Here is a 144,179-nt window from a genome sequence, read left to right on the forward strand (position 1 = left end):
CTTCTTGTACTTGGAGTCCTCACAGAGGGTATGCCAAACTCCTCATCTAAACTCTACCCAGAATCACTGTCACCATCATCATGACCAACACTTTTCTTGGTACATTTGATGATTTAACAAGACTCATTCTATCACGCAACCTACGTCCACTCTATGGCTTTTCATTCTAACCTGCACAAGGTGACCCTTGCGGCCCACTCAAACCCTGTGACTACGCACCTATATTTTTTGTTGTCACATTTTTTCTTAAATCAACCCCTAATTCATCCTTCATATCAGTATACCAACTCGCCATTTCATCAAAACATCTTTGATCACCCTAACATTACCTGTAATAGGATTCTAACATTTTAAATACCCTTTTTGCTTACCAGGAAATCCAATGAACACACATTTTTCTACTTTTGGATCATGCTTACTTCTCAGCTCTGGCACATGCATATAAGCAATACAGCCAAACACTTTAAAATTTGATACATCTAATGTTTCACCACAAAAAAAAAATCTTTTGGTATCATATCATGTATCGCGTCAATAGGGGTCCTATTCATAATGTAAACACATGTAGAAACAACCTCAACCCAAAAACAATGAGGCATATTCTTCTCATTCATATATGTGCTTATTCTTTTGCTCAGCAACACCACTTTGTTGCGAAGATAACCTGCATGAAAAATGCCTCTAAATTCCATGCTTTTTCAGAAAAGCATTAGACTCATTGGAGAAGTATTCTCCCCCTCCATCTGACCTCAAGCACTTTACATGTTTTCTAATCCTTTTTTCAATCGTGCATAAACACCTCACTTTCTTGCTTCATGAAATAGAGCATGCCTTTCTTGCATGGTCATCAATGAGGCTCACATAATATTGCATCCACCCATAGATGAAATCTTTGTCAGATCTCGTAAATCTGTATGTACTAAATCCAATGCATTTTTGCTACATGCTTGTCATGAGGAAACGATGCTTTTTCTTGCTTTCCAAACTGACACACCTCATAAACTTTTTGCATTGCAAAAACTTAAAAGGCTCATTAGGAAGAGAAGGGGGTCTATGAGATCCTCTTAATTTGGTAGTTTAAGGAATAAGAAAGTAACCAAACATTATTTTTTGAATTCAAACAAGCAAAACGATCAGTCTAATTAAAAAACAAGTTTTCCCCCCAAAATAAAATTTAAAATCTAGTGGGGAAACCATATTTCGTAGCATATCTATGGAAAGAGCTCGGCGCATAGATCATAGATCTATAGTCTCTCCTCAAATTGGAGATCGTATGTAGGAGTTATGGATGGCCAGAAAAACATAAAATTTTCCACCTCCTTTTTGGGGGGAAAGTGTTGGGGTAAGCCTTAACTTACACTCACAGTGAGAACGCTCCTTAAGAGCCAAGCATGCACCAATTAAGTACATAGTCACTTTATCCTTGGAACCTATAAAGCCTCACACATGCTACTCATTCCCTAAACACATGCTGCTCACTTGATAGCTACATGCTACTTGTGGTAGCTCACATGATCCTTGCTATTTCTACTTGTGGTCCATATCCATTCAATCATTGACTGCACTTCTTCTCATTGAGCCTATAAATGGCCAATAACCAAACCTTGTAAGTCTCTCTCAAATTCTAATCAATCAAGCAAGTTGTTTTCATTCTATAATGTATTGAGATCACTCTCTAATCTACTCCTAATTATCTATTGGCTATGGGGTGAAAGCACATATTGGTGGCACAAAAAAAGGCCAATTTTGAATTCACTTGTTTGGTGCCGCTTTGTTATGGCCGTAAAACAAAAGATGTCATATTCATTTATTTTATTTTTTTTGGGGGGGGGGGCAAAACTCCCAATTTTATATTATGAGCTAATTTTGATTGAAAACGTGTGTGTGTGTGTGTGTGTGTGTGTGTGTGTGTGTGTGTGTGTGTGTGTGTGGTGTAATAATTGCAAGGACAACCACTTTGAATCGTTCTCTCCCACGTGCGAGACGAGCTATGCTCTGCGCTTGGAACTGACAGGCCGATTGGCCTTCCTATTGTCACATCACAAGATTCCTCTGCATTGAGTTGTGTTGTGCGGCCGTCCTCTTTGCTGTGCTCATCCCAATCTCTTCTCGATGTCCCCTTTGTTGGTTGCTATGAGGTCCCCATGGAGGACTACTGCTACTAAGTCCACTCCTGAGAGAGGAGCCAAGCCTACCAAGGGCAACTCCAAGCTCATGTTCCCTCGTAGCACCAAGACCACACTGTCTATGTAGTCAGACAAAGTGAGGACACCGAATATTCGTGCAAGCAAGCTGAGTTTCTCAGCCACACAATCTAAACATGTAGGGCCTTCTATCCTTGCCGAAAACGATAGGTCTACATCGAAGAGCAGAGGTGAGTTATGCATGTTGTGATGAAAATTGCAGATTGAACATTTTTGCATGTAGCACTATTAATGCAGATTAGTTGAGCATTGTTTGATCTATTTGTCAATACATAAATAAAAGATATAGTTTTTTAAGGGTTTAGGGTAGTTCATTTTCAAAACAAGGTTTTGCATGTGTCCTAGTGTAAGCTGCATGTTTGAGATTTGCACTGCACATGCCAATTTGCATGTTATGAAATTTGATACGATATGTATGTTGCAAAAAAAAGAATTCTAACTATTGGAATGTGTGAATAGAATTTATCTTTGTAGGGAAAAACAGAATGGAAGATTACCCCATGCTCACAAAATTATGTCATATAGCAGAAGAGCTACACGAGGAGTATGGGCTAAGCCAACTAGGGGTGCTTCCAAAGGATCTAAAGGAAATTATGCTCCCACAGGATCAATGGTTAATAGTGTTCAAGTTTAAGCACAACAAAGGTGCAAAGATTTATCTTAATCACGTGCACCCTCGCTTCAATGACGATTGCAGGCTGCTCTTCCACAAGGTGTAACAAGCACCACCATCTTGTGGAAAGATTACAACAAAGTTTTCTCGAGGGTACGCTTTTGAGAGGTGCCATGCTGCGACGAAAGACCCTGAAGGCCACACTACGGCATGGGCCAAGTTTGGTGAGAACGTTATATGGGTGATAGCATGTTTAGGTGGTACCAAAAAGGAGTGTCTTGGACACTCCTTTGCGAGGAGATGAAATGGGTGGTGTGTTATTCATTTTCATTTCATATAAAGAAAAGATAAAATCTTTTTGGCTGAGAGGTTTGAGTTTAGGCGGGCTGAAAATTCCATTTCACTTTAATACTAAAGCTAAAAGTAGCCAACTGCCTGCGCATTTAAATTCCCTCTCCCGCCACTCCTCTGGGCTCTTTGCAGCGCTTCCTCAATGGGTCCCTCCGCCTCTTGTGCCCATCTCTCCTCTCTCTCTCTCTCTCTCTCTCTCTCTCTCTCTCTCTCTCTCTCTCTCTCTCTCTCTATGAGTACCATGGCACTATTTTGATTGTCTTCATTGTCGTGTCAATAGCATCCTTGCAATTCCACATGGAATCACATAATACTCATAATGACAGTACAAACCCCCTTTACCTTTCTCCATTATTTGCTACACAACATATCCTAAGGGATCTTCTGCTGATTCTACAAAACTATTGGGCTGCAAAGAAGAGGGAACAAAGAAACATGCAAAAAAGGATGGCACAAGCGCCAGAGGATGGTGAAATTGATGAGCAGGAGGCAAATAAAATATGTAGGGCAGTTGCTAAGTGGTGGCATAATCAAACAAACGGGCTTTCCAAGAGTCTTCAATGAAGCATTCTACAGCAACTTCTCAGTCATCCAACGTTCTCAGTGTTGCAATCCACATCGGAGACAGTTGGGAGGCTGGTTTTCTCTAACATTTGTCATATATTGTCTGAGTTGAAGACTACTCATTCAAACAATGAGCTATTTTTGAAATGGGCTACTGTCATGGCATACCTCAATGGAGTCAATGGGGCTGACAATGTAATGAGCAATAATGATGTTGCGAAGGCATTAGGACTTCATCGAAGAAATGTCGCGGGAGCCAGTTTTCGACTACAAATTGATATGGAGGAGGGGTCACTTCCCTTAGACACGTGTCAACGTCAACAACATAGGACTAGTACCTTAACAATCAAAATAAGAGAAATCGTGTTTCAATTCTGGTCAATGGAACCCGTATCTCCCCAAACAAGAAAGATGTCGTTCGAAAGAGAATCGGCAAGAAGGCACATGTGGTGCATCCGGTGCATCTCCTTGATTTACCCCAGGTATATGAACCAGAACATCTTCAAAGTGTGTCACAATGCTTTACTTAGTAATTTTGAGTGCTTGCAAAAGCTTTCAAATGCTTTATAAGTGTCGCAAAGTGCATCACTTAGAGCCTGCAACAAATGCTTGAAAGCGCCAGAAAAGTGCATCTCAGTGTGCATGAAAGCGCCAAAAAGTGCTTCAAAGTATTTCAGAGCGCTTCCAAAGTTCACTAAAGTGATTCATGGTGCTGGAAAGTTCTACAAAGTACTTTAGAGTGCTTTCTAAACTCTAAAGTGATTTGGAGTGTTGCTGAGTGCCATAAAGTGCCTCAGAATGCTCTTAAATAGCACTAAGTGCTTTCAAAGAGCCACTTCAGAGTGCTTTCAAGTGTCCAAAAGTGCTTTAAAGTGTTGCAGAGTGCTTCAAAGTTCCTCAAAGCACTTCAAAGTACTTTAGAGCTTGAAAGCATCAAAAAGTTCTTTATAGTGCCACACAGTTCTATTTAGTGCCCCAAAGTGCTTCATAGTGCTTGAATCTACCATAAAGTGCTTCATAGTGCTTGAAAGTGCCACAAAGTGCTTGAAAGTGCTTTTAAAGTGCCACCAAGTACTTCAGAGTGCTTCCAAAGTGCACCAAAGTAGTGAATCCATACTTCGTATGCAAGTTGAAGGACCGCAACACCTTCTGTTGTGAATACCATGTTCAGCTTGTTGTGAATACCATGTTCAGCTTGTTTACTTGAAGGAGGCTTAAATCAGATGCATCATGGAAGATACGGGCTACATGGAATGTCATGCTTTTGTAGGTGTCTTGTGTGCAGTCCGAGTGGTGGAATAGCGCAATGCACAGCATCAAAAATCACTTTTTCATCCTTGGCAGAACTATGGGAGTCTAAATGTGTCCAAAGCCAACTGATAGTGCTTTTCACCACAACAAATGTCTCTTGGAACATGCACTGATTGCAGGATTGAAAAGCTCTTGTTGTGTCCCGTCGAAGAGAGTGATGGTATCTCTAGAATGACTGTCAAGCTTTTTGACAAGGTTCCTACACAAGAAAAGGATGAAGAAGGTCTAGATAAATGTCGAAAAGACCTCATGGTTCAGTAGCTCAGTCCGATGAATTTCATTTTTGTGCTCTGAGGGGAACTAGGGAAGTTCATCAAACACAGCTACTTGTACAGGTGGCAAGCTCAATAGTTCAAGGAGTATTTGGCCAATTTTTCTGACGATATAGTGGTGTCTATAGTGGATTTTGCAGAGGATTACTCCTTCAAGGTGAAGAATGAGATCCAGTCAATGCATTGGTATTCATCTCAGGTCACAATATTTGTTCACATTTCATACTTACATGATGCGCTTGCTGCTATACAAAAGACGACTCACTTCTACATATCTAACGACAAGCCACATGAAACTTTGTTTGTGCAGCATTGTTTTATTTTACACAATGAATGGCTGAAAAGACACAGCTGTCAAGCGACATTGGGTGTGGTCGGATGGTGTTGCGTCACGATTGAAAGCTATTTTGTTGCACGATTCTTCAATATGACAGGCCCTCGCACAATTTCTTTGCTTCAGGCCATGGAAAGGGTGAACATGACGGGACTGGTGCAGTGGTCAAAAGAGCCCTCACACACGAGCAATTGAAATCTGATGGGTGGGAGTTGCATAACGCTTCAAGCGTTGTTGCATTCCTCAATGCAACTCTCAAAAATCAATGCCCACAAACAAGCAAGAAAGTCGATCGTGCTTTTTGGGAGGTCAAGCTCGGTGATGACGATAGAGTTATAGAGTGGGATTGCAAGCGCATGACAAGGTCTCGATCCTGGCACTTTGTCAATGGCTACACGGATATGCACGGACTAAGGCACAGACTGCTCTCTTGCTTTTGTGGTGCGTGCATCAAACATCAATGGAGGAGATGTGCCAACAAAGATCATGTGCATGGGTGGGTATACTTGCAAATACAACCCACAATTCTGCGATGGAGAAGCATCAAGCGAGGATGAGGATGAATATGTCCCCATGTATGCTGGCCACCACAATGACCGGAGCGATGCCTTGATGGTTGGCCAGAAATGCATTTCTATGTCCTGAAATGCACCAACACAAAGCGCCTAGCCAAAACATAGGAAAAGGATCAATGGCACAACATCATTAAGAAACATTTGTATGTGGTGGAGGGCCTATTCTATGACAAGGTAAATGGCCGAGATGATACTTATGTCCTTTTGGACAACAAGCCCACTGCTCTAATCTACTCCCATCTGGTGCAATGCATCAGATTTTCCATGTCCCTGAGGGAAGGTGAGCATAATATATATGATACGTCAAATGACATATTCGAGCAAATCTATAACAGCATGCCTCCAGAGGAGAATTTGTAAGCCTTATGTCTGTAAATGACTTTGGCCAGCACTTTTAACAATAGCTAGAACTTTTTTTATTATAAAGGAGGCACTGAACTATATTGAAGAGAGTCAGGAAGGATTACATCAAAGCTGGGGGGGGGGGAGATCACCTGACTACTTCCCTCTAAAATTACAGCTAATCACCCCTGCAGAAAAGCTATCACTTTTCACAGTTTAGTGATAAAAGACATCTGTTAAAACACTTGAAAGCACTTCTGAGCACTTGGCCAGTTGACCAGCACTTTACCAGCCCCCAGAAATGCTTAAAAGAATTTCTGAGCACTTTACCAGCCCCCTCTACCACTTGACCATCTCTTTGGACCACTTAGGACCACCTGACCAGTACTTTTAAGCACTTTATATTACTTGATAAGCACTATGAACCACTTGACCACACCCTAAACCACTTGGCCAACACTTTATACCACTTGACAAGCACTCTAAACCACTTGACTAGCACTTTGAACCACTTGACCAACCCCTTGAACCACTTGGACAGCACTTTGTTCCACTTAACCGCCATTTACCAGCCCCCTGAAAAACTTGGCCAGCTCTTTGGACCACTTAGGACCTCCTGACCAGCACTTTATACCACTTGACCAACCCCTTGAACCACTTAACCACCCCCCTGGACCACTTGGCCAACACTTTATACCACTTGACAAGCACTTTGAACCACCTAACCAACACTTTGAACCACTTGACAAACCCCTTGAACCACTTGGACATCACTTTGTACTACCTTACCACCACTTAACAACCACCCGAACCACTTGACCAACTCTTTGGGCCACTTTGGACCACCTGACCAGCACTTTATACGACTTGACAAGCACTATGAACCACTTGACCAGCTCTTTGGACCACTTAGGAACACCCAACCAGCACTTTGGACCACTTGACTAGCACTTTGAAGCACTTTATACTACTTGACAAGCACTATTGACCACCACCCACTTTGAACCACTTGACCACTTAACCAACACTTAACACCCAATCCAGTTGCAGCAGCAGTAACAGTTGACTTGCAAAAATTTTCATAGTATATTCAGGTTTAGATAGAAGAATAGTTTGCTTTATAGGGAGTTAGCTTTTTCAAAGAGTAAAGTCAGTTAGTTAGTAAACTGCTCTGGCCATTCTTGCCGACGTGGCCGCTTATCATTGGTTGTTGGAGGTGGCATTTTCGATGCAAGAATTTTATGTTGTGCCCGTACTTTTCCATGAGCCAGATCCCAGTCCAATTGTGCAAGTTCATCCTTCCTGGCATCAAATGGACATTCCCTAATAGTCTTGGCTCTGTCAAGAGTCTCAACCCACTGTATTATAAATGAGGCAACATCGTCTTTGAGGAAATTTTCCCACTGCCTCTCATTTTGCTTTTCTATCCCAGGAAGAATGACAAAGCTACTGGGATCATTGAAGTAAATCTTATAAAGGGAATCATCCAGCAGTAAAGTGTTAGACTTATTGAACTTAGGAAAAAGGTACCAAAAGGTTTCTAGTTTTTTGAAAAAAAATTCTTTGGGGGGTTTCCATATTCCCAACTGCTAACATGGCAGCAGTTCTGTGCTAGCCACCCACTCACAACGCTTGGTCTGAGATAGGCACTTGTCCATACCCTTCTCAAGATTGTGGCAAGCACGCGACGACCACAAAAAAGTCTCAGCTACCTAGCTGAGTCCAAGCAAGAATGATTTTGCATCGTTCCATATATAGAAGGTGATGTTATTATCCCCCTTTACTTTGTCAAAGTACATCGTGTTTAAATCTGGGGGTTCCAATCCTTTGCTCTTATCATGCACACAAGCAATCAAATTGTTTGAAGTCTACAATTACTGCCAAATCTCTATGGACTGGGAAGCGAGACATTGGTTCGTAGCAAGGAAGCTGGCGATCAATGTGCTCTACCTCATCAGTGGGCGATGGGGGTTTTGAGCCAACCACAAAAAATTTAACTACAGAGCACAAATGGAGAGAAACTAAGAGAGAATACTTAAATTTATACTGCCGGGAAAAAAAATACAAAGCTTCAAGAAGCTAAAGCTTCTTGCATGCTTTGGTTTTTGGGGGGAGTATGCCATTACTCTTTTTGGGGTCCTAGGACAGCTCGTCCTCCATCTGCTTATTTCTCTTCTTTCACATCTCCACCACTACAAATTGCAGGGTTGATTCCATTTCAGGATCCTTCACCTCAGCTAGATTGTCCTCCTTACAGGCATCAGTACCTGGGCAGCATATTGTGACCACAATGAACACACTGACCATGATTCATACATGGGAGGAGACAGATATACAAAACTGACATTACCTTGGTTGCTTGCAGATGGAGTTTTCTCCTTCAGAATGTCTCGATCACCACCCTAAACAGCTTTCCCACCTTCAAAGTTCTTGTACTTGATCAGCATGGCGTCAAGGTTAAAGACCTCATCCATATTGTGCATGGATGATGTGGAAGCTTCTTTCTCAGCCACTCACTCAGCTGAACCAACGCACACAATTAGTCTCCACAATAGATAAGCATAAGTTCTGTTGTATAAAACGACCAACCTACCTTCAAGCTCCTCATAAGAATTCCCAAGTGCCCAACATCTTGCTATATGGGGTATCTCCCATTTACAGTCTCGTACAACACACTTGGGATCAATCGCACTGACCACTGAAAATCAGAACAGATAGTGTCTATGGGCACACGACAGCTAAAAGACACCGGCCGCATATTTACCCGACAGTTCTTGACCACTGGCCACACAATTTCCATACAATAAAACAATATCCACACTAAATTTAGACTTGGAAGGTGGAGCCCTGCCCTCTCTTTTCATGAACTTGCTGGAGCCCTTCCAAGCTCCCTGTCCATTTCCTGAACTATTTTCTGTATAAAGTTAAAAACAAAGGAAAATTATTGCACAACCAACCATGATGGGGGACATGCAGGCCCTAGCAATAGGCACTTGTAAGCACCTTGGAGCACTTTCTAGAACATTCAAGTACTTGTAGACACTTGCAGGTGCCTGCAAGTGCTCCATCTATCCACTTGCAGCACTTTGAAAGGCACTTACTAGCGCTTTGAAGCTCATTTTAGCACCTTGAAGCACTTTCAACCACCTGCAAATGCTTGTAGGGTCTTAAAAGTGGTTAAAAGTGCTTAAAAGTGCCTCAAAGTGCTCTAAAGTGATTGCAGAATAAAATTTTAAGCACTTTGAAAGCATTTTGAAGCAATTTTACGCACCTTCAAGCCCTTGCAGGACTTTGCAAGTGGTTGAAAGTGCTTCAAAGTGATTTAATGTGTCTGCAAGTGGTTCAAAGTGCTTGCAAGTGCCTATTAAGTGATTGCAGCACTTTGAAAGGCACTTGCTAGAACTTGGAAGCTCTTTTTAGCACTTTCAACTACCTACAAACTCCTGCAAGTGCTTGCAGGGTCTTAAAATTGCTTCAAAGTGGTTTCAAGTGGTTAAAAGTGCTATTAAGTGATTGCAGAAAGAACTTTTAATCACTTTGAAAGCATTTTCAAGCAATTTTGACCACTTTGAATCTTCTTCAAGCACTTGCAATATTTTGCGAGTGGTTGAAAGTGCTTTAATGTGCCAAATGGTGGTTCAAAGTGCTTGCAAGTGCAAGTACTTTTGAGCACTTGTAGACATTTTTAGGTGTTTAAAAGTGCTTGGAAGTGGTTACAAGTGTTTGCAAGTGCTAAATAGTCAAACATTTTTTAGCACTTTTAACCACTTTTATGCACCTGCAAGCACTTGCAGGCATTTCCAGGTGTTTGCATGTGCTTAAAAGAGCCTATAGGTGGCTGAAAGTTCTTGCAAGTGCTTAAAAGGTGAGCACTCTCAACCACTTTATACACTTTAAAGACAAAGAAGACTGGAGTGCCTGCATGGCTGACACTTCCCCTTCATCCTTGCAACATCGTTGAATCCAAAGGACTTGGACAGTACCCTTGTAAGGGCTCCGGTTTTAGCCTCCTTTTTGGCAATCACAACTGCGTTTTCTGTTGGAGAGGCTTTTTTTTCTCCACCTACTCTCTAAGGCTCTCCACCTCTGCAATGATGGATGCACAAGCTGAGGAGGTACCTTTGTTGCACAACCATAAGTCCCGCTTTGCAGCCAGGACTATCTTTGCAAACTTCACCTTCTCTTCTATCTTAATTACTTGTTGCTCAAGGTCATCGGCAAGATTATCCACCCATGTTGTGTAGAGGGGCTGAGAGGCTGTCCACATGTGTTGTAGAGGGTGGTTGGACGCCGCAGGACCATCCACAACATTCTCTATCAGTCCTTCAAATGTGGGGGCTTCCTTCATTTCGTAATCGGACATGAACTTCTGTATTTTTCGATTGAGTCCCCCTTTTTGGATCTTGGACATACTCTAATACTTGATCCCCAACCACAGCCCATGCAATCGTATGGCTGTTGGAGTCTACTTTGACAGCATCGCAGTATTCATATGCAACTCCCTCGCAAACCTCATCACGAGCTCGTCGTTGGAGGGGCAGCCTGGTAGACCTTTTGATACATAAGCTTGCATGCATCATAAATGTGGTCATGTACCTAGTGGAGGAAAATCTTAGTCTTCTTCTTCTCTGGCACCTTGAACATTGTTGACCATTGTTCAAGTGGCAGGTCCTTGTCTGCTAAATCCTTGGGCAGCTTGCCCTCCATGCTCAGTCCATATTCCTCATGCAACTGCAATGTAGAATAGAAAAACCTGAAAAGTACCGGATACTCCACCGATGCTGCAAGCAAAGCCATAGAGAAAAATGATTTGCACCAATGCTAAAAAAATAGGATTTTTGGCCATGCATTTCCATGAGGCGCATAGACACGACCAAAATGCGACGTAGAACTCACCTTTTTTAGCATATTTTTCAACCAACAATACGCATTTGGAGAGGGAAGTTTCGACAATCATGTTTGTTCCTGGGGTCTGCAGCGTCGTGTTGATTGCAGGGGACTGTTGTTTTGTGGTTGTTGAAGGCGTCTGATGTGCCGCATCTGTTGCAAGGGTTTGCTGTGTGGTGGCTTTGTGGGGGTCTGCTGTGATGTGGTGTTTGTTGCAGGGACCGCCCACTGTACCACCTCTGTGCTCTTAGTCGGGTTTTTTGTGCTTCCTGGAGGGAGTGTTCTTCTTGGGAGTCATCTCTGCAGAGGGTGCTATTGTAGCCTTTATGCTTCCGTGTCGGAAGCAATGGGGGTAGGGCTCCACCAGGGCTATGGCAAAGCGCGATGGGTGCAATGGGGGATAGAGCGCAACAGCTATAGCATGCAATGGGGAGAGCACGATCTATGGGAGCAGAGCGAGCACACAGGTACAGACGAGATTCCGAGTGACAAGCTAGTTGCGTTAGAGGAAAGGAGAAAGAGGACAAGGAGTGTCTAGGCCATGATGACTGTAAGTTCAAAAAAAGGGGACCCACTCCACCCCATAATGGCTCGCATGCATCTAGATTGTAGGTACATAAATTATATTGCATGCAAATTTAGAACTTCCCTCTCCCTCTTTTCCCAAATTTGAAAAATGTTGAATTTCCCTCCACCTAGGTGCTATTGGTGGTACCACCAAAAGGTGCAAAAAGTGGTACCACCTAAACATGCTTTCACCCATATAGATGTGCAGATCAAGAGGAGGGGGGTTGGAGCAGAAGATTGAGGTTGCATAAAGGAAAATGGTGCCTCTAAGGCTGCCCATCAAAGTGGAAAAAAGCCTCCCATTACACAGTCTGGCAACAACTCGTGCACGGAGATCGTGCTGACATAATTTTCCAGCTTGTGACTATGTCGTTGATTTGAAGTTATTGGTGGAGAGGATGCCAGCTAAGAGCAAGCACACTATGGATAGGCTCTTTGAGATGAGAACCTCGATCCAGCTAAAAAAGGAGGCATTACTTAGGTGTGAGGGGTCCAACGTTGTGGCCAAGCAGGTAAAGGTGGACATCAAACTATATACAGCATGACTACAAGAGCTCCAAAACCAAATTCCAATGAAGGAGGTGGAAGGTGATCTTGTAGCAAACCAACGCATGCAACAATGCCTAGGGGTCACTGAGGACATAAAACAGCTCCAAATGGAGCTTGAGCAGGAGCAGGTATGGTAAATGCTCCCTTGGTCCTAGTTTGTCTATCTGACTAGGGACTCCTATGTTTTACATTAGGGCATTTCGGTACATTTGATACTTCATTAGTAGTTGTGTAATGCATTTTGTTGATGCATCTTGCAATTTTGGATTGTGCATACAGTCAAAGGTTTCCCTTGTACATCAACATCCTTGGCCTTTGGTGTATACAATACTCTTTGGCACTATTGACTACTGTAGGATTGGCTTTGGTATCTTTCCATCGTCTGCTTGGTATTTATAAACACTACCCCAACTAATTTTGGTATGACTTCTACCTAACTTTGGTAGTTTTCTTTGTCTTGGTACTTCCTTGAGGCTTCCTTGATATACCACCAATCATAGCTTTCTTTGGGACTGCCTTGGCATCTCCTTGGTAGTTTTCTTTGTCTTGGTACTTCCTTGAGGCTTCCTTGATATACCACCAATCATAGCTTTCTCTGGGACTGCATTGGCATCTCCTTGGTCTTTGGTTGCATACAATACTATTTGGTACTTTTAATGATTATAGGGCTGTCTCGGGTAATTTTCCATGGTCTCTTCGATATTTATAGGTACTACCTCCCACCGTATTAGGTATTGCTTCTAGCTAGCTTTGGTATGTTTATTTTGTCTTGGAAGTGCCTTGGTACTTAGACAACTAGGATGGTACTGCCTTGGTGCTTCCTTGTTATAGTACCAAATCTAGCTTGGGCTAGAAGATGCCTTGGTATGTTCTTGATCTCTTTGGTGTATAAGTACACTTGGACTCTTTGGTACTCTTTTTGGTAGTTTTGGTCCTTTGCATTGTTTTGGTAGAGCCTTGGACCTTATCATTGTAGGATTGGACCTCTTTGATACCTCCTTGGCATAGTGCCAATCGTTTAGTCTTCGTACCTTTCCATAGTTTCTTTAACAGTTTTTAATTCCTGCCTTCTAGTATTTTTGGTACTGTCTCTACCTACCTTGGTGCTCCCTTGATATATCACCAATCATAGCTTTCTCTAGGACTGTCTTGGCATCTCCTTGGTCTTTGGTGCATATAATACTCTTTGGCACTTTTAATGATTGTAGGGTTGTCTCTGGTACTTTTCCATGGTCTCTTTGGGATTTATAGATACTGCTTCAAACTATATTTGGTATTGCTTCTAGCTAGCTTTGGTATGTTTACTTTGTCTTGGAAGTGCCTAGGTACTTAGACATCTAGGATGGTACTGCCTTGGTGCTTCCCTATTATATTACCAAATCTAGAAGATGCCTTTGTATGTTCTTGATCTCTTTGGTGCATACAATACCCTTGGACTCTTAGATACAGTTTTTGGTCATTTTTGTAGGTAGTTTTGGTTCTTTACTTTGTTTTGGTAGTGCCTTGGACCTTATCATTGTAGGATTGGACTTACTTGGTACTTCCTTAGCATAGTGCCAATCGTTTAGTCTTGGTACCTTTCCAAAGTCTATTGGGTGGTTTTTAACTCATGCCTATTACTATTTTTGGTATTGTCTCTAGCTACTTATTGTACTAGTGCCTAGTTATTGCCTTCGTACTTTGCTTGGTAGTCTTAATGGTTCCAAATCTAGGTAGCAAGTCCAAATCTGCATCGGTACTACTGGTGCAATAATTGATATTTTGTGTGCATATCTAGCGTATGGTGTGTTCTGTGAGATTGATTATTTTTCTTTTGTTGTGTAACAGACACAACATGACAAGATGGAGGCCTCCTACAAGGAGAGACGTGTACATTGCCAATTTGTGAATGGGATGCTCAAGGAAGTGAAGTAGGGAAAGCGGTTCACCCTCTTCCCCAGGCCACCCTTTGTAAAGATTGACAAAACAATCCATGTGTTTGGCACGTGTGCTACATTCAGGGAGTATCTAGAGGTGGCATATGTTGTGGGAAGCTTCATTTTAGAGTGCAAGAATCAATACCACCCTCTCTGCTTCATTGAACTTTTGGATTATGATGTTGATTGAGTGAGTCATTTGTGATTGTGCAGATGAGGAAGATGTGACACCTTCAAGCCAAGATGTGCAAGGAGCAGACACGACGGGTGTGAAGAATGGTGGGCTTGGACCAACAAAGGTTTCTGTTACGGATGTGGAGGACCTTGCCAGTATGGAACGGGTTCAATAAGTCCTTGTGGACTTGGAATCTGGTTGGAGGAAGGAGAAAGCGGAGGGACAGGATGTGTACACAATGGGTGAAACCCAAGGGGTGGGTATTGCTATGGAGAAGAGGGAGGTTGTTGAAGGCTAGGATAGGGTTGGAATGAATATTGTTGAGGCCTGGACGTCGACAAGACACGGGATGAGTGAACCAAGTTTGATGAACAGGGTGCAATTGACGAGGTGCTGCTAACTGCAATTGAGGCCATGGTAGGGTAGGGTGTTGTTGAAGAGAATGGCGAGGGAGCGGCCGATGGTGTTAAGAAAGCGAACAGTAGTGAGGATGGTTCTAAAGGTGGGACTGTTGAGAAAGATGTAAACAAGGGAAAAGTTCAGGTTAAGGTGATTGATTCAATTGATTTTGACGTGGATGCCACTGATTGGGAGAAGGTGGTCGGCGCAATGCAGACATCCCCAGGTGATTTCACCTTGTCGAACTTGTTGTCTGCAGTAGGAAGAAAGCGATTCCATGGACGTGCCAACAAGTCCCATGCTTGCAAAATTTAGCTTATGCCTACCCTTGTAATGACAATTTGTGTCTTGATGTAATGTGCTGAGATTATATTTTGGTCTCCATCTATTACCATATGTTTTAAGTACATGTTACTTTTACCTTCTTATATCGTGCTCTCTTGTGGTAGACTTTGACCTTTGATCTTTGAATTGACCGTGTAAGTAAGTTGTTGTAAGATCTTCATTGTGTGCTAATTCATATTATTGGCACTGTAGAAATTGATCCGTGGTGTTTAAAGAAAAAATCAGCTGACACAGCGCTACCAAAAGATGTTATGGCTATAGGCAGGCGGCTGATTGTATTTGATGTGAATGGTGTGCTCTTAAAGAGCTACAACCAACCACCACCAAAGATGAAATTTTGCACCTCCCACCAGCGGAGTTAAGACCATTTGTATATCATTTGGATCGAGAGTTATGGTGTGCAATCAGGGCCAGATGCAGAGGATGTGCTTGTAGTGTTGTCAAGGCAAGCATATACTATGATATGGTCCTCTTGTAGAAGAGAAAAGCTAATGCACTTTTTTGGAACATGCTTGTCATACTGTTTTAGTAAAAAAGTGGTCAAAGGTATATGTCTGACCCTCTTCTTGCCTCATGATGATTACCGATGTGTATTGTTATTAATTTTTCTAAACTTTTTCGTACTCTTATAGATGTGTTCAGCCAAGAAGATTGTAAGACGTGGCTACCCAACATCCTTGATGTCCCATGTGTTCCAGGGGATGTTGGTGATAAGCATGTCTTCCTAAAGTTGTTGAGATTAGTGTGGGCAAAAGACCCGTCATATAATGTCAGCACTAACATACTTGTAGATGACTATAGATATAAGTCTCTTAGAAATGTTGACTATGAGAACTGTCTGGCCATTCGGTCATATGAGCCTTCTTACCTTGCTACTATCCCTTGTATTTCACGGACTTGGTCGGGCCTTGGCTGGAGGGCTGGATTTTTTCTCCCTACCCAACAGCATATAGCCGGCAACACCCCCTCTTTGATGTAGAAGACGATGTCTCTCTGGCCATTCGGTCATATGAGCCTTCTTACCTTGCTACTATCCCTTGTATTTCACAAACTTGGTTGGGCCTTGGCTGGAGGGCTGGATTTTTTCTCCCTACCCAACAGCATATAGCTGGCAACACCCCCTCTTTGATGTAGAAGACGATGTTAGCTCTCTTGTTTGTTGACTATTTCATTTAGCAAGAGGGATAAGCTTATCGCTTTGACCCCCCTTTCAACCCATGATTTGTGGAACAAAGAAAGAAAATTTTCTTGGTGCAGTCTGCTATGTATTCCTCTTTATGTGAAAATGAAAATCCACTAATGTCCATTTAGTCATTTTCCTTACAGTGTGCTTCTGTGATCATTTTGTCTTGATCTTGGATTTGGTACTGGTAAGTACTAAATTTGGTATTGGTATTCTCATTGTAGGGTGATTGTAACTCATGGAAGCTCCATTGTACAAACTTTATAGCAGAGTTTTTTTTGGAAAAATTTACCATTGTGGGCTGGAGAACTTATAATTACCAATATCAAATTTGAAGCCTTTGGTACTGAGACTGACAACTTTCAGGATTTGGTACTGGTAAATTGGGTACTATAAAGTACCAAATTTGGTGCTTTTCATCTCATTGTTACCATATACATGTGGTAGTGATGTGTGTGAACACACTTAGGACCTTCAGGGCATTTTTTCCCTCACTAGGAGGTTTTTTTCCCGTGCATTGTATATACACCCATCATTCTAGGGCTATCTATCTTTCCATTGCACACTAAGTAACACACTCTCTATTGTGTGCCTTGAGATTACTTCATCTTCTCCAAGCTGTTGTGTTTTCCTACAACACTAATTCCAACAATTGGTATTAGAGCAGTTTACGTCCTCCCAGGCTTAATCGCCAAACAACAGCTCCAACACACACCTGCTCACTTCCTCTGATTTCAGTGAGATTTGGCCAGCGTTTGCAGGTCATTTTTATTTTTATTTTATTCGGACTCATTTTGGCCTTCGTTTCCACTACAGTCAGTACTGCACATGCTATTTTGCCTCTTTGTGCAAAATTTTTGACAGTGTCGTTTTATGCATAACAGGTCCCTTATAGTCTTTTATGGTTTTCACTATATAGCACGTGTTGTTCTCGCTTCATTTCTCCTCTTTTCGGGTAGTTTTCACATCAGGTGCATCATTTACCATGGCTGACAACAACATAGATGTGTTCAAGATGTTTGTTGTTGAGGACAGATTGGATGGGGACAATTACCCTATGTGGGCTTACATGATGCAATATATTGTGTAGGGCATTGATGTACGTCTTGGTTCTGATGATGTAGGCGATGTTGAGGATGTTGCGGGTCTTGCTACAAGGATTTCTGTTGTTAGAGTTGTTTTGCCTACGACAGCACAAGCTCATTGGGATGTAAAGGATGCAGAGGCTCATGCATTGATTGTGTTGTCTATGAAGTGCACCATTAATCCTCACATTCGTTCAGCAAAATCTGCAAAACATGCTTGGGATATTCTGGCTGGTCTTTATGCAAGCCGCAATGAGGCAAAAAGTGCATTGCTGCGTAAAGAGCTGGAGTCAAAGATTATGCATGAGGAAGATGATATGGACACTTTCCTTGCTTGTGTCAAGGATATCAATGAGCAACTTATTTCTACAGGCGAAGTCATTTCAAACTGGTCTTGATGCCTTGTCAGACTCTTACCAGACTTTTGTTAGTACTTGGAGACTCATGACCCAAAGAAATCCTAAAGTTGTTGAGTTTGATGCGTTGTGCACATTGTTGTTGCAAGAGTCACTTTCCAAAAAAAACAGGATCAGACAGCGTGCAATTGAACAGGTTTGTATTGCTGCTCAAAGATAGGATGGTAACAACAATGCAGACACTTCTTATGGTTCTTCTACGAGTGGAAAATCACATGTTCCTAATGCTTCTGTTGGCATCAATTCATATGGAAAAATTATGGTGATAAGGGCAAAAGGAAGATGTGTTTCCATTATTGTAAACTAATGATCACTTAATCAAGCAGTATCCGAAGTTGAAGGCCAAAGAGGCTAAGAAGAAAGAGGGTGGTTCCACTACAAATGCAGCTATTTTTGAGTCTTCTATGAAAGGATATTGTGATGTTGATGTTGGTGCAGAATGGGCTTTTAGTGCAGAGTGTACCTATAATCATGTTGTCCATTATGCATGCATGTCAGCTGCTGCAGATTCGCATGTGTGGTATTTTGACAGTGGTGCTACAAAGCACATTACCTCACATCGTGATTTGTTCACCTCTCTTGAGTTTGTCCCTCATGGGAATTCACTTACTTGTGCCAACAATGCCTTTTATCCGGTTCAAGGACTTGGAAAGATTGAGCTTACTGCTGCAAATGGCAGTTATTTCACACTTGTTGATGCACTTTATGTACCTCGGATCAAGAACAATACTTTATGTGTATCTGCACTTGCAAGACTTGGTCTTGTAGTCAAATTTGTGGATGACAAATGTATACTACATGATCTCAATTTCAATGATGAAATTGTTGCATCTGGCATTTTATGGTGTGGGTTGTATAAGCTCACTTTGTATGAAAAGTGTGGGCAAAATTTTGCAAATGCAGTTGTGGATTCAAAGGCTATTTCAGATGCAAAACTTTGGCATGCACGTTCTGGTCATCTAAATTTTGCCAGTATGCTGCGTTTGTAGAAACCTGCTATTGTTGCTTCTTTGTTGCCTCTTGAAGCACCTGTCAAACACGTTTGTGAAGGTTGTATTTCGGGTAAGATGCAACGTTCTAAGTTTCCAAATGATGGTTCAATAGGGCCTCATGCAGGTTGCAGCTTGTGCATAGTGATGTTTGTGGACCCATGTAAACTCCATCCTTGGGCAATTACCTTTACATCATGACTTCCATTAATGATTACTCTAGGCATGCATGGGTATTTTTGGTTAAAGCAAATTCCGAAGTATTTATGTGCTTCAAACAATTTCTGGCTATGGCTAAAAATGTCTTGAAATGTACTATAAGCACCCTCCATTCCGATCAAGGGGGGGGGGGATATGTCTCATGAATCTAATGCATTCCTAGCTAGTCATGGCATAAAACACCAATTGCAGTGCCTAATACGCCTCCACAAAATGGTGTTGCTAAGAGGAAAAACATGTCACTTACAAAAATGGCACGATGTATGGTCAAAAGTCAAGCTTTGCCGCATTCTTTTTAGCTTGAGTCCATCATGTGTGCCACTTATGTACTAAACAGGTTTCCTACAAAAGCTTTGCAGTCTATTACTCCATAGGAAGCATGGCATGGTAGAAAGCCTTCTAATGAGCACATGCGTGTTTTTAGCTATTTGGCATATGCTTTAGTGCCACAAACACAGCACATAAAATTGGATGATAAGGCTGTCAAATGTAGTTTTGTAGGTAATAGTGCTAAAAGCAAAGGTTACAAGTTGTATCACCACAAACAAAGCGTATTCTGGTTGCATAGGATGTTGTGTTTGTGGAAGGTTATGTTCAACCCTTGATGTCATGTAGTAGAGACAGTGATGTAAGCTCACGAGACATTTATGACACTTTGTCGCCTCTTTTTAGTGGTAAATGTAAATTGCAATGAGGAAAATGTATAGCCTATGGGGGTTTCTGAAAATTTTACAGATCATCCTATCACTGATGTAGATGTACATGATGTACTTGATAAGGAAAGGGCTGAGAATGAGCAAGTTGGAGGTATTCGTAAATGGCTGGTGCATACTTTGCGTGACCATAAATTGGATGCACCTTTGTCTAGGCGTACTCATTCAGGTTCTTTCCATGCATCTTATGCATCAAATTGTTATGCTTTGGCTATGTCTATCTTACATGATGTTGAGGAACCTTTGCCTTTTGATGAAGCACAAAATTCAAAAAATTGGATGTCTACCATGCAATCAGAATATGGTGCACTTATAGAAAATGACACATAGACTTTATGTGATTTGCCTCCTGGCAAAAAGGCCGTTGGTACGAAGTGGGTTTACAAGTTGAAATACAAGCCGAATCATGGTGAGATTGATCGCTATAAGGCTCGACTTGTTGCAAAGGGTTATACACAGCAAAAAGGCATAGATTATGAAGAGACTTTTTCTCCCACTTGTTTTATGACTACTATGCATTTTCTATGTGCATTGGCAGCTCATTTTGGCTGGGATGTACATCACTTAGACATTGTTACTACTTTCTTGAATGGTGACATATTTGAGGAAGTTTATGTAATGCAGCCTCGCGGTTTTGTCAAGAAAGGAAAAGAGGATAAGGTGTGCAAATGTAACAAAGATTTGTATCGATTGAAGCAATGTCCTCGTGCTTGGTATGAGAAGGTTGACACTCATTTGGTCAAATGAGGCTTTCGTAATAGTCCAATAGAAAGCACATGTATGTAAAGCACCCGGGGGATTCACCATGGAAAACTTACTGCACCACGTAAGTGTAGGGAAGGGGGTTTTTTTACGAGTTACATAAGCGTATAAGTTAGGGGCAAGCCCCTAATAATTTATCCCCCAAGCTTAAAAATAAGGGAGTGGGTGTATCATATTTATGTGGGAGGGGGGAGGGGGGACCTAATCCGGGTTGATTACTTGTAACGATTGGTCACCGATGTGAACCAGAACTCATATGAATTTAGGGGAATTTTTTTATCAGGTCACACCTCAAATTTTGCATCAAGCCGGTCATAGATAAGGGCTGATTTGAAGCAGGCCAAGGGTTGATTTACACCAGCTTTGGATGGGTCAGAATTGGACAAGTAGCCAGAGTGCAGGTTGATTGGGCACATAGTTTGAAAGTAAAACTAAGACACATTGAGGATACATCTAGTTATCAATAGAAGTGGTTCCTTAGTACGTTGCCAATCACTATGCTATACACTCTTTGACTAGTTTTACTCAGTTAGACAATGTGAGACCTAAATTTCATATGTAAGATAGCGGTATGATAGTTTTCTTCATTGATGGTCGTATAAGCATAAAAAGGGGGGTCATATTCCCTAATATGAGTCATATATAGGGGTTTTATCAAAGTTGTCCGCTCAGGTGGTGTCCCATTTTGTATATAGAGTGGATCCCCTAGGGTAAAGCATAAGGATGATGTACTTCTCATTGTATTTATTTATGTAGATGATTTGTTGATCACTGGACCAAATGAGAGACATATTTCTTCATTGAAGGCTGATTTGAATGCTACTTTCCAGATGAAAGATTGGGGTTGTTGCATCATTGCTTGGGTATACAATTTAAGCAGTGGGATGGTGGTATTTCCTTGTGTCAAAAAAGTTACATAGAGACATTGCTATGTTTTGGACTTGAGGATTAGAAACCTATTGCAACTCCCATGGAAACATGTTTGAAATTGAGTCTTCGTGATGATGGTGATCCTGCAGATGTCACTCTTTACCAAACTACTGTTGGATGTTTCATTATGTATGCAACACGAGGCCGAATATTCAATTTGCAGTCTCACAGGTCAACAGATTCATGCATAGCCTAGGGTCTAAGAATTGGCAGGATGTCTAGAGGATTTTTTGCTACTTGAATGGAACTTTACATCTTGTCTTGTTTTATCCCAAGGGGGGATCATTCCCGCCACACTTACATTCTTTTTGGGACACAGATTGGGCTGGTTGATTTTGACACACGAGTGTCCAAAAGTGGGTTTTATGTCATGGTTGGCAGTTCATGTATATCATGGTTGAGCAAGAAGAAACCTATTGTGGCCACTTCTAGTTGTGAGGCTGAGTACAGGACGGTCTTCATCACAGCTACAATTGAGTGTGTATGGCTCAGATGCCTTATGGCTGATTTGGGTGTTGAACATGACACTGCCAACACTATCTACATTGACAGTCAAAGCACATTGGTAGTTGCAAGGAACCCAATTTTTCATGCATTCACAAAGCACATTGAGGTGCATTACAACTATGTAAGGGAGAGGCTCTCAACAGGAGACATCAGCTTGGCTTATGTGCCAACACAGGACAACCTTGCAGATCTTTTCACAAATGCATTGTCTTGTGAGAAGTTCGAAGCTTTCCGCAAAGCTTTGGGCTTACTCCCCTTTGTGGACTGATCATGTCCTCAAGGCATGGCACTTCCCTTTACTCATGTGCCAACTCTCATTCACCACATCACTCCAAGGGGTATTTTTTACATTATACATGTGGTGGTGATATGTGTGAACACACTTAGGACCGCCGCGGCATTTTTTCCCTCACTAGGAGGGTTTTTTCCCCACGCATTGTATATATGCCCATCATTCTAGGGGGATTCTAGGTCTATCTATCTTTCCATTGCACACTAAGTAATACACTCTCTGTTGTGTACCTTGATCTTCCTTCGTCTTCTCCAAGCTATGTGTGTTTTACTACAACCCTGATTCCAACACTCACAACAGGGTGATTGTAGAAGAAAGCTTCACTTGGAGAGAGCTTATTTTGGAAAAGAACAATATTATGGGTTGGGGAAGTTAGGTACACCAGTACAAATTTGGTGCTTGTGATACTGGCATTGGCAACTACCAAATTTGGTACTGTAAAGTACCAAATTGGGTGTTGTTCATCTCACTACAGAGTGATTGTTGAAGATAGATTATTTTGGGAAAAAACAGTATAATGGGTTGGGGAAGTTAGGTATACCAGTACAAAATTGGGTGCTTGTGATACTGGCATTGACAAACAACTACCAAATTTGGTATTGTAAAGTACCAAATTGGGTGTTTTTCATCTCACTACAGGGTGATTGTTGAAGATAGCTTATTTTTAAAAAAAAAACAATATTATGGGTTGGGGAAGTTAGGTATACCAGTACAAAATTGGGTGCTTGTGATATTGGCATTGGCAACTACCAAATTTGGTATTATAAAGTACCAAATTGGGTGATGTTCATCTCACTACAGGGTGATTGTTGATGAAGATAGATTATTTTGGAAAAAAAAAATATTATGGGATAACGAAGTTAGGTATACCAGTACAAAATTTGGTGCTTCTGATATTAGCATTGGCATCTACCAAATTTGGTTTGTAACGTACCAAATTTGGTGTTGGTCATCTCACTACCGGGAAAAGTACACTATAAAGAGACATGATAATATCAGTCCCATGGACTTGTTACTGAGAGATAGTACCCAAGCCATCCTAAAGTACCAAGAGTGGTGCTTTGGATGCTGGTCAACCCTAAGTTTTGAAGAACCATTTGATGAAGTACCAAAGTTCCAAAGCCTCAATGACTTGGTATTGTGCAAATGCTAGCAACAACATTGTAAAGTGCCAAGTTGGGAACTCTCGGCACTCTAAAGTTAGGATAACCAAACAAAGAATACTACAAAGAGACATGATAATACCAGTCCCATGCACTTGGTATTGAGAGATAGTACCCAAGCCATCCTACACTACCAAGACCGGTGTTGTTGGTGGCTAAGTTTTGAAGAATCATTTTATGAAGTACGAAATTCCAAAGTCACAATGACTTGGTAATATTGCAAATACTAGCAACAACATTGTAAAGTACCAAGTTGGGAACTCTCAGCACTCTAAAGTTAAGATAACCCAACAAAGAATACTACAAAGAGACATGATAATACCAACCCCATGGACTTGGTACTGTGTGGATAGTAACTAAGACATCCTAAAATACCAAAATTGATGTTATGGGTACTATACATCTCTAAGTTTGGAAGAATCATTTGATGAAGTACCAAAGTTCCTCATCATTTGGTTCTAGCTTCTGATAAAGTACCAAGGTGAGAAACTTCTAGCATTGTGAGTTGAAGGTCTTTTTGAAATATCAATTGGGTATGGTATGTAACAAACAATACCTAGACCTCTGTAAAGCTTTGGAATGATTACTACCTTCCTCGGCCTCAAAGAATATTCCCATAAGAGGTTGAATTGCTCCCCTTGAAACTATGTACATGGTTGCATAATACCAAATTCAAACCTATTCACATTATACATAACCCAAGTAAGAGGCAACATTAACAAAAAATGATATGATGTACCTGAGAGTCATCTAGAAAATGAACCGGATTTTTCACAACACTCTTCTCTTAAATTTTGAATTTACAAATGTCCTTTTTATGAAGAGAGATCATGGTCTTCAATGACCAGAAGGCATAGACTATATCCCTTGTTATAGAATTTATATAGATGTATTTCTTAAGGGGATTAAAGATCTAATGAGGATTTAATTTCTATTGTGGAGAGAACTCCTTAAAGTACTCTTGTGTAGACACTTCTTGATGCTTTGCTAGATTCTTATTCGTCTTTTTCCTCGACCTTTAAGATTATGATAGAGAATCAACCTGATGATTTAACTTTTGATGGTCTTTATTGTAAGAGTCCCAATCCATAAAAAAAGGGCTAAGTAGCATGGTTGCATAGGAAAAGAAGAATGCCCCTATTGTCACTTCTAATGGTAGTAGGCGTGCCCCCACAACTTTCGCTTCTTCACAAGAATAGGACTGAGAAGTCTGGTGAGAAGAAGTTGAAATGCCATAACCATACAGAAAATGAGCATTTGATCAAGCAATACTCTAAGCTAAAGGCTAAAGAGGCTCAAAACAAAGAGGTAAATGGAACCATTGCACATACTTCTACCAATGCATATTTGACAAACATTGTGCAAGATGCAGAATGGAATTTTAGTCTACAATTTCAATCTGACCCGTATGTTCATGATGCACACATTGCAAAATTTGTGGATCACGTGTGGTAAGTTGATAGTGGTACAACTAAGCACACTGCGTGCCATTGTGATTTGTTCCTTCACTTGAACTTTTCCTATCAAGAGTATTGCCACGTGTGCCAACAATGCCTCTTATATCTAGTTCAATTAATTGGAAATATTGTGCTTGCTACTACATGTGAACTCTGTTACACTCTTGGATGCTTTGCATATGGCCTTTGGGTTATAGAGATCCGTTTGTTCTTTGGCCACATTTTAACAAAGTATGGCCATATGAAGCCAGACTATTGACATTGTATGATCCTACATATGGCCACACTAGTTTCTCCACAAAAAAAACTCTATGATCTTAAGGCCAAAGATTGTTACATTAACTTATCCAAGACTTCAGTAGTTGTAGTCAAAGGAAGCGGTTCAATTTGCACACCCTATGACCATAAGGCGATAAGTTTATTTATGTTATTCCAAAAATCACTTACCTTGTGTGGCTTGGAATTAGAACCCTTTAGCCTTAATATCAAGGGAGGCTATCTCTAAGATACATAATGAAAAGCACAATCCTCTTAATTGCAAACTAGAAAGAAAGTCCTAACTCTCTTAGTCCACACTTAGGCTTCATCTATTGATAGAGGTAAAGGAGGATCTTAGCCTTTCAAGGAACAGAAAAATATTTGAGAATCTTACAAAGCATTTATGTCATTGGAATCAAAGAATCCTATGATCCTAGGTCCATAGGAAGACAACATATCCACACCATATGCTATCATAACCGTATGAGCTCGAGGCCAAGACAAAAAGGTGCTCTAATGAGAACTCACTAGAGGGTATCCTATGACCTCAAAGATATTAAGTTTTCTGTTATTGATTTTTTGATGTCATTCCCGAGCGTGTTTCGAAAAACATTTTTCTATTATATCATCATAAATCAGAAGAGTTTCTTCTCATATTACATCAAGTATCTCATTCAAAGTGGAACAATGATTTGATAAGCTACCAATTTGTCTCAAACAAAAGAAAAAATCTCAATCAAGAAATAGCACCTCCTTTTTTGAGACACTACCTCTACAAGTTTTAAAGCATGTATTGAAATTTTGAGAGACCATATCTAGAAGCTTTGTTGAAGTTTTAAAGCATGTATTCATGAAAATGTGGCATGTTAATATAGATTCTTTGGCACAAACATATATTCTTTGACTCTAAATGACACTACAAGTGCCATAGATTTACAAGTTATGGTCTTCAGGCTATAGGATACTCCACAATATTCTTTAGGTTTTTAAATTATCAAATGTTAATTTAGGTGATGTACATACTATAGTGTAATTGATACATGATAGTGTTATAAAAATTGGTTCTAGCTATTTTTTGTCCTTGAGATTAAGGTGACCAATTTTATGATAAGATTTTTTGGTGCTCTTTGTGTCTAGATATTATATTTTTGGTTGGAATAATCATTATATGTGTTGCTTAGTAGAATCCATCTTTATGAGCTTTGACTTTTTTTTAAAGAGTTTCTGTGATACAAATCCTTTTGCAAAAATCTATATCAAAAGTCTTCTTATAAAAATTAAAATAGAAATGTCAAAGTTTGGGTGCTAAAATCATGAATCTTATCTAGTTTAAGGAAAAAATGAGCTTAAAAATAGTAGAATAGCATGATCCTAATACACCAATTTAACATTTGGAAAATGGGATTTTCCCAACTTATCTAAAATGCATGGTGTTAACGGTGCAATTAGAAAATGATAATTGTGCATTAGCTCCAATACCACATCTAAAGCTTATGGTGGATAGACCAATGAGGCATTCATGGCTGTACCATAGGCTAAAAGCAGGTATTGGTGCTACAAAATGTGGTATCCTTGACACAACAAACATTTGGTGAATCTATTCTTAAAAAAAATGAAGTATTATGTAATCAAGTTCCTTTTATTTTATATGTTTCATATGTATACTCACAAAGACTCTAGCTCCTTATGCAGGTAAGCAACATTTGTCAGATTTGTACCTGCATACAAAGAAGCTAACCTATCCCATGCATGTTTTGTTATTTGTAATGAATGAATTTGTGGAGTATTGGAACAATTAACAAAAAGATCAATAAATGCATGAGCATGCACATCCTTAGCATCCCAACATGCCTACTCATTAATAGGCAAAAAAATAGTGCACCATTATCCACAAAACCTAGCCTTATATCATAACCATGCACAATTTTGCAAACACCCTTTGTAACAAGGACATGTTGCTTCATATATGCCCAAAGGGGGTAGTTGTCCCCATCTAGTTTGTCCTTGATAGATAGCATGTGAAAACCATCATTGTTGTCATCCATGGCTAGTGACTACACCTGCAAGAACTGCATGTATCAAAGAAAGGTTGCATAAAGCCAGTGCTTGCTATATAGCACAACCCACGGTAGAGTACAAAGTTCCTTCTTTACAAAAAAATTGAACAACCAAAAAATCTACAAAAAAAAAGGAAAAAAGTGCTTGCTCAGGGACAAAGTTAAAATCAACATCAGTGTCTCCAATGTCTGGGTTTGGTTCAATATTCTCTCCTTAAGAACATGTCATATTCGTATTCCAAATCCTTTGAAATCTAATTGATGTCATTTTGATCCTCAACATCCATTCTGATGGTTCTCCTTTCATGTACTTTGAATTATACAGGCATTTTTATAGCTAACTAACTTTGAATCCTAACCTAGAAGAATGGTTCATGTCAAGAGCTTTAGCTCACCATCATGATCACCAAAATGGAATGATTTGGATTGCTTGAAGCTATTTCAGAGTTAAGCTTAGGGTAAGTTCTTTATTTTATTGATATTTTGTTTGTGGTTACCTAATTGTGAAACGGATGTCTCTATAGATTAGAATTTTAGAAGTTGAGAAAATGGTTGTAGAGTCCAAATTCTCAGTTCATTTCTTATTGTTCATTAGCATTTTAAATTTGGTTCAATAAAGCAAAAAATGACTCATTTTCATATGACCAAGCTAAAGAAAATTTCAAATAACGTGAAAACCAACCCTTATGGCCTCATGCAAAAAAAAATTAAAGGGAACTGTATTTGTGGCACTAGTTTTACTTTTCAAGAAATATCCAATACCCACGGTGTACAGCGTGCCGTATATTTGAGGGCTAGATTTTTTATCAATTGATGTGTGATTCTCGAGTCTCCTTTTCTAACCTATTTTGTGTGTGCAAATTCTAGTCACCATCTTCACATCTCCATCTCTAACACCTTATGTTATATCTAGGTGTTTGAGAGAGAGAGAGAGAGAGAGAGAGAGAGAGAGAAGGATGAAAAGGATTGTTTATAAGAAGAGCTTGGAGGAGTTTCCTGGCTTGCCCGTTCACCAACATTGGTATCAAAGTTTGGTGTGGTAGGTCGGCAAAGATTCAATTGAATTTGAAAAAGAAACCACTTTAAAAAAGCTTCCAAATCCGCAAGGGATTCTAGAGTAATTGGATTTCCTCATTAAGTGTGAGAATTTTTTGATTTGAATCTATTAGGGAGTTGCAAAGCGAAACCTTTCTACATTGGTTGCGAGCTAGCAATCAAATCGGCTCAAGACAATTTTACTTGGCTACAGAGATTGGAGATCATACTAATGGACAAATAACTCAAAACATTAAGGCTTTCACAAGTTTTCAATGCCATTCGAAAAGTTTTTCTCAAGGGATAATTGTTTGCAATATCACGGCCACCCAAAAGTGGCAGCAAGAAAAAAAATGAAGAAGAATATGAGCTTTTGACCGATATTTCTTTTAGTTTGGGTTGATGATTCATCAGCAACTCTACAAATTACTCAAGGAAATTTTCCACATCAAAGAATTTTCTTTTGGCTACTTAAAAGAGGAGTGGTGAGCACAAGAGTCTCAATCGAGCATAACTCTAGTGAAGGGTCTACGCTAGATTGGCTTGCTTTCATACACTCTTTAATTAGAGTGGCCTTCAAACATATAATTTGACTTGCTAAAAAATTGTTTAACCCTATGACGCACCTATTACCACAAAGTTTAGAGGTCGGTGCAAAAGAAAAACTTTGCTCAAAGTTCCAAACTTTATCAACTCTGGCTTCAACAAGATTACTAAAAGAAATAAATTTTTGAAAATTGACATAAAAATTTTCAAGTTCAAAGCAACCAACCAAAAAGTAAATTTTGTCAGCGACCAAATGACCACAATTAAAGCTTCCATTTTTGGACCAATGAAAAGGTAGACAACCTGAATTTTTTGGGCTTTCCAAATCTACGAATTGCCCTTCTTTGGGTCAAAAATCAAACAAGAATTTTGAACAACCAGAAAACCTACAAAAAAAAATTGTATCCATCAAACAAAAAAGAATTGGGGACCGCATCTTTCTCCTTTCTTGATTTTCAACAGCCATAGCAAACAAAAATCAAACAAGATGTGCCAACGGGGTTGTAACCTAGTGGTTAAGGTGGGTGTGTGGGTGTGTAAGGACCCAGATTCGATACCCGGCGGCATCTTTCAAATTTCAGTTTTACCTCAAAAAAAAAATCAAACAAGAAAAAAGTATCCTGGTAGTCCGCGGCACATTAGCATCTTGGAGCCTAGAGCAACGTCAAAGTCCAGGGATGGGGGCTGCAGATCAGAGCCGTCCGTTTACTATCCATCCATGGCGCAATATGGGCCAGCAGCCCTTGGATGATAGCCACTGTTAGCAAGCCACATCAGCCCTCGAAACAGCTTCTCCTGCTGACAACTCAACACTCAGAACTCTCTGTTGCAGTGGCGTGCAAACGCGCTACCTGTGACGACTGTACTCAGCTGAATCGCAGTGTAACCTGGCCCCCCTCGCCTTGGCCTTTGACGGCCAGGAATGGTCCGCTGCTGACCATTCCCTATTTTAAAGGCCTCCCCATGGCTCTCGGTTCCCCGTCGGCGGTCACCAAATGGGGTCGCCTTTAAAATAGGGAATGGTCAGCGGCGGACCATTCCCTACACCTTCACACTCAGGAGTCGAGGGGTTGAAGATCTCATTCATACGTCCACTGAAAATTCTATAGCAGAAATCAGCCCGTCAACCCTTCGATGCATGCCACCTCAACAGGCGGAATAGCAGGCTACAAAGCGCAATGAGATTGTCACAACCCAATTGTAACTGACACACCAGCAACTGAAATTTTCGAGTCATGCAGGTACAGTCTGAATCACTGCAACAGTGTTGTCGTCCAAGCAAAGCCTTCCACGTCAACAGTCACGATCCTTTGTTTTGGCCCCCCTCCCCTGACTGTGAAGGCCAGGAAAGGTCGCTCAGTGACCTTTCCATGTAATTTTTGCGCTCCCAAGGCGGCTCCCAGTCGCTTGCTACTTGCCCAATTACATGGTGACCTTTCCCTACCCCATCGCATATATTTTGATCACCCCTCAACTCGCAATATGTCCCCAACAATTCACAATAACGCTTAGTCCTCCCAAGGAATTTTCCTTTTTTATAGGAAAAGCATGTAGCTTTTATCTCTAATGCATATATAATTTTTTTATATATGCATTAATATCTTATATCATTTTCGTAATGCATATAGCTTATATTTGAACTATAGGATACAAGACATGTATCTATCTTATATTTGCACCTTGGATGGAGTCAACGTTTGCTTATTTGGGGGACAAGTATAGGGATAGATGTGTGAATTCAAACTATTAAGAGCCTACACATTTTGAATAGAATTTTCCCTTCGTTTTGAAGAAATTTAGTTTCACGCAATCGAGACCCAAAGGGCGTTTGTGAAAAGAAAGCACACTTGGTATTAGTGCTTAACTGTGGCCATCCATAATTCCATTTGATTTAGCGGTTTCTAGGGAAGGATGATATTAAGGGTACTACTTCAACATGACTAACGACATGTGCCCTAACCACATCACACGGGCACATCTTTAATGGAATGTAGTCTTCCTCAACTTTTAATGTGTGCAAACATATCCCTACATGGCTACCCTTGATTTTACTTTTGTACCCGAGTTTACTTTCGCCACAAGATCTACCACTACGATGCCCGATTAATGTCGGGCCCCTAGATTGTGAGGACCTAATTGATCCCTTCTCCCATGGAAATGGAAGATATAGCTAAGGGGTGCATGCATCTTCCTATAAATCCATTGAGAGAGGGAGAGACACAGAGAGAGAGAGAGAGAGAGAGAGAGAGAGAGAGAGAGAGAGAGAGAGAGAGAGAGAGTGTTTATATATAAAAGAATTCATGACCTATACTATAAATTGTTGATGCTCGGTGTGCAAGGCATGTGAAGGTGCTAGAGATCGATGCATGCCAAAGTCTTGGCCAGAGTTTGGGCGGGGTACATGAATTTAATGAAAACAGTTGTACATCTTTAAGTTCCAACATATAATACCCTCTAAAGAAAAAGTTCTTAACACTTGGAGAACATTCATTACCTACCTATAGACATCCAAAGGGCTTCAAGCAATATTCAAGGAGATCACAAGTGCCTCTATCCTTGCAATGTGGACAGCCATTGGATGTGTCATTCTACAGATGTAGATGGATCATGTTAGCCTCTATTACAGTGTATGTGAAACAATAGCAAATCTCCATATGTTCGCCATATTTCACAATGTACCAATTCTCATCACTTTGAGCCAGTACTCTAAAAAAACCTAGGTTTAGTGTAATCCCACCTACAAATTTTGAGATTTACCTATTTGAAGGTATGAAAACCTACAAAATTGTGTGTAAATTTAATGTCTATTTACCTCTTAAGTTTTTGGAAAAAGTTTTTTTCAAGCACTGCCTTGAGCGTGCACTACAAAAGCAAAGTTTTCGTGGGACAAAAGTGAAAGATGGCATTCAAATAAAAATGGGCACATTTAGTATTGCAAGTTCTCTTGTGCTCATGTGTGCATTACAACAAACCAAAGCATTCTCCTTGCAACAAACTTAGGGGTTGTTGGAACAAACTACTATCATTTTGAGAGAGAGAAAGAGGAGAGACTGCATTGGCTGGGTATGAGAGACAGGGTAGAGAGCAGTGCAATGAAGTTATGAGAGAACCAGCTTTGCACCACCTCATTCCACGTTCGCAAATCCTTCGACTAGCTAGTCAAGATGTGAAATGTTGAAAGAAGGTTTCATTGCAGTATTAGAATGACTTAGCCAAGCAAAACCTCTGTGCAAGCATCCAGAAAGTTAGGCCAATCCATATTCTCTTCCAATTCAGGAAATGTAGAAAGGTGACACTTCACTTACACATGCATAAGAGGCAGGGTAGACAACTTTGCATTTCCACTCTTTTCTGTTGCTTACAACAAGCTAATGTTGGGTAGTATGCTGAATAATTCTTCTTTGTGTGGCACACACAGCTACAAAGTGTGAGGGAAAAAATGGTCTGGCTAGGATGAATGAAGTGAATGGTCATAAGCAAATATCAAAGGCATCAAGATTATCAAACTCTTTATAGATTGTGAGATTCCAGCTGCAACCACTATTCTCTTTGCAGGATGCTGCTTCGCAACGACTGTACATAATGATGGCTTTCTACATTTTATATGATTTGTGTGCGTTATGACTTGGGTCTCTTTGGCCAACTCGTCCAAAACCTTCTCATGAAAGTCACCTGGTTCGAAAGCTTCACAAAAATGTCGCCTTAGTGTTGCCCAAGTCGTAAAGTGGTTCTCTGCAAATTGGTTGTACCATTTGCCATCCAAGGTGGACGAAAAGAGCACTAGGTAGGCATCTTCTCTGTTTAGGCCCCCACCTCTGCAGAGCGATACAAACCTCCTAGCGTGGTCGTCTGTGGAGAGCCGGAAAGTTTATGTTCACCTTAGCCAAAATGCTTGTCAGCTCCTCCATTGCTACTTGCTCAGGAGCCTATTAGTGTGTCAGCTCGATGATTGTTGCTCAGGGGCCTGCTGTAACACAGTTGATGGAGAGTGTACCGGGGAAGGTGATCGGGGTGGTGAGCAACTGGTTGAGGGAGATGCCTGAGAGGGTAGAGGTAACGGGGGTGGAGGACTTCTACTCGGCACGAAAGGCTGGCACTTTCTGTGGTAGTACTGCAGAGGACTCCGGTAGTGGGCTTTGTCGATCTTTAGACTGCCTTGTATGTGTCATGCACTAGCAACAGACCCACCCAAGCTCTCGACACTAAGACCCTTTAACTTGCTGGACAGTCTAGACCCACTGGACCAGACTCACCTAGACCAAGCTGGACTCGACTAGACCACTCTTAAACTACACAGAGGCGAGAGAGACTAGCTAGACAAAGCTGGACGAAGGCGAAGGTGGACCAAACCATACCAAACCGGACGAGTCTAGACCAACAGACTAGGCCAGGCGAGAGACTAAACCCGTGGAGTGAGACTCTAGTTGAGGTCCGGCCAGGCGTGCCAAAAATGAAAGCACCTGTAAGAAGAAAAGTGTGTCGTGCTCTCTATTGTGGGTGCTCCTCAGTGCAATGTGCATGAAACCTCACTCCAACGAAATGAAAACTCTATAGAGAAATGGAACAAAGCAAACTCAAAGACACAACAGCAGACTCAGAACTCAATGGAACTTGACTAACTCATGGAACCAGTACAGACTCTAGCTAGCAGCACAAACTGTGCAGGGAGAGTGCAAAGGTGCAATGCTAGACTAAACACAAAACTCTAGACTCAGGCTGGGTTCAGACTCAACCGGCGGAAGAAGCCTTCCTTCGCAAATCTGCCGCCGCCTAGTGTGAACAGCGTGGAGGAGGAAAAGCGAAAAAGTGAAGGGGGCTGAGAGAGGCCATCAACTCTTCCGAGGGGGGGGGGGGGGGGGGTCGGAAGAAAAATGGAGGGCCCAGCGGAAGAGTGCCTCAACTCAAACCAATCACATTTTGCCATGGAGCATATACGCCCCTTTGCATGTCTCTTCCGCCGCCTAGTCTGAACCCACCCTCATAGAAAGTATGATGCCTCCCACATATACAACCATAAAGAGAACCCAATGGCTAACAAAATATCCCTGACAGTCGAGCTCGTCTATCTCCAAACTGTGGTCGCAATGAACTGGCCACAATGTCCACTAGATCACCAGTCATGTGTCTCCCACGTGTCACTGCCTAGGCGAGAGTCCACCTGTCACAACCCAGTGACGTGGCGGCCCAGTACACACACACACCCTCTCTTTGGCATGGGTACAGTCCCGGTATGCTGACGCGGCACTGTCCGTACTGCCCCCGCATTTCACGCCGAAACACGGGCTGCTGATGTGGCCTGCCGTACGGACGCCCGCTTTTTGCGGTGCTTTTTACGGAAGATTGATAGCAGCTTTGGCCTGCTTTTGGCTACGTAAGGAGAAAGAGAGAAAGCCTTTTATTTAAATTGCTTTATTTTACTCAATATGGCTTGAGAGATGAAGGCTTTATTTTAGAATGCTTTTGATGTACAGCTTTTGGGGCTCTGCTTTTGGCATCCCTTGTAACTCTTTATAAGTGAAGTTGGTCTCTCATTTCTCAGAGCATCTGGATGCAGAGTCTGAGAGTGAGACCCAACCACTTTATTGTACTTTGGCAACAGATTAATACAAAAAGAAATACCGAAAGGGGCGCCAGTCTTTGGGGCCAATATCTCTAGGCACGAAACTCCGCCGGGCTGTGTCGAATAAATTGTGAGCTGCGAATTGTTTTGAAGTGAATTCTTGTCATGTCCCGGTAGAATCTTGACTTGGAGTGTTCAAGTCTGTTACAGTGGTATCAGAGTGCGGTTGATTTCTCTTCTACCGGGAAATCCGATCCTTTTTACGTAGCACTTATGGATTCAGACAGAGATCAATCGACTTCCTCTGCATCCGGAGATGCGGGAAGACATCACAAAGAGGATTCACGCGAGTACGGCCCGCCTCGGTCTTCTCCGGCAGAGCTTGAAGAGATGGAGCGTCGACGATTGATCGACGATGTAGGAAAGATGATGTTAAATTTTGCGAAGGACCCGAAATTTGCAAAATTTATGACCCAGACCTCCTTCGACGAGGTGTATGCACAGTGGCAATAAACCACAACCACCCCTCAAACCGGCACTCAAGAAACCTCCTACTCCAAGGATGTATACAGAGCAAGAATTGGAAGAATTGATTCACGGATTTCTCAGCTTTTTGATGCGCAGAACAAAGCCAAAAAGCACGACAAAAAGCAGAAGAAAGGCGCTGACTTCCTGGGATATTTGGATCGTCATTCTACTTTTGCATCGGCAAGAAAGCAGAAGAAGCGTGTTCGATTTGAAGGAGTACCCAGTTCTTCTTCTTCTTCTTCTTCGAGTTCTTCTAGCTTCTCTGACTCGAGCGAAGAAGACAGAAAGGGAAAAAGCGAAGCAAAAAGCAAAGCTTTGGAAAGGGCAAGAAAAAGGCAAAGAAGTCTAAATCTCACCCAGTTGTTGACAGTTCTACAGAGGACTCGTCTTTGGATAGTTCAGACTCTAACAATAGTAGCTTTTACACAAAGAAAAATAACTTCTATAAAGCCAACCAGTATGGCTTTCTGGAAGATAAAAGCAAGAAAGTCCGAGAGTTTAAAGAAGGTGGACAGTCAATTAAATTTGACACGTTTTCTGGTTATAGAGATGCTTCGAAGGCTTTGGCTTTCATACAGCAGTTTGACATAGCTTTCTCTAGAGGGCATTACTCAGAGCATTCCAAGATTCAGAGAGCTACCTCTTACTTTAAGGGAAATGCTCGAACTTGGTGGTCCACGCTTCTATTGAACAAGACAGTGCCAATTAAATGGCTGAAATTTAAACGGCTTTTTATTTCTTCTTGGCTGACTCGAGAGCACAAACGCGACATACGAACTACTTGGAACCATCTTCGGATGACCAAGAAGGATACATTGGACGCATATGGCGAGAGATTCTGGAGCTCTTTTCTACCAGCCTCTTCATTTAAGAAGATCTCGTTCAAAGAACAGATTGAGCGGTTTACCTTGGGACTTCCAACAGAGATCCGAGATCACTACTTAGAGCAAAAGTCAGACTCCATCCAGGAACTGATCAGTCATGCGAAACAGGGTTTTGCCATTCATTCAGGCAGTTTGACCTACCCCACTGATGAAATCATGACGCAAAGGACCGAACAGACTTCGAACAATGAAAGTAGAAAGAGGAAGAGCAACCCAGAAAAGAAAGAAAAGAATGCACAACCCAAACTCGCTCCTCGAGAGAGAGCTCTTTACATCGAAGAGGGGAAGTGCTTTGGATGTGGGGACATCTCTCGAAGTGCCCTTAAAAGGCCTGAGGGTTCGAAAGCAGCTAAGGAACGTGGCAGAAAAGGCAAATGAAAGCAGAACTGGTACCACATTGCGTGGAGCCCGAACCGAATCAAATGAATGATAAGTACAAAACTTTGCCGCTTTTAGGGCAAAGTGAAAGATCAAGAAGCTTTGTTTTTCTTGGATGAAGGAGCCAAGGCCAACTTCTTTGAATTGGCAGCTCAATTTGGAATTACGCCCGACAAGCTGAGGTCACAGGCGGAGGTAGTTCTAGCAGCACCCAGACGGGATGTTGCCATTGCACTGATCATTGGCAAACTTTGTTTGCAATGTCAGGGGTGTTTAGGGCACAAGGATTTCTACATAATTCTCTTGGGAGGTTGTGACGTCCTACTCGAAATCCCTTGGTACCACAAGAACAACGCTGTGGTTGTCTACCGGGCCGAGAAAGCGACTTTGACAAATGAAGGAGCATAGACATTGTACTTGATGGAATTCAGTTTCTTTACTTTCTCGAAAGGATTGAATGATGATTGAAGGTCGAATATGTTTTGACCTCGAAAAAGAATGCCAAAATTTTCTTCACACTCATGCCGATTGCTTTTCAAAGGGCCTGCCGCCAAGCGAGTTACCACCAGCTCATCCTGAGGATCATACCATTGATCTAATACCTGGAACCACACCACCAAACCGGACACCTTACCGTGAGAGCCAAGCCCAGAGATACACTTTTTGGGACAAATTGTCTAGGAACAAATTGTCTCAATAGCAAGAGTTCAGATGGACCTGGCCAAGATAGCGACTATCCGTGATTGGCCCGATTTGAAGAATGTCCATGAAGTTAGAAGCTTCTTGGGCTTATGTTCTTACTATCGACGGTTCATCAGAAAGTTTGTAGAGGTTGCTTACCCTTTGCATTTGTTGACTTAGAAAGGAGTCCTCTCGTGGGGACCCACAGAGGTGACTGCCTTTCAGGAATTGAAACAGAATTTGACTACAGGACCAGTTTTGACTTTGCTGCGGTGGGTGAACATCTTGTCGGGTGAAAGCATGTTAACCTGTCGCGCTTTTTGTGCTAGTTAGCAGTTTCAAGTTAGCACATCTTCGAAAAGTTGGGCGTCTGGTAAATTTTTTACAAATAATATCAAAATTTATCAGAGGTTGTACATTTGGATTCCTTGTTTCAAGTGCTTTCTATTGATATATCATATATCATAGATCTTGGAGATGTAGCTCAAGTTATTGTACTAGTTAGCATGTGTCAAAATTGTGCTAGTTAGCATTGTCCGGGACATGAAAAAGCATGACAAGTTAACATGCTTTCACCCTGTCACAGTTTCACTTCCAGATTGTCCATGTGCAAGGACAAAAGCAGATGCTGTCTCAGAAGTTGTTGGTTCTGGCTACATCATAGGAGCTTCGAGAATATGGTCGATCAGTATGCCACGAATACAAACTTTGCAGATATTTTCACTCGGATACGGAATGGGAAGATAGTAGCGGGATATTCCATTCGGGATTGCTACTTGATGAGGAAAACCATGTTGTGCGTTACACAGCCGTTGAGGGAAAAGGTTATGACCGAATGTCACTGTCCACCTTTGACGGGTCACCGCGGCACTGCTACCACCTTGAAAGGGGTAGAGAGATACTTCTTTTGGCCGAGACTCAAGAAGGATGTGGACAAGTTTGTGCGCAGTTGCTTGGTATGCCAAAAGGTCAAGTTTGACAGGCATAAAGAACAAGGATTGTTACAGCCTTTACCCATGCCCACCCTGTCATGAGGACGTGGCAATTGCTAACTTGAGTTGTTGGTTTTTTTGCAAGGATTTTTGTTTCATTTTTGGGATTGTCACAAGACAGGCACCGCGTGCCAATAGAAAAGAGCAGACTGAACAACTTTAAGCACTTCAAATAATAACTGAATTGAGAGAGAGAGAGAGAGAGAGAGAGAGAGAGAGAGAGAGAGAGATAACACGCGACACGGAGTGGCGGAATTCCACCCCAGAGAGTATTGGTCCCAAACCTTGGCGCCCCTTTCGGTATTTCTTTATATTGCATCAACACAGTACAAGCCGGTACTCCAGACTCTGCATCTTCTCTAGGAAGCATGCCAGAAAATGAGCCCTAACCTCATATTTAAAGGCCCTAGGCCCCAAAAGCAGTTTACAGTGAAAAGCCTTCAAACTCGAAAGCATCTAGTCCAAAAGCAAAGCCAAAAAGCTGCCACTGTAAGTCACGAAAATCCGTACAGCTTGCCACGTCATCATGTCAACGCAATTTCCAGAAATCTGCCACGTCATCAATTTTTGTGTTTGTGGGTCTTGCTTTATTTTAATCCTTTATGTCACTTGGGGCCCCATCGGACGGGGTCCCCATAAGTTGGGAGGACTTCTTCTGTTACTTATATACCTAGATGAATCCAGGATAAGCCCAGATTCACCCTTGAAGGAAAGTGCAAGGTATAGACCCATGGTAGTCACCCACAAGACAATATAACCATCAGCTCCATCATGCATAGTATTGACTAGGGTTTAGGCCCCTCGGCCAGTAGCTCCGTTCTTCAGTAGGTCGACACGTGCAGTTCGTTACATCTCCCCTTCTTGAAAGAGAGTATTCGTCCTCGATTACAGCATACTTACAAAACAACTCAAGTTAGCTAAAAAATTTCCGAGAGACATTCCGAGGGACAATCAGTTTGCTTTTTTAATTAAGGAGTTAGCTTCTCCTTTCTGCTCTTATGATCAAGGAGTTAACTTCTCCTTTCGACTGTTTTGATCAAGGAGTCAGCTTCTCCTTTCTGCTCTTTTGATCAAGGAGTTAGCTTCTCCTTTCTGCTCTTTTGATCAAGGAGTTAGCTTCTCCTTTCGTCCAGATCGGAACTCTTGATATTCCAGCGTAGTAAAATTAGCCATCACACCCAGACCACCGTACTGATCTTCCACGGGTGTCTTGATGCACTACATCACAATGCAACACAAATGCTCACATATGCATGTTACAAGACATAGAAACATAAATTCGCCGATGAACACTCCCCCTGCAAATAACCATCCAGGTCCGGGCCATGAACTGTTCAACGACTCCCTCATCACTCCTCCCGCAAAATAACCTAAAAAGGTCCGAGCCATGAGATATAGAGGCCTTTTACAACCAAACGCCCCCAAGACCGCAGCCTGCGTTGTTTGAAGGTGCAGAGAGTAACCACTGCTAAGACTTCTTAATACTCCCCCCGTAAATAACCATGCAGGTCCGGGCCATGAGTAACAACAACAATACTCCCCCCGTAAATAACCACAAGGGTCCGGGCCATGAGTAAAAACAACATTTTTCAATCATTCAATACTCCCCCCGCAAATAACCACAAGGGTCTGGGCCATGAGTATGAACAAGCATTCTCAGACATCTTTTCTCACTACTCCACCCGGGAGTAAAATCACCAATTATTGAAACCAATATTAAAACAAGAGTCAAACAATTCAAATCGGCACCAAGACAGGTTCAAAATAGATACCATCCATTTCAAACAAATTCCAAACAGGATCCCCAAACAAGTTCTCAAACAGATTTCAAACTTAAAAAGCAATCTCGACATCAGTCGAGCTCGAAAAGTCGACTGACTTTCCTCCCTCGAACCTGCACCAAAAATTAGGGTTAGGTTCATTCCATAAGCTCATAGCCGAGCACGGCATGGTCTGTCAGCTCTTGGACAAACAGTGTTGCTTTGGCGGCGGTGGTAGTCCCAAGATAGCAATCACAGTAAATCTCCAAGGTTATCAACTCGTGAAAAGACATCTACTGAGAGATGTCGAGAAATTTCAAGTTATAATCTGCTAGGGTTTCCATGGCAAGCATTTCAGGATACCCTACTCTACCAGAAGTTGCACTCCGAAGGAAGATGTCGGAAACCATATAACTTCGGACAAAAAAAAAATCTTGAAAGCTTGCCAAGTACTTGGAGTGTGCAGCTTGGTAGCTATAGACATCAACATCTGCATGGCACTGCTTTTGAGAAAAACAGTGACTCGAAACAAATATCGGATCCTTCTTTGCAAGTAATCTTAATGGCTTATGCCCTGTAAGACATGAGCGGTGAAGACGGGAGCGCGCCCGATGCGCGATGAAGTAAGGGTGGGAGTGGCTAATAAGTCCGGGTTGGAGCGAAGATACCTCAAATAAATTTCCAATAGCTCTGTCTGCTCTTTTGTAGGACCAGTATGCTTTCAGAAAAGCACACGCCTAATGCTCTCATACCACTGTCACAAGCCGGGCACCGCGTGCCAATAGAAAAGAGCAGACTGAACAACTTTAAGCACTTCAAATAACAACTGAACTGAGAGAGAGAGAGAGAGAGAGAGAGAGAGAGAGAGAGAGAGAGAGAGAGACAACACGCAACACGGAGTGGCGGAATTCCACCCTAGAGAGTATTGGTCCCAAACCTTGGCGCCCCTTTCGGTATTTCTTTATATCGCATCAACAAAGTACAAGCCGGTACTCCAGACTCTGCACCTTCTCCAGGAAGCATGCCAAAAAATGAGCCCTAACCTCATATTTAAAGGCCCTAGGCCCCAAAAGCAGTTTACAGTGAAAAGCCTTCAAACTCAAAAGAATTTGTTCCAAAAGCAAAGCCACAAAGCTACCAGTGTAAATCACTAAAATCCGTACAGCCTGCCACGTCATCAGCCAACACAAAACACGGAAATCCGTACAGCCTGCCACATCATCATGTCAGCGCAATTTCCGAAAATCTTCCATGCCATCAATTTTTGCGTGTTTGTGGGTCCTGCTTTATTTTAATCCTTTATGTCACTTGGGGCCCCATCGGACGGGGTCCCCGTAAGTTGGGAGGACTTCTTTTGTTACTTGTTCTTCTTAGAGTTTAGGCCCCTCGGCCGGTAGCTCCGTTCTTCAGTAGGTCAACACGTCAGCAGTTTGTTACAAGGACCCTCTTTTTTAAGTTGCAAATGACCGGACATTGCGTGGCCAATGTGAAATGGCCGATGGCCGAGAGTTTCACCCGCAGTCGGGAAGGCCAGGTCACCACGAGTTGGTCGGGCTAATCGCCACTGGAATCCGAGCATGTCTTGGCTCAGTTCAAAGTCATTTAGGCCCCTCGCGACACTTATAAGTTGTGGGTACTAGAATTAACTCAAAAGAGGCAAACTGGACACTTGGCGGCTCCTGATGCAATTGCCAGAAGCATCAGCAAGACGGGGCGCCCATTTCAAGAGAGGGGCCTGATTTCAGCCCGTTAAGTGCCACAGTGTGTATGAGTAGTGGGTGCAGGTGCTCACAGCTTTACTGAAAAGCTTGCCTTCTCCCTTGCTCTATGTAGCGCGCTGATTTGCTCTCGTGCATCTCTCTCTCCCCTTTGCATGCCCCACTAGTTGGGCTACTCAGATGACCATGCACAATTCTGGGGGGTTTATGCACGTTTGCCAAGGCAAGAGCCTTCTGTACAGGAACCGAATTAGGTCCCATCGCGAAGGAATGCGAAAACGGAGAGTTTTGTCGCGTGAAAACTCGTCCAATTTACAGGGGAACTGTCCCATGGAGCACCTGAGACACACCTAGGCGTGCTCGCTCTGCTCGAAACGGTCCAAAACAGAGAATTACAGCCTGCTGTGTTTTTTTGCAGGTTTAGGGTTTCGCACCTAAACTACAACGAATTCCCAGGGGAGCCTCGTAAAGGCCTTGGGATGCGTGTACACGGTAGTAGGCAACTAAAAGTGGCAAAATAGAAAATTACAGCATGCTGAAATTGACCTGCAGCTCACTGGAAAGCTTCCATTCTGCAAGGGAAAGTGTCCTTGACGTGTACTTTTGACCTACAGGGATATTTGCGCCATTATGCTGGCGAAATTGGGTCAAAAACTTGCAATTACAGCCATGGACAGGTTTGGACAGCTTGGTGAGGGCTAGGTGCAAGGGTTCGGATCGTTTATTTATTTAGAGGAGCCTCGGGAAGGCATTGGGTGCTTGTACAAGACAATTTAGAGATTTCTCGCGAGGAATCTCGTCGAATTCAAGGAGTAAGTGACCCTTCAGGTGCGAGAGCTCGAGGGCTACCCAGAAAAGTGATCGGCACGCGGATCGGAGCGCAAAACAGAGAATTCAGCGAGCTGCAATCGCCAGGTTTTGCAAAGAGCTCTAAAGTGCGTGGAAAGTCTATGTTTGCTTGGGATTTTGTCCATGGAGACTTATACCGTGGTTATGTTGTCGAAATCGGGTTGGAGTAGAGGAATTTCAACCCGATAAAAGTGGGACATTCTCAAGTATAATATGAATAAAGAAATACCGAAAGGGCGCCAATCTTTGGGGCCAACAGGGTGTCGTTGTCTACTTGGTAGCGCTCTAGCTACGAAGCCGTGGTTTGTCTTGAAGCGTCGAATTCCAATCATAGGCTTATTTGTGAAGTTCCTTTGTGTCGTAAAGTTAAAGTAAAGAATTTGGGGTGAAAGCCAAAGCCTACCGCCCCACAGGCCGGTTTCACACCCGCCCCTGGGAAAGTATTGCAATGGATTTCATTTTTTATCTCCTGAAAACACAGCGAGGGCACGATTGTTTATTGCCCAGATATTCGGATTACATGGCATGCCTGAGACGATTGTTTCCGACAAAGACCCCAGATTCACGAGTTTGTTTTGGAAGGCTATGTGAGAGAACATTGGCACATGGTTGCAGTTCTCGTCAGCGTTCCACCCGCAAACCGACGGGCAATTAGAGATTGCTATTTTAGTGGTACAACGATTTGTTGAAGACTTAATGGGAAAACAGTTTTTACCTTTGGTGGAATATGCCTACAGAAACACGATACACTCTTCGACGGGGAAGGCGCCATTTGAGATTATTGAAGGTGCTACGAAGGTTCCACCCTTCCTAAGCACAAAAAATAAGATTTTGAAGCCAATGATGAGTACACGCGTGACTTGGACACAGCTTTTGCCAAGGTCCGCGAGGCTTTGCAAAAATCTCAAGAAAGACAGAAAAAGGCAGTAGATCGCCATCGTCGCGATTACGTTTTGAGAAGGCACGCCTTAGAAAGAAAAAGGGAAAGGAGAGGCTTTTTCCAAAGCTTAGTATGCAATACTACGGACCTTTCCAGATCTCTGAAAGGATAAATGATGTCTCCTTCCAACTGAAGCTTCCTGATACTTGGAGAATTCACAATGCTTTTCATGTGAGTCTCTTGAAGCCTTTTAAAGGCAATGTGCCCGAAGATGGGGAGCCTGATGAGCAACCCGAAGTGAAAGAAAACGAGGAGATCCTTGTTCTAGAACAGATATTGGCACATAAAAAAAGAAAGATTAAGGGTAAAGCGATGAGGCGGTTCTTGTTAAATTCAAGAACTATCCTGTATTGGATGCGAAATGGATGGAGGAGGAGGACCTAGCAGATACTCCTCAGATTGTGAATCTTTACCTTGAAGCTTTTGGTTTAGCATAGTCTATTCCAAATGGAACCCCGAATTCAGCTTGGCAGGAAATCTGGTGCAGCGGGTATGCACAAGAGGGGAGTTACTCCGCTCCTTTGTCAACAAATGCCTCGATTTTTTATACTAGAGTCATTGATGTCTCTTCGAGCTTCAAGGATACTAAGAGCTGACAGTACTATGCTGTAATGACTTTATGAACTAGGATTCCCAAACATGATACTGGCTTGTTCTTGACTAACTGATAGACGAAATGACTGCAACATTTCGGTCTAAATGATCTCCATAGACATGGCTACAATAGGGATTAGTCAATTGGGCATCTATGAGGTCCTCACTGGATCTAGATGCGATAGCTAATTGCATTGCCAATAAATCATGGTCTGAGATCCAAATGAATTTTGAATGTGATTTGTCATGTGATGTCTTGTGATGTCAAGTGATATCCTGTGATGTCAAGTGATGTCAAGTGATGCTGTGTGATGTGACTATCGATTGGTACATATGCTAGATGTGTTCCTAGTGCGTCGGTACTAACAACCAGTGTCTGCTTAGATTGTTTATGGCTTCTGTCTGTTTCGCAGGCGTAATCGAGGGCAATTACAATGCTTTCAAGAGGGGGGTATGTCACAACCTAGTGACGTGGCTACCCACTACACACACACACACACACACCCTCTCTTTTGCATGGATACAGTCCCGGAATGCTGACGTGGCACTGTTCGTATTGCCCCCGCATTTCACGCCGAAGAACACGGGCTGTTGACGTGGCCTACCGTATGGACGCCCGCTTTTTGTGGCGCTTTTTACGGAAGATTGCTGGCAGCTTTTTACGACAGTTGTGGCCTCCTTTTGGCTACACAATGGCTACGCAAGGAGAAAGAGAGAAAGCCTTTTATTTAAATTTCTTTATTTTACTCAATATGGCTTGAGAGATGAAGGCTTTATTTTAGAATGCTTTTATGTACAGCTTTTGGAGCTCTGGTTCTGGCATCCCTTGTAACTCTTTATAAGTGAAGTTGGTCTCTCACTTCTCAGAGCATGTGGACGCAGAGTCTGAGAGTGAGACCCAACCACTCTATTGTACTTTGGCAGCAGATTAATACAAAAAGAAATACCGAAAGGGGCGCCAGTCTTTGGGGCCAATATCTCTAGGCACAGAGCTCCGCCGGGCCGTGTCGAATAAATCGTGAACTGTGAACTGTTTTGAAGTAAATACTTGTCGTGTCGTGGTAGAATCTTGACTTGGAGTGTCCAAGTCTGTTACACCACCCAGTGTGAACCCAAGACCAACTCTAACTGCCTATCAAGTGACATTGTAGCCTTGCTACACTCGGGCCCTGTGCCAACAAATCTCTCCCTCTCGAGTAGCCGAGACATACCAAGGAGAGGTGGGTAGAGGCAAATAGGACAATCAACGGGTATTGGGGGCCACTCCTAACCTGCACAACCACACAAAGCGAGAAAGCTGAAGGGGGGGGGGGAGGAGGGGCAGCCAATGGGTACTGGGGCCACTCCTGACTTGCCCAGCCAAACCCGCAAAGAGAGAGAGAGAGAGAGAGAGAGAGAGAGAGAGAGAGAGAGAGAGAGAGAGAGAGAGAGAGAGATCTATGGGAAAGGAGAATGCCAGACCCCAAAATTTTCTCATTGTGTGTACAGTGGGTACTGGCTCCCCAAAAGAACCTTGCACAAATTTGGAGGGATGGCATCTTGGCGGCCACTTTCATGTCTTGATTCCTTCCATGACTAATCCAATGCAAGCTGGATAGATTCATGCATATTTGTCTTTGTGCACTTGTTTTGCATGTCCCATAATGTCCTGGGTAATCACGTGAGTGTAAGGAAGGGTGTTTAGGTGAGGCAGCACATAAGCATATATGATAGGGGGAGGCGCCCCATTGTTTACATACTCATCAAGAAAGGAGTTGTCCTGTACATACCAACGTATTGCAAACATGGAACATGCACTTTGTTGCACATGGATGCCATGTTTGTGTCTTTAAACTGCCATCTAGAACTTCAGATGAGATACTTGTCTGGATTCACTAACAAGATACTTGTTGTTCATGCTCTCTTTGGCTTTTATATGTAGCCTTTTCTTACAGAAGGAGTGGCCCTCGATCTCATGAGAGCATTCTTTGTGATATTGAGATTATACAAAAATAAAGGAGCCAAGTAGTTTATGAATTGTGGCACTGAGCATCTACCTCACCGAACAAATTGCTGTTTGAAAGAAAAGTTCAGCCCATCTAAGAAAGATTTTAGTATTTCGAAACCCTAATCCCACGTGAGAGTCAACATGTGTTTTCGGCTGAAGATTAAAAGTAGATTCCACAAAAAATCAAACCCTACCAAATTTTAAAAGATGAGTTCTCTTACTTTTGAAAGAAATCACTCATGAGGAGATGTAATGTAGAGGGGTCATGTCAACACTAGAAGGTCCATGAGAGAGAGAGAGAGAGAGAGAGAGAGAGAGAAAGAGAGAGAGAGAGAGAGAGAGAGAGAGAGAGAGCACATGACTGTGCACGCAAATATCGTCCTTCTATACAAGTGTTTGAAAAAAGCTTTTGATGCGTCCTATGCATGATCTCTCATAAGTGATTGCAAAAAAGAGAACCAGAGAGTTGTGACTGACCTTATCAGTAAAGGCTCATAAACTGTCACAAGAATGTCGGTGTTGGCATTGGGCAACCGTATGTTTGCGAGATAAACCTGAAAATTTATTTTTCAATAAAAATGAGCCACATGTAATAACAGCAGGTTTCACTTAAGTCCACAGCTTGGAAGCACATTCCTTGAACCCTAAAAGCAAAAATGGAGAGGACAAACAAGCATAAGAAAAAATTGATGGCCCACCTTTAATAAATGATGGAAAAGAAAGAAAAGTCATCTTAAATAATAAGAGGTAATTGTGCATTTTTTTGAGAAAACAAGAGGAAAGAAAACCGAGGGAAGTGTTAATTTGTATAATTAAGGAAAGTGAGTGGGGGAACTCTTAAAAAAATGAGTGCAAGGGCAATGAATAGCTTTAATTTCTTCAAGCTCAAGATTTTAAACAAACAGCATAACTAAACACCAAGGCCTTTGGCACTAGCAAGCCAAAAGCATGAAAACCATATCATTTTCTCTTAATCATGATATGCAATAGGTGCAAACGGAGATTGTCGTCTTTCAATGCGTTAAACAAACTTCAAATCTAGACAAGTCTAGAAAAATGACAAGTACATGGCATGCTCCCACATTAAACCTTGAAATTTGACACATTCATGGACGTATTTTAAATGAAAACAAAATTATGGGAAAATTTTCTTGATTGAAAACCATGGTTTTCTCATATGGAAGTATCGAGTCTGATATATGTATTTCAACATGGTTCTTGTTATTTTTTAACAAGTTTGCATGAAAAATAAGCAAAACTTATAAGTTGTGCATGTTTCTCATCATTCGTCAATTTGAATAGCTTTTTCCCTTGTCAAGTCATGCAAAGAAGAATGAAGCCATGCAAAATGGCGAATGAATTTACAATGGTAATTACTTACACAAGCCAAGAGGAGAAAAATTACATCCATATTTGCACAAGTCCCAAGATAATGTATCTCTAAGAAGAAAAATTCACTCTTAGGATTGATGAACAATCAATGCTTGCACTTCAAACACAATGCCTAAATGGGCTCTCTATTCATCCTCATTCTTTGCAAATGCAATGAATGTCATCAAAGTATTGATGGACAATCGATGCTTGCGCTTCAAACACAATGCCTAAATGGGCTCTCTGTTCATCCTCATTTTTTGCAAACGCAATGAATGTCGTCAAACTATACACCTCAAGCTACACTCCTTACAAAAGATGCGATCCATCATTGGGTGAAAAGTAACTAGCGCATATGTGAGACCAAAGTGCATGGCAAGATATTCATAAAGCCCAAATACATGTGACACGCTGTCACAAACTAATGATGTGGCATGACCACCCGGCAGGACCAGATGACGTGGCAGGCTGTACAAAGATCCCGCAATGTACAGATCCCGCAAATTGCATTGACTGTTGACGTGGCTGTCGTACGGATTTTCCACATTATGCGCTGACATGCTGACATGGCTGCTCTACGGATTTTCGCCAATTGCGCTGGCTGCTTTTTGGCAGTTTTTGGGACCAGATGCTTTTGGAACAAGTTGCTTTTGAGTTTAACTGCTTTTGGGGCTCTTCATTTTGGGCATCCCTTGTAAGAATAAATAGACCCTGGGGGCCTCACTCTGCAGAGCAATCTGGACGCAGATCTGAGAGTAGAGGTTCCTTCGGGAGTTGTACTTTGCTCAAGCATTAATATAAAAATAAATACCGTTTTGGGGCCAATATCTCTGGGCAGGAACTACGCCAAGCCGTGTTGACTCCAATTATTAGAGTGTGCTAAAGTTGTGAAGTATTTTAAGTGATTCTCTCGTGTGTTTGTGCCAGATTATCGACTTGGGGTGCCCAAGTTTGGTGACAGTGGTGTCAGAGCTTCAAGCGTGTACTTTTCTCAAAGCATACCAGTCCTACCAAAGAGGAGACAAAGCACTTGGGCACTTTTGAAATTGTTATTAAAGAATCTTCATGCCGGACCTATTAGCCACTCCCGACCTTATTTCATCGCGCATCGGGCACGCTCCCGTCTTCATCGCTCAGTCTTATAGGGCAGAAGCCATAAAGAATCCCAAATTACACATGGGTTCTCACAGAGAATCTGACAGAGATAAAACCTCTCCATGGGCAGGCAAAAAAAGTCGAAACTCGGGGGAATTAACGAATAGAATGAAGAATAGGACAAATTGTCGACAGGGAAGTTTTCCAAAAGACCTTAAAAATCTCTTCAACGGTTGAGAATTTGGATATGCGACAGAAGGCAAATTTGATCCTCTCAACAAGCTCTATGCATTGACACAAACAGATCTTATATCCAACAATTTTGAAAAATTAAGGTTTTTGCAGAAAATTTTAGTATGTGTGGAATTAACATTTTTGGAAGCTCTTGTTTTCTGTGTGCAGATAACTACTAGGAGCGAGGAACATGCATATGAAAGCATTTGGAAGCATGGAGCCGGACATCGACTCTTTTGCAACAAGGACCACGGTTGTTCTCGTCCGTCGGACGTAACGTCCCGTTCGGTCACGTCCGGTTTCGTCCCGTCCGGCAGTGGCGTACGTTCCGTCCGGCCCCTTTTTAGTCCGTTTGACCGGTTTTAAAACCGTTGACTGCGCTTTTGTTTGTGAGGATTTTATGTTACTTTTTGGCATAGGATCCCTCCTAGGATATCCCCCCCCCCCCCCCCCCCCCACCTCCCACATGCCTTGAGCATTGCTTTGGATTCCATTAGCTCCTCTCTCTCCCTCTCCCTCTCACATTGCTTTGGATTCCATTAGCTCCTCTCTCTCCCTCTCCCTCTCTCTCATTGCTTTGGTCCTTTACCTTGGATTCCATTAGGGCCTAGGCGCTCTCTCTCTCTCTCTCTCTCTCTCTCTCTCTCTCTCTCTCTCTCTCTCTCTCTCTCTCGTGTTCAAGGGCAAGTGTCTACACTCTAAATCTATATAAGGATGCCCTCTTTCTCTTCTTCTCCATTATGTTCCAACTCAAGGCTCAAGCTCATGAGTCATTCTCAAGCTCTCAAGCTCTCCATTCCTCCATGAAGCATTCCTCCATAGCTCTCAAGCTATCCATTCCTCCCTCATAGCTCTCCATTGGCATTCCTCCATGAAGCTTTCCTCTTGAGTCTTCCTCTCTCACACCTCCTCTCTCCATTTCAAGCTCTCCATTGCGTAACCCTCTCAAGTTTCAACTTTCAAGCTCTAAATCTCTCAACTTTCAAGTGTTCTATCATGCCTCCCCCTCTTCATGAAGCTTTTGAAAAGCATTGCCGTTCCTATGAGAGAGTGAGGGACAAACGAAACGTTTGTAGGTGGACATGCAAGTATTGTCCCAAGATCATGACCTCCTCCTCCACTCGACTCATCATCCACTTGACGAAGATGGGAGGTGAAGCCGGTCCATGTCCCAATATACCCGACGACATTTTGGAAGAGTGCAAGAAGTATCTCCCTTTGAAAACGCGCAAGGTGGGGATGAAGAGAGCCCAAGAGGAGATAGTGGCACCCGACATTGATGTTACCGCCTCGGAGGAGGATACAACTACAAGCGGCCCTTTTCCCTCTACCTCCATTGCAAGTGGTGACGCGACGGCAAGCTCAATGGCTACCAATAAGAAGAAGGCATCGGCAAGTGCTAGTGGCCGTCCTCCAAAGCAAGCAAGGCAAGCCTCTCTCGCAATCGGTGGGTTTGAGCTCCGGTCCATTGTCTTTCCTCAAAGAGAGACAAAGGCTTGCGGCCATTGAGATTGCACGCACCATCATTGAGTGTAATCTTGCTTTCAACATCCTTCGACTAGAGGGTGGAAGAGGATGGTGAAAGCTATTGCGGTCGTCGGTCCATGTGAGGGGTGGACGGGTCCATCCTATGCGGGCATGCGCACCAAGAAGCTCGACGAAGAGCGGACAAGAATCGACAAATCCCTTGAGGGATGGGCAAAATATGGGTGCTCCATTCTCTCCGATGGGTGGAGTGATCGTAAGAAGAGGGGCATCATTAACATACTCGTGTCATGCCCTCTTGGCACCTACTTCTTGAGAGCGGTTGACGCGGGAGCAAGAGGCAAGAAGGTCACGGGAAAATTCATCTACAAGCACATCAAGGCGGCAATAGAAGAGGTGAGAGTTTAAGTTGTCCCCTCTTCTTGTGCAATGTGCATTGTGCAATGTGTAGTATGTACTTACTACTTTTTTCCCTCTTGATAAGTGTTCTAAATTTTTCTCTCTTTAATGTAGGTCGGGCCCGAAAATGTGGTGCAAGTGATCACCGATAATGCATCCAATTGCACTAGCATGAGCCGACTACTTGAGGCCGAATACAAGAACATTGTATGGACCCTTGTGCCTCCCATTGCCTCGATCTTCTCATGGAAGACATACGAGAACTAGAATGGGTGAAGGCCATTCTCACCCAAGCCCTCACTATCGTCAACTTCATCAATGCTAAGGTGAGAGTACTTGCAATTTTTCGCACGTACTCCGACAAGGAGTTGAAGAAACCCTCGGCAACACGATTTGCCTCTATGTGGCTTCTTCTTGAGCGCCTCTACGATGTCCAAAACAAGGTGCAAAAAACCATGGTGTCCGATGAGTTCAAGCAATCGTGTGAAGGAGAGAACTCGGCAACCTCACAAGAGGCAAAGGCCATACAACGGCTTTCCCTCAAAGAAGAATTTTGGGAAGAGGTGAAGGGTCTTGTGGTAGCCATCTTGCCTATCTACAGAGTGCTCCGAATGACCGACATGGAGGGATCTACCATAGGCCTTCTTCACCACTTCATGGATGAGGCATACAAGGAAATAGAGGCATCAACCATTCTTGATGGTCCACCCGATGGGACACGATATGATGTATCTCCTTTGCTCTCCATTCTCAAGTTGACAATATGTTTTTTGCTAATTTGCACTATGTCTCACCTCTCTCTCTCTCTCTTTTTGTAGTGATGTCTTTGAAGATTCCCCCAAGAAAGATGATATCCTCTTTCTTTTCCAAAAGAGATGGGATTTTATGAAGAGGCCCATTCACCACTTTGCGGCTCTCTTGCATCCGGCCTACAAGAAGCCGGATCTTTTCACAAATCAAATGCTACAAGAAGAGAGCCGCAACTTCCTTCCCAAGGCCCTCTCGGAAGATCATCACGGCGTATTCCTTCGAGAGCTAATCAACTATGGAGACCAAAGAGGCACTGCTTTTACTTCCACCATATGTTGGAAGAGGGAGTCCTTGGTGAAGCCTCTTTTTTGGTGGGAGAGCTTCGGGTACCAATTACCTCACCTTCAAAGAGTTGCATTAAGGATTCTTGGACAAGTAAACCCTCGTAAGCCTCGGGCCTTGGCTCTCTCTCTCTCTCTCTCTCTCTCTCTCTCTCTCTCTCTCTCTCTCTCTCTCTCTCTCTCTCTCTCTCTCTCTCTCATGAATTATATACATACATGATACTATCTTTTGAATATAATATAGGATTGCTCATCCGGTGCATGCGAGCGAAATTGGTCCGCATACTCAGTTATCCACACCAAAATTCGCAACAAACTATCAACAACGCAATTGGAGCGGCTCATCTATTGTCGCTCCAATCTCCGAATGTTGCGCTCCATGCATGAGATGCCTATGGCTAGACAAGTAAACCCTCTTTCTACAGACTTGCTTCTTGACTCATATGGACTATGGCTTTGCATTCCAATTCACATGTGCTAACTTTATCTTGAGTCTTGACTCTTTTGAACTTTTGTATAACTTGTCAAATAGGTGAATGTTGATGATTGCAAGCTCTCAATTGATACTCTCAAAAGTGTCAACAAAGAGCGTGATATGACGGAGGAGCAAATTTTCCGCGAGCTCTACTTGGAGCAAGAGGAGATTGACCGACGGGTTTCTCGCACACGATCACGCAAGAGGGTCATTGTGCGTGGAGTCCCTTCGGCTACAAGAGGTAGAGGTGCAAGAGCTTCCCATGCTCGTGGGCGTGAGATGGAGGCTACTACTCCTACAACCTATGTGCGGCGAGGCTCGAGAAGCGGCTCCATTGCGGCGGCCTCTGTTTTGGAGGATGTGCCTATTCGTAGATCCAACACTATGGACCCTAGAGATCCAAAGTATGACGAGGAGGGAAATCTCCTTAGTGAGGGAGATTATGACACACCACAATCCGATTCATGTGAGGATGAAGATGACATCGATGAGCATAGCTCACAAGAGGGAGATGATGATGATGATGAGAGCGGAGAAAGCTCTTAGACTTTAGTGTCTCTCATATCTTTTTTGACCCACCTTTTGCACGATTGAGGCTTAAAAGGCCTACTTTTTTGCATCATCTCGATTATCAAATCTCAACTTAGCTTTTTGATTTATGACATATGTAATGCGAATCGCAGTTCATGCCCATTGTGTCTCATTGTCTTGATTCTCAACTCTTGAGTGTCGGCACTTGGCACTTTCAAGTTGCATTCTTGTCCAATGTGATAATCAATTGTCTATTTGTCCTAAGTGTAAAATCTAGGGTTAAGAATTGCGTGTTTTTATTTTTGAACATACGTAACCATGTCGTACGACATAAAATTTTCTAGTTCGATGAGTACCGTACGTTTTCGTACGTGGACAAAACGTACGTGACCGTACGAGACCAACCATTTGCTTGAAATTTTGTCTGTTTTGCAGGTGAAATCGAGGATGACATGGCAAGGAATTTGCATATGAAAGGAATCGAAAGCAACAGCAGCTCAGAAATGAATCCGTCAATTCAAGGTAAAAATGATGAATTTTGTTTGAAATTTGAATGAATGATGATGATGAATGATTCTAGTGCATCAAGATTCCCATATGAATGAGATGATTGGACACTGTGGTGAGCTCGTCAAGAGTTCCTGCGGGATGAGATGGCTACACAAGGATCTAGGTGCATCAAGACTTTTGGACGGATGAGATGACTAGATGATTGAAACACTGAGTTCAGTATGAATTAAGTGTGTGATTTGTGAACTGCATATTCAATGAATAAAGAACTTTGAAATGGAAATTCCCCAAGATGAATCTGATTTATGTATGAAATTAATTTTTTTGGAAGAACTTGCTATTTGTGCAGATAACAGGTGAAATCGATGATGATGAATGCAATTGGGAACAATGACAGCTCCAGACTGAACCTGACCACGATTCCATATAAGAATCATGAATTTTGAAAATGGAAATTCCCCAAGATGAATTTGATTTATGTATGAGGAAGAACTTGATTTGTGCGCTAATAACAGGTCAAATCCATGATGATGAATGCAATTGGGAGCAATGACAGCTCCAAACTGAACCCGACCACGATTCGAGATAAGAATCATGAATTTTGAGTCATGATGATAACTGACGATGAATGATTGGATGAAACTATGGTGAGCCCATCAAGACTTCCCAAGGGATGAGATGGCCACATAGCTAGAACTGAATGATCGAAACACTCTGTTCAGTATGAACTCGGTGTCTGATTGATGGATTGGAATTCCCAGAAATGATTACTAACACATGACTATGTTTGAGTGCAGATGGAATGATTGACGAAATGACTGCAACATTTCGGTCTCGAGAAATATATGGACATAATCGCAATATGGGATTAGTTAATCCGACATTAGTGAGGTCCGGTGTGGATCTAGATGCGATTGCTAAATACGTTTCCAGGAATCATGGTCCTAGATCTGGATGGATTCTATGTGATATGATTTGAATGTGATGTGATGTGATTGTCGTCTTTGTACAAGTGCTCGATTTGTGTCGTCTAGTGCGTCGGTACTTAGAGTCAGTGTCTACTGAACTGGTTTATGGCTTACGTTTGATTTTGCAAGCATAATCGAGGGCGATTACAAATCTTTCAAAAGGGGGGTATGCCACAAACTAATGACGTGGCATGGCTACCCGGTAGGACCCAGTGACGTGGCAAGCTATACGGAGATCCCACAAATTGCGCTGACTGCTGACGTGGTTGTCGTACGGATTTTCCGCATTATGCATTGACATGCTGACGTGGCTGCTGTACGGATTTCCAACAATTGCGTTGGCTGCTTTTTGGCAGTTTTTGGGACCAGATGCTTTTGGAACAAGTTGCTTTTGAGTTTAACTGCTTCTGGGGCTCTGCTTTTGGGGCATCCCTTGTAAGAATAAATAGACCCTTCGGCCTCACTATGCAGAGCATCTGGACGCAAAGTCTGAGAGCAGAGGTTCCCTCGGGAGCTGTACTTTGCTCAAGCATTAATATTCAATAAATATTGAAAAGGGCGTCAGATTTTGGGCCCAATACCTCTGGGCATGGAACTACGTCGGGCCGTTCGACTCCAATTAAAGTGCTATAAAGTTGTGAAGTATTTTAATTGATTCTCTCGTGTGTCGTGCCAGATTTCCGACTTGGGGTGCCCAAGTCTGTACACACGTTGTTTATGTACATCTTCAGGACCATTTGAACTTGGTGATACCCATAATCCACTCTTGAGGTTGATGCGATTAATACATGCTCAGCCATTTAACTTTTTTTTTTCCGAGAAAAAGATCCTTCTATTATTTAATGAAACTGCCCATAGGGCTACAACCACCTCTTCAAGAGTGGGCTACAACAAACATGAAGGGGAGACTCTCCCTGTCACAAAGTGATGACGTGGCAGACAAAAGAAACCTTAATTTCTGCCACGTCATCCTAAAATTTCTGCAAACCCTAATTTCCGGAAATCGCGGAGGTGGATTTGAAAAAAAAAAATTAATTAAATGATGAGCGATGCGAATCTTGCTTTTTCTCCATGCCATGAGAAAGAGAGAGAACTTGCTTTTTTTTTTTTTTAAGAGACTCTTTAAGAGAGAGAGAGAGAGAGACTGATGCTTTTTATTTTTAAAAGCTTTTGGGGCTCTGCTTTTGGGCATCCCTTGTACCTTTAAAATACGTGGTGAGGGCTTCACTTCTCACAGCATCTGGACGCAGAGTCTGAGAGTGAAACCCTAGCCACTCTCTTGTACTTGAATCTGATTAATATAAAAAGAAATACCGAAAGGGGCGCCAGTCCTTGGGGCCAATATCTCTAGGCACGGAACTCCGCCGGGCCAGTGCAAATCTATTGTGATCTGTGAATTGTTTTGAAGTGGTTATTTGGTGCTGTCGCGGTTGATTCTTGACTTGGAGTGTCCAAGTCTGTTACACTCCCAATGAAAAAAACAGCATATGTACAATGAGGCTAAGTCAAGAGATAGAAGGAGGGAACAGCTACACAAGTGGACGGTAGTGGCAACTGAGCACACCCTGGACCATGGTGAAGAAAGGCCCAGGACGCCAGAGTCGAAGGAAAGCCTCTCTACGCTCCCGCATGCAGTCGGAGCTGCCCTGGAGTCTCTCAAACTGTCCTCTGAGAGTATGGACCAGCTCTAGCCAAAGATCCCGGACAGTCTCTGCTGGTGGTATAGGGCGAGCCTCGAAGATGCGGAAGCAGCAGGCCCACCAAATGAACCAGAGTGTGAGGCCGCAGATGAGCTCCCAACACTCCTCTCTCTCACTGCACCACTCCTGTGGAGTAAGCTCTGTAGTAGGCTGGAGTGTAGGTCGACCCCCCTGCAACACTATCATCCTGTTGGTGGAGGACAGCTCAAACTGAAGCGCACGTCCCGTGAGAGTGGACAAGCAGCTGCCCCCCAAGTGTACTGCCGAGCTGTGGAGAGAGCTAGCATCAGCCGAAGGACTCGAAGCCAAACCTGCTGTGCCAAAGGACAATCCCAAAGGCTGACTCTCCACAGGATGGTCGCAAGCTGTGCATGCTGCCGAGGGACCACTATGTACAAGCCATCTCCCAACTGCTGTAGCCCGATCTGCAACCAGCCACTGGAACAACGTGACTCGCCGCAGCTGTCTGGAGTCCCACAACCTCACCCAAAAAGCTGACAGGAACTCAGCTGTGAGACCCTCCTCCTGCCAGTGAGGTGCTGCAACAGGATGAGCCTCTCTCCGTGCTGCCAGTATGTGACGTCCCACACGAACAGTGTACTGAAAGAAAGGGACAGGTTTTAGGATTAGGGTTAGGGTTAGGGTTTCTGGCAGATTTTAGGGTTTGCAGGTTTTAGGGTTAGGGTTTGCAGAATTAGGGTTTTCAGCAGCAATCAAGTTTAGGGTTTCCCGCATGCTCTCGGGCAGACACGTCATCACTTTGTGACATACCCCCCTCTTGAAAGCATTGTGATTGCCCTCGATTACGCCTGCAAAACAGACAGAAGCCATAAACCGTCTTAGCAGACACTGACTGTTAGTACCTACGTACTAGGAACACACATCTAGCACATGTACCAATCGACAGTCACATTACACGACATCACATGACATCACTAGACATCACAGGACATCACATGACATTCAACATTCATTCGGATCTTAGACCGTGATTTATCGGCAATGTAGCTAGCAATCGCATCTAGATCCAATCGGGACCTCGTCGATGTCCGATTGACTAACCCCTATTGCAACCATGTCTATTCGAGATCAATCTGACCAAAATGCTGCAGTCATTTCGTATATCAGTTCCTGCACTTAAAAGAAGTCAAGAACCAATCAGTATCATAATCAAGAATTCCATTTCATAAAGTCATACAGCAGAATACTCTCAGCTTTCAATATCCTTGAAGCTCAAAGAGACATCAATGACTCTAGTATCTAAATCAAGGCATCTGTTGACAAAGAAGCGGAGTGACTCCCCTCTTGTGCATCCCACTGCACCAGATCTCTAGCCAAGCTGAATTTTGGGTTCCATTTGGAGTAGACTATGCTAAACCAAAAACATCGAGGTAAAGTTTCACAATCTAAGGAGTATCTGCTAGGTCCTCCTCCTCCATCCACTTTGCATCCAATGCAGAATAGTTCTTGAACTTAACCAAGAACCGCCTTCGGACTTTACCTTTATTCTTCGTATCCTTATGTGCCAAAATCTGTTTAGGAACAAGGATCTCCTCGTTTTCTTCCACTTCGGGTTGCTCATCAAGCTCCCCATCATCAAGCACATCACCTTTAAAAGGTTTCAAGAGACTCACATGGAATGCATTGTGAATCCTCCAAGTATCTGGCAGTTTCAGTCGGAAGGAGACCTCATTTATCTTTTGAGTGATCTGGAAAGGTCCATAGTATCGCATACTAAGCTTTGGAAAAAGCCTCTCCTTTCCCTTTTTCTTTCTCAGGCGTGCCTTCTCAAAACGTAAGAGCACCCAATCATCCTCCTTCAATTTCAAGTCGCGACGATGGCGATCCGCTGCCTTTTTCTGTCGTTCTTGAGACTTCTGCAAAGTCTCGTGAACCTTGGCAAAAGCCGTATCTAAGTCTCGCGTATATTCACCCACTTCAAAAATCTTATCTTTCGTGCTTAGGAAGGGTGGGACCTTCGCAGCACCGTCAACAACCTCAAATGGCGTCTTCCCCGTCGAAGAGTGTATCATGTTATTGTAGGCAAATTCCACCAAAGGTAGGTACTTTTCCCATTGAGTCTTTTGATTTGAGATATAAGACTTCAATAAATCTAGAACCACTGAATTTGCAATCTCAAATTGCCCATCAGTGTGCGGGTGTAACGATGACAAGAACTGCAACCGTGTGCCAATGTTCTCTCAAATTGCCTTCCAAAACAAACTCGTAAATCTGGGGTCTCTGTCGGAGACAATTGTCTCAGGCATGCCATGTAATCTGAAAATCTGGGCCACAAACAATCTCGCTAAGTGATCCGGCTTGACTGTTTTCTTCACTAGAATGAAATGAGTCTGTTTGCTAAATCTGTCAGTAACAATCCAGATACCATCGTGACCACTTTGTGTTCTCTGGAGATCAAAAATGAAATCCATTGCAATACTTTCGTAGGGGAAGGTGGGTATGGGTAAAGGTTGTAACAATCCCTGTGTCTTATGCCTGTCAAACTTGACCTCCTGGCATACTAAGCAACTGCGCACAAACTCTTCCACATCCTTTTTGAGTCTCGGCCAAAAGAAGAATCTCTCTACCCCTTTCATGGTGGTAGCAATGCCGCGTTGACCCGTAAAAGGTGGACAGTGGCATTCAATCATAACCTTTTCCCTCAACGGCTGTGTAACGGACAATATGGTTTTTCTCATCAAGTAGCCTTCCCGAATGGAGTATCCTGCTACTATCTCCCCATCCCGTATCCGTGTGAAAACGTCTACAAAATCTGTATCTGTGGCATACTGATCGACCATATCCTCGAAGCTCCTATGCTGTATCGCGGAAATAGCCAGAACCAACGGCTTCCGAGACAAAGCATCTGCCACCACATTCTTCTGTCCCTGCACATGGACAATCTAGAAGTGAAACTGTGACAAGATGTTCGCCCACGCATCTGCTTTTCCAAAAGCTGCTTCTGTGACAAGAAGTAACGCAAACTCTGATGGTCTGTAAAGACAATAAAATCCGCTCCGAGTAGGTGATGCCGCCACTGAGTAAGAGCATGGATAACCGCCAAAAGCTCTTTCTCATAAATCTGTGCTGTCATCTCCGACCTTGAGAACAATCAGCTCTCGTAAGCAATGACATGGCCTTCTTGCATTAAGACCGCACCCAGACTACGACCACAAGCATCACAATATACTTCAAATGACTTCTGCAAGTCCGGCAAAGTCAAATCTGGTCCTATAGTCAAATTCTCTTTCAATGTCTGAAAGGCAGTCACCTCTGTGGATCCCAACGAGAAAGGGACTCCTTTCTGTGTCAAGATATGCAAAGGGGAAGCAACCTCTGCAAACTTTTGAATGAACCGCTTGTAGTACGAACACAGTCCCAAGAAGCTTCTAACTTCATGAACATTCTTCGAATCGGGCCAATCACGGATAGTCTCTATCTTGGCCGGATCCATTTGCACTATTGCCGCTGAGACAATGTGTCCCAAAAAGTGTATCTCTGGTAGGAAAAATTCACTTTTCTTTGCATGAATCACTAACTTGTGATCTCGTAATGCCTGAAAGACCTGAAACAGATGATCTCTGTGTTCTACCTCATTCTTGGAGAAAACAATGATGTCGTCAAAGAAAGTGCCAACAAATAGCCTATACTCTCGAAAAATCTTGTCCATCATCCGGTTAAATCATTAGTTAAGCCAAAAGGCATCACCAAAAACTCAAATAACCCAAAAGTCGTCCGAAAAGCCATCTTGTAGACGTCTCCCGGCGCGATCCTGATCTGATGATATCCACTCTTCATATCAATCCTCCTAAAGCACGAGGATCCCTGTAACCTGTCGAGTATATCATCGATCCTAGGAATCAGAAATCTGTTCTTGATGGTGATTTTGTTGAGAGCTCTATAATCGATGCACATTCTCCAAGATCCGTCTTTCTTCAAAACCAACAACACTGGAGAGCAATACGGTGAAGTACTAGGCTGGACAAGACCGTTTTCCAAGAGGTCTTTCACTTGGTTCATAATCTCTTCATTCTGTGCTCGGCTCACGCAGCAAGGTGGCCGGTTCGGTGGTGTGCTTCCAGGTATCAGATCAATGGTATGATCTTCAGGACGAGCAAGTGGTAACTCGCCTGGTAGGCCCTCTGAGAAGCAATCGGCGTGAGAGTGGAGAAAATCTTGGCGTTCTTTATCAAGTTTAGACATATTTGTCCTATCCTTATCGCTCAATTCTTTCATAAAGATCGAGTAAACAAACAGACTGGATTTCATTAATTTAGAAATGGCCGAAGCCGATACAATAGGGACAAACTCGCCCTTGAGTTTAATATCAAGTACAATGGTTCTGCCCTTCTCTGTAGTCAATGTCGCTTTCCTCGCCCGATAATCGACCACGGCGTTGTTCTTGTGGTACCAGGGAATCCCTAAGAGAACATCACAACCCTCCAAAGGAATTATGAAAAAGTCCTCATGCCCCAAATACCCCTGACAATGCAACCGAAGTTTGCCAATGACAGGTGTAATGGCTACGACTCTGCCGGGTGCCGCTAGAACTGCCTCCGCAAGTAGTCCCATCCGATCGGGAGTGATCTCGAGCCGCGCCACCAATTCTGGTGAAATGAAGTTGGCCTTGGCTCCTCCATCAAAGAAGATCAGGGCCTCTTGATCTTTCACTTTGCCCCAAGCTCGCCAAAGTTCTGTACTCTCGTCCATGGTGTTGGGATCGATACCCACACAATTTGGAACCAGTCCTGTTTTCATCTTACCTTTTCTTCCACGTTCCTCAGCTGCTCTCGAACTCTCAGGCCTGTCGTCGTCCTTGTCATTCTGTTCTTTCGGTGCCTTTGTAGGGCACTTCGCGGAGATATGTCCATGTTCCCCACATCCAAAGCACTTCCCCTCCTTGATGAAGCGAGATCGCTCCTGAGAGTAAGCTTGGGTCGTGCATCCTTCTTCTCTGGGTTGCTCTTTCTCTTTCTACTTTCATTCCCAGAAGTCTGTTCGGCTCGTTGTGTCATGGCCTCATCCGTGGGGTAGGTCAGACTGCCAGAGTGAATGGCAAAGCCCCGCTTCGCATGAGTCATCATCTCGGATCTCGGATCTCTGTAGGTAGACCCAAGGTGAACCGCTCAATCTGTTCTCTGAACGAGATCTTCTTGAATGAAGAGGCGGGTAGAAAAGAGCTCCAGAATCTCTCACAGTAAGCATTTATTGTATCTCTCTTGGTCATCCGAAGATGGTTCCAAGCAGCTCGTATATCGCGTTCATACTCTTGCGTCAACCAAGAAGAAATAAAAAGCTTCTTAAATTTCAACCATTTAACTGCGCAGTCTTGTTTAAAAGAAGCGTGGACCACCAAGTTCGAGCATTCCCCTTAAAGTAAGAGGCAACTCTCCGAATCTCGGAGTGCTCTGAGTAGCGTCCTCCCGCGAAAGCGATGTCAAACTGTTGTATAAAAGACAAAGCCTTCGAAGCATCTGAGTATCCTGAAAAAGTGTCAAATTTGATCGAGTGTCCAACTTCCTTAAGCTCTCAGCCTTTCTTGCTTTTATCTTCCAGAAAGTCATACTGGTTGGCTTTATAAAAATTCTTCTTGTTCACATAAAAGTTGCCGTCATCGGAGTCTGAACTGTCTGTAGACGAGTCTGAACTGTCTGTAGACGAGTCCTCGGCCTCCTCAACTAGCTGACCTTGGCATGCGTATGCCGGGGTCCCACTGCCTCACAGAAAGCACCTGTCACTCTGTCACCCACCTGGTTCCACTGAGCTGTCTGTCGATGAAAAGCAAACTCATGGCGCCTCTCCTCTATGCTGGCGAGCTCCTGGCGAGCCTGCTGCAACTGCTCCTCCAACCAAGGACTGTTTGGATGTTGCTCTTGCATCTTCTGCAAGGAAGCAACGCCCCGTCGGAGACGCTGCTCCTCCTCTCGGTGCAGCCAGGCGAGCCGAAGACTCCTCGAGAAATAGCCGACTAAGCTGAGCAGGTCCAGAGGCCACTCTGTCAGCAGGAGAGTCCTGCAAGTCTAAGCACTCTGTTCAAAGAGTCACCACTCGCTCTCTGAGCGCATAATCCAGCAAGACCCTCTTTGGGATACGTAGCATCGTACTCCCCCTCCTCTGTCTATCTGTCACTGTGAGGATCACTAATGCATGGTCCGAAAAAGAGATCCCAGGCAAAATGCAAACCGACCCACCCAAGTCACAGAAGTGGTCACTAGTGTAGAAGCTATCTATCCGAGATAGATTCACTCCTCTCACTCTACGATCCGAACGAGAGAAGGCCACGCTGTCAGGTGGCCTCACAAACCTAGAATGCTGCCACACATCTGAAACCTGCAGGCATACATAACCTCTCCCAAGCTGCCAACTCAACTCCATGTACAGTAGTATGGCTACCTCCAATCCTGTCAGAGGGATCCTCCAGCATGTTGAAGTCACCTTAGATGCACCATTGCTCTGCTTGTGGCAAAGACTCAACAGTCTGAGACCAAAACTCTGCACGTGCATTCACCACATTGGGCACGTAGATGTTGAGAAAGCCTATGAGGCAACCCTGAACTTACATAGTGATCCACTGAGCCCTGCCTAGCACAATAATCCGTCTACCCAAAATGGCCTGCTGCAAAGAGTCCGCAATAGTCATACATACCCCACCCTGGATGCCTCCAGGTCCAAAAGCAACTGGCCAAAACGTCTCATATCGTCCACGCAAAATCTGACCACACCTTCGAATGCGCCTCTCACAAAGATGATGCTCTTGTAGCATAAGAATGTCAATCTCTCCACCCACAAGGCATCTCTGAAGCTCCTGACGCAGCCGACCCCTCTGACGATGAAACTGGGGCCCTCCTAATCCCTGCACATTCCATGAGATGATCCTCATGGAGTCACTGAGAGAAAACAGATGCTGCCGCAGCAGCCAACCTCGCTATCTTTGAGGCCGGTTTGGATGGGGGGTAATCCACATCCAAACGACCTCTAGACAAGCGTGAAAGAAGTGACTGTCTCGCCCAGGCCCAAGCCGAGCGTGCAACCCGAAGGGCTACATCCTCTGTCCAAGAATCCTCATGCACAAATACATAACAAGGAGGGCACTGAGTGTCAACAAACAAATGCACCACAATGTGCATGCAACCTGCTGTATCCGAAGGCGTCACGTTGAACTTGGCCAGAGACCAAAGTGTCTGCACCAGATCTGTCACCCCTAAGTCCCTTGTGTGGTGTGAGAACTTAGTAGCCTGAGTCTGGAGCCAGTCAAGGACTGTGTGCTGGGTCCACTCTGTGAGATGCCTACCACACAGTTGGAAGGAGAAACCCACTGTTGTGTCCAGAGCCTCAATGCCTCTAGCTGCAAGAAAGAGGAAGTCGACTCGAAAGCTAGCCTCCTCCAGGTCAGGAGAAGAGTCACCCAGAAACCGAGTGAAGCTGTAGTCGAAGAAGTCCCAGCGTCTGCATATGTCGAAGCTAGTCAAACCTTGAGGGACTATTGCAAAGGGAGAGGTCTGCACCAAAAAAGGCGGCCTCACGTGAGGGTGTCCGTCTCGAGCTACATGGGTCGTGACGGAAGGACTACCAAGAGAACGCCTCGCAACAGAAGCGTGTCCAGAACCTTGTGTCGTATCAGGAGGAGTGGAGGAGAGGTCGAGAGATGAGGCTGTGGGCCCCATCGGGGGGAGAGGAGGGGCGGGAGGCGAGGGTGGAGGTGGGGAAGGGGGAGGAGGTGGGGGAGGCAGAGCGGCAGCGTCTGAGGAAGGAGGAGGCGGTGGTGGAGGAGGAGCTGAAGTGGGCGAGGCCTCCTCAGGCGGGTCCTACTGAAGGGGGTAAAGCAGATCCCAGTCGGAACCCAGTGCTCCTAAGCTGCATAAGGTCGGCCACCAGGGGGAGCAGTGGGGCGAGCCCGCCCCTGTCAACAGCGGCCAGGCACCTGCTGCCAACTGTCAACTGTCTGATCACTAGTCTCTGTCGAGGTACCAGCCTGTGCGTCCTGTGTATCTGGCTACTTGGCTTGCTCAGCCTTGAGAGGCTGCGCATGCGCTATGGGTCGAGGTCTCCTACGAGGACAGGCCTTTGCCAAATGGCCCGTCTGCCTGCAAATGAAACACTGGTTCGGGAGACCCGAATACTGCACACTCTGTCTGATACATCCCCCACTCACCAGAGGTAGCAGTTCCACCTTGGGGAGGGAGTGTGTGTCACGAACAAGAACCCGCACAGTAGGCAAACCTGCAGCCTTGGCCACAACTGAAGCTGCAATGCACGGAGACTCCAGAACTGTCCCGAACATGGAACCAATATTGGGGAGAAGAGGGAGGTACTCTCTCCTCAATCCTGGGAAACAGACCGAAATCGACAAGTCTGCCTCCTCCTCAAACACATCTGTAGTAGGGTCAAAACCATGATGTCATCGTCGGAAGTAAGCTCGAGCTGCTCGGATGCCGAGCGGGCTCATCGAAATCACCTTGGCCGTCATATCTACAGACTTGAACTCTACCTCGCAGTACCCTCTCCCGACTGGGCCGCGTGCCAATGATCAATAACCGAAGGGTGGCTTGCAAGCGCTCCACTTCGGCCATCAAGCTCGCTTGGTCTTCTGGCGAAAGACCAAGTCCAAGGGTTGGCGAGGGGGCTTTAGTAGAGTCCCTCAGAGGTGCAGCAGAAGCCGTCATTCTATGTCTGTTGCTAAATAGAGGAGGGCGTTGGCGACGAGGTGCTCACAAGGAGGGTGCAATGCCAATCTACACGTAAGCGGTGAAGCGAGACTTGAAGGGGATGAGGCGGGAGGTTTGGGCAGGGGGGAGGAGCACGCGGAGCGGAAGCGACGGGCAGGCAAGGCTGCCAAGGGGCGGGCCGACAGGGGCGTAGGAGGCGGGCAGAGGAGGCAGCGGCGCTGAGGAGGGCTGCGTGCAGGGGTGGGCAGCAACAGCGCGCAGGGAGCAGGGGGAGGGCGAAAAGGGGGCCGGGGGGGGGGGGGCATTCAGCGATGGCGAGGGGGAGCGATTAGCAGCAGCGAGCCCGTGAAATGGTTTACCTTATCAAAAGGTCAAGTTTTCCTTGAGGCTCAGCCATTTAACTTGTCAGATTATTGATAATAAGCTTATTTTAAGCATAGTAACAGGGAATAGCAGTTTTCATGACTCCATGCCCCATTCCGCGTTCCCATTTCCCGTTCCGAACCCCGTTTCGTGTTACGAACGTGAGTGCTCTAAACAGGGAATGGCAAATTCATGGGCGTTCCCGTTCCCCGTTCCGCGTTCCGACTGCCGTTCCTGGTAACTATGATTTTAAGCTTGATAATCCACACACAAGCCATAGGATCTGTTACGTCCCCAGACATCAGGATGTACGCCTGCAGTTTTGTCCGGCCAGTGTGAACATGGCCCTTGGTTATGAAGTCCTATAAATACGACTTGAGCCTCATTTGTGAGACATCTTGTGTGATCACCACACTTGGACTCTTAGCCCTTTGCAGCTCTACCCGCACACCCGTACTGGTGTGGGTTCGTTGGTATGGGACACTGGCCCTTGTGGCAGAGGCTAGCCTGCTTGGCTGCAGGCTCCCAAATCGGAGGTGAGCCCATATTGGCTCTATGGCTGGGAGGTGAGCCTGATGTCCGCTCACTACGTGTGTCTAGGCGTGAGTTTAGCTTGTGTCATGTTATGTGTGCAGATTGGATCCGGTGAGGGATTAACATTGGTATCAGAGCCTCCTTCCTGCTCGTATGCACAAAACCAGTAGAGCTCATGGGGCCATGATGGCCCAGCCTGATAGGCTCTCCCACCTCTTAGGGTGGTATAGGGACGCTACTCGCGAGAAAGGAGGGCAAGGGGGCACATGCCAGCCGGTGGTGGGAATTTTGCGAGTTCTCGTTCCTCATGTATTCCAGTGTGTGGAATGTTGATTGTCAGTGGCAGTCACATAAATGCTTTGTATCTCCTTTGACCCTCTTCGAAAACTGTGTGCACGCTTTGAGGGTGTACTCGGGAGCTGCCACTTTGAGGACATGGCAGCACCCTCCGTCCATACATCAAAGTGAGAGCGTTTTACTCGTTTTAGAGTATGTTTCGCAGCGGTGCGGAATGTAAGAGTTTTTTCTTAACGTTATCCTTCGAAGGCCACTCACTGTGTGTGCCCAATGTCAGTCCCTCGTCGGATCCATCCTACTCACATGATATGACACAAGCCAAACTCATACCTAGACACACATAGTGAGCGGACATCAGGCTCACCTCCCAGCCATAGAGCCAATATGGGCTCACCCCCGAGCCTAGGAGCCTGCAGCCAAGTGGGCTAGCCTCTGCCACAACGGCGCGTGTCCCATACCACCGAACCCACACCAGTACGCGTGTGCGGGTAGAGCTGCTAAGGGGCCCAGAGTCCAAGTGTGGTGATCACACAAGATGTCTCACAAATGAGGCTCAAATCTTATTTATAGGACTTCATAACCAAAGGGCTATGTTCACACTGGACGGACATAACTGCATGCGCCCATCCTGATGCCTGGGGACGTAACACTTTCCCCCCTGATTTTTAAATGATGTCCTCAACAATATCCTCGGTTATAAAGCTGGGGAAATGATTCCTTAACGATCTAACTGACTCTCAAGTAGCTTGGGATTTAGGACGATGCTTCCACTTGATCAAATACTCGGGGTGCGAAGTCTTACGAGACTTACAGATTGTTTGATTGAGAACCGATTCGGTGGTATCTTCTAAGTTTGGGACTTGCTCGGGAAGAATTACTAAGTCATCCTACCCTAGCCGTTCTTTCAGAGGACTCATGTGGAAGACGGGATGAACAGCAATGCTTGAAGGCAGGTCCAAGTCATAGGAAACCCCACTTATCTTCTTTGTGATATGAAACGGGCCACAATAACAAGAAGACAATTTCGAGCATTGGCCAGTTCGGATCGTTTCGGAATCCTTCGGTACCCTAAGGTACACCCACATGCCTTCCCGGAGTTTGCAGGGTTGCCAATGCTCATTGGCATAAAAAGTGGCACGATCTTTTGCCGTCTTAATATTCTCTTTCACGATCTAAAGCATTTCTTGCATATCGTGCAAGAAAACAGCTACAAATCGCATTTTGATCTTTGAATCGAGTGGCAATTGGTGGTTTCAGTTCATAACCATATACAAGCATAAATGGGCTATAACCAATAGCCAAGTGCTTTGTACTGTTATCAGCAAACTCAATCTGTGGGAAATAGCGTTCCCAATCATATTGACGTCGAGAGACATATGCTCGTAGCATGTCCTCCATAGTTTAATTCGTGTGTTTGGTCTGTCCATCAGCTTTGGGATGATCTGACGATGTAACAAACTTCAGCACCCCAAGTCAAGAATCTGGCACGACACACGAGAGAGAATTACTTCACACTTAAATCACAGTTTAATTGAGTCGACACGGCCGGCCGTAGTTCCGTGCCCAGAGATTGGCCCCAAAGACTGGCACCCCTTTCGGTATTTCTTTTTATTTTAATGCTTGAGCAAAGTACAATTCCCCACAAGTCCTCTCTACTCAAAGGCTCATCAGCACAACTCAGCTAGAGAGTGAGCCAGGTGTCTTATTTGAATGCCCTTGGCCATGGAAGAGCAGTTACATGAAAACCTTTCAAAATCAAAGGCAATCTCCCCCAAAAGCTGGCGCTGATTTTCAGCCAACGTAATTTACAGAAATCTGTACGCTGCCACGTCAGCATTGTCAGCACGAATTACGGCCATCCGTACAGCCTGTCAGCGCAATTTTCGGTGGGTCCGTACAGCACAGCCCGCCAGCTTCCTGGTGAATTCCTAGTGTCCCTAGGGCCCTGTCGGCAGGTATCCATAAGTTGGGACAACTTTGAAGTTTGGGTTAGTCCGTTTGGCATGCCACGTCATCAGTTTGTGACATACCCCCTCTGGAAAGAATTGTAATCGCCCTCGATTATGCCTGCAAAAACTCATAAACCAGTTCAGTAGACATGACTCTTAAGTACCAATGCACTAGACAACACAAATCTAGCACTTGCACAAAGATCACTCGGTCAATGCACATAAGATCATATCCAAATCAAATCACATAAATTTCCATTGAGATCTAAGACCATGATTCCTGGCAACGTATTTAGCAATCGCATCTAGATCCACACCGGACCTCACTGATGTCAGATTAGCTAATTCCTATTGCGATCATGTCTATAGAATCTCAAGACCGAAATGCTACAGTCATTTCTTCTTTCAATCCTGCACTCAAACAAAATCACGTGAGAGAGTACACATCAATCAGATTCAAGTTCAGGAATTCCCATTTCCAATTTTCTTATTCATAAGACATACAACAGAATACTGTCAGCACAGCAGTATCCCTGAAGTCCAAAGGGAAATCAATGACTTTCTTTCGTCTAGGTAATCTGTGACAAAGGAGCGGAGTGACTCCCCTCTCATGCAGTCCCGTCTGCACCAGATTCAACCATGCTGATCTGCAGGATCTTTTGGAATAGACGTAGCTAAGTTGAAAGCCTCAAGGTAAAGTGCCAATATCTGAGGAGTATCTGGTAGGTCCTCCTCCTCCATCCACTTTGCATCCAATGCTGGATAGTTCTTGAATTTCACTAAGAACCGCCAAATCACTTTACCTTTCACTTTCCTTTCTTTACGAGCCAGTATTTGTTCTAGAACGAGTATCTCCTCGCTCTCTTCCACTTCAGGTTTCTCATCAGGCTCCCTCTCAACTGGGACCTCACCCTTGAAAGATTTCAAGAGACTCACATGAAAAGCATTGTGAATCTTCCAAGTGTCTGGCAACTTGAGTCTGAAGGATACATCATTTATCTTTTCTTGGATCTAGAAAGGGCCATAATACCGCATGCTGAGCTTTGGAAAAAGCCACTCCTTTCCCTTTCATTTCCTTAGGCGTGCCTTCTCAAAACATAAGAGTACCCAGTCATCCTCCTTCAACTTCAAGTCGCATCGATGTTTGTCTCCTGCCTTCTTATGTCGTGCTTAAGACCCCTGGAGAATGTGCATTGATTACAGAGCTCTCAATAAAATGACCAAATTTCCGATTCCAAGGATCGATGATATTCTTGACCGACTTCAAGAATCCTCTTGTTTCAACAGGATTGATTTAAAAAGCGGATATCATCAGATCGCGCCGGGAGATGTACAAGACAGCCTTTCGGACGAGCTTCGGTTTGTATGAATTTTTGGTGATGCCTTTTGGTCTTACCAATGCTCCAGCGACTTTCAGCCGAATGATAAATAGGATTTTCAGAGAGTATAGATCATTTGTCGGCACTTTCTTTGATGACATAATAGTCTTCTCCAAGGATGAAGCAAAACATAGACACCATCTACTACAAGTCTTTTAGGCATTGCGAGATCACAAGTTAGTTATCAATGCCAAAAAGAGTGAATTTTTCTTGTCGAAGGTACACTTTTTGGGACACATCTTCTCAACAACAGGAGTACAGATGGACTCGGTCAAGATTGAGACTATACGTGATTGGCCCAATATGAAGAATGTTCATGAAGTTAGAAGCTTCTTGGGTTTGTGTTCTTACTACCGGCGGTTCATTCGAATGTTTACAGAGGTAGCTTCCCCTTTGCACATTCATACGTGGGGACCCACAGAGGTGACTGCCTTTCAAACACTGACAGAGAAATTGACTACTGGACCAGTATTGACTTTGCCGGATTTGCAAAAGCCATTTGAAGTATATTGTGATGCTTGTGGTTGTAGTCTGGGAGCGGTCTTGATGCAAAAAGACCATGTGATTGCCTATGAAAGCCATTTTTTTTCAAGGCCGACAGCACATATCTATGAGAAAGAGCTTTTGGCAGTGATCCATGATCTTACTCAGTGGCGACACTATCTACTTGGAGCCGACTTCACGGTCTTCACTGATCATCAGAGTTTACGCTACTTCTTGTCATAGAAGCAGCTTTCGGAAAAGCAGATGCGATGGACTAACATGCTGTCACAATTTCACTTTCAGATTGTCCATGTTCAGGGACAGAAGAACTTGGTGGCAGATGCTTTGTCTCGGAAGCCGCTAGTCTTGACTATTTCTGCGATTCATCATAGAAGCTTCGAGGACATGGTTGATCAGTACGCCACAGATTCGGATTTTTCCAATGTATTCACTCGAATACAGAATGGGGAGGTAGTAGCAGGATATTCCATACGGGATGGCTACTTGATTAAGAAAACGATGTTGTGCGTTACACAATCGTTGAGGGAAAAAGGTTTTGACTGAGTGCCATTGTCCACCTTTTACGGGTCACCGCGGCATTGACACCACCTTGAAAGGTGTGGAGCATTACTTCTTTTGGCCGAGACTCAAGAAGGATGTGGACGACTTTGTACGCAGTTGTTTGGTATGCCAGAAGGTCAAGTTTGACAAGAAAGTCTTTATCCATTCCCACCCGCCCCTAGGAAAGTATTGCTATGGATTTCATTTTTGATCTCCCGAAGACACGGAGTGGGCATGATGGCATTTGGACTGTCATCAACATATTTAGCAAGCAAGCTCACTTCATTCCAGTGAAGAAAAAAATCAAGCCAGATCGTTTAGCTAGATTGTTCATTGCACAGATTTTCAGACTACATGGCATGCCTGAGACAATAGTCTCTAACAGAGATCCCCGATTCACGAGTTTGTTTTGGAGGGCTATTTGGGAGAACATTGGCACACGCTTGCAGTTCTCATCATCTTTCCACCCGCAGACAAATGGGCAATCTGAGATTGATAATTCGGTTGTTCTGGATTTATTGAAGTCTTACATTTCTGATCAGAAGACTCAATGGGAGAAATATTTGCCTTTGGTGGAATTTGCCTACAATAACACGATCCATGCTTCGACGGGGAAGGCGCCATTTGAGATCATTGAAGGTGCTCCGAAGGTTCCACCCTTCCTTAGCACGAAAGATAAGATTTGTGAAGCCGACCATTACACGAGAGACTTGGACACTGTATTTGCCAAGGTCCAGGAAGCTTTAGCGAAATCTCAGGAACGACAAAAAAAGACAGCAGATCGACATTGACGAGATTTGAAGTTAAAGAAAGACGATTGGGTGCTCTTACGTTTTGAGAAGGCACGCCTAACAAAGAAAAATAGAAAGGAGCGGATTTTTCCAAAGCATAGCATGAGGTATTATGGCCCTTTTTAAATAAAAGAAAAAAAAAATGATGTCTCTTTTAGGCTAAAGCTGCCCGAAGATTCACAATGCATTTCATGTGAGTCTATTGAAGCCTTTTAAAGGTGATGTGCCCGATGATGGGGAGCCAGATGAGCAACCCGAAGTGAAGGAAAGCGAGGAGATACTCGTTCCAGAACAAATATTGGCACACAAGGACAAAAAGATAAAAGGTAAAGTGATTAGGCAGTTCTTGGTTAGTTCAAGAACTATCCTGCATTGGATGTGAAGTGGATGGAGGAGGAGGGCCAAGCAGATACTCCTTAGATTTTGTAACTTTACCTTGAAGCATTTGGTTTAGCATAGTCTACTCCGATAGAACCCCGACTTCAGCGAGGGTGAATCTAGTGTAGAGGGTTTGCACAAGAGGAGAGTCACTCCGCTCCTTTTTCAAAGGATTACCCCGATCTTGAATAGTCACTGATGTCCCCTTTGGATTTCAGGGATACTGAAGGGCTGAGTAGTATTCTGTTGTATGACTTTATAACTGGAATTCGCGAAAATGAAAATGATTGATTTGTACTTGACTTGTTCGAGTGCAGGAACTGAAAGACGAAATGGCTTCAGCATTTCGGTCTCATAAATCTCTATGGACATGATTGCAATAAGGATTAGTTAATCGGGCATTCGTGAGGTCCGGAATGGATCTAGATGCGGTTACTAAATACGGTGGCGATTGATCATGGTCCGAGATTTGGAATGAATTTGTATGTGATTTGTCGTGCGATGTCCTATGATGTCAAGTGATGTCCTGTGATGTCGATGATGTGATTGTCGTCTTGTACAAGTGCTAGATGTGTCGTGTCTAGTGCGTCGGTACTAACAATTAGTGTCTACTAAGATAGTTTATGGCCTTTGTCTGTTTTGTAGGCGTAATCGAGGACGATTACAATTCTTTCAAGAGGGGAGTATGTCACAAATTGGTGACGTGGCAGGACCCCGGACACACACGCACACCCTGCTGACGTGGCGACAGCCCGTGAAATGCGCCGACAGGCTGACGTGGCAAACTATACGGCGCCCGCAAATTCCGCTAACTGCTAACGTGGCAGATTCTCCGCAAATTGCACTGACTTGCTGACGTGACAGTGCGTACGGATTTCTGAAAATGACGCTAGCCTGCTTTTGGGCATAATGCTTTTGAGTTAGAAGCTTTTGATTAAAAAGATTTTGGGGCTCTGCTTTTGGACATCCCTTGTAAGAATAAATAGCTCCTTTGGGACTTACTCCTCAGAGCATCTGGATGCACAGTCTGAGTGTGAGTTCCCGCGGACTCTTGTACTTTGCACAAGGAACACACATCTAGCACATGTACCAATCGGCAGTCACATCACACAACATCACAAGACATCACATTCACAAATTCATTCGGATCTCAGACCATGATTTATCGGCAACGTATTTAGCAATTGCATCTAGATCCAGTCGCGACCTCACATGTAAGGTGCAGCGGAATGAATGTTGTATTTTCTCAAGATTAGTGATCTTTATTGCTCAAGGTTCCTTTTAGTTCTTAGGGAAAGAGAGAGCTTTCCGTCTTGTAGAGTGTTGTGGTCACGAACAAAGTGAGTGGATTGTGCGTGCAAGTGAATGAGATTGAGAGAAGGAAGAGATACGACACCCGAGAGGTTGTAAAACCCTCCTCCGAAAGCCCCACTCTCGTCGGCGAGTGGTCTATTCTTTGATTGCACAAAGGTGTACAATGCGTATGCAATGGACTGATGCAATGGGACTATGCCGATGGCGACGACGGTGATGACGACGACGACTTGATGGCTGAAATCTGAGATCTTCTAAGCGCTGAATTTCGGGACTGTTTCGGTGGCTGAAAATGACTGTTTTGGCTGCGTTTTTATGGCTGAAAATGGGGGATCATCTGCAACCGACTTAGGGTGGTTCTGCTACTGTGTCATGGCTGAAAATCTGCGTTTCCTGCAGGGCTGAAACTGATGTTGAAAACGCTGATAGCTGCAGTCTTTTTCTTGCCAAAAAACGCTACCAATTGCTGGGGTCTTGCTGGTATCCCTAGCGTTAGTGGTTGTTGATGTCTTGATGAAATGCTGTGGTAAAAACGCTGGGTCTACTGCTATCAAAAACGCTGAAATGTCTTGAGTCCAACGATGGCTTTACTCCTTTGCTAGCGACCAAGGTGCTGAAGGCTTGGCTGGTGCAGATTGGTAAAAACGCCAAGGCAGGGATCTTGTAGGCGAGGTTCGGTGAAGAAAAACGCCAAGGAATGGAGTTTTACTGCTGGAAACAGAAAACGCTAGAGGTCTTCGGGGGGTACTGCTGAGAAGTTGCCTGTTGAGCGGGGAGCTCCTGTTGCCTCTTCTGCTAGAAAGTGCTAACTTGGGTTTGCTTATATATTAACTTAGCAAAATTGCCCTACCTACTTTTGTTGGAAAGTCGCTTAAAAATAATAAGTGAAAATCTCAATAAATAGGAAAATAGGCTAAATGCACTGGAAAATTCCCCTAACTGATGCTAATGGATTCTGATGGGAATTCCGATGATCATGTTGTGTGCAACCGGAGGATATGCATCTATGCTAAGTGACTGGGCATGCACGGTCTACGAATAGACTCACAAAAGTGCCAGATCACTGCTAATCTAAACTGACTGAACCCTACTATGGTGTAGCTTGTCCACGGACACATAGGGTTGGGATGTGTCACGTGACATCACAGATGCTCGATTGACTAATCCTTATTGCAATCATGTCTATCGAGATCGTTCAGACCAAAATGTTGCAGTCATTTCGTCTATCAGTTCCTACACTTAAACAAGTCAAGAACAAATCAGTATCATATTATCGGGAATTCCAATTCATAAAGTCATACAGCAGAATACTGTCAGCTCACAGTATCCCTGAAACTCAAAGAGACATCAATGACTTTAATATCAAAAATCAAGGCAATCTGTTGACAAAGGCACGGAGCAACTCCCCTCTTGTACATACCCGCTGCACCAGATTCCGCCCAGCTAAGTTCGGGGTTCCATTTAGAATAGACTATGCTAATCCAAATGCTTCAAGGTAAAGATTTACAATCTGAGAAGTATCTACTAGGTCCTCCTCCTCCATCCACTTCGCATCCAATGCAGGATAGTTCTTGAATTTAACCAGGAACCGCCTTATCACTTTACCTTAATCTTTCTATCTTTATGTGCCAATAATTGTTCTCGAACAAGAATCTCCTCGTTTTCTTCCACTTCGGGTTGCTCATCAGGCTCCCCATCTTCAGGCACATCGCCTTTAAAAGGCTTCAAGAGACTCAAAAGCATTGTGAATTCTCCAAGTGTCGAGCAGCTTCAGTTGAAAGGACACATCATTTATCTTTTCGGAAATCTGGAAAGGTCCGTAGTATCGCATACTAAGCTTTGGAAAAAGCCTCTCATTTCCCTTTTTCTTTCTCGGGCGTGCCTTCTCAAAATGTAAGAGCACCCAATCGTTCTCCTTCAATTTCAAATCGCGACGATGGCGATCTGTTGCCTTTTACTGTCTTTCTTGAGATTTTTGCAAAGCCTCGCGGACCTTGACAAAAGCCGTGTCCAAGTCACGCGTGTACTCATCGGCTTCAAAAATCTTATCTTTCGTGCTTAGAAAGGGTGGAACCTTTGCAGCACCTTCAATAATCTTAAATGGCGCCTTCCCCGTCAAAGAGTGTATCGTGTTATTGTAGGCAAATTCCACCAAAGGTAAATACTTCCCATTGAGTCTTCTGATCCGAGATGTAAGACTTCAATAAATCTAGTACCACTGAATTGGCAATCTCTGATTGCCCGTCAGTCTACGGGTGGAAAGATGACGAGGACTGCAACCGCGTGCCAATGTTCTCCCAAACAGCCTTCCAAAACAAACTCGTGAATCTGGGGTCCCTGTTGAAGACAATCGTCTCAGGCATACCATGTAATCTGAAGATCTGGGCCACAAACAGTCTCACTAAGTGATGCAGCTTGACTGTTTCCTTCACTCGAATGAAATGAGCTTGCTTGCTAAATATGTCAATAATAGCCTAGATACCATCGTGACCACTCTGTGTTCTCGGGAGATCAAAAAAGAAATCCATTGCAATACCTTTCCAAGGGCAGGTGGGTATGGGTAAAGGCTGTAACAATCCCTATGCTTTATGCCTGTCAAACTTGACCTTCTGGCATACCAAGCAACTGCGCACAAAAATCGTCCACATCCTTCTTGAGTCTCGGCCAAAAGAAGTCTCTCTCCACACCTTTCAAGGTGGTAGCAATGCCACGGTGACCCGTAAAAGGTGGACAGTGGCATTCGGTTAAAATCTTTTTCCTCAACGGCCGTGTAACGCACAACATGGTTTTCCTCATCAAGTAGCCATCCCAAATGGAATATCGCATACTATCTCCCCATTCCATATCTGAGTGAAAATATCTGCAAAATCTATATCAGTGGCATACTTATCGACCATAACCTCGAAGCTCCTATGGTGTATCGCGAAAATAGCCAGAACCAACGGCTTCCGAGACAAAGCATCCGCCACCAAATTCTTTTGTCCCTGCACATGGACAATCTGGGAGTGAAACTGTGACAAGATGTTTGCCCACCGCATCTGCTTTTCCAATAGCTGCTTTTGTGACAAGAAGTAGCGTAAGCTATGATGGTCTGTGAAGACAATAAAATCCGCTCCGAGTAGGTAATGTCGCCACTGAGTAAGAGCATGGATAACCGCCAAAAGCTCTTTCTCATAAATCTATGCTGTCAATTCCAGCCTTGAAAACAATCGGCTCTCATAGGCAATGACATGGCCTTCTTGCATTAAGACCGCACCCAGACTACGACCGCAAGCATCACAATGTACTTCGAATGACTTCTTCAAATCCAACAAACTCAAAATTGGTCCTGTAGTCAGTTTTTCTTTCAATGTCTGAAAGACAGTCACCTCGGTGGGTCCCCACAAGAAAGGGATTTCTTTCTGCGTCAACATATGCAAAGGGGAAGCAACCTCTGCAAACTTTCTAATGAACCGCCTGTAGTACGAACACAGTCCCAAGAAGCTTCTGACTTCATGAACATTCTTCAAATCTCTATCTTGGCCGGGTCCATCTACACTCTTGCTGCTGAGACAATGTGTCCCAAAAAGTGTATCTCGGGTAGGAAAATTTCACTTTTCTTCGCATTAATCACCAACTTGTGATCTCGTAATGCCTGAAAGACCTGTAGCAGATGTTCTCTATGTTCTGCCTCGTCCTTGGAGAAAACAATGATGTCGTGAAAGAAAGTGCCAACAAATAGTCTGTACTCTTTAAAAATGTTGTCCATCACCCGGTTAAATGTCACAGGAGCATTGGTTAGGCCAAAAGGCATCACCAAAAATTCAAATAAACCGAAGGTCGTCCGAAAAGCTGTCTTATAGACATCTCCTAGCGCAATTTGGATCTGATGATATCCACTCTTCAAATCGATCCTGCTGAAACAAGACAATCCATGTAGTCGGTCTAGAATATCATCGATCCTAGGAATCGGAAATCTGTTCTTGATGGTGATTTTGTTGAGAGCTCTATAGTCAATGCACATTCTCCAAGATCCGCCTTTCTTCAAAACCAACACAGGAGAGCAGTAAGGTGAAGTACTCAGCTGGATAAGACCCTTTTCCAAGAGCTCTTTCACTTGGTTCATAATCTCTTCATTCTGGGCTCGGCTCACACGATAAGATGGCCAATTCGGTGGTGTGCTTCCAGGTATCAGATCAATGGTATGACCCTCAGGACGAGCTAGTGGTAACTCGCATGGCAGGCCCTCTGAAAAGCAATCGGCATGAGTGTGGAGAAAATCTTGGCGTTCTTTATCAAGTTCAGACATATTTGTCCTATCCTCATCATTCAACTCTCTCAACAAGATCGAGTAAACAAACAGACTGGATTTCATTAATTTTGAAACGGCCGAAGCAGATACAATAGGGACAGACTCGCCCTTAAGTCTCACATCAAGTACAATAGTTCGGCCCTTCTCTGTAGTTGAAGTCGCTTTTCTCGCCCGATAGTCGACCACGACGTTGTTCTTATGGTACAAGGGAATTCCCAGGAGGACATCACAACCTTCCAAGGGCATTATGTAGAAGTCCTCGTGCCCCAAATACCCTTGACAATGCAACCGAAGTTTGCCAATGACAGGTGTAATGGCTACGTCCCTGCCGGGTGCCGCTAGAATTGCTTCAGCTAGTGGTCCCATCTGATCGGGTGTGATCTCGAGCCGCGCCGCCAATTCAGGTGAAATGAAGTTGGCCTTGGCTCCTCCATCAAAGACATTCAAGGCTTCTTGGTCTTTCACTTTGCCCCAAGCTCGGCAAAGTTCTGTACTCTCGTCAATCGTGCTTGGGTCAGTACCCATGCAATCTGGAACCAGTCCTGATTTCATCTTGCCTTTTCGTCCACGCTCCTCGCTGCTTTTGAACCCTCAGGCCTGTCTTCATCTTTGTCGTTCTGTTCTTTCGGTGCCTTTTTAGGGTACTTCACGGAGATGTGCCCCATTGCCCCGCATTCAAAGCACTTCTCTTTGATGTAGAGAGCCCTCTCTCAAAGAGTGAGCTTGGGTCGTGGATCCTTTTCTTTCTTTTCTGATTGCTCTTCTTCTTTCTACTTTCATTGTTCCAAGTCTGTTCGGTCCTTTGCGTCGTGATTTCATCTGTGCGGTATGTCAAACTGCCTGAATGAATGGCAAAACCCCGTTTCGTATGACTCATCAATTTCTGAATGAAATCTGACTTTTGCTCTAAGCAGTGATCTTGGATCTCTGTAGGAAGTCCCAAGGTAAACCGCTCAATCTGTTCTTTGAACGAGATCTTCTTAAATGAAGAGGCAGGTAGAAAAGAGCTCCAGAATCTCTCGCAATACGCGTCCAATGTATCCTTCTTGGTCATCCGAAGATGGTTCCAAGAAGTTCGTATGTCGCGTTCGTACTCCCGAGTCAACCAAGAAGAAATTAAAAGCCTTTTAAATTTCAGCCATTTAATTGGCGCTGTCTTGTTCAATAGAAGCGTGGACCACCAAGTTCAAGCATTTCCCTTGAAGTAAGAGGTAGCCCTCCAAATCTTGGAGTGCTCCGAGTAACGCCCTCCAGAGAAAGCTATGTCAAACTGTTGTATGAAGGCCAAAGCCTTCAAAGAATCTCGATATCCAGAAAACGAGTCAAATTTAATTGATTGTCCACCTTCTTTAAACTCTCGGACTTCCTTGCTTTATCCTCCAGAAAGTCATATTGGTTGACTTTATAAAAGTTCTTCTTCTTTGCATAGAATCTATGATTATCAGAGTCCGAACTGTCTGAAGACGAGTCCTCTGTAGAATTGTCAAAAACTGAGCGAAATCTAGATTTCTTTGCCTTTTTCTTGCCCTTTCCGAACCTTTGCTTTTTGCTTCGCTTTTTCCCTTTTCTGTCTTCTTCGCTCGAGTTAGAGGAGCTAGAAGAACTGTCAAAAGAAGAAGAAGAAGAAGAAGAACTGGGTACTCCTTCGAATCGCACATGCTTCTTCTGCTGTAGACTGACGACCCAAATCACCCAAGAAGTCAGTGCCTTTCTTTTGCTTTTTATCCTGCTTTTGGGCTTTGTTCTGACGTCAAAAAGCTGAGAAATCCGTGTGTCAACCACCTCTTCTAATTCTTGCTTTGTAAACATCCTTGGAGTAGGAGGTTTCTTGAGTGCCGGTTTGAGGGGTGGTTCTGTGGTTTGCCGCCACTGTGAATGCACCTCGTGAAGGTCTGGGTCATAAATTTTGCAAATTTCGGGTCCTTCGCAAAATTTAGCGTCGTCTTTGTTGCATCGTCAATCAATTGTCAACGCTCCATCTCTTCAAGCTCCGCCTGAGATGCCGAGACGGGCCGTACTCCTCACGGTGAATCTTCTTAGTGATCTCTTCCCACATCTCCGGATGCAGAGGAAGTCGATTGGTCTCTATCTGAATCCATAAGTGCCGTGTAAAAAGGATCGGATTTCCCGATAGAAGAGAAATCGATCGTGCTCTGATATCACTGTAACAGACTTGGACACTCCAAGTCAAGATTCTACCGCGACACGACAAGAATTTACTTCAAAACAGTTCACAGTTCACAATTGATTCGACACGGCCTGGCAAAGTTCCGTACCTAGAGATATTGGCCCCAGAGACTGGCGCCCCTTTCGGTATTTCTTTTTGTATTAGTCTACAACTCAAAGTACAAGGGAGTGGGAGGCTCTCACTCTGAGACTCTCCCTCCAGATGCTCTGAGAAGTGGGAGCCCTGCCCACACTTATAAAGGTTTTACAAGGGATGCCAAATGCAGAGCCCCAAAAGCTGCCCCAAAAACAGGCTTACAAATAAAGCAACTTTGAAGCTCTTTCTCTCTCTCAAACTTGCGTGCAAATTAAAGCAAGAATTTGCGTAGGATTTCGAGCCCCTTTTGGCATAGAAAAAGCAAGCCCTTTTTGCGTAAAGGCCTCCGTACAACTGCCCACATTGCGGAAATGTCCATACGACAGTGCCACGTCAGCATTCACAGAATCCGCACTGCTGCCATATCCGCCGGGATGTGTGTGTGGTTTCTCCTACCCAAGTGGTTGCCACGTCGCTGGTTTGTGACACAGTCTCGCCAAATGATTGGGCTTGACCGTCTTCTTTACCGGAATAAAGTGAGCTTGCTTGCTAAATCGGTCAATGACTATCCAAATGCCATCATGCCCACTCTGAGTCTTGGGAAGATCAAAAATGAAATCCATAGAAATACTTTCCCAGGGTCGGGAGGGAATGGGTAAAGGTTGTAGAAGTCCTGGTGCCTTATGCCTGTCAAACTTGACCTTTTGGCATACTAAACAACTAAGAACAGTCATACACATCCTTTTTGAGCCTCGGCCAACAGAAGTAACGCTCAACACCCTTCAAGGTGGTATCTATGCCGTGGTGGCCCGTTAAAGGTGGAGAATGGCACTCTTTCAAAACCTTTTCCCTCAAAGGCTATATAACACACGATATCGTTTTCCGCACCAAATAGCCGTCTTGTATGGAATAGCTTGAAACTATCTCCCCACTCTGTATCCGTGTAAAAATGTTAGTAAAATCAGGATCTGTGGCATATTGGTCGACCATATCCTGGAAGCTTTGGTGATGTATCGGAAATAGCCAGAACCAAGGGCTTCCGAGACAATGTATCTGCCACTAAGTTCTTTTGTCCCTGAACATGGACAATCTGGAAGTGAAACTGTGTCAGGATATTAGCCTACAACATCTGCTTTTCAGAAAGCAGATTCTGTGACAAGAAGTAGCGTAGACTTTGATGATCCGTAAAGACTGTGAAATCAACTCCAAGTAAATAGTATCTCCACTAAGTAAGAGCATGAATAACTGCCAATAGCTCTTTTTCATAAATCTGTGCTACCATCTCTGGATGTGAAAACACCCTACTCTCGTAAGCAATGACATGGCCTTCTTGCATCAAAACTGCTCCCAAACTACGACCACAAGCATCACAATAAACTTCGAATGGCATTTGCAAGTCTGGCAAATCCAACACTGGTCCGATAGTCAATTTCTCTTTGAGGATCTAAAAAGTGGTAACCTCTGTCGGTCCCTATAACAAACTGCTGACCTGTCAAAGCCTAAAGAATGGAGTCAACGTACAAATGTGGCCGAGGGGCCTAAACCCTAATGTCTGCCAGAAACCCTAATGCTGGAAACCCTAACCCTAAAACCTGCAAACCCTAATTCTGAAAACCCTAACCCTAAAACCTGCAAACCCTAATTTCTGCCAAAAACCCTAACCCTAACCCTAAGGCAGCAGACAAATTCTGAAAATTGCGCTGACATGATGACGTGGCAGGCTGTACGGATTTTCGTAAATTGCGCTGGCTGATGACGTGGCAAGCTGTACGAATTTCCGTAAATTGCGCTGGCAGCTTTTTGGCTTTGCTTTTGAACCAGAAGCTTTTGAGTTTTAAAGGCTTTTTACTATAATTGCTTTTCAGGCCAAGGGCCTTTAATTATGAGGCTAGGGCTCATTCTCTGGCATGCTTCCTGAAGAAGGTGCAGAGTCTGGAGTACCGGCTTGTACTTTGATGATGCAATATAAAGAAATACCGAAAGGGGCGCCAAGGTTTGGGGCCAATACTCTCTGGGGTGGAATTCCGCCACTCCGTGTCGCGTGTCGTCTCTCTCTCTTTCAGTTCAGTTGTTATTGAAGTACTAAAAGTCTATTCAGTCTGTTCTTTTCTATTGGCACGTGGTGCCCGCCCTGTGACAGTCCCCACGTGAAAGGGACTCCTTTCTGAGTCAGGAAATGCAAAGGAGAAGCTAACTCTGCAAACTTTCCAATGAACCGCCGATAATAAGAGCACAAGCCCAAAAAGCTTCAAACTTCATGAACATTCTTTAGGTCAGGCAAATCGCGAATAGTCTCAATTTTGTACTCCATCTGTACTCCTTCTGCTGAGACGATGTGCCCCAAGAAATGTATCTTAGGCAAGAACAATTCACTCTTTTTCGCATTGTTAACCAATCTATGCTTCCGCAATGCTTGAATGACCTATGATGTCTGTGCTCTGCTTCATTCTTGGAGAAAACTATAATGTCGTCAAAGAAAGTGCCCACAAAAGATCGATAATCTCTAAGAATCCTATCCATCATTCGATTAAATGTCGCTAAGGCATTCGTAAGTCCAAAAGGCATAACCAAATATTCATATAAACCAAAGGTTGTCCGGAAAGTTGTCTTGTAGTGTAACAAACTTCGACACTCCAAGTCAAGATTCTACCGCGACACAACAGAGATTCACTTCAAAACAGTTCACAATTCACACTTGATTCGACACGGCCCGGCGGAGTTCCGTGCCTAGAGATATTGGCCCCAAAGACTGGCGCCCCTTTCCATATTTCTTTTTGTATTAATTTGTGTTCAAAGTACAAGAGAGTGGGAGGGTTCTCAATCTCAGACTCTGCGTCCAGATGCCCTGAGAAGTGAGGGCCCTGCCCACCAATTTATAAGTTACAAGGGATGCCCAAAAAGCATAGCCCCAAAAGCTTCTCACTCAGAAGCTCTTAAAATAAAGCAACTGACTCAAAAACTGTCAAAATCAGCCTGCGTGAATTCAGTCTGCACAAAAAGCAGATTTCCGTACAGCCTGTCCGCTTTTTGCACCACAATTCACGGAGCTGCCGTACAGCTACCACGTGTCACAGCTTCTGAATTTTTCGTTGTTGCTACGTCAGCCTGTCTTCGCATTTTACGGGCCTGCTGCCAGCCAGTTGGGTGTAACCGGGTCTGCTGCCCCACTCTGGGATTGTGTCGGGTCATGCCACGTCACTAGTTTGTGACATACCCCCTCTTGAAAGAATTATAATCGCCCTCGATTACGCCTGCAAAACAAACAAAGGCCATAAACTGTCTTAGCAGACACTGACTGTTAGTACCGACACACTAGGAACAACACATCAGCACATGTACCAATCGACAGTCACATCACAGGACATCACTTGACATCACAGAACATCACATGACAAATCACATTAAAAAATCATTCCAATCTCAGACCATAATTAATCGGCAACGTATTTAGCAATCACATCTAAATCCGGGACCTCACAGATGCCCGATTAACTAATCCTTATTGCAATCATGTCTAAAGAGAAGACCAAAATGCTGCAGTCATTTCGTCTATCAGTTCTTGCACTTAAACAAGTCAAGTACAAATCAGTATCATGTTATCAGGAATTCCAAATCTTAAAAGTCATTACAGCACAATGCTGTCAGCTCACAGTATCCTTGAAACCCAATAGGGACAACAGTGACTATTATCAAAAATCGGGGCAATCTGTTGACAAAGAAGCGGAGTGACTCCCCTCTTCTGCAAGCCCGCTACACCAAATTCCGCCCATGCTAAAATCGGGGTTCTATCAGAGTAGATTATGCTAAACCAAAGGCTTCAAGGTAAAGGTTCACAATCTGAGAAGTATTTGTCAGGTCCTCCTCCTCCATCCACCTCGCATCCAATGCGGGATAGTTCTTGAATTTAACCAAGAACCACCTTATCGCTTTATCTTTTAACTTTCTATCGTTATGTGCCAATATCTGTTCTGGAACGAGTATCTCCTCGCTTTCCTCCACTTTGGATTGTTCATCTGGCTTCCCATCATCGGGCACATCGCCTTTAAAAGGCTTCAAGAGACTCACATGAAAAGCATTGTGAATTCTCCAAGTATCGGGCAGCTTCAGTCTAAAGGAGACATCATTTATCTTTTCGGTTATCTGGAAAGGTCCATAGTATCTCATGCTAACCTTTGAAAAAAGCCGCTCCTTTTCCTTTTTCTTTCTCAGATGTGCCTTCTCAAAACGTAAGAGCACCCAATCATTCTCCGTTAATTTCAAATCACGACGATGTCGATCTGCTGCCTTTTTGTGTCTTTCCTCAGATTTCTCTAAAGCCTCCCGGACCTTGGCAAAAGCTGTGTCAAGTCCCTTGTGTAATGGTCGGCTTTAAAAATCTTATCTTTCGTACTAAAGAAGGGTGGAACCTTCGGAGCAACTTCAATAATCTCAAATGGCACCTTCCCCGTCGAAGAGTGAATCATGTTATTGTAGGCAAATTCCACCAAGGGCAAATACTTTTCCCATTGAGTCTTCTGATCCGATATGTAAAACTTCAATAAATCCAGTACGACTGAATTTGCAATCTCAGATTGCCCATCTGTCTGCGGGTGAAAAGATGACGAGAACTGCAACCGCGTGCCAACGTTCTCCCAAATAGCCTTCCAAAACAAACTCGTTGAATCGGGGGATCTCTGTCAGAGACAATTGTCTCAGGCATGCCATGTAATCTGAATATCTAGGCAATGAACAGTCTCGCTAAGTGATCCGGCTTGACTGTCTTCTTTACTAGAATGAAATGTGCTTGCTTGCTAAATCTGTCAATAACAGTCCAGATCCCATCGTGCCCACTCTCTGTCTTCAGGGGCAGGTGGGAATGGGTAAAGGCTGTAACAATCCTTGTGCTTTATGCCTGTCAAACTTGACCTTCTCGCATACCAAGCATCTGCGTACAAAATCGTCCACGTCCTTCTCGAGTCTCGGCCAAAAGAAGTATCTCTCCACACCTTTCAAGGCCACGGTGACCCGTAAATGATGGACAGTGGCATTCAGTTAAAACCTTTCCCCTCGATGGCTGTGTAACGCACAACATTGTTTTCTTCATCAAGTAGCCATCCCGAATGGAATATCCCACTACTACCTCCCCATTCTGAATTCGACCGAATACATCAGCAAAATCTGGATCTGTGGCATACTGATCGACCATGTCCTCGAAGCTTCTATGGTATATTGCGGAAATAGCCAGAACCAACGGCTTCCGGGACAAAGCATCTGCCACCAAGTCCTTCTGTCCCTGCAAATGGACAATCTAGAAGTGAAACTGTGACAAGATGTTCGCCCACCGCATCTGCTTTTCCAATAGCTGCTTCTGTGACAAGAAGTAGCGTAAACTCTAGTGATATGTAAAGACCTTAAAATCGGCGCCGAGTAGATAATGTCGCCATTGAGTAAGAGCATGGATAACCGCCAAAAGCTCTTTCTCATATATCTGTACTGTCAATTCCGGCCTTGAAAACAATCGGCTCTCATAGGCAATGACATGGCCTTCTTGCATTAAGACCGCACCCAGTCTACGACCACAAGCATCACAATATACTTTGAATGACTTTTGCTAATCCGGCAAAGTCAAAACTGGTCCCGTAGTCAATTTCTCTTTCAATGTCTGAAAGGAAGTCACATATGTGGGTCCCATAAGAAAGGGACTCCTTTCTGTGTCAAGATATGCAAAGAGGAAGCAACCTCTGCAAACTTTCTAATGAACCGCCGGTAGTAAGAACATAAGCCCAAGAAGCTTCTAACTTCATGGACATTCTTCAAATCGGGCCAATCACTTATAGTCTCAATCTTGGCCGGGTCTCAATCTTGGCTGAGACGATGTGTCGCAAAAAGTGTATCTCTTGTAGGAAAAATTCACTCTTCTTTGCATTAATCACCAACTTGTGATTTCGCAATGCCTCAAACACCTGTAGCAGATATTCTCTATGTTCTGCCTCATCCTCGAAGAAGACAATAATGTCATCAAAGAAAGTGCCAACCAAAGATCTGTACTCTCTGAAAATCCTATCCATCATTCGCTTAAAGGTCACTGGAGCATTGGTAAGGCCAAAAGGCATCACCAAAAATTCAAATAAACCGAAGGTCGTCCGAAAAGTTGTCTTATAGACATCTCTTGGCGCAATTCGGATCTGATGATATCCGCTCTTCAAATCGATCCTGCTGAAACAAGACAATCCCTGTAGTCGGTCTAGAATATCATCGATCCTAGGAACCGGAAATTGTTCTTGATGGTGATTTTGTTGAGAGCTCTATAGTCAATGCACATTCTCCAAGATCCATCTTTCTGCAAAACCAACAACACAGGAGAGCAGTAAGGTGAAGTACTCGACTCGATAAGACCCTTTTCCAAGAGCTCTCTCACTTGGTTCATAATCTCTTCATTCTGGGCTTGGCTCACACGGTAAGGTGCCGGTTCGGTGGTGTGCTTCCAGGTATCACATCAATGGTATGATTTTCAGGACGAGCTGGTGGCAACTCACCTGGCAGGTCCTCAGAAAAGCAAGCGGCATGAGTATGGAGAAAATCTTGGCGTTCTTTATCAAGTTCAGACATATTTGTCCTACACTCATCTTTCAAAAAGATCAAGTAAACAAACAGACTGGAATCAATAATTTTGAAACGGCCGAAGCCGATACAATAGGGAGAAACTCGCCCTTAAGTTTCAGTTTGTGACATACGCCCCTCTTGAAAGAAATGTAATCGCCCTTGATTACACTTGCAAAACAGACAGAGGCCATAAATTGTCTTAGTAGACACTGATTGTTAGTACCAACGCACTAGACACAACACATCTAGCACTTTTACAAGACGACAGTCACATCACCGAACATCACTTGACATCACATGATAAATCACATACCAATTCATTCTGTTGCTAAATTGGCTTTATCTGAAAATAACTCTAAATGAATTATTGGATTTATAACTGAGAGGGTTTTCTCGCTTGGAACACCAGGAAAATAATTCTAAATGAATTATTGAAATTTTAAGGGAGAGGGTTTTTCTCATTGGAGACATCCGAGTATAGAGTATCCCTAGTGTGTCATTCAAAGTAATGACAGGAGCACTGTGAAAGGGAATATCTGTAAGGCCACCACAAACGGGTACTTCTGATGCGTCACAACGGATGGGTGACAGGGAGCATCAGTAAGAAGTATCCGACCATCCGGGAACGGACATCTTTGATGCGTCATAGGATGGGTGACATAGAGCATCGTGAAGGGGATTGTATAGTAAGTTTTGTAGGAAAGCACTAGGTGATGGGTATTCCTGATACGTCACAAGGTGGGTGACGGGTTCATCGAAAAGGGGATATCCATAGTCAAGAGGAAATTCGAACTGGAAAAGAGGAATACGCGTAAAGACGCAAGCACAAGATTAAAGATGGGTTCTGAGAAGCTTTTCTTGAAAAGCGGAATATTTTAACGAGTTTTCCGAGAAGAGCAAATGCTTTTCCGCGAGAAATCTATGTCTGCATTGCATTTGTGCATGTGGTTGTATCTAGGGATGCCTGGGAAGTGCTGTGAAAAGCATTGTTTTTAACTTATAAGGTTTTATTGAGTTTTTGGGCAGGTTCAGCCAGCAAAATCTCTCTCCCTATTTCGGGTAGAACAATCCAAAAAAAAAAAGATCCGACGTGATCTCTACGCGGCCAGCCTCTGCTCAGCTATTCCTGCTGTGGCCAGGGAGCTATAAAAGCACCAGATGCCCTCACTCAGAGAAGTAGTTGCCAACGCCAGCAAGGGAAGACTTTGCTGCCAGAAGACGCAAGAGATTGCGAGACTACGAAGCACGGAAGTCGCTTTTCCCGCAAAAGAGCGACAGGGTCTATTGTGGATTCGCCATACGAATTGGTGTCTCGTGTCTGTGTGTGTGTGTGTGTGTGTGTGTGTGTGTGTTTGCAGATACTTCATCGCGAAGGAGAAGCGTGAAGGCTTCGACATACGCTTGGGAATTCCGGGAACGGAATTCGGAAATTGTCTACGGAGTCTCGACTCCGAGTTCAGACGGAAAAAGGATTGAGAGCTCGCCTCTCGGATTTCCCTTACGAGAAGGAAGGACCATCGAGTCAGAGAATTAGAACGGAGGGGTTTTCTCCGGTTCTTGTGCTTGTAAAAAGATTCTCCCTAATAAAGGATTCTCTTTAAGGGGGGGGGACCTTCTGGTCCCTAGTACTCTCTCTCTCTCTCTCTCTCTCTCTCTCTCTATATATATATATATATATATATATATATATATATATATATATGTATGTATATATTATTTTTTTTATTTTTTTTATTTTATTTTTTTTATTTTTTTCTCTCTATATCCTTTGGCTTCAGTAATAATTGATAAATCCTATTTATCCGAATGTATTTTATGTTGCTATGCACTCCCGTTTGTGACAGATTCCAAATCTCAGACCGTAATCATTCGGCAATGTATTTGGTAATCGCATCTAGATCCATTCCGGACCTCATGGATGCTCGATTAATTAATCCTTATTGCAATCATGTCTATAAAGATTTATGAGACCGAAAAGCTGCGGTCATTTCGTCTTTCAGTTCATGCACTCAAACAAGTCAAGTACAAATCAATCATTTTCATTTTCGGGAATTTCAGTTCATGAAGTCATACAGCAGAATACTATCAGCCCATCAGTCTCCCTGAAACCCAAAGGGAGACATCAGTGACTCTAATCCAAATCGAGGTAATCCATTGACAAAGGAGCAGAGTGACTCCCCTCTTGTGCAAACCCGCTGCACTAGATTCACCCATGCTGAAATCGGGGTTCTATCGGAGTAGACTATGCTAAACCGAATGCTTCAAGGTAAAGTTCCAAAATCTGAGGAGTATCTACTAGGTCCTCCTCCTCATCCACTTCGCATCCAATGCAAGATAGTTCTTGAACTTAACCAAGAACCGCCTAATCGCTTTACCTTTAATCAATATGTCCTTGTGTGCCAATATCTGTTCTGGAATGAGTATCTCCTCGCTTTCCTCCACTTCGGGTTGCTCATCTGGCTCCCCATCATCGGACACATCGCCTTTAAAAGGCTTCAATAAACTCGCATGAAAAGCATCGTGAATCTTCCAGGTATCAGGCAGCTTCACTTTAAAGGAGACATCATTTATCTTTACTTTTATCTGGAAAGGGCCATAATACCTCATGCCAAGCTTTGGAGAAAGCCGCTCCTTTCCTTTTCATTTTCTTAGGTGTGCCTCCTCAAAAGATAGAGAGCACCAAATCGTCCTCCTTTGATTTCAAATCGTGACGATGTCGATTTGCTACCTTCTTATGTCTTTCTTGAGATTTCTCTAAAGCCTCCCGGGCCTTGGCAAAAGCAATGTCCAAGCTCTAATACCACTGTAACAAACTTGGACACCCTAAGTCAAGATTCTACCGCAACACAGCAGAGATTCACTTTAAAACAGTTCACAAAAGACGACACGGCCCGGCATAGTCCCGTGCCAAGAGGTATTGGCCCCAAAGACTAGCGCCCCTTTCGGTATTTCTTTTTATATGTGTGCAAAGCACAAGAGTCCGCGGGAACTCACACTCAGACTCTGCGTCCAGAGGCTCTGAGAAGTGAGACCCTTGAGCATATTTATTCTTACAAAGGATGCCCAAAAGCAGAGCCCCAAAAGTTTTCAAACTCAAAAGCAATTGATCTCCAAAAGCTTTAAACTCAAAATCAAAAGTTCCAAAAGCAACCGGTTCCCAAAATCTGCCAAAAGCAGTCAGCACAAATTACGGAAATTCCGTATAGGTGCCACGTCAGCATGTCGATGCAAACTGCGAAAATTTGCCACGTCAGTTGCCTAGCGCGTTCTTTGAAAATCTGCCACATCAGCCTGTCGACTCGTTTTCCGAGATTGCCAGCAGTGTAAATGTGTCCGAGGGCCAGCCACGTCACCAATTTGTGACAGTTCTTTCAAGAAGATCGAGTAAACAAAAAGATTGGATTTCATTAATTTGGCAATGGCCGAAGCCGATACGCACACTTCCATAGCGAAGTAATGTGAACGAAGAGTTTTCGCGTGGGAAAACTCGTCCAATTTACAACGGAACTGTCCCATTGTGTGCACGAGCTTCTAAGACACGCATAGACATGTTCGCTCCGCTCAAAACGATGCGAAATAAAAATTACAGCCTGCTGTGTTTTTCTACAGATTTAGGGTTTCACACCTAAACTGCAAGGTACTGCCAGGGGAGCCTCAAGCCTTGGGTGCTTGTGCAAGACAATTTAGAGAGATTTCTCGCAAGTAATCTCGTCTAATTCAAAGGCAAGTGACCCTACATGTGCTACCCACCAGAGTGATCCGCACGTGTATCGGAGCGCAAAACAGAGAATTACAGCTTGCTGTAGTTTTTTGCAAGTTTCGGGTTTTGGCCAGTTTTGATGCCTACAAGTCCCAGAAGCTTCGGGGAAGCTAGGGAATCACCGAACATGTGTTTTGGTGCATTTTGGAAAAACAGAGAATTCAGCATGCTGTAATTTATTTATTGCCAAGTTTTATGAAGTGCTCTAAAGTGCCTGGAAAGTCACTATTTACTTGGGATTTTGTCCGTGGAGACTTCTACTGTGGTTATGCTGCCAAAATCGACTTAGAGTAGGGGAATTTCAGCCCGATAAATGTGGGCCAGCTTGTAGAAGTTTACAAGTTTTTCTCAAATGTAATAAGAATAAAGAAATACTGATAGGGGCGCCAATCTTTGGGGCCTACACGGTGTCGGTGTCAAATTGGGAGCGCTCTAGCTACCAAGCCATGTTTTGTTTTGAAGTGTTGAATTTCAGTCACAGGCTTATTCGTGAAGTTCCTTTGTGTCATGGAGTTCAAGTAAAGTTTGTCAAATAAGAATTCAGGTGAAAGCTAAGTTCTACCATGTCACAAAGTGATGACGTGGCTGCCCGATTGCTAGGGTTTGGATGACATGAATGCCCGTCTGCAGAAACCCTAAAAACCTGCAAACCCTAATCTGGAAAACCCTAACCCTAAAACCTGCAAACCCTAATTCTGCTGCCAGAAACCCTAAAACTGCAAAAACCCTAACCCTAACCCTAAAGGCAAATGTGCAGACATGATGACGTGGCACCGTACGGCATAATCCCGGAATTTGCGGCACATATTGCGGAACTGCCGTATAGCTACTTTTGCGTGGAGATTTCTCTTGCGGCAGCTTTTGCTAAGCTGGGACTACTTTAATTTATTAAAGTTGAGAATTGCTTTATTTTGGAAGCTCAAGAGAGAGCTTGTGAGAATTTTAAGCTTTTGGGGCTCTGCTTTTGGCATCCCTTGTAAATAAATATGTGGTGTGGACTCCCACTCTGCAGAGTATCTGGGTGCAGAGTCTGAGAGTGAGACCCAACCACTCTTGTATTTTGAACACTGATTAATACAAAAAGAAATACCGAAAGGGGCGCCACTCTTTGGGGCCAATATCTCTAGGCACATTGTCCGCCTGTCCAGTGTAAATCTATTGTGAACTGTGAACTGTTTTGAAGTGGTTATTTGGTGCTATCCCGATTGATTCTTGACTTGGAGTGTCCAAGTCTGTTACATACCGCCCTACAGGCCGGTTTCAGACTCCCCCAAGGCACGTATTTAAAGGCCCCTAGCCAAAAGCAGCTATTACAAAATGTTGGCGCTCCAAAAGCTACCAAAATAGCTTCCCCCAATAACAGGCCAACAGCTACCAAAATAGCTTCGCCCAATAAACGTCAAAACTAGGCCAAAAAGCTATTGCCACGTGGCGCCCATTTTGCAACACAATTTTCAAAACTTCCGTACGGACACCACGTCAACAATGTAGGGACTTGCTACATCAACATGGTTTTACAATCTCTCCCTCCTTCCTAGGTTATGTGCCAAATCATCACTTTTGTGACAACTTCCTAATCCGCACCTCCAAAAGCATCCTGTACCCTGTGTACGCCATTAATTTGCGATTGGACTGTAGTAACGGGATCACCCAGGTTAGAAAAGATCTTGCAAGAGAGAGGAAAAACGCTAGACAGAGAAAATGACAACAAATGATGGAGAGACATTGAAAGAGACCAAGAGAGAGCCCAAAATGCTGGCACTTTGCACTGGTGAGCCGGATGATACAAGAGTGGGCACCCTCCCTCTCCAATATAGGGGAACAATTTAGCTGCCCAACCTCCCGGAAATGCCCCACGTTCCAAACGTAGGGGCCTAAAACTGGGGAAAAATACAAAACATCCATAAGTGGGAAACCAATGGCACAGGGCATGTGGAAAACATGCCCTAGACCTGAACCCCCAAAGAGGCAAACTACATGACACCACCAGCAGTACAGGGTGGGCAAAACAATAGTAAAAATAGGCCGGAAATAAGAAAACTACCTCACATAGGCCGAGTATAGGCACAAAACAGCTCACTCCCGAGTCCCTATGATCATCCCTTGGGAGATACTCGGGCACTAGCAGCTCCACAAGAACTAGTCAAAGAGGTGGAAAGCTCTAACAAACAACAGCTTTTTGGCTCATCACAAATCAGTAAGAGTTTTGGTTTTACCTTAATCCATTCTAGACAGAGAAATCAGCAACTAGATTACTAATGGTTAGAAATAATGTAAATGAAAAACCAGTGTGCAGCCCAAGGAGTCATCTTGTTCTCACTGACGGTTATGTTAAGACCGCCTTCCTAGACCTGCCAGATGGTAGTTTGCCTACAAAACCATAACCTCACAACTATGCTATACAAGAAGTCATCTAGCTCTCTCGACGATTACGTTGAGACTAGTCGTCAAGACCGCCTTCCTAGTCCAGCCAGATGGCACTCTGTTTGCTTCTTTGGCTTCCCTACAAAGCCATAACCTCACAACTATGTTATCTAAAGGCCAGCCATGTCTTGCCACGCCAAAACTACAGCAGAGCTGTTCCTATACTCCTTAGATGCTCTGGCCAAAGTGATAAATGGATGATTGCTTCTAGAATCTAGAGTCGTGTATGGAGCTCTACTGAATCCTATTCCCACATTAAAAACATTACTTTTCACTTACGTACGATAAAAACAAAACTCTCTACAAAATTCTCATACAGCAGCATTGTCAGGTATAATTTGTAGGTAAAGTCTTTCAATCTTCTATAGCAACCGTATGTACCCGCACAAGATTCTGAGCTTCTGAACCTTGCCTTCCTCTAGAAACAACCTGCAACATGCACAAACATTGTGAATATGGATCATGAAGTCATTGATAAGGTTCCTCATTGTTGTTTAAAGGTTACCTTTCTGCCAACAGCAGCATTAACTACAAATTGCAACCCAAGAAGAGGAGTATCACTTAAGGTCATTGCCTTTACATCCTCAACAACCTACAAAAAAGGTGGATCATGTGATTTAGATACAAAGTTATAAGGGCCCCAAGTTTCGAAAGATAATGCTTCAATAGATGGACTTAAAACATCAGAGAAATCTGTGCCAAGTGATAGCAGCATGCACATTAATTAAAGCACGACTCTCTCTCTCTCTCTCTCTCTCTCTCTCTCTCTCTCTCTCTCTGCTGCTGCCCGCGCGCGGTTACATGCACATTAATTAAAGCACGACTCTCTCTCTCTCTCTCTCTCTCTCTCTCTCTCTCTCTCTCTGCTGCCCTCGCTCTGCTGCTGCCCGCGCGCGGTTACACGCAGCCCCCCCTCAGCGCCGCTCTCCCGCATCGCACCCGCACCCCCTGCGCCCCGCTACCCCCCGCCCTCCCTTTCTATCGCCCCCCCCTTCTCTATCGCGCTGCCCCCCCGCTCCCTCCCTCTATCGCGATAGGCCCCCCGCGCCCCTTCTCTCTATCGCGCTGCCAATCGCCTATCGCCTAAACCCTTTACCTTTACATTTTTTACGTTTTACATTTTTAACCCCGTGGAGGATGCCATCCAAAAATGCAAAGAAGAACTGAGCGAGTCCATCTGCAACATCCACCGCCACCTCTTAGGTACTATTAACGGCTTCGACGCACGTGTGGCAGCACAGGAAATCACGATACGTACACTCGAAGATCGCGTGAAGGCCCAAGATGAGAAAATCGCACTACTCAAGAAAGAGCTTGCAGAGGCGCAATCGCAGAATGTCCTCGAAGAGGGAGAACTTCAACCCTCTGTCATTGAAGAGCTTAACATGATCAAGGAACAAGTACGGGCCATCAAAGAAGGTGGGGAGCAACAAAAAGAAATGACGACCTCGTGGGTAGATGTCATCACAAAGACCCAGCAGAAAGCAGAAAAGGCCGAAAAATGGATCGAGATTGTCAAGAAAGGGAAAGGCAAGGAAATAACTCCCACCCCCACACCAACCATCATCAACCTGACACTCGAAGAGGAGCAAAGGAGACGTGTGCGGGCCTTACACGTAAGGGTATGTGGCCTCAGAGACCAAGATAATGTAGACAAAGAGGTGAAAGAACTCATGACCTTGGTGGGGGTCAACGAGCAGACGCATACAAGGGCTTGGAGAGTGGGCACTAAGAAAAGTGGGAGCAACGGAGAAACCTCGAAGGAAAGGGCACTCATTCTCCGCTTCCCCTCCATGGAAGTGAAGAAAGATTTCTTGAAGAAGAGAGCGACTCTAAAGAAGACGGGCATCTTTCTTGGAGATGACCTCACCCTCTCGCAGATTGCTCATATGCAAGAAGTAATGCCGGAAATAAGAGCCGCAAGGGAAAAGGGGAAGATTGCCTTTTACAGGGATGGAAAGGTGGTGATATTGGAGCGACGCCCTGCATGACGGTGCGAGACCTATGGGACCACACTAAACATGGCAACCTGGAATTGTAACGGGTCACTCCGTCTTGATGTAGGGGCCTTTGAGGATAGCTTTATGGGGAGAGAGATCATTTTCTACTCTGAGACGCATCAAGCACCGGGACAATCCATGCCATAGGTGAGCGGATATAGATGGGAGACAGCCTGCAGACAAGAGACCAGATCAGAGCATCGAGGACGGGGCTCAGGGGGAGTGGCAGTTCTATTCAGGAGAAACTGCAACCAATGATATATATAGCACGCAAGGATGAACATGCTAGGTACATGTGGGTGAGGCTCAGGGCAGAGACGAGCAGATACCTCTACATTGCTATTTGTTACTTTCCTCCTAGTACGTCAGTATATGCATCACCTAGAGGACAATCCCCCTTTGTTATTTTGGATAATGACATATGGGAGTTTTCCAAGGATGGGGACATTATCATACTAGGGGATTTCAATGCTAGGACTGCCCACCACCAGACAATATTCTATGATACTTCCGAAGAGATGCTCAGGGAGCTGGACGTCACAGAGATGGGTCTATCCAGACTATCACAAGATGAGGAATACACTGAGTGTCATAAAATCTAATATCTAACTAACCCAAATGATTTTCTCATATTAAATTGATCACTTAATGTGGGAGAATAAACGGGAACAAGTGTTAAGATATAGGTATGTGCTTTTAGATCTATCTCAACACGGGGCCAATGTAAAGGGGCCCAAAAGGGAGATGGTCTATCAAAGAGCAAGGCTAACCAATGGAGCATAAGACCTTAGGGTTAGCTTCATTGAAGACCTCCAATAAATGTGTGTAAAAGTCCTTTTGACCTTAAGTAAGCTAGGGCTGAGCTTGAGGTGGGAACCCGGCCCAAGCTCGAGGTGCTTGTCCTGCTTGAGGTGCTTGTCATGCTTGAGGTGTTTTTCATGCTTGAGGTGCTTGACTGGCTCCATGCTTGAGGTGCTTGACTTGCTGCATGATTAAAGTACTTGAGGTGCCTTGAGAAGCTTGCCTGAGATGCTTGTGGGAACCCCCCCTAGTTCAAGTGCTTTGTCATGCTTGGTGAGTAAGGTGCTTGATCACCTAAAAGTCAAAAGCATTCCTACAAGAGGGGGGGCGAGCCCTTTTCCTAGGGCCTAGAGAGAGAACACCCACTCACACACACAAGGGAAGCCCATCTTGAAGAGGCAGCAAGGACACATGTCAGGCCCCTACCCATGTTACCTTCATGTGTTGCTTGAAGCCTATTGGCTAGGCTTCAAAGGGGTCCAATGATAAATTACATGAATTATCTAATTGTTTTAGCATTTATCAAGTCCTCTCTCTCAAAGGGGAAAGGGGGACACTTGTCCCAAGGCTACCCATGTTGCTTGTAATGGCTCATGCTTGTGATTGGCTAGGCCTGGAGGGGTCCAATGAGCTTCAGGCATGAGCTACAAGGGGGGGTCGACCCAAGCAAGCTAGGGGGGTGCCTAGGGGGTATACTCACCCACACACACTCACAATCACTCTCATTGTATGATATGCAAAGTGCAAGAGCTCCCTCTCCAAGCAAGTAGAGGTTGAGAGCCTACACCAACACTCTTGGCTATGGAGTGCAAATCCAACCAAGAGCCATGCTTCAATGCTTAAGCTTGCCATCTCCTTCTTCTTCATTACTATGCTATTATGTATGCTAGCAACAAGAGTATGATAAGTGAGGAACTAATTCTTTCTCCTACGAAATGTTTCTTCTTCCTCTTCCCTACCCTCATTCCCTGCTAGCTCTCTCCACCTTCGAAGGTGTTTGAGGTCTTGGGACTGAGGCTTGGGATAGTTAAAGCTTTCTTCAAGTTTATGTTATGTTTGTGGTGCATGAAGCCTTCCATCTTCATGGCATCACCTAGGTCACAAGGAACACAAAGACTGTATTGTAACAAGTCTCTCTTTATGGGAGAAATCATAATACAAATGCCTATTGGAGGGGGGACCGGCTCCACATAAATCCGGTCCTCAATTGTTGTCATGTTCTCTAAACTCTCTCTCTTGCAAAAGTATTGTCTATGCCAAGTTAACTAATTGCTATGATTATGTTGCTATCTTCAATTATGTATACCTGCTATGCTCACAAAATCATTTCTTGAAAGTACTCTCATTAAATTCCGCTATTCTCAAATTGAATAGGCAAATTCCATTACACTGAGTATGGTAGATACTTGATAGATATGGGAACCGCACACAGATTGGCCATTGTGAATGGCCTACAAAGATTTTCAACAGCTGGAGGTTTTACTTGCTTTCCACACCGACATGGTGCGAGCACAGTGGATTATGTTATGGCCCAGCTAGGTCTGATCCCATTCTTTCAGGATTTCATGGTGGGCACTAGGCCAGTTGGAATAGCAGTTGATCATGCTATCATGTCTTTCACCCTGACCTTTCAGTTCAGCACAGCTCCATTAGGTGGGGTCCCCATACACACTCGGTATACCTTCATGAGGGAGACGGATTCTATGTATATGGATGAGATATACAGGAAGCTATGCACCCAGGAGCTGGGACGGCCACTAGATGAACTCACTCAAATTTTGACAGAGACGCTCCATGATGCAGCATCAGAGGCATACCCCCACAGCCAGCCCACACGGAGACGATCTGGGAACATACCCCAGAATAGTTGGTATGATGAGGAGTGCAAAGAGACGAGGATCAAACTACAGAGGGAAGTGCTCACGGGTATTACCACACAAAAAGAAAAGGGCCTATCTATCTCAGCTAGAGCGGGATCTATATCAGCTATTTATAAGTCAGGACTCAGGCGAAGCATGGAGGCTATTCCACGAGCATTCACCACCACCCGCGGTCACCTCCACTGAGACATGGGGGGAATATGCCACATCTCTCTACACAGCATCAGGGCAACCACCTCTGCTTGACCCACTAGAGACATGCCTAGAGACATGTTCTTTCTTTACTGCGGAGAGGGTAAGGAAAGCCATTGACAGGATGAAGACAAGGAGAGCGCATGATCATGATGGTCTGGTAGCAGAGCACTTCATCCATGCCAGGGATATGCTTGCAGAGCTCCTGGCTATGATGTTTAATCGAGCCATGTATGAAGGCTTCCCGGAGACCTGGAGTATGTCTACGATTGTGCCTATTTTCAAGTTAAAAGATCCCATGATTCTCGCAAATTATCGCACCATCATGGTTGGCCACACATTAGCTAGGTTGTATGCATCCGTCCTTGAGCAGGAGCTGAGTAGATGGGCAGAGCGAGAGGGAATAAGAGCACCAGGGCAAGCAGGTTTCAGAAGAGGTTTCTCCACTCTTGACCAGATTCTGATACTCAGAGCTATTATTGAGGAGGGTAGACACCATGGCAAGAGAATCTATTGTAGCTTTGTGGATTTCCGCAAAGATTTTGACACAGTGCCGAGAGCCAGACTTATACACAGACTACAGGACATGGGTGTGCCTATAGAGCTGATATGGGATATTCTGGCTCTATACAGGACAGTGATGGGACGGGTACGCACCACTGAGGGAATGTCTGACATGGTCCACTCCACTATCGGAGTAAAGCAAGGATGCCCACTATCCCCGACTCTTTTTGGGATGTATGTGGATGAGTTTTCAGACTATGTAGAGCGGCAGGGAGACAAGGGGGCTCAGCTAGCAGGGACATGGATTCCACTGTTACTAAATGCTAATGATATTGTGCTGATTTCAGACTCCCCAGAGGGGATGTAGCGTCATTTGGATGCTCTGCATACATTTGCTCGTGACAGTGGATTGTCAGTCAATCTGGGAAAAACCAAGGTTATGGTGTTCAACACCACACCACAGTAGGTCAGGAGGTCGGCACCCACATTTATGTATGGCCAGGAGACTGTGAAGTACACAGATGCATATACCTATCTTGGGGTAGTATTCAGTGGACCGGTGTTTTCACTAAGGAGAGCATCAGAGACTAGACTGACGAGAGCATATGCAGCTTTGGGAGGACTGGAGAGGATGTGTTCGCAGGTTCACTTTCAGGAACCGCGAACAAAGCTATGGTTCTTTGACACTCTAGTGACTCCAGCTATGCTCTATGGAGTTCAGGTATGGGGACCCTCAGTAGACCACCATGGGAGATCTGGTAATACAGATGGATGGAGATGTATGGAGAGGCCTCTCGTCTCTATGATCGCTCGGATGATTCGGGCTAAGGCCTCAGTACCACATGAGATTATCCGAGCCGAGCTAGCCCCCCCCCCCCCCTCGTGGTGGAGGCACTGACGAGATCGGTGTCCTTTATGCACGGATCGGTTTATGGGATCTCCCTGGAGAGATACGCTCGGCTTGCCCTGGAGTCATCTCGACAACTAGCTCTACAAGGCGATACAACATGTTGGTATGGACAGATGGCATCATGGTTCCAGTCGCATGGTCTCAATATGGATAGATTACCTCCGCTTCAATACTCCTTGGATGCACCCTCCTTGTCTCTCACACGGACAGAGATCACCAAGCTCATACGTCTGGATCTGATTCAACTAAATACCAGGAGCACATGGATACAACCGACACAGGAGTTGGGCACGAAGATGGCCTTCTACAGAGAGCATCTTCTCCAACTCACGGAGGACGGATTTGTGACTAGGCCACCATACATGGATACACACTTATCTCATGGAATAAGATGCGCTATTGGACAAATACACACATCCTCACATCAGCTCCAAATCGAGACCGTCCGATTCCGAGGGGTGCCGGCAGGAGCCAGGATATGTCACCTATGTAACTTAGAGCCAGAGATAGAACTGCACTACACATGCCACTGCCCAGCATACTATGAGATACGCGGACGCTTCCACTGCTTGTTTAGAGAAGGGTTCAGACCTTTTTCTAGAGTCATGAGATACAAGGATCAGAAGTGTCTCGGATTGTTCCTGCTCGGCTGCGCAGACTTAGGGAGAGCTTGCTGAGGAAATCAGGGGAAAGACAGTCTCAGAGACGAATCACAGAGTTCTTTACACCAGACAGAGGAGAGCAAACGGAGCAATCATTACAGCCTAATCATACTAGAGGTACACTGCTTGACAGAGCCACTGAACTTGGCAGATCCAGACGTCCACGACCTCGAGGGGTCTCCCACTACCGACTAAGGTTGCAACAGAAGGTACAGATCACTCTAGCTCGACATGCAAGATGCCCAACCAGAGTTCTGACCATGGAGGAAGTCGATGAGATCCGACAGCGACCGATGAGAGATTTCATCTGAACCCACAAACCCCCCCTCCCCCCCCCCACCTTATTCCCTTTCTCCTTAGTGCCTTAGTGTTTTAGTGTTGGTTCTTTGTAACTTGGTAACTTTGTAACCTGGTAATTTTCGTACTCAGACATGGTATCAGATTCACCAATTGTAACTTTTTGGTCTCATAGGTCATTTTGGCCTTTTGAAGACGTTAATATAACATTTCATTTCATATATAAGGTGAGAAGAACATGAGCACTTTTTTGGGTGGTGGTTTTTTTTTGTTGTTTCTCTTTTTCAGTAATTCAGAGAGGCTCGATGAAATAACACAACTACTGGGTGTACCAGGCTTTAGCCAGCATCTTGCTCTTGTGAGAGGTCTTGAAGAAACCAAAGAGCACTTTGTGCATCTGCCACATTCCGCTCATGTTCTAAAAGCTCAATAATGATGCACTCATCACGTCTGGGATCAGCATACACTTCCTATGTCATAGAAAAAGTTGAACACCATGTGAGTTTAATGTTCACAAAACACCAGAATATAAAGCAGACTAGCATTTCAGACTGAAATAGTCTTGACCTGGTTGTCTGGAACATCGCGAATGGAACTCACATCCTTGCAAGGAGAATCAGAGAAGTCAGCCCAACTTGTAAAAACTGAGATGCATGCATTTACTGACTATAACATCTGTTTGATTTCCCCTTTAGGATTGAAATTACGCACCTAACAACTCACCTGTGGGCTTGGGTGTGCCCACATTGGGCTCTCTCTCTCTCTCTCTCTCTCTCTCTCTCACACATATTCTAAAATTGATGCATACCAATAGAAGCATTCACGTACACTAACACATGCGTGCGCATGTAAATGCAAACCACGCAGACAAACATGCAAACGCGCGCGCGCGCGCGCACACCAAGCTAAGCTTCTTGCATATAAAGTACGCAACATTTAGCACACAACATATACCCTTTTTTATTCCCCAGCCCCACACACACACACACATTTGTCAGCGGCTAAGGTACCTGCAATCTGTGTGGAAAAGAACAGGAGATGGCTCCGCCAAAGAGGGGGCGAGGAGATGTATCCGTCATTCTTTTTTCCCGACGAAGAGATACACTGGTAGCTTAGGCGTGCTGCAGCGTAGCATGAAGGTGAGCAAGCGAGAGCAGCTATAAACGAGAGAGCACACTTAGCGTAGAATAAACGACCAGTATTTGTGGAAATTCCCAAAATACCGCTGAAATTTTAAAAATTCCCAAAATAATGATTTGGATCCCAGGAAAACATAAGGTGATAGACTCTCCAGTTTCACATGGTTTCTTCATAGACTCTCCAGTTTCATATGGTTTCTTGGGGTCTCCCCAATCTCAAAAAAATAAAAATTATTTCAAAACATATTAAGTGCATAAGTGAAGGGTGAGTTTAGGAAAAGAAAAGAGGTGGAAAGTCAAAAGAACTTTTGTGCCCATATAAATAGGTGTTTTTCTTCTCTTTCATTTTTCCTTTAGCATTTTCTTCTCTTCTCTTTAGCTCTCTCTCTCTCTCTCTCTCTCTCTCTCTCTCTCTCATAGTTGTCCTTTCTAGCTAATATCGTTGTAAATCTATGTGCTTTGGCATTGCATCTTGTTATGTGCTATAAACTAACACATCGTTTTTCTTGTTGTTGAGAGGAATCTTTGAATTAGGAATACCTTTCAATTTTTTTGAAGCCTGGGCTACCAACTGAATTTTATTCAAAAATAACTAAGAATCTAAAAAGATGCTTTCCATTCACCGCCAGAGAAGAGGGGCATTTGTTACGTGGAGGCCATGCACCTCCCTTTCCAATTTGGATCTCTCTCTCTCTCTCTCTCTCTCTCTCCCCCCTACTCATGACAAATGGTGCAGGATCCAAAACAAAACCAAACATTGTAGCTTGCTGCTTCAATCTAATGTAGGCACCAAGAGAGGGCAGAGCGTGTCGTAGGCAGCATGAGCGAGTAACCTTTTTTAGGGTGATTTACAAGCATGAGGAAACGCACGTGGTTGTGGCGGGGGGGGGGGGAGCTGTGCCAAAAACCTTCGATTGAGCACGAAGGCTGTGTCTTGCTTACGCAACAGTTAGGGAGGGGTGGAGACAGATGCCATGGGTGCCATCTAGTTTTGTTTGCAGGTCAGTGGCATGGAAGGGAAAGCATGGCAATCATGTAGGAGGAAGCAGGACTCATGGGGAGAGGATGATGTGCAAGCACAAGGGGAGAAGATAAACAGGGCAGAGCCAAGGGGGAGGGGGGTGGCGAATCGCGACAATGTATTAAGGGTGGGGAGGGGACATTGTGTAGAAATCTTCTCGAATTTTATTTATTTTTAAGTGTTGCCACTCCTTGTACAAATTCTGAAACTGGCCTAATTAGAATACCTTTTAATTTTTTATCTATATATGTATGTGTCATAAGAACAAACTTCCTCCAATAAGGTCATAACATTCTGAATCTACATTCAGTAAATGATTTCATCCCCAGAGCCCACAAATGTCATAAAAAATCCTATTTCTAATACATTCTGTAGGTCCTCTATCAAGGGAGAACCCACCTTGCTCGGCAAAGCTGTGAAACATGATGACTTGAAACATTTTTGAGAGATTGACAAGGGTTGTTATGAAAATTTTGTAGAAATATAAGGACATTATGGGAATTTTTGGTAAAATTTACGAGGTCCGAGTGCCATTTGTTGGGGTAAAGGCGGTGTGCCTCTTGCCTCAATCGGACATGCCGAAGACTGTTTTGGGGTAAAGGCAGTGTACCTCTTACCTACGTTGAGCATGCCAGAGGCGTCCGGTTGTCCATCACTTGTACACACCTTGTTCTTTACTAAATAGAAGAATAAGGGACTCTCACACACACATTGTGGTGAGTTGTTCCACCCACATCCTGTGCTCTCTCTCTCTCTCTCTCTCTCTCTCTCTCTCTCTCTCTCTCTCTCTCCGCGGCACACACAGCGCATTCGCGCACTCTGCAAATCAGAGCACATAAAAATCTTCGGGGGGTCACTTAATAATTATGTGAATATCACATGAGTGTTGCAAAAGGAGTTATTCAATTATTATTTTTTTCACGTTTTCACACATAGAAGGGTACCGTAAATTTGAATAGGGGAAAAAATTTATAGATTGAATAGAAAAAGGGTGTATTTTATTTGTCAAAATTCTATAAATAAGGAGTTCTAAAAATAGTCCCTGAATGCACGCGATGTACACAATTTATACATAGTGTCCCTCCCGAGTGGCAATCGCGAACAACATGATTGTGTCAAGATCTTCGATGCGATAGCTTGCTCGCTCTTAATCGTGGAGAGATCAAGAAAGCTTGAAAGCTTTGTGGGAACGCAATGGGATCTTGTGAGCTCAACTGAGAGTGATGTATACTCTTGTGGAAGCTCAAAAGAGAGTATGGAAGATTGTGTGTAGGTGAAGTGTTGCCCTAAAAACTGTGTGCGCAGCAACACTGTTTTCAAATTTGATTTTTTTCCTTGTAGAAAGCACACCTTAAAAATTTGTTGATTGTGTCCCTCCATTTCGACATGGTCTACAACTTTGCAAAAGAAAACTTTTTGCAAATTCCTCACCGATTTGTTGAAATTCAGCTCACAATAAATGTATGCAGGAAATTTCAGATTTTTGTTTTCACACACTGTGTGAGTATGATGCACTTTTGGAAGCACAGCAGGTGCTCAAAGTTAAGTGCATAAATTCTAAGATTCAAGCTGCAATTTCAACTTGTGCAGAGCTTGAGGTTTGAGGTTTGAGGTTTTTTGGTAGATTTGGGTAAAGAATCACGAAGACATTTACACACCAATCAAAGCGGCACACATGTGGAGCTTGTTTCACAGGTTTTTATAGGACACTTTGGCAACGATTTTGTGCTTTGGTTTATGATCCTTAGATTTGCATATGGTTATGCCGCATGGTTGATGTCCATTGTACATGTATCTCGGTGAGCACTTGTAAGAGTCGGTGAGCTATGTGCAGAGCATTGTTTATGCATTGATCAGTTTTTCAAATTGCACCTCTTTCGATGCCTGTTTATGTGTGGTCACTTTGTGATGCATGTTTATGTGTGGTCACTTTGTGATGTACGATGAGTGCGGATTACCATTGTATGTCACATTGTGGATGTGTTTTGGCATTTCCACTCATTCGCATTGAGTAGTGTTATGGTTCATGGTTTTGAGTCCTATTTCAATGACTATAATGGTCAAGGTTTACTCTCACTTTTCCATATCTTTTGTTGACAAAATTTGGTCAACTTTGTAGTGGTCCAGATCATCCCACTTTGGCATCTTGGATGCAATTTATAGTTTGAGAGTTTGCATTGAGATTTTGCCCTTTTTGCAGGGAAGACTCTGTCCAATTTTCCCTAGGTTTCTCGCCATAGTTTTGGCTTGATTGTTATATACTATTTTGAAAATTATGGTCATTGGATTGAGATGGTGATCTCTTTTGTCGTGGTCGCCTTTGCTCCCAAATTTATGGGCATATGGTTATTTTTGGACACGGATTGATGTTCTTGTATCCAATCTCGCAAGAGTGAGATTTGTGTATGCTCGCCGATGACTACAAGTAGACTTATGGTATGCATTGTTTTTTATCAATGAATATTTCAATCGTGAGTCTCTTGCATACACTTTATAGGTAGTCACTGGTTACAGGTTCCATGTACTTTTGGGTGTTGAGACTTGCATCAGTGTGACGATTGCAAAGCACAGTGTGGCTACACTACTGTGGAAGATTTTATGCGTTGATGCGCTTGAGTACTACAAGTGTTGGTGAGCTCTTTTGAGAGTGTCTTTGCCCCCTAGGGAGCTTCTTTCATTCCAGGTCTAGTGCACTTCTCTTCAGCATTGATTTATGCACATTGCCTTTGTACATGCTATAGAGCCATAGCTTCACTTATGGCAATTGATGTGTGATAGTTTTGAATCCACGACGATGACTCATGTGAGACGGCGGTCTCATTCGTGTCAACACTTGAGATGTTGGCATTGTGGTCACACATGGCACATTAAATGTCATTGCTTTGGATGCATAAGGCAGCGACACAAACGTGTGTGTGATGCAAAGACGATTTTGACACAAACTAGAGAGGTGGCTTTGTATGCTAGTGACGGTGATTTCATGTTTATCTCGAGTGTTCCTCTTGCTTTTATGTATGATAGAGATGCGATGGTTGCTAGATTAATATACAATGTTCCACGTCACATCATGTTGTGAGTGGTTTAGCACTTTTGCTAGTGGGAGCCTTGGTCGTGTGGATCTAGCTGACAAATCAGCATATGACATAGAGGGTGCAAGAGATGTATGTTTGTCATTACCTAAGGTGAATCTTATATGCTACGATGTGTGTGTTATGTTCCTCAAATTTCACAAAGTTTAATCTCGGTGAGACAGTGACAAATAGTGGATGTCAAGTACGGCTTAGAGAGCAGTTCTTCCAGATGCATTACGGATCATTAATGATCACCAGGGGAGCCCACAGTGGCTTGGTTTATCCTATGCATGTATCTGAGGTACGAGACGGCATGGTCTTAGTTTTGTTTCTGGCATGCATTGAGCAAGAGACGAGATATGTCTCCTTTGCGGGTGAGCTCCACCATGCTCAAAAGACAAAGCATTTAACTGCGTAGGACATGCCAATTGATTGTATAGAGACAAAGGTAGAGCAGCAGTGCTCTAGTGAGACACAACAGGTGTTGTTGAGTCTGTGCAGATGAAGGTAGAGCAGTTCTGCTCCCTAGAGACATAGGCAGAGATGACGAACATGGAGTTCTTTGATATGTTCATGCTAGAGGCTGATGAGTTGATAACAGGACACGCATTTTCGCCTATGGGTGAGAGGGACGTAGCCATCCCGGTGTCATCGATGACACATCCATACGTGATGAGTAGTCCTAATGATGCAGTGCATGCAGATAGCCTAGGGGAGGCTAGTACAGCCAGGTTTGTGCAGATTTCGTCAGTGTTCAGGTATCTCATGTACAACCTACTAGTGTCGAGGCCTAACCTAGCATAGTGGGAGTGTTTGCAGTTAGGGTTGTCAATCGAGCGATGACTGACACTGGCATGATGCATCATGGAGCAATGCAAGTCATTACTGGATACCTGCAAGGTATGCATACTGATGCTAGCAAGAATATATTATTTCTCACACTGCTAGAGCCTATACGATGGTATGCACTTGTTGTGTGGATATGTATGTGCGTGGTGCAGTGCGTGCATGCAGGGAAGGGAAGAAGCAAGAGACTGTGTTGTGTAGGTGGAGCAGACGTACAAGATTTTTGTGAAGCTCCTTATTGTTTTTGGTATATTAAGAATAAGGTTAGTGAGCGTACACACAGTGACAGGCAATCGATCGCCCGACCGCAGGCAGAGGTGCAGTGCCTTTACCTCAACATCATTTGAGGAATTTTTATATTTAAGGGGTATTTTGAGAATTCCCAAAAATTTGAGGAGCATTTTGGTAATCTTATAAGCCATATTTGTTTGCTCCTAGTTTGAAAATGGGTGCGGGTGCTAAACCTTCTCAGTTTCCAAATCCCATGAGAGGTTTCCGGACAAAATCACGTATTTGGTTGGCAACTAGTTGCAACGCTATCTAAAGTGGAGGGGTGGAGAGAGCTAGAAAACCTAGAAACAACAAGGCGCTGTACTTTAGATTTTTGGCAAATCATTAGCTTTTTTTTATCAATTTTCCCATTAGCAATGTGAACATGACATCCCAGGCTTGATGGTTGTCCACTCGTGGGTAACCCTATCAACAATGTGAACTAAACTTATAATGTTAAGCTATAAAGTTGTGATTAATTGAAGACATTAATCTGTGTGTGTGAGAGAGAGAGAGAGAGAGAGAGAGAGAGAGAGAGAGAGAGAGAGAGAGAGAGAGAGATTGACATCAATTGAGGGCAAGATTTATAGAGTTGACCTCACCTCCAAAAGATATTCTATTAATTATTTCTCGCTACTATGATAGAGACTTTGAATCAATGCACACCTGCTTGTTCACCATAACATGCCATGATCAAGGAGATCAAAAACTTCATAACCCGACATCACCATAGTTGAATAGGTCCTTGTTCAAAAAGAAGAAGAATTAGAAATGTGTAGCAAATAATCCATAGTATCTTTCTAGTGTTCTTAATTAAGCATAATATAGCTGCATGGCCATGGAGTCCTATCAGTTTTGCAAATTTAGGAAAAGGGGTCTTTGAGAGGAGCATTTGGCTTAGAAAACTAACCAGCAATTAGCTCTACACAAGCTAATCAACCCCTAACTTTTGAGCATGCTTTTCCTAGTGAAAATTGCCTTGCTTTGTGGTGAAAAGGTGCAGAAGAGGGAGAGTGGAGGTTTCTTTCTCCACAACACGTCAGAATCCAAAAATGAATCCCCTAGGCAGTTTTGAAGGTAGCATCATTCTTCTCACACTAAGCGGCCATGAATGCTTTGCTCCGCCCACTTACTGCGCTTTTGGGCTTACCTTTAAGCACACTAACGGAGACTTTTAGGACTCATTTTAATGTTGTTTGGTTGCAAATCAAAATCCAATCTGAATTCCCTAAGCTCTTTTGCAAGTGGCGTCATTATTTTGACAGTAATAGGTCATAAATGCATCTTTCTACCATCTTTGTAATAGAAAGTTAGTTTAATTAGACCAAAAATTATAGTTGGTGACATTTTCTCTCCGTTGAAATCATAGTCATCCCAACTATGAGCATATACAAGGAAGGTGCTCTCTCTCTCTCTCTCTCTCTCTCTCTCACACACACACACACACACACACACACACTCACTCACTCAATATACAATGCAAAAATTGACATAAATACAAGATCAAAAACATTTCTTCTATGTCAAATTTTGCTTCTTGAAGGTGCACATGATGGGACTCCAAAGGGCTATGCCCTATAGATGGTCTTGATGCACCATATGTGAACACAATCTATGGCTAAGGGTCTAAGGACGAGGTGCATCATAAAATCTCACAATTCCTGATGCTCAACCATAATTTTTTAGGCCATTCAAAACATAACTCAACATCCCAGGTACCTTATTCATTCTTGCTCATGTGATTTCTTGAGTGAAAGTTGCTTCCTCATCCTCCAAGGTTTCGTGAGCACCCTAAAAAGTAGTCTTAAAGAGTGTCACCTGGGGCCATTAAGCGAATATATGCCTAAAAAAGAACAAAGTCATTAGGCGATAGCAATGTTCCAACAATACAAAAAATATCATTCTATTGAAATTTGACAATGACTAAACTAATTCAACTCTCTCTCTCTCTCTCTCACTCTCACACACACACACACACACACACACACACACACACACACACACACACACTTTCAAAAAAGAAAAAAGCAATGGACTAAACATATGTAAAAAAAAAACATCATACAAGTGTTGAAACACCTTTGGATACACATCATGGCCAAAATTGTGGCCATGGAAATTGGGGTGGGAACCATGGTGGACCCATGGTACCTGGTGGAAATAATGGCCTCTGTAATGGTGGATGATGTTTTTGTAAAGGGAACAGTAGCGCCATCGATGAGCTAAATAACACGTCAGCATGGTGGATGATATAATTTCCATGGTGCCCCTAAAGATCCGTGTATGCTCAATGGTGGGGAAAAAATTAGAAGATGGCATTGTTGAACATCTTGTTGGGAGGCCCATGGCTATGTCCACTTGATTTGCACTTCAGTTGACAATGACACCTCACCAATGAATAGTGTGGCACCAACCTCTTTGGGTAGGTACCCACAACTAACGAGGCAGTCTAGGACTTCATTGCCTACTCACGTGCATGGATTGAAATGGGTGATAGCAATGGCTACACAATGTACTAATTTTTTTTGTACGTCAATCCAGTGCTTAACAAGAGAATAACTCGCACTTTTTTACACCAGGCTGAAATGTTGGTCCTCCACTGTTCATTGTCGAAGGGATTGTTGATAGTCTTTCAACTAAGCAATGCAATTGTCAAGGCGGTTCTTTTTATTCCAACTAAGTCAACTAGCTATGGCATTTGAATTCCACCATCAACTATTTTGTAATAAATATTTATATGTCTAGTGTCCCTTTTGTGATGGAAGGGATTGAGAAAAAAAGTACGGGGTCCATGTTGTTGGTGAGTTTACTTTCTTAGAGGGGTAGGGCTATATTTTGAATTACAATACATTAAGGCTTTATAAAACCTTGCTATTAAAGGATCAACTAGCTGCATGCACACAAAGGATCATATTATTTGGGCAAGGTAAAACTATAGCTCTTCTCTCTCTCTCTCTCTCTCTCTCTCTCTCTATATATATATATATATATATATATATATATATATATATATATATATATATATATATATATATATGTATACACACACACACACACGTGTGTGTGTGTGTGTGTGTATGATGTATGTGAAGATTCGTGTTAGGGTGGATAGAGGTTAGTAGCATTCATGTTACTAAATACTAGCACTAGTTACACACGGCACAAATTAATGCAAAGTGATCTTAATTACTAGAGTGCAAGCGTGCACAAGAGTATATGTACAATGAAGAGTGTGTGTGCTTATATAGCACTAGGTTGAAGCATTCGTGTTAGAGGTTAGAAGCATTTGTGTTACTTATTCCTAGCGCTGATTACACAAGGCATAATTAATGCAAAGTGATCTTGATTACTAGAGTGTAGGCGTCCATGAGATTATATGTACAATCAGGAGTGTGCGTGCTTATATAGCACTAGATTGAATCATCTACTGATGCAGTGGGTGAGGTGTAAGCATGTTGGCCTTTATTCAATGCTCATGTGCCTAGGGAGAGAGAATCATGGGGTTATACAATACTGGAGTCACATGGGTGATGGATGTGTGGTCATGGCACCATGTGTGCCTCATGGATATTTATGGTCATCATGTCATAAAGAGAGAGGCTCTCTCCCTCCCTCCCTATGTGTGTGTGTGTGTGTGTGTTTGTGTGCGTGTGCGTACACATTTGTAAAATGGCACCAAGACAAAGGTTATCACTCTCATTCTATAACACTCCTTGTTAATCTCCCTCCCGGTTTTTCTATCTCCCTCCCTCTTTGTGTGTGTGTATATATGTGTGTGTGCATGTGTCAGGACAAGGGTTGTAAGGGCAAGGCTTAGGCTAGGGTTAAGAACCTCATGGAAGGATGTAGGTTAAGGGATTCCTATAAATAGAGGGTCCTACGGCAAGGCCAGGAGACAATTAAGTGGAGATCTAGAGCCAATTTCCTTGATCCTTTCACTAGTGTCAGAGCAAGGTGGAGATTCAGGGAAGAAGGGTTTGTGGAGCTATCTTGCATGAGGGTCATGAAATTCAAGCTATAATGTATGAAATTGAGACATACTTTTACTCACCCACAATGAAGAAAGACATCCAAAACTATATATCTAAATGTCTTAAGTACCAAAAGACTAAGTGTGATAGAGAGAAGCAACCTAGCTTGCTAATAACCACATCTTATTCTTGATTCTCATGGGAGAGTATATCCATGGATATCATCTTTGTGCTTCTGAATAAAGTTCATGGAATATAGGAATCTTAATGATAGATGACAAGTAAATAAGCGCACTTGATATTCTCAAAAATACTACCAAAGCACCAGTTTATATGCCAATCTTCTTCATCTATCATATCTTTAAATACCATTGTTTACCCACGTCTATTATACTTTTGGCACAAAGCTAAATTTCTCATTGGCCGACCACAATAAAAAAGAAGGACAAAGTGAATTTGTGAATCTCGTTGTACTTGAATTACTAAATGCTTAAGCTATGGAAGTATGCAAATGCAACCAATGGGAAGGGTATCTACCTTTTGCAAAACATATGTATAATAGTACTATCCATTGTTCCCCAAGTAAAACACCTTTTGTAGTAATAACAAAAGTCCCATAAATTTAAAAAATTCATTGGAAGATCTTTGGAGCTGATGAATATAGGTGTAACTTGTGCGCCCCTCACATGATGCTTTGCCTAATATTATCAAACAATCTATATCCATTGCTAGCACAATCAAAAGGTTGCGGTGGATAAGCATAGAATTACACTTCATCTCAAAGACGATGACCGAGTACTTTGCATTTCCCCACAGCTCACTTGAGGCATACTACCAGCAAAAATTGGAAAGGACTTAGGAGATTTAAGTAGTCATCAGAATTACTATGTTAAGTTGGCACAATGATACTATGCCCACTTTGGAGTTTAGAAACCCATCAATAGTATGGCCTTTAATCTCAAATTGCTATCCTCTTGGCCAATTCATAATGGATTTCATGTTAGCCTACTTAAGGCTTACAAAGGTCCTCTACCAACAATCCATACCTCAGAAGATTCTCTTGAACTTGAAGGTGTTGAAGGGATATTGAAATTTAAAAGCATCTTATATCATGAACATTTAAAGTTCTACAAAATGGTAAGGTGTTGCGTATGTATTTTAGTAAGTTTAACAATTATTTAATATGTCTTGTGAATGCTTAAATACATTTCATATGATGCCTTAGGGACCACGTAATGAGATGACAAATAAAGAATTTGTCTCTTGGATTTCTTCTGTTCAAATATTCTTCATTTATGTTTTCAACTTTGTGTATGCAATGTCAAAAGCTTGTGATCTAAGTTTTTTCCAAGTATTGAGTGAACTTGTAATTTATTGTAGGATGGTGTTTTTGTTAGCATGCTATGGCATGCTTATGTATGCAATGTCAAAAGCTTGTGATCTAAGTTTTTTCCAAGTATTGAGTGAACTTGTAATTTATTGTAGGATGGTGTTTTTGTTAGCATGCTATGGCATGCTTATGATAACAGGATCTAAAAGTTTCCTTTCAGGCTTTTGGAAAAATATTAAATACTCCTTGTATATGTGTCAAGTTTCAAGCGTCCTTACATGAGCTTGATGCTAAGGAACCCATTCTACATGGGAAAAATAAGTAACATGCATATTTCTTGATTTCTAGGTCATGATAAGCTTCCAAAACCAATGTAGTGTTGCATATGATTGAAAATAAAATATTTCCATGATTAACTCCATGCTATACCACATAGAGATTTTTTCAAGCAACCAATCTATTTTTTTCATTAACTAAGATGGGTTCCTAATATACGTATAAGGTTTTTATATACCTATATATTTTTATTGTGCATACAAGTAAGTATTAAAAAGTTGTATTTTTGTGTTCTGCAAATCTATAATTGGTGTTTGCACGACTACACCCATATTTACCTATATATATGCTTTATATTGATACACCTTGGTAATTCACCTTCATATTAGCACCCACAAAGTATCAAAACATCAAAACATGTTTTCTTATGACAATTCTAGACATAACTACAAAGCACAAAGATTGCACAAATGAAAACCTGGCTTCCACATTGTGGCCATTTCAATCTCTTTGAAAAAGTATGTACTTGTAGCCAAATTGCTATTGATGCTTAGGTTTCTACCTAAGATACAAATTGACCATGTTCATTGAAGGAAATGAGCAATATTGGATGTAATACATATCTAACTCAAAATGACTCTGATTTTGGTAAAATGGAAATTTTGTCCCGACTTTGTGTGGTTAGCTATTGGGGGTGTCAAGTCCCAAAACTTCAAAAAATGAAATATATAGTGATGATTCTATATGCACAATCAAACTTACATTTTTAGTTCATGTACACTGCCAAAAATTGATCAAAGTGTAAAGTTTGTCCATAAATATGCATGGAACAATTTTCATAAATAGCCCATAACCTCAAATACATAGGGTACCCATGCATGACAATCATTAGAAGACTTTTATAATGATGAAGGCTACTTATGTAGCACCATAGGACTCACTAAAAGGCATTTTATGGTGGTCTATGACCAACTCAAGGAACTATGGACAAAAACAACACACGTTTTTTGGCACAGTTTACGTTGGAAAGTGCTTATCAAGGACAATTCTAGAGTTGGAATCCATAGCCCAAAAAAATCCCAAGTTTCCTTTAGCTCATACGTTATCTTTGTGGATATCAAATGCTCTAAGACCTCATTAGCATCCCGTGAAATAATCCTAGGAATTGGTTGGTTAAGAGGACATAAATGTGTCTTGTTACCAATCTAGTGCTAAGCATCGAGTAGATTAGTAAGCTACTTCAGAACGGTGTCAAGTGCTTGAAGTGTATCCTTACTTTAATGTAATAAATTTGTTTTGGCGATCATTTTCAAGTGAACGCTTTTCTAAACTCTTGCAAGAAAATTATTGAAACACTCCACGGTTGTGAGGCCCGCCCTATATTCTCACAAGTGAGCTTCTATGGCCTCTTTCTACCAACACATTGTAACCCTACATCATTCAATCTTTTATAAGATAGATAAATAACACACATATTTTTCAAGACCACTTCACAAAGATGCGCTTTACTTTGGAAAAAATGGTCATATTTGGCATTACAATGACAAGGGTTAGTATTGATAGGTCATGGGTAATGGTTTATTTTAAGGGGTACTGGATTACTCTTGGTACAACTTAAATCTATTTTGTTTGGTTTCACCTTTTTATTAAGATCACCATGGATTAATCAATGAAGCATCCATAATTAAGGTACAATCAGGACCTTAATGACACATGAGAGAAACAGTGCAAGTGGTTATACAAAAAAAATAATGGAATGTACAATTGGTTCTCTTATATAAAAGAGCTATCCGTGACATACGAGATGATATCATAGGTAAAGTGGTACAACATCTAAGCTATTATTCTAAGCATTGTGCCACACAAGCTACTAGACTACACATGTTAATATGGCTAAGAGGTAGTGCATACACCATAGGTAGGAACGGATCAGGCAATAGACATGCCCACTCAACAACCCTCCCCTTGGGCATGGGTTGTAATCGAAGACAAAAGAGATAATCCACATCCGGATGACACATCCACTTAGGATGACTATATAAGATCCCCTCATGATAGTATAAGCTCCCCTCTAGGATGACAAGCCAACCCTCAAGATAGAAAACTTACTCATAGTAAACAAAATTATTGCTTCCTTCCTTGAAGGATTCTCCTTCCACTTCTTTTGTTATGTGTGATCCTCTTCATAGCTATTTCTTGCCTTTTTGATGTTTTTGTGCTAACCTTGTTATTGTTATTACCGATATTGTGGTTGTTTCTCTTTGAATAACATTTAGAAGGGAGATGTCCCTTCTTTCCACATATAATCCACAACTTGTTCATGTAACAATCTTTAGTAATATGTCCCAATCTTCCACAATCAAAACATTTCTTGACTTTATTGGATGCAAAATTTGAGTGTGGAAGCTCCTTCAAGTGAAATACCACCTGTTAGGGTCACAACAGATTAATAAGTGAAGCATTCATAATTAAGATACAAAACTAGTGGTGCTTTTACATAGAAGAGCTATCAGTGACATATGGAGTGATATCATAAGTAAGGTGGTACAAATATCTAAGATATTATTATATGCATCATGTCACATATGCTACTAGCCTAATAGTGTGCCATACATGCTAATATTGCTAAGAGATAGTGCATACATCATAGCTAGGGATGGAAGGAAGGCCTCCTCCTCATTGGAGATGAATTTGAATGCCCACCAAGTAGAAATTAGAGATTTTCCCTTCACTTATAATCTATTAGCATAGCCAAGTCTCCTTCGCTCATCTAAAAATATGCCATCCATGAAATTTTGGTGTTTTTAGTTGCATCCTTGATCAAATCTTCACCTTCTATTTGGCACTGTTTGCACGTGAAAAAGAACCACCCAATGAATACAGCTACATTGAAACAAGACAAGTGATATTGTGAGATGGATGATGTACTTGCAAATAAACAAGAAATGAGGGAGAGAGAGAGAGAGAGAGAGAGAGAGAGAGAGAGAGAGAGAGAGAGACTTAAAGGACAAAGGGAAAACAAGGTCTAGATCTCCACCCAACTGTCTCCTTAAATAGGATTGGTCTTGCCCTAGGACCTCTATTTATAGGAACCCCTTAACCTAGAGCCTTTCCTAAGGCTCTTAACCCTAGCCTATGATGGGAATGGATAAGGCTAGCTATGGTGGATGAAAGAGAAACATCGTGCACACAAGTGACTGTCTGTTGGCTAGATTATCACTCAAGCGAATTAGGTTCCAAGATCAATTAACTTGGACTCATAAACACGATCTTGAGTTGTTGCTAAGCCATCATAAGCTCACCATAAACAAGAGAGATGTAATGCAAATTAGACTTGCGTTTGTTCATTCATAAATAAAATGAGCTTTAAGTAGCTCTGCAACCTTGCACCATTGCATGTGGGATAAATCCACTCTTCTCTCCTTAACTCATATTCAAGGACAAAGCTTATACTTTAAAATCCTCCCCTTAAGGTTTGGACTAGGAAGAAAACTGAATAAATTGACATCTCTGGCACACTCCAATCCAGGAGACAAATTATCTCTAATCGAAGAGATACTCAAAGACCTCCCTCCGAACAGATGTATAAAAATAATACCAAGCTAGTCCAAGCTATCTCCAAACAAATACAATTGATAGGGAAAGGCAAAACAAAAAAAAGCTAGAGAATGTCATCGTAGACAGAAGGCCATTTCCGCCTTCTTTTCATCTTCATCTTTGTCTTATTCAACCAAATACACTTTGGGCCTTGGAATTATGCTGGGGTTGCCTCTGTCCCTTTTGAAACACTTGGAAGGAAGATGACCCTTCTTTCCGCAAATACTGCAAGTCTTTGATGCTAGACAATCCTTGGCGATGTGCCCTTCTTTGCCACATTTGAAACAAGTTTTGTTACTAGAGCCAATTGCAAAAGCTCCTTCCCCTGAAGAAGCATTCCTCCCTTGCTTCTCATCCTTGGACATTAAAGAGTTGATGGCATCTTGAAAATCTGGTGTTGGATCCTTCTCTTCAATGATGGTCATGAACTGGTCAAAGCTAGGTGGTAAGGCTACTAGAAGAACCACAATTTTGTCCTCCTCTGGTACTGCACTGTTTACATAAGCTAGCTGTGTGGTCATGCTTTTGAGGTGATTGACCAAGCTTACAATTTCTTCCTTATGTTCCATTTGTAATTTGTATAGATCTTTCTTTAAGCTCATTTTGCTTTTCTTTTTCCTTGCTCCAAAGTTTTTTCTAGTACTTTCCATGCAGCTGATGAGGTATCACAATCATCAATAGCGTGTACATAATTTTCATGTAGTGTAGTGATTATGATTCCTAATGTCTGCTTGTCCTTGGCTTGATTTTGTGCACTCATAGCTCGTGTCAGTACTTGTGTACCAGCAATAGATGTCGGATCAATGAGCATTGGCTTGACTATTCACCACAAAACAAAAACCATTAAGTAACCTTTCAACTTGGTCTGCCAAGTATGAAAGCCCTCCTCGTTAAATTTCCCAAGCCCCTTCTATCCATTGTGCTAATAGAGGGTCTTAGCTTAGGAGACTCTCCTAGCCAGTGTCTACCTCTTTACACAAGCACGAATACCCCTTAGGAGATGATAATTATAATTTATTTTAAGTTATTGTGCTTCGCTGCAAAGCTTTGAAGTTTTAATGAGAGAGAGAGAGAGAGAGAGAGAGAGAGAGAGAGAGAGAGAGAGAGAGAGAGAGAGAGAGAGAGAGTGAGTGGGAGGATTTCCCTTTTTTTTTGGTTGTGTGAAGCTCCTCTTCACAAAGTTTTGAAATTTTTGTTTGGGGAAGCCCTCTTGAATCTCGATGAAGTCTTCACGTTCGGTTTTGATGAAGCTTTGACATCTTTTTGTAAAACCTCCTTTGATTGCCTTTGGAAAGCCTTCCAAACTCCGCTTTCTCTTTTAGTGCCCTTTAGGAAGCTCTGTGAAGCTTGAAATCTCCTTTGTATGTTTGAGAGGAAAGTTTCTTTTTGAGTGTTGGATGCCGTGAATTCGTGAAGAGAGTCTTTACTTGGCTTGTTGTGGGAACTATCGGCAACAAAACGCTTTACATTTGAATAGTTTTGAAGTTCCTTTAAAATGCTTTGTTGTAGTTTGATGCGACCATACCCTTAAAAGGGTCTCGAATGCTTCAGGCAACAGGCTCGCGTGAATGAATTCCTAATAATTAGTGGCAATAGGTGCGTGGGAAGTGGGGTTAAGGACAAAATCGACAGGCAACGGTTTACCAAGTCAGGTGCGGGAAGGGGGGACCCGTAGGGGTAGACCCGAAATCAAAATTAAATTTGATATAGCGCTGCAGGGTTGGCGTTCATCGATCGAAAAGCGATAAAGGAGCGCCGATCGCACTCGATAGCACAAGCGAGCTGTCAGTCAACGTAGCACTTGCATTTTTGGTTAGTCCGATGGCAAACCTGCCTGGGGTATTAAGAGGGTATTAAACCCACTTGATTGCGAGTTTGAGTTCCAGCTGAGCAGTCGTATGTGTGTGAGCACCCATGTGGCCTTTGACTTTGAAAACTCCCCAAGGAAAGGGGGTTTTCCCACGTGTTTGAAAGCAACAAAAGGGGGGGGGGGAAAGGGTTGCTCCACCAAAAAATGTGATTACATTCAATGCCCTGAAGCACACACACAATTGTTCAACTGCTATAGCAGAAGATCATAAGCTGATGATGTACCAATTTGATCAATAAATTAATCGTACAAAAGGGGTTTGATTTGAGCAAATAGACAATGGTTTGATAGCCCTTAGTGAATGTTCCTTCCAAGCATGCACAATGCAAGGAGTTGAAGCTTGAGTAGGGACTAATTGTGAAACAAAAATCACTAAGTGCAAATGCACGCTAATTGCAAATGGATATTAGGACATGCTAATTTGAAAAGTGTCACTAACACACCAAGGCATAACAACAAACCTTGCTAGCATAACCTGGTGCTCTGATACTACTTGATGGGAATGGATAAGGCTAGCTATGGTGGATGAAAGAGAAACATCGTGCGCACAAGTGAGTGTGTACTGGCTAGATTATCACTCAAGCAAATAAGGTTCCAAGATCAATTAACTTGGACCCATAAACACGATCTTGAGTTGCTGCTAAGCCATCACAAGATCACCGTAAACAAGAGAGACGTAATGCAAAATAGACTTGTGTTTATTCATTCATGAAATGAGCTTTAAGTAGCTCTACAACCTTGCACCATTGCATGTGGTATAAATGCACTCTTCTCTCCTTGACCCATATTCAAGGACAAAGCTCACACTTTACTGCCTAATCCTTGCCCTTAGGACCGTGGTCTTGACATTACTCGCCCTTGAAGAAGTGTTTTCGTCCTCAAAAACAAAAGAGAGATATTTTTCTTAAGAACACTAATGTTTTCCCACAAGCAATACCATGATAGTCAAGAATATGTTTAGGTTCATGTGGTTGAGTAGGAGCTTCAATGAAATCACCAAGAAAATGTCTTGATTGATGACATTAGTGTCCTTATGTAGTGTTTACATAAACGGATTACATTTAAAAAAAAACGGATGAATACAAGAGAGTGGAGGCCATCCAATCTCTAACTTACTTGAGTATTTTGAATGGTTCAAAACACTTAAGAGGTAATTATATGGATGACTAGTGTTCAATTGGATTGCTTGATGCTAATGTATGCTCATAGCATATCCTCTATGGATGGGCTACAATACTGATAGAGTTGTGTTTCCAATCGTTTAAAGATAGTCCTCCATAAATGAGTAGTAAACTTGGGACCACAATTACTCAAAAAATTATTGTGCAATCATATAAGCAATACAAATTATCAAGAAACAATGTGGTTAACTTTGGAGTTTAAATACATAGTTTAGTCAACCTATCTACAATCACCCATACCAAGTCATGTGCTTATATAGTGGTCGGTAGATCCATAATAAAATCCATAGAGATACTGCACTTAGTGTGACTAAAATACAAAATTTATCAAAGGAGGTAATCGGTATACTAATCGCACACACTTCTCATAAATGCTACCATGTAGCTATGCATGACCATGTCACTTGCTTCAAAACAAGTTGTGCAATTGAAAGAAACCCTTGGTTTGATTCCAAAAGTATGCTACTTAAAGCACTAGTAGGTAGATGGGTACCATCCTAGGCTACCTTGCTACTAGTAGTGATTCTAAGAAAATTGGTAAGTAACCTCATCTACTACCCCTTGGCAGTTGAAAACTTCTTTCCTTGAAAGCACAAGTGTGAAGAGTCCAATAAGTGACCATTCACACTTATTGAGTGATTTGTCAATCACAAGTTGGGTCGTACCCAAAACATGATGCTCTTATCGACACAATTAGTTCTATAGACTAAGCAAGAGATCCTCACAAGTTAGAATCTTATTCTTCCCAATTGGATCATTAAAACAATAATATTTTCCCACTGAGAGACAAATCCTTAAAACCCAAAAGAAACTATCCATACTAGGTATTTTATTTAAGATATTCATTGCATAGATTTAAGAAAGATGGTTGACCAACACAAGTCAATCATGAATGTGTCGGTGAAAGTCCACAAAGATGTAATGGAAATGTGAGATTTCTTGCCTTGAGGCTCTCTTAGAAGAGTCATGTTATCACATGAACTAGTCGCTTGATATCCAGGCCATGCGTGTCTGCTAGAGAAGAAAATCACCATCTATAGTGTATGCACCTTGTGCATAGAATGAATTTGATAAATAATGGCCATTGATGTAGTCATATGCAACAAGGACAAGCAAATATACCAACCTCAATTGTTATTGAGTAAAATGTTAAATCTATGGGTAACTTTTGCAACATCTTCAGCAAGAGAATCATCAATAAAAATAATCGAAAGCAAAAAAGATCGATCTAGTGAAAGTTATGGCCACCTTAAGTTGAATCCACTGTGTTGATTATTTAGAAAATAACCAACCATTAGGTGGCAATGATGTCCTTGACAAAATATCCTACACCATAGCGAAAGCATAAAAATTGCTTGGATGGAATGAAGTCCACCTTACTAGGGAACGCCTTGCATGCAACTTAGCATAAATAGATGGACAAGCCCTCGGCTACAATGATAGCCTCAATTGATTTTAGCATATACTCTTAATTGCCTTGCACTATCCAATAATGGTGTTGATACAAAACAATTTGTCATACGTAAAATGTGAAGAAGTATGCCCATGATGCCCATTCCCTAGCCCTTAGTGCCTTGTCATCGATCCTAAATCAACAAGAAGAGTCTTTGCATGAGGTAAAATGTAGTAACAAGTGCCAAATCCAATTGGATTGACCTTCTACAAAACCTTGCCTGTTGCATTGTGTTGAGGTTTAATTTCCCTCGGAAGCCCTTACTATGTATCTTGTAAGACCCTTGGCTTTGTTCATGTCAACACTCATTGGATAACCGATCAGATACATGTGCAAAGCCCCTCTCAAGTTTGTATGCGGATAGTGTATCCCAAATTATGGAAGCTACTATGTCATAGTCATATAATAGCAAGCCTTGCTTCAAATAGTGAGAGGTCAACAATAAAACTATGTCGAGATTTTGTGCTCAAAGGTGTTTTGATTCTACATCAAACAATCATATGCCATGCATAATTAAAATCTCAAGGGACAAGCGATGAGAGTCATACTGTAAGCAAGCTTTGACTTTGTTTATGTTCTAGCACAAGCATAAACATCAAAGGTTTTGAAACCTCTTAATGTGGTGCATGAGTGCAAAGAAAAAACAAAAATTACAATGTAATTGGTACCCGAGGTGACAAGAACCTTGTCTAATGTTTATGTTTTGTCGTTGAGCCTTGCCTGGCTATCAAAATATCACCTTGAAGTCTAATTTAGACTTGCACCATTGTAACAACAAATAGTACTTGGCAGTGCTTGTGTCAATTCTCCCAAGCACATCAATTTTTGCCATTTTGAGTGGCCTGCATAAGAACTTAAACAAATTCCTATTAGGCAATTACCATTACTAAATAAATTTAATCAATCAAATTGATTGTGCCAACTACAGAATTAACCCCTTATCTATTTAGAGGGCCCCAACAATCACAAAGACCTTCGGTATAATATTTTGCATCATCAAAGTCTTGTATCTTATTGTTCTTGGAGAGCTCTACAAAATTGACAAAGAATACTTTAAAATAATAAATTTAATGTTCTTAGCGTTTATGCCTTGTATGTTCTGCTTGTATGCTTGACATGCTTTGCATGCATACTAAAAACATATGTTTTATGGCCTTTGTTGCCATGACTGCTGGCAGTGCTTGGCATGCATACTAAGAAAATATGTATTATGGAAGTCATTGCCATGCTCGATACTGGCTTTGGGAGACTTTGAAACCTTGTCAATTTACCCTTGATGAACTCTCCTTGTTAAGAGACTTGTCAAAATTTCTTCCGATGTCAATCACTACTATAGATTGGCGTCAAATTTCAATTCTTCAAAATTACTGCACGAGATGGTTGAAGGAGGGATTTGAAATCGTTGGAAACTAGCCAAAAACAAAATTGCATGCTGAGATTTGGCACAGCTTTGCAAGGCTGTTTTTATACAAGGTATTTCTCCTTGTGAAACTCCAAAAAATGCACTTGTGCTCTCGCATTCCCAAATTTAGCCCAAGTTTACACTTTTAAACCTATATTTCTTCAAAACCACATTTAGGGCACTAATACATGATGGTCAACCACCTCATAAAGCAAAATTTCAAAAAAACATGGTCAATTATGATTGGTGGAGGTAATGGAAAATTCTCTACATGCTTTTGTTGGTTCAATGGAGTGCAAAAAAATGAGACCGCTCTCCGATGTCCACATGAAGGTTTGAATCAAGAAACTTCAATGTAATTTCCCCTTCTATGTGGGAATAGGGAAAGCCCCTCAAAAAATTATATAACATATCCTTCAATCCAATATCACATTTTGGTTGTTACAATTCCTTTGATAATGAGCATATTCTCCAAGGGTTCCCTTTGAGCCCTCGCCATCTCTCCTGTCTCGAGTCTCTTATTTCTATATACTCTTTGAAGCTTGACATCCTTTCCAATTGGTGCTCTCTCTCTCTCTCTCTCTCTCTCTCTCTCTCTCTCTCTCTCTTATGCCCACCCTCTCTATATGGAAAAAGAAGGTTTTCCTAACGATTTATACTTCCATGAGTAAAATCATGAGCATGCTTGTAGTTTTCAAATTTTCCTCATTATTAGCACACTATGAAAATACCATCATTAGTCTCTAGCTTCTAAGAGATGATGTATAAATTGCTAGCAAGGGGGAGGCATTGATAGGTATGGAATATTCCAAATTCAAGAAACAAGAACATATCTTATTGCAAATGGACGTAGATAAGGCATATGACAAAATATCCTGGTCATTTGTGCAAGAAACCTTAAAGACCTTGGGGTTTGGCCCACGAGTCTATCAAACGGTAAGTACTCTTGGTGAGGAAAGCTCCTCTAAATTGCTCTTCAATTCAATAATAGTTGGCTGCTTTGATATCAAGAGATCGATCCATCAAGGGTTCCCCTTGGTGCCGCTTTGGTTTGCACCTACACCCACCCTCTTACGGCTATGTTGGAGCAAGCAGCAACAAGAGGAGAGATTAAAGGGCTTCAAGTCCAAAATGATAAACAACTACCAATTAAGATGCTTGCTGATGACTTTTGGCTTTTCCTCCAAGCTAAAGAGAATAACATTAGAAAAGCCTTGGAGATAGTACAAGTGTTTTTCACAATGTCGGGGTCTCAATGTAACATAGAAAAGTCAAGAATTATCTCTTTGACAAAAGAACTTTTGGTTTTGTAGGATGGAATGGAGAGATTGTGAAGAGAGGTAACATCTTCCAGCACTTGGGGGTACCTGTTGGGGAAGGAACAACTCCCAAGCAAGGCTTTGACTGGGTTCAATAAAGAATTAAAAAGAAAATCAAGCAAGCTTATGATAATTAATACCTTCTTCATCCTGTACATTACCTTCACATCTCCATCCCTTCAACTATCCCATAAAAATTGGAATTCCTTCCTAAAGCCAATCAAGGAGTTCTTGTGGAAGAACAGACTGACAGCAGGCATACCGTGGCAATGGGGTAAATGGACAATGATTGCCAAACCAAAGGCTCAGGGTGGTCTAGGCATTCTTGACCCTGTCACTCATTGTTTGGCTCTTTGTGAAAAAACATTATGCACCCTAGCCAATTTGGATGAGAGCTGGGCTTGTAAGGCAAGGGAAATGATTATGGAAGCCTCCATGAAGTCTAAAGGTGGTCATGGCTCAACCTTAGCATAGAAATTAGGCTTATACCCCCCACCAGTGTAAGGCCCAATTAGGTGGATTTACGAGGAAGTTTATTGATAGATGTTGTAAAGCCACAATTACACTCATGTGGATGGAAGAGACCAGGTACTGGAAAGGAACAACTAAACATTGGTCTCCTTGGGGACCCATAGTGAAGGATTTGGGCCAAAATAATTATTAGGTTGAATTAGCTAGGAATTTCAACAACAAGGCTTTGGGACCATCGAGTCCTTATCAAAAAGAGGATTGGCAATCCTAGCAATCTCTCCCTCCAAGAGGAGATCCTCATTTAAAGACTACTGGGAAAATTCTCAAACCTTACCCTCCCTCCTTGCTCCACATCAAATGATTGGAAGTGGAGTGGAGAAAGGCTTTTTAGTTCACCCAAGACTAAATCTATTTATGAGAAGCTTTGCTATAGAGACAATTGGGTTAATCACCTCAACATGATATGGGTCAAAAAGTGGACAATGAGAAAGTGGAGCCCAGTAGTTGGAAAACATTTGGAAGGCCAAATGCAAAGAGAGGGACAAAGTTTAGCTATGGAAAGTGCTTTTTGGATTCATGCCTACTAGGGATAAAGAAAAAGCGAGAGGCTCAGGAGAAGGCATCTATGTTAGATACAAACACCCGAATGAGACCCTCACACACCTATACTGAGGATGTCCAGGAAGAGTTCCCATGCACTGTTTGCAGGCAGGTGTACACTCATTTGGACACTCCCTTATTAAGAAACAACCTATCAATGGGCTTTAGATGCATCAAAAACAAGGATCGAAAGAAGTTTCCCACTCCAAAAATGAGATACTCTTTCCGAAGAAGCGTGAGCCTTTGGCAACAAACTTGGTTTTGGAAACTTGTTGGTGGTAGCTCATTAATAGATGGAATCAGCATTGCAAGCTTCATACAAAATAGTAGCCAAAGGAGTGCAACCTCATGTACTTTTGGAGAACCCTGTGCAAAGGATATGCCAGGGTTGTTTGTAACATTTTGTGATTAATTCAAATCAAGCTCGAGAGAGAACTTAAAAAAAAAGAGGTTTTTGATGAAAACAAGGACATGCATGAAGCCTCTACAGTAATCTTCACATTCATCAAAAGTTCCTTTGTCAATGTGATAATTACAAGTTCACCTTTGAGCATCATAATAATTATATGTAGACATAGTGATCACACCCAAGAAGTAGGTTATTGCTTATGAGACCAGAAGAATCCATATGCATATCAATAAAATCATGCTCTTATGCTCACATCTATGCACATACCAAGATGAAATATTATGTGCGTGCGTGCGCGTGTGTGTGTGTGTGTGTGTGTGTGAGAGAGAGAGAGAGAGAGAGAGAGAGAGAGGGAGAGAGAGAGGGATATATTACTAAGAAACAAAAGAAGTCTTTTATAGTATACCATGCTTGCCTTTATAACAAAGAAGCTATGGAATGGATATAGTGATTATATATATAAAGTTTTTTTGAAACGAATCTCTATAGATATGGCAAGTGTTAGCACCACAATTGGAAATCCATTGGCTCTTCCTTCCCTTACATACCAAGGGAAAACTAGAAATCTCCCAAATACAATCAAGGGGTTGCCATTTTTCAAGCTAAAATCCACAACCTAATGAGCTAGAGTCAAAATATATGTGCGATTTACTTAATATTTGTAAAAAAATATCAAATGTGGCAAACTATACTTTGAAGAGAAAATATCTTTGGAAATTATTTGCAAACAAAAAACACTCTAAGTTTCACATGATATACATAGTGAATCTAGTAGGGTTGGACAATTAAAAGGAATTGAAACTTGAATGTCTTCAATAAAGCATGGTTTAGAGACTCCATTTTCTTGATAAAAACATTTCTTTATGCTAAACTCCAAGATATTGTCTATAGCAAAATGAGATTGTGTTGAAAGCTCATTTCTCCAAAGAAATATGGTTTTGAGCTATCTTAGGACATAAATTCTATGGAAAAATATGGTTGTGGCATGTCTTGCAATGCATTTTATCCAAAGAATTATGGTTGTGGCATGTCTTGTAATGCATTTTATCCAAAGAATTATGGTTCTCTGAGATAAGAGTATACATAATTTCCCTCATCAGCATGGGTTTATCAAAGGAAGGTCAACATATGACAATATCTTGATAGCAATGGTTGGCATTGAGTATGTAGCCTTCACGAAGCAGGAGCGAATTTTGATGCAGCTTCTAGACAAGGCATATGATAGGATTATGTGGTCCTTCATTGAAGATGTCATGAAATCATTGGGCTTTGGGCCTCACCTTTGTCGACTTATACACACTTTGGGTGCAGGCAGTCAATTTGAGCTCTTATTCAATGATAGAATTGTGGGCTCCTTTGAAGCCAAAAGATCTATCAAGCAAGGATGCCCCCTGGCCCCTCTTCTATTTTCCATTGTTTCCCAACCTTTTATGACGATGCTCAAATGCTGCTGTTGCACGAGGGAAAATTCAAGGTTTTTTACCCGGTGACGACTAGCTCTTGACCAAGATGTTTGCAGACGACTCCCTCCCTATTTTGAAATCCTACGCTTAGGTGCTTAGGAAAGCCCTTGAGATTGTGCAAATAGTTTCTGTGGCTTTGAAGTTGAAGTGTAGTATTGAGAAGTCTTGATTGATCTCCCTGACAGAAATTGACTCATTTGACCCATCGGTCTTGTTAGGGGAGATTGTGTCTAAAGGAAGGATCTTTTGTCATCTGGGCGGCCCCTTGGGGGTGGAAATTATGCAAAAGCAAAGGTTCCAGTGGGTCATGGAGAAGATCCAAAGAAAAATGAAAATGTGGGAGTATGTGTTGCTTCCCTTCTCGAGTCAGGTCAGGGTGATCAACTCGTATATATTTCTACTTCCCTATATTTCTTTCACTAGCCCGCTCCTCAAAATAGCCAAATGTAATTGGAAGGAGTTTTTGAAACCTATTAAAAGATTCTTATGGAGGAACAACACCAAAGCCTCATCCCTGTGGAAATGAGCAAAGTGGGAAGGTATCACTCGTCCTTTAGTCCAAGTTGGAATAGGAATTTCATCCTTGATGTTTATGTTGAGGCCTTGTGTTGGCAAGTTTGTGGTCTCAATCACAAAACAAGACCAATCTTGGGCTATGATGATTAAGGATATGATAGACAAGGCAACCTTTACTCTGAAGGTGGTCAATGGAAAGGGATTGAGGTACATGACAAACTATTAGCCTCGAGGTGTTCTAGCCCGAGACTGGGTGGCATCATGGGAGAGCTAGTGCAGAAGCGCAATAGAGCAACAAGGGTACTAGAATTGGGTGAAATAACTAGATACTTCCAAAATTGCATCTCACACTGGTCCCTTGGTTATCTAAAGCTATTGGTGTTACCTTGAACCCGTATTGGAGAGAATGTGCAAGAAGGATGAATAATAAAGGACTCCAATGGTTGATCCACTTTTGGGATGAAAATAGCAAGTGCTAGAAATTCTCTGACCAGGTGGTTGCCCAATTTCAACTTAATGGGATTGAGAATCTTCTTGCCAGTAGAGTCGTAGAAGGCTTGTACAAGATTTTCATGTCGATCTATGAATCTCTTTTTGAGTGGAAAGCTTGGAAATGGCCCATGAGTAGCCAATTCTATAAACCTCATACCAAGGGTGTTAATACACTAGGTTGATTGGTTCACCCCTTTGAACAAGCAGCGGAAGAAACAATGGACAGAAGCTCGATGAGTTGAGGTTATGAAAAATATTTGGAATCCAAAGTGGCCCCAGTTTATGTGAAGATATTTCTGTGGAAGGTCCTATGAGGGGCTCTGCCAACAGGTGTCAAGATTCAATCACGTGGTATCGGGTTGGTTAAGTGTTCAGGGTGCAGATTGGCTAGAAAATACTTCACCCACCTTTCCATGGAATGCCCGACAATTAGAGGCCTCACAGGAAAGGTGTGCAAATGGATACAAAAATGTGGAATTTAGGGTTTTTCAAGAAGGATCTCTGCCTTGCTGGGAAACAATTTCAAAGTTCTGCACTTCTAATCTGCACTCAAATTGTCAGATACTGTTTCTTCAGAAATATTTGGAAGGCCACAAATTGTTGGGTATTTGATAACAACCTCTTTGTGGCTAGCTTCTCAGAGATTGTACAAGAAAGTAAGGAGATTATATATGTTCTACGTAAAAGGCATACAATGGAGGATTGGCTTAGGGTGACCCTTGCCATCCGATCGAGCCTTGTTGTATAAAGGATTAGACTGTTGGTAATAGTGTGTTGCTAGGTACATGTAACCTTCTGTCCCTCAAGGCTCGGCATGAGCTTGAGGTGGATTTGTATATTTCTTGGTGACTTTTTAATACACTCACTCACAATTGTGACTTTTGCAAAAAAAGAGAAATATTATACATAATTTTAAAAATTACCATTTTTTGAGCTAAAACCCACGACTTAACAAGCTCAAGGGGGGAAAAAACACTAAAACCTCTCTCTCTCTCTCTCTCTCTCTACTTTGGTGTGTTTTTGTTTGTTTTTGAGCATGAAAATTTGCACGAAGTCGTTTTGATAGAGCTTATGGCTGGGCTTATCTAAAGATAGGGGCTTCAAGCAAGCAAGCAAACCACAAAAATGATAAAATCAAAAGAGAAAACTATGAAACCAACTGCATTCGTTTGGCTGGATGTGTACGCTTTGTAGATCATGATGATCAACACATGTACTCACACCTACTTCCATTACAAAGCTACAATTTTCTACACATAGACTACACCCTCTCCAATTTCACATTCTTCACATCATGTATATGTCTTTTTTTAAAACTTTGTTTCGATTTTATATTTGCTTTCAAACATTTATTCAGATGCAAATGTATTATAAACTCTTGCTTTGAAACTGACACCACAAACAATTACAAACTAACATCTTAAAACTTCCTCTCAGATCTCACATCTCAAAATCTTGTAATATTTCTAACTCTCAAACATCTCATACCTCTCGGACAATATCTCCACTAACATCACCCAAACATCTCACTTCTCTAGCTTCTCCACTCTACTTCTCAATCATCTCTCAACTTCTTAATACTCTAACTCTCAAGCATCTCTTAGCTTACTAAATTCTTCACTAACTTCTCCCACTTCTCTAACAAGTAACATATTTTCAAATTCGCTAACATCCTTTAACTCATACCTTTTAGCTTCCAGACTCTTAAACTCACTCTCATGCACTTCTCTAATCCTTAAACACACATTTTCTTTGCACTTACATATGCATTTCAATTTTAAAGCACGGATCCCACAAAACATGGCATCTACTAAATCTAGATTGCTTTATGCCTGTTTCAATTATCGTAGAATTATGCTACCTACCTTTTCTCATTTGGCCAACTCTCTTAAATACTTTTACTAAAAGTCTATTAGTTAAATTGTAAACTTTTGTCAATTATGTTTGAATCTGGATTTCACTAAAAGCCATCATTCTTCCTACAATTGAATGAAAAATGACTTGCATATGAGCAAGAATAAACAGGAAAGCCTCTCCTCAACTATAGCTTATCTCACACAACTCAAGTCACACTGACTCACTCCTACTCTTTACTCACTTCTCACTCTCCCTCTTAACTCACAATCCTTTTTTAACTTCTCTCCTCACATAATAACTTAACCACTTAATCAACTTCCATCAAAACATGGATTCTTCTTCATCTTGCACACACATAAAATCACTAAACATCCAAATAGGAACAACAAAAACTCCTCAATGTAGCCCAAATATTTACACATAAATGACAATACATTAGAATTCACACAACTCACTATCCATATGACATGAAATGACATCTCCCTTATTATATGTATCTCAATTAAAAATGAGCTAGCTATTTCAAATTACAAATAACAAAATATTTTTTTTTCAATTTTCTAAACCAAACAGTTACTACTCACTCTGTCCTATGATTCCCTCATCATTGAGCTAAAATGATTTGGTTTACTAATTTTAAATTTTCACCAAACTTTGCAATGTGGCCTATCACACCATAATATTTATAGCCAGATTGTTTGTTTTCATAGATTTTGTTATCCCCGTTCTCTATCCAGCCTTTTCTAGGCTCTATTGAAAACCTTGTGTGGAAATTTGGTCTCCTATGCTTCCTATTATCCTCTCCTCTCTCTATTTCATCTCCCTCTTGCATTTGTGCAATATATTGTCTAATCTCATTTCCTAAAATGACCGCATTTACTTGAAATTCATGTCTGTGTCTCTTACATTTTTTACCATCACCACTAATATGTTTATTGTGATTTTCTCTCAATCTCTCAAGTTCATTCAAAATTAAAGTTTTTTCTATATTTAACTCCTCATAATCATGTCTAGTCTCAAAATTAGAAGAACCTAATTCAATTTCAATCTCAAAGTACTGTTCATATGCAAAATTCATAAACATGTTCAATTTCAATCTCAAAGTACTGTTCATATGCAAAATTCAATTTCAATCTCAAAGTACTGTTCATATGCAAAATTCATAAACATGTTCTGCTCACAAGAAGCTATTCTTCCTATACTATTTTTCACCGATATGGAAGTACACAGCTCTTTTGCACTGTAAAACTTATTACTTAATTCAGATGGCAATGAAATTTCAAAATGGATTTGCTCACATACTTGTGTAAATGCTTTTTATCAAGGCGTGCTTCTCACAAGGTTTGTCTTTTCTCAATATCTATCAAGGTAGCTATATTATTATCTAATGGCTCTCTTTCCTCCCTTTCTACATCTCTCACTAAACATTGGTTATCAATAGAAACATCTATATGGTTATTGATAGATTTGCTTATATTGTCAATACAACAATCATTATTGACTATAGGAGTCATAGGCTTCTCACTCTCATGTGGCCTCTCATCATTGGAAAGGACTTGGCATCCAAATATAAGCTGCCTATTCTCATCAAGCTCCTCTCCCATTGTATTAATGCACCCACTCATGGTTTTCACTTTCTCAACATGCGATTTAAGTTCCTTATCTAAAATTTCAGAAGTTATTTCCTATTTTGTCTTTAAAACGTATTATATCTTGTTTGAATAAATTATATTCTAATATGGAAGACTCTTTATTTTGTCTAGCCTTCATCAAAGCTTGTCCATTTTCTACCTTTAATCTAACCAAATTTTGTCGAATTTGAGCAAAAGCCTCATCAACTAATTTTTGTTATTTTAGTAATTCCACTTGAATAGCCTTTTCTTCTTTAAGTGCACTAGGATCTCCTACACACCCACTTAGGTCTACTTCCACCAACTTCATGTTCCTCTATGTTTGCTTTTATACCATGCTAACTCTAACAAGCGATTGAATCTCTCAGCTTCTATAAACTAACAGACGGCTCTCAACCAACATATTCTATTAGCAAACTCAAGGTCATCAAGACCAAGGTTCAAGCATGCAAAGTCTATGCACTGGGATAACCCAAAGTCTATTTAAGAGTTGCCTCTCTCAGCGTTACTACACAGACATTGCCTCTTCTTTATTGGCCAAACCCTGGGTACTAGCATGCAAAATATATGCACCGGGGTGCCCTGTAGCTTAAGTAGCTAGCCGAGCTTCCGGTGGATGCACCAAATGAACGCTGCCTTCCAAGTATTTCTAACTACGTTCAATTAATCCAACGGCCCCCTTAACTAGCCTAAAAGTGCAATGATATGCCACTTATTTGCTACTCTCAAGCCCATTTTAGCAAATTTATGAATATGCGTGCGTAATTTACTTATTTTGCTAAATTTTTGTAGTCCAAAAAATGCTTGCCTCCTAGTCTCGTAGTCCAACACTCACAATTGCACTAATCTACCATTAACTGCACGGTAATAGTACTTTAAAACACATTTAACGTGATTTTCAAATAAGTTCAGTTTATCCACATGCTAACGTTGCTAATCAATTTTTTTAAAGAAAACTTTCAAATAATGTTTATAACAATTAATTTATGATAGATTTTAATATGTTTGCAAATACACGTCTACGACAATCTTTTGAAGTCTCATAAGATATAATATGATGAAAATTTTATATTGATAGGAATCAATTTTATAGTTTTTGTCCCAATGCTGATGCTAACATGAATATGCCATTCTTTTATATATATTTTTTGAAAAGTGCACTTACAACTAGATTCTTGCCATAGCGTCATAACGGCCGTGATGATTGAAGAATAAATCGTTTTCAGTTGCATTTAATGAATGTCCTAGAATTGGAGGGAGTTTCCTGTACCTGGAATGTATGACTAAAGGAAATAGGATGTATCCTTCCAAACCTACTTTCTCCTTACTCTCTCACTGTTTGTGCGCTGACCTCAAAGAACTCCTCCCTTTCTTGCACTCTTGCATACATGGATTCTTCTTCCACCCCCACAAATGTCCTCCTTAAAAGACCCTTCTATCATCTACACATTGACCTGGATCCCCAATATACGCCATTGTGTAAGCGAGGCAAAACTAACATCAAAGTGACACCGACCATGACACAGAGACTCAGAGCAGAGGGATCAAAACACTTAGATATTTGGACAAAAGTTTTACTCTATCCATTGAATCCTATGACCAATGCTTTCCCTGCATTTTCAAATCTCACTAACTTATTGACCTTTGTAGGTAATGGAGAGAATGGATTGCTTGGCTATTGTAAAGCTCTAAACAACAAATCAGAAACTTATACAGACATGGTGAAGCACCAAGAAAATGAGATTTAGAGACTTTCAAACTTGCATGAGGACCAAAAGACTGTAATGCAGCGCACACAAGAATCAAAAGTCTTGCGAACAAAGGTACAATCATTACAAAACAAAGAGACAATGTTAGGCACTCGTGTGTAAAAGAAGAAACTACGGAATCTTGAAACGTTGAAGGTAGGCTTTGGCGGCCTTAAGAAAAGAATCCAAGCATTGAGGTGAGAATTGTAAACTATCTAATTAATTCAAACTAATCTAAGTTTTTGCTTATGTTAGTTATGCTTTCTTTGTAGAGATTCTATCTATCCAGACAAAGAAAACATAAACCCGAAGGCCAATGTAGGAAAGCAGTTAAAGCCATTGATAACTAGTGGTCTTGCAAAGGATATACTGCATGACAAAAAGTTTAAGGTTTTGCAAAGGGATGTCGTTGACAGATTTATTTCAAAGAATGCAGTGCCTGCCAAGCAAATACAGGGTACATTGGACTTCCTTGGCGTTAGTAAAAGAGGTTACTCAGCTATTCAACAGTCTATCTGTTCCATGTTGTGAAGAAGGGAATAAAGTCTAAGGGATGTCCATTTCATATTCAAGATATTTATAGCTCATAGGGAACTTCTGTCACTTATGATGAGTACAATAATATCTTCATGGACCTGACTTTGTTGCAAACTAGAATGGTAGAGTTCTACAATATCACATTCGAAGAGACAGGTGGCGTTCTACATTTTGTTTTGAAGCTAGATAAGTGTGAGATGCTTAAAGAGAAGAAGCTAGAGCAAGTTACAATCACATTAATGAATAGGGATCTTTTAAAATGTCCCACTGATGACCCTTCATACTTCAGTGCTCAATCAAAAACAAACATATGGTGGCTTGGTGCATTTCAGGTAATCCAGTTTTCTCCAATTTTGCACCTCTAGCAAGCCCTCTATTGTACCTAAATTTTAGATTTATTTTTTGTATCTCATAAGGATTAATCTTGCAGGTAAAGAAGGAAGACCATGACATTTTATTTTGGGTGTTCCATCAAACCCCTATTCCAGATATCATTGATAGGCAAATGAATCAAGGAGAGGTACTGGCTGTAGATGGGAGAGGAGACTTTCAAGTTCAATGGCATCTTGCATGTGACCTCAAAAACCTGAAGTATATGTATAATTGTGAAATGGGTGCCATGGAAAAGTCTCCATGCTTGTATTGCATGGAGCCTGCAAAGGTGATGGACCCAAAGTGGTGGCGAAGGGCTCCTACTCGTCACAATCAAGACTCTAATTTTTGACCAGTTCTGGATATACCACTTGTTACTGTCCATATTTGTACAATGCATGGTCTCTATCGAATTGTAGAGAAGTTGGTATATCTGTACATTGGGTTTGCTTGGAAAATCAAAAAGTCAGCTGAACAACAACTCGCTCTAGAGTCTTTGGAACTAGTTTAATCAGATATTGGTCTACATGGGGGCAATGTGAAAATCCAGTGAGACGAAAAAAGGTCAACCAATGAGAAAGATGTACCCTGCAAACCATCCATAGGTGGGGTCAAGGCACGCCGTTTTCTATCCAAACCTCAAGGTATGAAAGATGTGAAGCTAACAAAGTGAGGGAAAGTATATCACACACTTCATTAGCAAAGTTGAGTATATGCACTGGAAAAAACTTCATTTAGCAGTGAAAGACCAAGAGCCAATAACTCGCAATGCAAAGGGCGATGTGTGGCATTCCATTGACATGCTATTTCAAATGTGTGAGAATGATGATTGGTCGCAGGATAATCTCAGCAAGTTTAAACAGAACCTTTAGCTAACTACTGAAAAAATCCTTCAAGACAGCATGGATTGACACTCAAATCACTCATTACATGGTAAATTCAAAGCACCTCAGATAGTCTTAGTACTAAGTTTGTGTTTAAATTTTCTTGTTTTGCATCACATTATTTTTGTCCTTAAGTTGTGCTTTTGGTACCCAGATATGCTTGACTCCTTGCATGCTACTTGTAGCATTTTTTTTTTGATAGGATGGAGAAGATTGATTGCTTCGTGGTTTGTTCTGCTGGTAATCTCTTTTTCATTCTTCTTTGCTTGGTGCAATTGGAACAATGAGTTGTCCGCCTTTAGGTGATAGCTTGATGATTGGTATCCCAATCTGGTACTGCTTTGTACGTTCGCATCCATGAGATTCCAAAAATAATTGTTTCATTCATGTGTTCATTTGGTAAGCATACAAATTGATGAGGGCTTGAACATCCATGTACTATCACATTTAAGTTGACTACTCCCAATGTTGGTGTTGGGTTCTTGTGGCATCCTTTGATAGTCGATATTCCTGATGTCAAAGACTGATTCATTGCTTTTTTGTACGTGGAATAAATAACTGCATTTACTCGAGCTTCTGTATCGACCAATGCATTTGTGCTATGATTGTTTAATTGTACTTTGAGGGGTATAAAGCCCAATGTGGTCGCCCAGGTAAGTGGGCGGGCCGCCAGGTATGTACACATATTCTTTCGTAAAAACCTAATAAGAACTCACTATGCTCTACACATTACAGTAGAGCGAGTTCACCATATCGTCGTGCTCTTCTTCTCGCACTCTCTCTCGCGTCGCACTTCCGCTCGTACTCCTTCAACTGGTATCAGAGCTCAGATCGAGGCTCGGGGCAGCACTGTAGGAGGCTAGAGTCACCAGCTCAGATTGGAGTGAAATTCGACAGGCGAAGACACGGCCCCAAATCTCGTGGGAGAGCTTGAAGGGCCTGGTGTGCTCAGAATTTCATTCTGAGGTCATCTCGGTCACCGTTCGGCTTCGACAAAGGTCTGCGCAAGCCATTTTCGACTACGTGGTCTCGACGGGTGCAGATCCGACTCTGCAAATTTGGGGTTTTCGGCCTACGACTGCATGTGCTGAGGATATCGACACTCCCAGAGTGTTGATTTGTGGCTGTCTACACATCGAAGGATGGCTCACAGTTCTTGGAGGCATGTCACATATGACACGCGCGCATCTACACACAGTCTGTAGGCGATATCCACTAGTTCATCAGGTAGCTTGTGTTTGCTGCTTGATATTCCAGATTTCATCCTGACATTGCAGGTACTTCCACATGGGATGTATTGTCAGAGATGATGTATGTCTGTTGAGGGTTTGCTGGCTGTGAGTCACGCAGCAAACAACCGCCGCAGCGGTTACAACATAAAGTGGGAAATTTGTGGATGTATGACTTTGTGGGAAGTCTATGTACTGTCAGATTTACTGCAGCCTTTGTTGAGGGTCGAGTGAGGTTTTATTGAGCTGGGGGATTCTCGAATGTTGAGATCCTTTCGATGATACAGGTCTTGGAGCGATCTCTCGAGCACCCTTAGATAGGCAGCTAGGATGTATTGACTGTGAGTTAGACAGTTGGGATTGCATCTTTGCTTTACTGCCGTTGAGGCATTGTCGCAGTCTATGCTTACAGGACAGTGACAGGACAGTCAGAGACAGTACAGGTGCAGGACAGGTTTATCCGCAGCTTACAGTGTCAGAGAGACAGTGTTTTTTGAGCTGTTTTTTGGTCTGTTTTTTGAGTACACCAGAGCCATTTTACAAAGGAGACTCTGCCGAAATTTATGCAGAATCTGAAGCTTTCTTGGTTCATTTGACAGGTTGATATTGGTTCAGAGGTCAGTTGACAGGGGAAACTCTGCCGAATTTTTCCCAGGAAAGTAAACCACTGTGAAGCGTAGCTATGGCTGGATCACAGGACACTGCTCTTTACAATATCAAGAAGCTGGATGGAACCAATTTCCCATTGTGGAAGAAGCAGATTTGGCACGTGTTGGTACAAAAGAAGCAGATAAAACCTATAAAGCTCAAAGGGATAAAACCAGAAGATATGGACGAAGATGAATGGAGCGAAATGGATGAATTGGCACTTTCTACCATTATGCTGACTTTGGCAGAAAGCGTTTACTTCAATGTAGCAGATGAGATGTCGGCTTATCAAGCATGGTTAAAGCTGAGTGATCTTTATGAGAAGCAGAGTGCAGCTTCACAGGTATACTGGCTTAAGAAGCTTGTTGACTTGAAGATGAAAGAAGGGACACCTATGTCCAATCATCTGAATGAATTCAACACAATCTATAGTCAGCTGTCAGCTCAAGGTGTCAAGTTTGATGAGCCTGTTAGAGCTATGTTCCTGTTGATGACATTGCCGGAAAGTTGGGACACTTTTCCCACAACTTTGAGTAATTCTGCACCTCCACATGGTTTGAACATAGCAGGTGTAGAAGGAAGTCTGCTTATTGAAGAAACCAATAGAAAGACAATGGACAAAGGCAAAGGAACAGCCTTAGTTGTCAAGGGAAGGACCAAATAAAAGTACAAAGGTGGAAAAAGGAATCAGTCTCGTAGCAAGTCCCGCAGTGCTAAAGGCAAGAGTGACATAGAATGCTACCATTGTGGCAAGAAGGGTCACATGAAAAGAGACTGCAGAGAATGGAAAGCAGAAAAAGGCAAAGAGAAAGATGAAGACCATGGTGAGAAGAACAAGTCCTCAGTGAAGATTCAAGAAATAAATGTGACAAACACTGTTGCAGAGGATGACAGTCTAGTGTCAGGAGACATCTACTTCTTGAAGAATACAATGGACTCAGCTCTTCTTACAGCATCTGATGGAAATGCACTGAGTGACTGGATTATAGACTCAGGGGCATCCCTTCATGTGTCTCCAAACAAGGAGTGGTTTACCTCTTATGTGACCACTAAAGATCATGTTCGGCTAGGCAATGGGCAGACATGTGAGATCTTAGGTGTTGGAGATGTTCAATTGAAGTTTCAGAATGGCTCTTCTTTCACGCTGAAGAATGTGAGACATGTTCCCGCAATTACAAAGAGCTTGATCAGCACAGGTTTACTTGATGATGCTGGCTACGTCACCACTTTTGCACAGAACATGTGGAAGATATCCAAGGGTTCTATGACAGTAGCACATGGAGTAAATTCTGGAGGACTTTACATGATCTATGTATCAAATGTCTCTAAAAATGTAATCAATGTAACCGAGCAGCCGAACGTTTCTTTGTGGCATAGCCGGTTAGGACATATGTCCAAGAAGGGAATGGAAATCTTGTCTCGTTCTGGTTATTTGCCTGGCTTTTCATTTAATGATTTTGAATTCTGTGAACATTGTCTGTATGGTAAGCAAACACAGCAGCCACATAAGCATAGAAGCAGTAGAAGAGATACACAGTTGGAACTTGTTCATAGTGATTTGTGTGGACCTATGCCTAACCTATCTCTAGGGGGAGCTTCTTACTTTATGACATTTATAGATGATTACTAGAGGAAAGTATGGGTTTACTTTCTCAAGCACAAGGATGAAGCGTTTAGTGTTTTCAAAACGTTTGTGACACTTGTGGAGAATCAGAGCGGTAAGAAGCTTAAATGCTTACGCACTGACAATGGTGGAGAGTATGTTCCAAAGGCCTTTCAGGACTTTTGTGAGTCAAAAGGTATAAAACGTGAACTTACTGCTCCTTACAATCCTCCTCAAAATGGTGTTGCTGAGAAGATGAATAGGACCATACAAGAGAAGGTCAGAAGTATGTTGTCTAATGCACAGCTGCCAAATGGGTTTTGGGCTGAAGCTGTATCAACAGCTGTTCATCTTGTAAATAGATCTCCTGGCAAGGTTTTGTAGAAGGATTCAGTGCCAGAGATGGTATGGTCAGGCAAAATGCCCTCATACAAGCATTTCAGAGTCTTTGGCTGTGAGGCATATACTCACGTTCCAAAGGAATTTAGGAACAAACTTGAGCCAAAGAGTAGAAAGTGCATCTTTCTAGGCCATGGTAATTCTGGTGAGATGGGGTACAGACTTTGGGATCCTGAATCCAGAAAGGTTGTCCGCAGCAATGATGTTCACTTTAATGAATCCAAATATCATTCTAAACCAGAGAGGGTTGAGGAGATTAGAAGAGTTGTCTTCCAAGAAGATGGACATGCACGTGCAAGACAAAATGTTAGGGCTCAAGAGGAGCAAGGACAGGATAGAGTTGAACCACAGGTTGTGGCTGAGCCTGAGCCACCTATTGTGCGTAGATCTGGACGTGTCACGCGACCTTCTGATAGGTTTGTTCCATCTATGAACTATGTCATGTTGACTGATTGCAATGAGCCTTCATGTTACAAGGAAGTAGTGCAAATGAAGGACTCCGGGAATTGGCAATTGGCCATGCAGTCAGAGATGACAGCTCTGCATAAAAACCAGACATGGAAGCTAGTTAAATTACCACGGGGCAAAAAGGCTCTACCTTGTAAATGGGTTTACAGGTATAAGATCACCGCTCATGATAGTCAGCCAAAGTACAAAGCAAGGCCTGTTGCCAAGGGCTTTAAGCAAGAACAAGGCATTGACTTTGATGAAGTCTTCTCTCCGGTGGTCAAGATGACTACATTGAGATGCTTTCTTGCATTGGTTGCCATATTAGATTTGGTGTTGCACCAAATGGATGTTAAGACAGCGTTCTTGCATGGTGATTTAGATGTGGAAATTTACATGCAGCAGCCAGAAGGGTTTGTTGAGAAAGGCAAGGAAGATTGGGTATGCCAGTTGTTAAAGAGTCTTTATGGCTTAAAACAATCACCGAGGGCATGGTACCATAAATTCCACAAGTTTATGCTTTCTCAAGGCTACAAACGTAGTGAGTTCGATTACTGTCTATATACAAAGAAGGCTAAAGATGGCAGTTGGCTGATCCTTATTTTGTATGTGGATGACATGTTGATTGCTGGCAAGCACTTGGAAGAAATTTCAGCTTTGAAGTCAAAGATGGCAAAATCGTTTGACATGAAAGACATGGGTGAGGCAAGTCATATACTTGGTATGCGCATTCAGAGAGACAGATCAAAGAAGTTGATTTGGTTATCTCAAACAGAGTATATTGACAAGGTTTTGCAACGTTTCAATATGGAGAAGGGAAAGGCATTGAGTGTTCCATTGCCACCATATGTGAAACTTAGCAAACAAGATTGTCCTGTGTCTGAGGAAGAACAGGCTGAAATGGATAAGATTCCATATGCGTCTGCAGTGGGTAGTTTGATGTATGCAATGATAGCTACTCGCCCAGACATTGCATTTGCAGTGGGAGTAGTAAGTCGATACATGTCAAACCCAGGCAAGAAACATTGGGAGGCAGTGAAAGGAATATTGAGATACCTGAAAGCTACAAAGAGTATGCGTATATGCTATGGGAGTCAGGAGCTAAGTGTAAAGGGTTTTATAGACTCAGATTATGCAGGTGACTTAGACAACCGAAGGTCTACGTCAGGGTATGTCTTTACATTGGCTGGTGGAGCAGTATCATGGCGTTCTAGATTACAAGATTGTGTTACTCAGTCTACTACAGAGGCTGAATATGTTGCAGCATCAGAGGCATGCAAAGAATCAATTTGGCTTAATCGACTAGTAACAGATTTGGGAATCAAAGAAGAGATGCCTGTGTTATATTGTGATAGTCAAAGTGCTATACAATTGGCTCGCAATCCAGTTTATCACTCGAAGACAAAGCATGTGGATGTGAAGTATCATTTCATCAGGGAAATGCTCGAGGATAAGCAACTTCAGCTTGTCAAAGTTCACACCACGGAAAATCCTGCTGATCTACTTACAAAAGGACTTCCCTCAGAGAGCTTTGCGCATTTTCGCAAGCAATTAGGTGTAGGGTAGTACATCACTTCTCTACATCTCTTGTATATTAGCTTGTATAGTAGCTTCTCTCACACTTAAAGTACCACATTGGACTTTAAGGGGGAGGTTGTTGGGGTATAAAGCCCAATGTGGTCGCCCAGGTAAGTGGGCGGGCCGCCAGGTATGTACACATATTCTTTTGTAAAAACCTAATAAGAACTCACTATGCTCTACACATTACAGTAGAGCGAGTTCACCATATCGTCGTGCTCTTCTTCTCGCACTCTCTCTCGTGTCGCACTTCCGCTCGTACTCCTTCAGGTTCATTCCATCTAACCATTCATCATCTGTTGACACTGCATCCTTATGTAATTCCCATAGTCGGTTATCTAGTTCCAGATTGTTGATGGGAATAGGAATTTGTTGATTTTTCAGAGCAGCTTTCCTTTTGAGTACTCAAAGGAATAGGAATTTGTTGATTTTTCAGAGCAGCTGAACTTCCTCTTGGGCTTCATCAATAAAATGCTGTCGTTTTATCTTTCTTTGCTTTGCTGCATGCATCTTTTCTAGCAATTCATTGGTTAGTGGCAAATTGTACCTTTAAACGGCATCCACTAATCCAATTAGCCATTGGTTCACCATCTAGGGTGGACAACTTAACTACTCCACTTGCAGATACGTCTTCAATGATAAACGGTCCGTTTTCCTTTTTCTTAAACTTGGGAATGTGTTGCTTAAGGGAATATACTAAAACTAAGTCCCCTTTTTTAAAGATTTTAGTAACTAGATGGAAATCAAAAAATTATTTTTGTTTTCGCTTTTGTGCATAGATGTGAGCTACAGTTGTTAGCCTTTGCTCATCAATTTTTTCTAAATCTGTGAGCCTCTGTGATAATCTATGTCCAGTCCATTCAAGATCCTTAGCTACCCTTAGTGTCGGCAATAGAAATTCTATCGGTAGTATGACATCAAGACCATAAACAAGGTTAAAGGGTGTAGCATTTAAAGCTGTCTTGAACAAAACTCTATAAGCCCATAGAGCGACATGGAGATTCATTTCTGAATCAGTTCGTCCTCAACTAATCACTTTAGTTACCGAGCTAAGAATTTTATTCGTATGCTCAGCTTGTCCATTTGCTTGTGGGTGATAGGGAGCTGATTTGTTATGGATGACCATAAATTCATGAAGCAGATACTCAATTACCTCATTGAGGAAATGAGTTCCCCTATCACCCCCGACAATTTCTATTGGCAGTCCATACCTTGTGAACACATTCTCATACAAGAATGCGGCTATGGTTTTGGCATCATTCTTTTGGGTTGCTTTAGCTTTCTGTCCACTTGGTCAAATAGTATGTAGCTACAATGATATATTGAGCTTAGGTTTTATAAGCAGGTGGTTGTATTGACCCAACAAAGTCTATACCCCATTTTGCAAAAGCTCGAGCCCCCATCATTGGTCTTAAAGGCATGCTATCTACACGGTTTGGCATTTTTGCTCGTTGACATGCGTCACACCTTCAAACATATTCCTTGGCATTTGCAAAAAGTGTTGGTCACCATATGCGTGCCATTAAGATTGTTCTTGCGGTGGTTTCACTAGAAAAGTGACCTCTAGCTAATCCAGCATGTGCTTGTTCTATAATGGGAATATATTCATCTTCATTTGCACACAGATGCAGATGTTGATCGTTTCCTCTTCGATACAATTGGTTTCCAATAAGAGCATAGTCCCTTGCTTCAGTTTTAATTTCTCTTTGTCGGCGTTTATTCATATCCTCAGGAAATGTTTGGCTTTATAAGTAAGCAACTAGATAGTTACTCCACTTAGAAACGAGTGATATTTGAAACAATGTCACATGAGGTATGGGTGCGTGTTTCTAGCATTGAGGACAATTTTTTACAAATGAGTGAATGTCACTCCTCATGATAGGCCAAAATACTCCAAGTCTCAAGATTCGTTGCTTAGTTCGGTCTTCCACAAAGTGAAGTCCCACTATGGTAATATGTTCTTGACTTAGGTATTGGATTTTCTCCTCAGGATTAATACAAAAAAACAATATTCCATCTCGATTTCTTTTGTATAGCCTTCTAGCTAGTAGTTGATACATAGCCGATTGCTCAATTAATCTGGTTGTAATAGGAAGTGGTATTTGCGAATCCACTTGAGCTATGGTCATCAATGATACCATATTTTTCGACCATTGATGTATCATATCCACGGAGAACAAATATGCATGTGGTAGATCATCCTCCCTTTGGTGGTTCACCTAAAATAATCCTTGATAAATGATCTACTCTTTGGTGAGTGATGCCCTTTTTCACAACTATAGTAAAATCAAATTCCAAAAGAATGTTGAACCATCTCGCTATTCTTCTTGTGTCGCATGGCTTGTAGACCAAGTACAATAAGGCTTGGTGGTCCATAAAGAATACAAATTTGTTAGCTAATAGGTAATGTCTATACTTTTTTATGGCATAGATCATTTCTAATCCTTCCCTTTTGGTGGTTGTATAGTTTTTCTTTGCCATATTCAATTGTCTACTAGCATAAGAAATAGGAAAATCAATTTTCTCGTCTCTTGGTTGAGCTAGTATACACCCAATGGCAAAATGGGAAGCATCTACATTTATGTGGAATGCCTTATTCCAATCTGGTGCTTTCAATATTGGAGATGAAGTGAGAGCTTGCTTAAGCTTCATGAATGATTCTTCACACTTATCAGTCCATTCAAAGAGTGTAATCAAGTTGTACATAGGTTTTGCAATTATAGCGTATATGTAAATGAATCGTCTGTAATATCCACAATGTCCCATGAAAGCTTGAACCTCTTTGACTGTTGTTGGTCTTGGCAATTCAACAATAACATGGATTTTATCCATATCTAGCCATGCCATTTTTAGACACTATAAGAATTTTTCCTTGTCTGCCCATTAATGTGCACTTTTCACGATTTAAACAAATCCTATAAAGTCTACATTTTTTGAATACCTTTTTGAGGTGTTCAAAATGATCAGCCCGGATTGATGAATGTACATATAGATCATCCATATGTTTCTTTCAAGAAATTCCGAAGGAATTCCTTAAAAGCATGGCTCATGAATCTTTGAAAGGTGGCAGGAGCATTAGTTAACCCAAAAGGCATAACTTGACAGGCAAAAATATCCCATTTAGTTGCAAAGGCAGTTTTATGCTAATCTTTGGGGTCAACCAAAAGTTGATTGTATCTCGAAAAGCCATCTAAAAATCTGTAAGCTTCTTCTCCTCCAACTTGTTCTAAAACATGCTCAGTGATTGTAAGAAGAAAGCTGTCTCTAACGGCAGCTGCATTCACTTTCTTGAGATTGCCACATACTCTTAATTTTCCATTTTTCTTGGGTACTACCACAATTGGAGACACCCAATTTGTGTGTCCAATTTCATACATGAATTAGGGTTCCTTAAGCTTTTCTATCTCTTCCTTGATCTTTATGGCAAATGTTTCATTATATGTATATGGCCTTTGTCTGCTTGGTTTTGCATTATCTCTCATAGGTATGGTATGTTGACAGTTTTATGGATCAACACCCTTGAGATCCTTATAAGACCAAGCAAAGATATCTCGGTATTCTTTCAGTAAGTTTAACAAAAGCTCTTCTTCTTCTTCCATCAGGTCGTTTGCAATGTAGGTAGGTCTAGGCTCTTCTCCTGGTTTGGTCAGATCTATCTTTTTTGAATTTTCAGGTCCTTCGTAGGACTCACCCCGTTTTCGTAGTTCCCTGACAGGTTGTTCGACTATGATCTTTCGGTCTTGGAGAGTATATTTCTTGTAATGGGATGGAACACTCATTAAATCGTTACCTTCCTCCTTGGTGGTTTCCATTTTAGTGGTATGCATCTCCTTTAGAGCTTTCTTCAACTCTTGATACTTCTTTTTTTGTTCAACTCGTGTCATGGTTGAATCCTTGTTCTGGTATTTAGGTTTTCCTTGAGTTTCCTTTCTCGTTTTTTCAATGTTTTTGATATTTCCTGCTTTTCTTTTAAAGGATATCTACCAATGAGTTTGTCTTTAACACAATCATGTGCATCTATTTGCATCAGAAACTGTGTTCTACTAGAGAACTGATGGCATAGGACTAGATTTCAAGTTTTGCATGTCTCTTTTTCTTTTATACCATTTCTGTCTTCTCGGTTTTTGGTTTGGAAAGTCAAAAACTTTTCTTCCCCTCCTTTCATGAGTAGTTTAGCTCTCACATGTTCTTTTTTGGACCCCGAATCATCTGAGGTAGCTGAATGTTCTTCTAACTCGTCTGTTGCATCATAGTAGAGGTTTGAAAAGACTTGTGGAGCTTTTATTAACTCCTTGGGTTCTTAAATTTTGTGTTCGATGTGAAAGGTTGAGATCATTTGTATGGGAATTATGTCATACCATCCTCATTGCAAAATTGAGTAGGCATAGACGTATTTACACACACATTCATTGTTGCTAAAATTTGAGTCCACTCAAATGGCTCAAACAAATGCTCCGGAAAGGGTTCAGGTACATAAAATTCATCTGTGCAATCCCTTTCTAAGATACATTCTTCTTGTTTCAAGCTCCCATTTTTTGAGGCTCCGCACATCCAAATAGGTGTGTCTTTGTTCAACCAAGATGAAAGCTTAGTTTCAGCCGAAGAGACTGAGTTAAACTCTTGTATGGGCATTTTCATGACATCTCTATAAGTGTGATCTTTTAGATTAACCCTTGTTATTATTCCCACTTGCTTCAAGTACAAGGAGTTGTTTCCCCAATCCTGGATGAGTTGTACTTGTCGCATGAAAGGTCTTCCTAAGATGATTCATAATTGAGTTTCTTTCCAAAGTCCACTATAGTAAAAGTATGTTGATAATCAATTCCACAAGAACTATCACTGTTTCGAGCAATCCTAAGGGTTTTTTGATGTGTCCATCAGCCAATTTCAATTTCATTCGAGTTTGTCTAATGGCTTTTGTGGCTATGGCTATGCTTGCCCCACTATCCAATATTGCCATGGTTTCAATATCATTATATCTCACTGGAAGGGTTGTGTTTCCTTCTTCCCCTTCGTAGTATTCTCCAACTTTGTTCATTGGAACGGATCTAATCTCTTTGTTATCCAATTCATGTTTCAATTTCTCCACATTTTTCACGATTAGCCCTGTTATCCCCACCTTCTCTAGAGTTTTCTGTAGATCATCCCATAAATATGGTCTGATTTTTAACAATTCTGCTAAAGTAAGAGTGCATTGAGTGGGTGTAAACATGATTGAATGGATGCTGTCTACCTCTAGGGTCTGTTCCACTCTCTTTATCTGAGTGGTTTTACACACGATGGATTTGTATCCATTATCTCCCAGATAAGAGGGTAGTGTTTTTAGAGTCATTGGTATAGACATTCCTGAAACTTCAGAGCCGCAATCCCCACAAGGATTGTACATCCATGTCCATATCAGGAGGTAGATTGTCTAACCAAACTTCCTCTATAGGAGCTGACTTCAAATTTAGGCTCCGATCATTAATTTCTCTAACTTTTTCCCATAAATGTCCTGGCCAGTCTTCTTCTACGAATGGAAT

General features: G+C 42.5%; 2 pseudogenes across 1 annotated transcript; one reads left to right on the plus strand and one right to left on the minus strand.

Annotated features, from left to right (window-relative positions):
• Nucleotides 1-14,898: 14,898 nt before the first annotated feature.
• On the plus strand, nucleotides 14,899-15,374 carry LOC147462058 (uncharacterized; annotated as a pseudogene).
• Nucleotides 15,375-29,248: 13,874 nt separating this feature from the next.
• Nucleotides 29,249-100,166, minus strand: LOC147462059 (uncharacterized; annotated as a pseudogene). Its single transcript, XR_015187667.1, has 7 exons — nucleotides 100,038-100,166; nucleotides 99,595-99,630; nucleotides 99,360-99,497; nucleotides 92,287-92,373; nucleotides 92,163-92,210; nucleotides 46,365-46,441; nucleotides 29,249-29,402 (listed from the first exon to the last, which is right to left on the minus strand). The product of XR_015187667.1 is annotated as an uncharacterized LOC147462059 (transcript).
• Between the last annotated feature and the right edge of the window lie 44,013 nt (nucleotides 100,167-144,179).

The sequence above is a fragment of the Adiantum capillus-veneris genome, chromosome 3 (assembly GCF_014529385.1).
Source record: "Adiantum capillus-veneris isolate H3 chromosome 3, ASM1452938v2, whole genome shotgun sequence".
Classification (NCBI taxonomy): Eukaryota; Viridiplantae; Streptophyta; class Polypodiopsida; order Polypodiales; family Pteridaceae; genus Adiantum; species Adiantum capillus-veneris.